This window comes from Diuraphis noxia, unplaced genomic scaffold (assembly GCF_037042655.1).
Source record: "Diuraphis noxia isolate RWA-SAM2 unplaced genomic scaffold, SU_Dnox_SAM2 contig0003, whole genome shotgun sequence".
Classification (NCBI taxonomy): domain Eukaryota; kingdom Metazoa; phylum Arthropoda; class Insecta; order Hemiptera; family Aphididae; genus Diuraphis; species Diuraphis noxia.
Genome location: NW_028301713.1, coordinates 79,199,505 through 79,343,683, shown reverse-complemented (window position 1 = coordinate 79,343,683; position 144,179 = coordinate 79,199,505). Strand labels below are relative to the sequence as shown.

General features: G+C 28.3%; 8 protein-coding genes across 15 annotated transcripts; 6 read left to right on the top strand and 2 right to left on the bottom strand.

Moving 5' to 3' along the window:
• Positions 1-17,820: 17,820 nt before the first annotated feature.
• LOC107163288 (uncharacterized) lies at positions 17,821-24,394 on the bottom strand. Its single transcript, XM_089223683.1, has 6 exons — positions 24,004-24,394; positions 22,509-22,866; positions 20,472-20,770; positions 19,585-19,653; positions 19,402-19,491; positions 17,821-17,971 (listed from the first exon to the last, which is right to left on the bottom strand). Exons 1-6 carry the CDS (start codon positions 24,214-24,216, stop codon positions 17,903-17,905), a joined length of 1,098 nt encoding a protein of 365 aa, XP_089079809.1. The 5' UTR covers positions 24,217-24,394; the 3' UTR covers positions 17,821-17,902.
• Positions 24,395-40,134: 15,740 nt separating this feature from the next.
• LOC107163305 (sodium channel protein para-like) lies at positions 40,135-109,105 on the top strand. 6 transcript variants are annotated; one of them, XM_089224973.1, is made up of 24 exons: positions 40,203-40,834; positions 87,475-87,568; positions 87,726-87,954; positions 88,207-88,239; positions 92,151-92,306; positions 92,517-92,722; positions 93,218-93,346; positions 93,968-94,059; positions 94,192-94,471; positions 94,562-94,706; positions 94,918-95,082; positions 95,189-95,470; positions 95,824-95,967; positions 96,568-96,816; positions 96,934-97,030; positions 97,339-97,407; positions 101,460-101,740; positions 101,894-102,067; positions 102,159-102,321; positions 102,387-102,574; positions 104,118-104,322; positions 105,270-105,392; positions 106,891-107,005; positions 107,617-109,105. In XM_089224973.1, exons 3-24 carry the CDS (start codon positions 87,802-87,804, stop codon positions 107,621-107,623), a joined length of 3,456 nt encoding a protein of 1,151 aa, XP_089081099.1. In that variant the 5' UTR covers positions 40,203-40,834; positions 87,475-87,568; positions 87,726-87,801; the 3' UTR covers positions 107,624-109,105. The 6 variants fall into 6 exon arrangements, with proteins under 6 accessions (XP_089081102.1, XP_089081099.1, XP_089081103.1 ...); XM_089224972.1 differs by having other exon boundaries at positions 40,208-40,834; positions 101,433-101,740; XM_089224977.1 differs by lacking the exon at positions 93,218-93,346 and having other exon boundaries at positions 40,207-40,834; positions 101,433-101,740.
• Positions 109,106-110,517: 1,412 nt separating this feature from the next.
• On the top strand, positions 110,518-110,893 carry LOC107163287 (uncharacterized; the record flags this gene model as incomplete). Its single annotated transcript, XM_015510626.2, has 2 exons — positions 110,518-110,639; positions 110,710-110,893. Coding segments are annotated over 2 exons (300 nt in total), but the record flags the coding sequence as incomplete, so codon positions are not given.
• Positions 110,894-112,502: 1,609 nt separating this feature from the next.
• LOC107163311 (sodium channel protein para-like) lies at positions 112,503-120,036 on the bottom strand. Of its 3 annotated transcripts, XM_089223039.1 has the most exons (14): positions 119,862-120,036; positions 119,578-119,788; positions 119,202-119,332; positions 118,859-119,142; positions 117,715-117,888; positions 117,392-117,514; positions 116,682-116,804; positions 115,789-115,911; positions 115,508-115,705; positions 115,260-115,404; positions 114,669-114,772; positions 114,317-114,587; positions 113,939-114,243; positions 112,503-113,812 (listed from the first exon to the last, which is right to left on the bottom strand). In XM_089223039.1, the coding sequence occupies exons 1-14, from the start codon at positions 119,878-119,880 to the stop codon at positions 113,021-113,023; spliced, it is 3,003 nt and encodes a 1,000-aa protein (XP_089079165.1). In that variant the 5' UTR covers positions 119,881-120,036; the 3' UTR covers positions 112,503-113,020. The 3 variants fall into 3 exon arrangements, with proteins under 3 accessions (XP_089079165.1, XP_015366159.1, XP_015366158.1); XM_015510673.2 differs by lacking the exon at positions 116,682-116,804; XM_015510672.2 differs by lacking the exon at positions 117,392-117,514 and having other exon boundaries at positions 119,862-120,035.
• A 2,849-nt stretch (positions 120,037-122,885) lies between these two features.
• Positions 122,886-126,316, top strand: LOC149057818 (uncharacterized). Its single transcript, XM_089223588.1, has 4 exons — positions 122,886-123,739; positions 124,938-125,000; positions 125,896-125,985; positions 126,052-126,316. Exons 1-4 carry the CDS (start codon positions 122,903-122,905, stop codon positions 126,106-126,108), a joined length of 1,047 nt encoding a protein of 348 aa, XP_089079714.1. The 5' UTR covers positions 122,886-122,902; the 3' UTR covers positions 126,109-126,316.
• A 92-nt stretch (positions 126,317-126,408) lies between these two features.
• Positions 126,409-129,873, top strand: LOC149057817 (uncharacterized). The gene is made up of 5 exons (XM_089223587.1): positions 126,409-127,715; positions 128,130-128,192; positions 128,327-128,416; positions 128,489-128,598; positions 129,718-129,873. Exons 1-4 carry the CDS (start codon positions 126,879-126,881, stop codon positions 128,543-128,545), a joined length of 1,047 nt encoding a protein of 348 aa, XP_089079713.1. The 5' UTR covers positions 126,409-126,878; the 3' UTR covers positions 128,546-128,598; positions 129,718-129,873.
• Positions 129,874-133,022: 3,149 nt separating this feature from the next.
• On the top strand, positions 133,023-135,169 carry LOC149057816 (uncharacterized). Its single transcript, XM_089223890.1, has 4 exons — positions 133,023-134,297; positions 134,712-134,774; positions 134,909-134,998; positions 135,071-135,169. Exons 1-4 carry the CDS (start codon positions 133,461-133,463, stop codon positions 135,125-135,127), a joined length of 1,047 nt encoding a protein of 348 aa, XP_089080016.1. The 5' UTR covers positions 133,023-133,460; the 3' UTR covers positions 135,128-135,169.
• A 2,587-nt stretch (positions 135,170-137,756) lies between these two features.
• Positions 137,757-141,054, top strand: LOC107163302 (cathepsin B-like). The gene is made up of 5 exons (XM_015510657.2): positions 137,757-137,959; positions 138,032-138,409; positions 139,521-139,677; positions 140,459-140,566; positions 140,640-141,054. The coding sequence occupies exons 1-5, from the start codon at positions 137,861-137,863 to the stop codon at positions 140,849-140,851; spliced, it is 954 nt and encodes a 317-aa protein (XP_015366143.1). The 5' UTR covers positions 137,757-137,860; the 3' UTR covers positions 140,852-141,054.
• Positions 141,055-144,179: the final 3,125 nt, after the last annotated feature.

Here is a 144,179-nt window from a genome sequence, read left to right as displayed (position 1 = left end):
GCACCGACGAGTATATTAAAAATATGTAAAATATATACCTACTATACGAACGAACTGAAAGGAGAAAAATTTAGGAAATTAGAAGTCGGGGTAATAAAGTATTAGGTATAATGTTTTTCAATTCTTTGATCATAGTATGCAATTATTATGATTTAAATAATCACATAATATTATATGAAAATTATACTATATTATAATTTATAAATAAATAAATACATAATTATTTTGGAATGAGTAACCCATCATAAATAGATTATGACAATAATATAAACTTAATTAAGTATTTTGTATATTGCAAACATTATGTTTAATTTTGATGTCTGTTTAGATCTTTTATACTGGAACGAAACATTAATTTCAGTTTATTTATTGATTTGTAATATGAGTTTGATAAAATTACATCACTTTATTAGATTATGTGCTCCTTAAGTGTACAAAAAGGCCCAAAATTTGAAAAAATAAGTCTAAATAGGTGTTTTAAATTAATGAACATATATTTTACTTTTATTATGTTTCGTTTCACAAATAAACTATAATATTACCTATGTTATTTTAAGAGTATAAAATAGTACCAACATCGAACAATTACTTTAGGTATCTAGGTGTATTTTGATACGGATATTTTGATTTTCCGTGTAACTATTAACTATTATATATCAATATACATATCGTACAAATTAAACTGTTTAATATAGCTGATGGGCATATAATATATTGGTGGCGAATACCACCAGGGGAAAACTTGGTTTTCTATTTTAAATAATAGAAAATTATTTTTTTCTAGAATTTAATTTTGATTACTAACCCAGTGAAGTCACGTGTTTACATTGTGTACATGCATGTTATACACATTTTAATATCATATTCCTCAGAGACTTGTTTTATGACTATTATACAAACGTTAATTAGGTCTTATAGCAGTTTTTTATTTGTATTGCTGGTGATAATGGATCGTTGGTTAATGTGGCATAAAAACATAATAAATTCATACCTACCTAATTGTACGTCCATACAACATTTCAATAACTTGTATTTAATTTCCAATCATGTGGTTTGTAATAATACTAATAAATAATAATATTATGAACATTGTTCATAATAGTTACGTAAGTCACACATATATTACATGTTCCAAACCACCCTTAAAAATAACAATAGCCATAGTTTCCGAGCTTATAATCTATAAAAAAAAAAAATGTACAGACATATTATACAATATTCTAATTGCTATACATAGTATTCATTCATATTATGTATTTTAATAATAATTTAGTTATAACCTTAATATTTCTGTCTCATCAGACGTTATACACAAACAGGCAGGGTCCAGCCGAAGTACAATAATTTAAAAAAATATTATATTACATAATATATATACCTATATATATATATATATATATATATATATAGGTATTTATAATATTTTTATTCGAAAACCACAATCCTACTACTTATGCGATTATATATTAAGATTAATAATTTTGCCTAAGGTTTACGAAAAAATAATCTAAAATTAGTTTAGGAACAATCGCGTTGAAAATTGAAATGATAACCATTATAATTTTAGTCTATGTATTTATACAGATACATAAATATGTATTATATATATAAATATATTATATTATAGGTACATTTATATAATATAACACACCATAATATACTTTAATAATAAATAACCATTACAAATTCACCTGATTCTTTTATTTATTATTTGGTAAACATTATTTGGTTCGAGCCAACAGTGAATAATAATAATATATATATATATATATATACATATAATATTTAATTTAACCCTTGATTCAGTGACCATGGAGAAATTTGACTGCTTTAAACAGGTCCATTGTTCAACGTGTATATAGGTTCGTATACTATGCATAGGTACAGTTTATACTGGGGTACACATAAAAAGGATATTACCGTCGGTTGCTTCCGGTAATTATTATGGACAAAAAAAAAAATATAATAAAAATAAAAGAGTAATTCGGACTTAGTTTGGATAAATTACGTATTCACGGAAATTAGGGACTGGAATTTATTCAGACGCAGATTATGGAACGGACACCCTGCGACGGAGAGGCAAAGCATTTTGAATAATTAACAATGCTAATAACAGGTGGCTGTTTCGATGAATGAAAAAAAAAAACGATATACGTACACCATACTGGTGCAGTATCTGTGTTCATTACTATGTTATAATGTTATATTACAATATTCACATTAGTCATATACGTCCTAATCTGATATTTGATCGTTAGTTCTCAGATGAATTCCACACTGTCAGTGTGACTTTTGCATTTTGAGTGAAATTAATTATTAAAACATAATTTATTAATACATCCTAGCACGCATAGGTAACCTAAAACTTATTACCTATGCGCTATTCAAATATAACACACGGTCCTTTTAACTGAATTGAATATTTTTTTTCCCATAGTAATATCAGATAGGTACTTTCGCTTCGATAAATATATCGATAGATAATAATCTACCATAACTTGTGCACAACGTCGTGTACAACGTTCAACATTTTCATTGCGGTTGAAAAGTAAAAATATTAAATCTGTAACAATAATTCATGTACATATATTTATCAATAAAACATTAAATCATTAATGTGTCTGTGTTACACACCCGTCATAATAATTATTGAAAATGTTTTGAATTAATATTTCAGTATAGGAAAGCGTATAATTTATTGAACAGTCAATAACCTACGTCCTACATACCGTTTGTTACATGACGAAATCGGTAAATTTCTCCTAGGTATCTATTAACTCTTTCCGGCACGGTGGGATATACACAGTCCCACCAAAAAAATAACCTTTCCGGCACGGTGGGACAAATAGTATACCACCAATAAAATATTTTTTTTTCTATTTTTAGTAGTTTGTTGGTTTTATTTAAGATATTTAATATGTTTTCCATTATATATGGCTCATTCGTGTACATTTCTAGAAGTCTACGATTATTAAATATCAGTTAATTAATTTTATCAAATTATTATATTTATAAATTTATTTTTAAAACTTAATGTTTAATTTTCTCCTTATCGAATCGACCGATTTGTATGATTTTTTTTTCATTTAGTTCTAAATATAATATGGTTTAATTTAATATTGGTTTTGATTAGCTATTCTAAATATATGGCCCAATATTTGTGCAATAATGAGCGTCCATTATATGTCCCACCGTGCAATAAGTGTTAGTCGCGTCAGTACACACTACACGTTTCGACGCCGCGCCGTAAACTGTATACAATTTTAATTTATTATTATTTACGATAAATCTGATAAAAAGTCTTGGAACTATGATTTGAAATAAGTTTTAATGTATTGATACATATTTTTTTTAATTTTAATATGATTTAGTTATATATTTATGTATAATATGAAAGGATTTGATTTTTTTTATTCAAATATATATAAAAGAGTAATAATAATTTTTTTTTTTTATTTATTATTTTTAATTTATTTTACTAGGTAAGGTGTTCAATCAATGTGTATAAACCCGTATTATTTGATTATATCATAGTTAATAGTAGGAATGTATAGACCAATGATTCAATGTAGACAAAGAAAAAAAATGATCGAATCCTTAAATTCATTATACGAACAGGCACAGTGTGTGAGTAAATAAGAGCTCAGTATGTACGGTGGGATATACGTAATCCCACATATTGTAACTCCTGAGTTTCATAACTAAATTTTTTTTTTTTTTTTGATAATTGTTTTAAACATATTTTTAAACATATATATAAAAAAAAAAAATTAAAAAAAAAAAAAATTAAATACACGTGCAACTAAGGTCTGAAAAACATACAAAAACCTGTGCATGAAAGAGTTAAATGTGTTTCGTCATTAATGTATCATATAGGCGTACTCAATGTTTATTGTTATTACCTTCAACCAAAAATTGCAATAGGAAAGACATAGTTATACATAGGTATTATTATTAAAATCGGTAAAACTAAAAATTTTCTTTTTGTGTATAATCTGTGTTTGCGGGTGAACACAAATGCACAGGAATAATACAATATATGCAAAACATTCCTGTGGAAGGCAAAAACAAAGATATACAATTAAAAAAAAATGACTAGCTCTTCAAATAAAATTTTCGAGAATAGCCTCTGGGTTCATACTAAATAATCAGCAACCAGACAACCAATAATAATGTAATTTTTGTAATATTTTTAATGTAATACATTGTAAAAATTTTAAGTACCTATAAGATGACGCATAAAATAATAATAATAATAATAATAATACAGCAACACATTTTTTAACATGTTTTATACTTATTTAAAAGGAATGCATATTTCAGTGATTTCTAGTGCTTGATGGACTTTCGGGTCCAATGGGTTATTGAATCACTATGAATAATTATATATGATAAATATGCGTGTAAACTGTGCCGTATTGTGCACTGTGCCGCGGAAGAAGCAGGGACGTATATACGAAAAAAATACATAATATAGAATATTGATAGTATACCTACCTATATAAATTATTTTTCGAATCTACGCGCGTTATTTTCAATAATATGTTTTTTCCTTCATATCCATAAAGTTCAAGCGAACGCAAACAGTAATATTTCAAATACCGAACCGTTATATATATTTTTCCGTCGTCTAAAAAGCCCATAACGTTATTATTGAGTGTATATACGATTAAATGTACAGTTGATATTGTGTAATGTTATTATTACTTTACGCATAATATATTCTCATTTATCGGTTCTAAGTGCTTAGATACAGTCTATGTACTCGTATATTAAAATCGTATCGGTCTATCCATATAATATGTGTTGGTGAGAGGCTAACAATCTATAACGAGTACTATATGAAAAAGTATTAATATACTGTTGTGTACGTCATATACATTATAATATTTAACTGATTATATTAAGATTTATGACTTTCTTCACGCCGATAATAAACGGAAACGATACAGTTTTCTATTATTATTTCTATTATTGTTATCACTTATATTATTATTGACCAATCTACCGATTTCGCGTGATCAATTTTCTAAACAGTATATACTATATATACGCTCAGCTGTATACACGAATTTAGTTATACATTTTTATATCGTTTCATTTCGTTAATTTAGTATGATGGTTAAATTTATTAATCAAACTAGAGTGCATACCGACAGACTTCTGTGTAACTGGAGATTATTCATATGGTAATGATAGGTTCTATACTACACGAAGTTTGCCAGTAAGCTAGTTTATAAATGTTATTTACATTACTTACTGGAAATAATAAATTACCGTACATTATAATATCCAATAAAATTAAAATGTTTATTTCACAAAAATATATAAATATGAAACGTATTTTTTAGCTTTGAGTTATTGATATATCATTGTGTTTGTAATTGGGTTAATGGAGTATATTATTACACCATAATCAACCTATCAATATTTGCGGGGTCAATACTCAATTTACCGGTCATTACGTAACTTAGAAAATTAATCCTATAATGATTTCTTTCTCTATTAAAAAAATTCTAGATTATTCATACAGGCAGTGAAGAAGGGGAAAATATACAAAGAAGATACAAACTACAAGGCCCTTGATATTCTGCGGTTTCTCATAACTATTTATATTATAATACTATAATATTACATATTGTATTCGAAAACCGATCAGCTGAAAATAATAGTAAATAATTATTTAATAATAGTTAATATTATTAAATAATAATAATAATAATAATAATACTTAGTTCCTACGTTAAGAAAATGTGTTGATAATAATAATTAATGAATAATATAACCAGTAAACAAAGAATGTACACGAAACACGATTTACATTTATATTCTATGAAATATTTGAAATACGTGGGTATATATTTTAAATCCAGGTATGACTCGTTTCACTGAATATCTTACACGCAAAGCCAGTTTATAATAAATTCTTATAAAAATGTTTCTATAAAGGTCATAAAGAACACCGATATATACGCATGTAATTGACAATCTTAATATAGAATAACACAATAAAAAATTTATGTATAATACATATTGTACCTATTTTTTAATATAAATATATATATACCGTTATAATGAAAAATTATAAATATTAATTTTTTTCTGTATTTAAATAAATTACTATATAATTAAAACAACGCAACGTTAGTTATATTTTAAAAATATTAAATTACGATATATACTTTAAAATTATTTACGAGAATTCAGAAGCAACTTATTTATTATTATAAATATTGATATGATATGATATCTGCAATCTGCATGGTTGAAAAAGTCATAGAATTGTAAGCAACATTTTAGTTTGAGAAAATTCCAATAATAATCATAATAAATAAATAAACCTAACCCAACTATAATAAAGTTTATTTTTTAAACATTTATTTAAAAATACGTAATTTAAAATTTTTATTTTTACGATATAAGTGTTTGAATATGAGAACATAACGTACAAATGAATTGAAATGTGATGTGATATAGAAATATCTCGCAAATGTTGCATTCTATGAACTGGATTATTTTATATTTTTTTTTCTAATTTCTTGTGAATTAATGATAGGGTATCTTATACACTATCCGCGTTTAAGTCTCCTGGTTGAGTGCCGAAATTTATCTGGGAAATTAATGGATTAAGAGGGGATAGAAGGCATCGTAAGCGAAAACTTAAGTAGCGGTTAGAAGTTGTTTCAGTTATAGTATTTATAAGCCGGTTTAAGTTAGGTTTCGTAAAATACGTATATTCAGCACATTTATTATTTGTTTTAGAGTAAGTGATTGGAATGCTTGAATTTTTAAGGTTTGATGGATTTGCAACACCTCGGATTTGTACACGATAGATAAGTCTAGTCACTACACTTTGTGTATCTACGCCAGTCTAACATGAGGCAATACTGAAAATTTCAATCGTTGTGGTCGGATTAGCTGTGGTAATAGAGATAACTTTATCATTTAAATACCTATATTAAACTAGATACAGTTATTGTATATGAAAATTGGTTGATCAGCAGAATATATTTTTTTTTAAATGATAGTTAATAGGATATTAATAATAATAAGATATTATATTTTTAATAAACTAACAGTTTTATATAGATTCGATAGGTACCTAACAAATATTGTTTATTAATTAAAACATTTATTTGACATATGAAAGGACATAATAATATTAACTATGATAAATTCAAAACAATTTAAGAACGCTTATCATGATAAAAAAAAAAAGAAAAAGAAAAATTGTTATTTTAACGTTGTGAATTTAACGAAAAATTTAATTGTACAATAACACTCATATTTAGGACTTATATAGAATGGTTATAAATATTGTACCTGTTATATTTATAGTATTATGTTAGTTTACCCACTTGGTAAATCTCAAACACAAATTCATAGTGCAGTGTGTGGCAAAATTTCTCTGACTAGTGAGTTGGTTGATGATCTCTTGCAGTCAATAAATCATTACTATTAATTATTATTTATTCGGACGCAACATGAGCACACGCAATCATCGACCGTCGACTGTAGAAAACAAATACCAAATAAATATGACCCGTTAAATTATATATTATACAAATTGAAAAAAAAAATGGAGACAGCAGCGAGTCCGAACCGTTTTCGAGTATGCCGACACACGATTATGTCTTGTTCAGTTTTTTATTTTATTTTATAGGTCAGGTAGGTACTCGTTTATCGGCGCTAGATTTAAGAACGTCCTCCGGCGGAGGCGTGAGCTCCGGCTCAAACGTAAGCCGCTTTCGGCCCCGGGACCATTGTAGAATCGGATTTCGTTACAATATTTTAATATTATTGTAGGTATATTACTCAAACAATTAATGGTTTTTTTTTTTTTTTTTTTTTTAAATTAAAATTATTTGTTTACATATTAACAGTAGACACCGCCGACAAACAGGTAGGGTCGATGATATTAATTATGATAATTATTATTATTATTGTGCAGTGCACCGCGATACAGTATACGACTAGCAGTTTAATAATTGTAGGCATAATATTGCATTTTAATTTTTTGTAGGTACGTATATTCCGTGTGTTATTTCATTCGGGTGAAAACATGTTATTTAAATTTAGTGATTTATGTGATGTGGTATACGTTTGTTAATGTGTGTGTGTGTGATGGGGATGCTGACACGGTCTGTCAATTTTCGACCGGATATTGTACTTTGGACATTAGTATAGGATTTCCGGAGCATGCGCGCAAACCCTTCGATGGTACTTACCTAGTATTTTTATTTTTTATTCATTTTTATTATTATTATTATTATTATAATGCAACAAGTTGTGTATAGTTGTGCGTTTTAGTGGGTAGAGTATACTGCAGCGTGTATAATGTATATACCTATAGTGTATACGTTAATAATAATTCCGAGCGATGACTAACTGTAACAGCAACGTGGTCGAATCTGATGTGGGTAGATGACTGTGTTATTATCAATGGCACGGTGGTTCGTTTAATTCTTTCAAAACGACACACACATACACAACACAGACTTCAAGTTCACGTACTGTGACAGCTCGAATGTTGTATTGGTAGGTAGTTGATTGTACAGTAAAACACTAATACGCACTGATTTTTTCCCGAAAAAAACCTAGGCAGAGTGTTAAAACTCTTGGTAAATAGCTGTGTCCTTGGAACTTAAAACACAAATACATTTGAAATATATAATAACACATCTGTAACACGAACATATATTATGTTGTTATGTTACTATTATAGTATTGTTGTGTATACGTGTTTTACTAAAATTGTTTATTTGGAAACTAATCGGTAATACATATTACCTATATAGCTGTTATTTAATTTTGACAATTGGATTTTTCTATATATTGCATACATTCAAGTTATTTTCAAATCCAACGTTAGTAACGATTGCATGCAAAAAATGCGTATAAAAATATTGAGTTTGAATAAGTCATATACCTAGGTATAGATGTATACTAGGTACCTAACCTAACGGATAGAACAAAATATCTAAACAAGGCGTTAATATTAATATTATAATATATATCATACAAATATATTATATCATTATAATAAATACAATTTCTATATAAAATAAAATAACTCAACCAATCATTTTACTAATAGTAAAATAAATTACTTTAATATTAGTCTAATAATATAACGAAAATATATTCATATTTGTATTTTCATACATACCGTCTTCTTTCGTACTTGTTCAATGATTTATCATTGAGTATTAATTTAACATATACCTTACAGTGATATATTCAATGAAGAGGTTTACTCAACACCTACTGTACAGCAAAACGGTTAGCCACTCACCTCCCTTTTATTATACTTTTTTAGGATATTAATATACAACTACTAAGTGAAATAATTTATGTTTTTATATGTTTTATAATAATGAGGACTATAGGTAGGACTGCTTTTTCATGTATAGATTTTAATTCTTTATAGATTAATTTTTATATTCTAAATGTATTACATAAGATCGTCTATAAGCATTTCGAAAACAATTATCATTATAAATTTATATAATATAAATAATTACCAAAATTGTTTTTGAATGTTTTCCAAACCATTATTGTATAAGCCATTAGGTATAATAACTAGTAGATATCATAGTTTTACATTTTGAGCCCTACATTTGTAGTGCGCTGTACGATATAAAGTGTAGAGTTGAAATATTCCAAACATTGATTATATAATTTCACTCCTCTATGCACTATAATAAGCTTGACTATATATTATGTATACATAAAAAAAATATATATTAGGTTTATATGTAAAAAAAGCACGCAATTGGAATCATATATATATATACATAGGGTGTCCCGTGATGATATAATTTATTTTAATGTTTTGGTAAAAAAGTTGAAAATATATTTTTTATTTAATTTTTTTAGAGTTTATTTTCTGAAAATATTATAAATATTTCAAAATTTTATTTTCACTAATTTCCTGATTTTTTTTTTTAGTTTCGAGAAAAATTGGGAATTATTTAACACTGTAATGTTATTAAACATGTAACCCGCCTCGCCACGCACATTTCCATACGGTCGGCTGAATACTTTTCGTGTTTGTAATTGTAATAGTTATATATTTATAAATTATAAATATATAACTATAAATTAATAAATTAACTATAATTAAATTATAAATTATAATCATATTTTATTTCTTTAAAACTAGAAAAAATATTAAAAATGAATGAAAATAAAATTTTGAAACGTCAATATTTTCAGAAAAATAAACTCAACAAAATGGCTATATTTAATTTTTTGGGAAATAATTAGACAAAAAATAATATTTTTTAAATTTTTTACAAAAACATTAAAATAAATAAAAAAATGAAATAATTGTAGTTCTTAACCCTGTGAATCTTATTATAAAACCAGAATTTTTATATCTCCATTATTTCGTGAGATATCGCAATGGCTAAATCCTCGCGGGACACTCGATCTGTATATCTAGTATTTGATTGTATAATCAAGTTATATAATTATTTATTTTATATATTTAACTTCTATCATTGATTATAAATAATCAATACCAGTATTGATGTTACGTAATCATATGCGTAGATTTATTTTATTATTGCTACAGATAAAAATTATATTATTTTGTTTTTAACTAATATTAGATTATTTGCATAGGTTTCCGTCACAAATCAATTATCATCAAACTTAATTAAATTAATTATTTAATTTGTACAGAAAATAGCTATAATTAGTATTATAGATCATCTCGCCGAGCAAATAGTGCATTTCCATGAAATTGTTGATAAATGTTACGTATTTATATTATACATTATGGCGGCGATAAAATTTCTTACGAAAAAGACTTACAAGACTGATAATAAATGCATGGGCTTCGTTTTTCATATTTATTTTAAGTTAAATTAAAAAAACTAAAACCTAAACAATTTTTAATCAAAAAATGTTGCCTTATAATATGAACATTTTTATGCGTATTAAAATTCAATAATATACCTAGGTACAAAGAATGTGCATCAAAATGCATAAAAGTAGATTGTGAATGCCGATCATAAAAAAATACATTCTTGATACAATTCTGATATTTAGATAAATTACAAAATACAGTGAATAAAAATTAAAAACCATGAAAACAGACCTTTTTTATGTAAAATTTTAATATACCTAGCTATTATATTATATACCTTATACCTACATAGTAATAAATCGGAATGAATTTAACAAAAACTAAACAAGTTTATTGCTTTATGTTTTTCGCATTATTATTATTATTGTTATTATACTATGTAAGCCAAGTAAATTAAAATTTCAATCAATCCAAAACTTTATTTAAAAAAAATATAAGATTTTAAATGATTTTTAACACAAATAATGAAGGTCAGCACCTAATAAAAACTTCTAATAAGTAATAATGGTAAACAAAAACGACAGCCTATATTAAAATGATATATTATAATATAATGATATATATAATATCATTATAATATGTTTCAGTGTCTATTTAGAACCTGCTTATAAATTGCAACTATTAATAATTTTTATGAAATTTAGTTCTTGAAGATTTATCACTTTTGTTATCTATTAAAATATTGAAAAATGTGCTTTGATATTTTAAACCCACTTTATTAGAAATAAGGTATTCGTAGACTGGTAATAATATGAGAATATGAATAGTTTATATTTTTATTTTCAAAAAGTTAATTACAATTATTATAGAAAAAATCGATACAAAAACGATGACCTAGATTAGTATAAACGAAATGTGCCATTATAAAGCAGCCGATAATGCGACATGTCACGAGGATAGAGGACACCTAAAGGTAGATACACCCATTAAATTTCGCACTGATTGGAATCGCTTAATTTCGAATTCCGTTCAATGTATAACATTATAAATTATAATTACGAGTAGCAGAGAGATTTTCCAAAGATCATCATTTTGCATGAAACAATGAATGTAATGAATGTTTAGTAGGTAAAGGTACTTATAAATAGTGTGGTTTTTGCTTGTTGACACTTTTTGGAGCAGAAAAATTGCTCCAATATTCAACTTTAAGATTGTTTTCTGTAAGAAAATTTTATTTATTTGGAACTTTAACGGATCTAAGAGAGGAGATTATCAGTACACTAAACTGTCTAAACTTTTTTTAATTATTGAGAAAAACTAATAATAAACAGCAGAAAGTGTTTTGTTGTTTTGTCGTAATTCATAAAAGGCGTTGAAATGTTCTCCAATTATATAATTAAGGATTTTTCATACATGAAGATATAATTTTCAAGATATTTTAACACTTTTTGAGATATTAATTATTTAATTTTTTAATTTTTATTTCAATCTTTTTTGGAAAAAAAATTTTTTCTAAAGTCACTGCAATATAAAAGTAATAATATAGTAGGTAATATAGTCATATTTTTTTGTTAAAAACGTTTGAAATCTAATCGACACTATCATTTACGAAAATTAACGATTTTTATATAAAACACTTTTAATAAATTTTGATTTAATAATCAACAATTAATATTAAAAAAAAATACTAATAATGCAGGCTTGAAATTTTCACCATTATATATTTATATTATTATTATTATTTTATAAATATTTAGAATAATTTTCAGTTATATATACCAGACACCTATTAACACCTTTCCACAGTATCTGTACTCCTTTTTTATTTGTTACCTAGGTATTACATACAATATATTTATTATAACTTCGAAAAAACCAGCTGAATTTACAACAATAACTGTTCACAGATTTAATAGGTTGTTATAGGTTTATATTGTTTCTGATGAGAAATTATAATTTTTGGTACCAACTAAAAACAACGTTTAAGAATCCTAACTGGCCAACACGTTAAATATAAGTAGTATGCATTGATAAGAAACACTGTTCACATCTGAATATTTTTAATGCTATATAAAAAGAATTATTTTAAATTGAACATATCAAATAAAAAGTGACCTAATAAATGGCGTGGTAGATTTGAAAATCAAAATATAGTATACAGCAAAATAAGTTCTCCCATAAGTTTTTCTTTAAGTAGGTAACTAGATTAAAATATAAAATATTGAATCTATTTTTTGTATTTGTTAAGCATCAACTACACAGGTTATTAACTTGAATTTATTTTATATTTTATATTAATCCACATAATATTGAGGTATTTTTTTAATTTTAAATGAGCCTCAATAACAAAGGTTATTGGCCTTTAACATTAATATTTTTTTACACAAGAATGAATCATTAACAATAATATATACAAAACAAGGGTAATAGTATGAACAAAAAAGGATTGAGATATATCTAGGTTAAATAATTTGATATAATTTAGTTTGTTTTAAATAACTGATTAATTTTTCAATGTTGCTTGGCTTGGGACTTAGAGCTTCTTCCAGATTGTCTTCTATGTTGAGCTTGGTTCTGACGTCGGTGAATTTACGGCAGTGGCATATTAGATGTTCAACCGTGGAAGTTTCACCGTAAGTTTGACATTGGTCAGGTTCTGATCTGTTCATATGGTATATATATATATTGAGGTCTATTATCATTCATATATAGAATTTACAAAGTTATATACACTTTTTATAATTTTTATTTTAGATATACATTACAACATCATATAAGTCTTCTGCTAAACAGTTTTCAGTTAAAAAGAGGATTATACAGGGTGATTCACTAAGCTTGCTAACCCTCTTTTTTTTCTTTAATAATACAATTATTCAAAATCTGATTTTTCGAATCTTTAAATATACTCAAAGAACATATTTTCAAATTCTAGAGTTTTTTTTTGTACTACTTAAGGAGTATCCTGTGGCGATACAAACTTTTGTTTTTCAAATGAGAACTCCAATTTTTACTGTAAATTATTTAGTGGAAAATTTTTTTTGAGAATTTCGATGTATTGAAATCAAAATTCTAATGAGTAATTTAGATTTGTGTTCTAAGGATAAAAGGTTCATAGTTTAGGTTTATAAGATATGTGGTCTATGGTTAATTTTAAAATATTAGTCATTAATATTAATCTATCAACATAAATAATTTGTAAAAACGACCAATTGTCATAAATAATAGTTTCAATTGTACGTGTATTCTATGCTTTTGTAAAACAATGTTTAAGGACTATTATCCTTAGTACAAACATTTTAATAACTAGGAAGCTACTCGTTCGAATTTTGATTTCGATACATCAAAGTTTTCAAAAAAATCATCCACTATATAATTATCCAAGTAATAAATTTACAGTAAAAAGAGTTACTCACTGTAAAACCTGTTGTGCGAACACTACAAAAATAACACTCATTGATATGGTAATAAGATGTCTAAGCATTTTTATATATTATGATCTTAAATGGTACTTTAAATTTCCAAAAATTATAATTTGAATAAAGACTGTATTACGGCTTAAAATGGTAGTGATAAATGGCGAATGATCACAATGAACGCGATTAATGAATAATACCATTAATACCATATGTAGGTACTATATATACATAATAGTTGATTATTGTTGTTCGTGAGGAATGAACACAGAGGTGTTATAACCAGGTACGCCATGTACTTTATACTAAATTAATATGTAGTTATGTATAATTATTTTTTTCACGTCACACGTCTTGCGATCGGTAAACGAGCGCTACCACGTTTATCTGCGTTTCTAGCTACCTGCTGCACCTCCCATTTTCCGATACAACTTGGTTACAATGCATAATGCAATATATCAAGTATAATAATACCTGTCGACGACTGCGTAATATTAATAACGTACGTTATTATGACAGAGTGCGGAGACAACACCGCGCGTCCGGACACGGTCATGTGAACTAAACGGTCGATTAGATCCGTTTCCAATTCGCCGCCGTCGACACCTGCATATTATTATTATTATTATCGAGAGCTAAAGGGTAACATATCGTAAAGGGTTAATGAGAATAAAATTATATTATATATCGTACGGCACACATTGGGCGTGCCGTATGCGTGTGCGCGTGCGGTTTACAAATATTAGCCCGTTGCAGCCGAGCACGTTCTGGCCGGTTTTTATTATTACCCTGTGTCGTCGGTATATATTATAATAGGAATATTATTCTTATTATTTTCCAACCTACCGTCGCGGTCATCCGACGTACGTGTGTAAGTGGCGCCGACTGCAGGTGAATATTGTACGCAGCAGGAACAGTGCGCGTCTCACTCGTCTCAGCATCAGACGGACCTGATGCGCGCATTACATATTATTAGTGTGCATATGAGTGCGCGGTATATTATATCGTTGTCTGTGGGCACCATAATATTATAATATCGTAACATTTACATTGCATAATATAGGAAGAGAAGACCGTAAAGCCAACGCGCCGGGATAATAGCTCATCATCCGTGATTTGAACCGTAGGTACGGCACGTAATACAATAATAATATAATATGACAGATAGTAATACAAGTAGATTATACCTGACCATAGGCAAACTAAAGGTAGGTACCGAGTAAGTCGAGTGTGTGTGTGTGTGTGTGTAGTCGAACACGTGAAACGCCAGTTAATCGAATTCGTCCAGACACTGTTGATACTTGATTTCCTCCCGCTGCAGGTCTATCGCATGGTCTTATTGGCGTGCGCGCGCGCTTACACGACGACCGGTGGACCGGAAAATAAAATCCACGGCTTGCGATTGGAGTGTCGTTGATATTAAATAGACAACAATGATGACGGAAAAAAAACAGATTGTCGGCTGATTAAAGAGAAAAAAAATCTTCCGAGAAAATGGCGTTGTACTATACACGCGCGCGTTGTAGCGGCAGGTGGAGCGCAATCTCCCAAGCGTATTAGACTCTTTTAGACGATGGGTTGCACCATATTAGATATTTATATATTACACTTATAGGTACGCTATTGAATCGTCATCGTCGAATAGATCAAAAAGAAGATTAAAAAAAAAAAAAACAATAAATCTCGTTCACACATAATAACTTTGAGTTTGCCTTTACGTGAGTCGAGCATTGTTTTTCTAGCTGCTGTAGCTCGTGGAAATCACATGTACAACAGTCGTCCAAATAATTCGTTTATCGTGTCCATTCGTGCCTCAGTATGATGTTTATATACGTAAGACGTTGTTCGTGATAAATAGGATAACAGCATTTCCAAATTATAAGAAATTAACTTATATTGGTGATTTTTCGAGCACTATGTTTAGCCTCCTTATATAGAGTCATTTGCATGCTCACCCCGATTTTTCTTTTAATAAGAAATTTATTAAAATTCTTCATTTAGCATTTTGAAATATACTCGAAGAAACGTTTTCAAGTCATCGCATTTTTTCGTACTACTTAAGGAGTGTATCCTGTTGCGATAAAAAAGTTTGTTTTTCAAATGAGAAACCCTGTTTTTCACTTTAAATTATTTAATGGATACAGTTTTTTTTTTTTTTAAATTTTGATGCACTAATCACAAATTCAAATAAGAAACTAATTTTCTTAGTTGTTATAATATTTATAATCATAAGAATAATAGTCCTTAAAAATGGTTTAAAATAAAATAATATATATATATATACAATTTATTTAAAATTGAATCTAGTATTTGTTATATACTTGGGCCATTTTTACAAATAATTAACATTAATGATTAAAATTTTCAAATAACTTAGCCTCCATATCATATAAAGTATAAACTCTTACTTTGGACCTTTTGTCTTTAGAACACAAAATTATAATTCAAAAACTACTGTTATGAATTTTGATTTTGATACGTGCATTATTGGAGAAAAAAGGGGATGAGCATATTTGTTAAATCACTCTGGCTATCCCTAAATAATACATTTATTGAAATTTGAGTTTTAGGAATTTTAAAAGTATGAAAATGAATATCTAGATTTTTGTTGAAAATAAGAACAATTATTTTCTAATTTTACAGACAAATGTTAGTAGTTCGACAAATGGTTATTTTGAAAAAAAATGTTTGTATCTAAATTCAAACTCAATTTATTTTACTTAATTTTTATAAATATAAGCTATTTGCGCAAATCTTAATGATAAAATTAACAAAATAGATTATACACTACATTAAGTACTTTCTAGGTCATGATTGTATTAGTATACAATCATATATCAACATTTAAATATAATTTATAAAAATCTTATTAGCCGAATAATAATATCGTATTTTTAGAAATAATTAGGTTTTATAACGTACCATAAAATCTACAGTACTTCAATTCCTAAATTAGTACCTACTAATAACATATAAATAATACATTTAAAATATATGTATAAAATATTAACAAATAAAAATTTATTTTGAATGTAATTAAGCAAATGACATGACAATAAATATTAACTCTGCAGAATACTTTTTTTAACGATCTGTTGTTACGTTTCGAATAATTGTGATGAAAAATAAATTATTCAAACTTTAAAATTAGTAGTTACCTATGTATTATGATACAGTTATAGTTTATACATTTATTTTATAGTTTATACATGCATCAGTGGCGTTTGGGTAGGGTTGCCATATGAGCAACGACGCACCCTGAAATGTCAAGTTCAGTTAAAATATTTAACACTGTAACAGTAAATCATCATTATTTTTATACTAATATTTATTAATATATTGTTTCGTTTAGATATGTAGTATGATTATACATATACGTTACAAAAATAATGGGTTAAGACAAAAAAGATCATAATAGTACGAGTATGATATTCTTACCTTTTTAAATTAAATAGAATTAAATGTGTGATCACATAAAATGTAACCCAGACAACACTATTGGTAACTTGTACATAATATCTTCTTTATTAATAATTGTTTATATATATATATATATATATATATATTAATACATATTAATTGCTAATACAATGTTATAAACATATTGCTTAATAAGATAATATATTATGAGTTTATTATAGTTAACTGTGTGAGAGTAACAATACTGTTACGACTACATTTCCGTGATCATCAACTGTATTTGAACCAAAACGACTACGTATGTCACTACGGATGCTATTATCTGTAAACACGATAATTAATAATTATTATAGTAATCCGGCAGAAAGGTGCCATATCACGTAACTATAATAGTATTATGTTTAATGCGTAGATAATTATATATTTGCCAATCGCAAAGGCCTTAATAAGATACGTTAAGTTGGGCCTAACGAAAGTCATATTGTGATGCCAAAAGCGTATTAGTTACCTACACTGTATAAATGTATAAATACTTAGGACATTTAGGTACTCTTAGAAAACATATTTACTTAAGACCTCCTATAAGAGATAAGAAATAAAATTCTTCCCCACTAGTCCACGAGTGCTTATCAACGTACAACGTAGATTATAATTATTATAAAATTAATTGATTATTAATAAACTAAAAAACATATTGATGAGAAAAAATACATTTCGAGGATAAAGGGTTATGACTTGGGCTAGGAAGTTGATGCATTTTTTTTTTTTTTTGACGTTTTAGACGATGCTCTACTTACCACAAACATGATTCATTAGCATGTGAATCTTAATAACTAATTTTAATTTTTAATTTTTTGGGTTTTATTATTTTTTAGTCAGTTTTTGAAATTATTAGGTCATTTCTTCACATTTTTACTGATTTCACACTAGTTCAATTTTTATCGTTTCTTGTCGACCATTATCCTAATAACTTAAAATTTGGAAAATACCAAGGACAAAGATGGAATGGACTGAAAACGAGCAGGTATGGAGTAGACTTGGGTGAAGGAAATTGGGAAATGGGGAGTGAAGTTTTTCCAAATATAAATATTTATTAATCATCGTTCATTTACATTTGATAACATCAAATATACTCTAATTGTATAATGTAATAATTTTGAGTAATTTATAAGCTTTGATAAATGTATATAGAATTTTATAGTAAATCAAAGTAAAATATTTAAAAAAAATGTATTTTTGTTAATTTAAAATAGATATTTTTAAGTAATTTTTTGTCGTTGTTATGTCATATTTGCATTTTTTTAGGTAACTTTTTAATGTTTGTAAGGTTATCAACTTCATAGGTATGACATATTAACAACATGTTAATTCATGGTAATGCATTTCTACTAAATAGGTATGTGTAAAATATTTTATCGTTAATTTCTAGGTACGTCATAGGACAAAAAATTATAACATTATATTATATAAATATAGGTACTTAGTATTTTTAGTTCCACTATACCACTTTTCAATCATAATAAACTATGAAACTACCTCTAATCTTCCTCAGTATATGATACAGCACTGACCATAATAGTTATGGTTCATAACTACCAATTAACTTGTTCTACACCATGCTTTAATATTAAAACTTTAATTGGGAAGTTATAAATATGATTTTTTTAATATCATAACTCGTACGTATTTAGTCAACGGTAATAGTCACAAATAGCAACAAATATTTTTTTTTGAAATAATTAAAATACTTACTGACTGAAGAAGTTTGTAGTCCAAATCAAAAAAATCATGTACATCAAATATAATCGGATGATTCCAACAGTTAAGTATGATTATTTCTAACTATAAAAAAAAAAAAATGAATATTTAAAATTGTAAAATTGTATTTTAAATAGGTTTACCTAAAACAGGTAATCGAATTAATGATTTACTTACGTGTTTCGCAGTCGTGATGTCTGATATCATACTCAATGCTTCGTGACCAATCAAAACAGTTTTTTTTGCCTGTCCGAAATAATTTTTTTAGTGTTTACGCATTCATAAGATTATGTTGTATATATTTTAAAGTTAGTAAAGACGTTTAATGTGTTTTAACCTGATAAATATTTTATTTAATAATTTAATTTATTAACGGTTATTATTATTTGCTTTAAGATATGGTTGGAATTCAGCTAGATACAGTGCTCGACTTGACAAAATTAAAGTAGGGAGACTCTGTTAACTTTTAAAAAAAGAGCGTTCCCACCACTTGTCAAACGTTACAAAGCCGTGGGGGCTATGCCCCCACACCCCCTTATACACCTCTTTGAATCATATAGGAAATATTTATGAATCATTAAATTAAAAAAAAAAAATTATGTAAATATTATATTGTATATTATATTTTTAACTTATAAAATCAAATATAACAAACTCAAGAACAATTGAAACAAAACAAAAAAAAAACTATTTATTTATATATGTTATCACTTAACACATACATTTTGATAAAAATTAAAAATTCAGAATGATGGCAATGATGGCATGATTTAGCGTCCCATGCGTTACCCTTAAAAATAAAAGTAGGGGTACGCTGAAATTTCTGAATAATTAGTTAGGGTACTCCGTTCACCTGCGTCCCCCCCCCCCAAGTCGAGCACTGATAGTTAGGCTTAAATTATAATATATTTCTGTATTAATAAAGAAGCCCGTAAATATCCCAAACATTGTTATTATTGAATTTAAAATGATTAATCGATACATATGAATTTAAATAGTTTGAGTAATTCATAACGATAATATTATATTTTGTATGCAATAGGTACTAATTATATAATGCTTACTTCCAATATAGTCGTATGAGTTTCTCGAACCACAAAATACAAAAACAAAAATCTCAAAGCACAGTGTCCCATAAAATATCCGTTGTGGACGAAATTAGTATCCAACTCGTTGAGGAAATTGACTGTCAATGTCGTCACAGTCGATACGAGTATTATAACTGATTCGACGATGATTAGTACTGCGTGATATGCGTAATAGGCTTTTACTTCCTCCGTCAGTCCACGAAGATCAGTAAATAAACTATTAATTTCTTTGGGATAGATGTATTTTGTATCAGGCAAAGAGTTATTTAACACACCTGTACAATTAGTATCAATCAGTTAACAATTGTAGATATATTTAGATAATCAAAAATCTTAATAATTTTAAAAATACAGTTTTTCATATTATGCTTTTATCTATTGGACGTTTGACTAAAATATTATCTAATAATACCAATTATTTTTTATCTAAAATGTATTAGGTTAATGTTGTTTCACGTCGGAATGAATTATTTACAAGGAAAATTTAATGATGGCTTTTGAAGGAAAACCACATTATTCATTTGGAGCTTGGTTGATGAAATACACAACAATTAAGTATTTACGTCAAAGAATTGATAACATAGTTAGTATTGTAAGCATACGAATTGATACGATTCAATTTTAATATATATTTTAACAATTTTACAAAGGTAGGTATTTTATATAAAACAATTTGTATCTGTTTTTTTACTCCACCAATTCGCCAACAAGCAGAGAAATACTAACACAAGGTGACACACCACGTCTCAAATCAAATACGAGTATAATATATGTTCGATACAGATTATATATATTATTATAATTTGAGTTTGGGGGGAGGGGAAACACTGTAGGCCATCGCACTGTGAACAATGTAGCTATACATTTATGTGATACCATCATACCAAATAAGCACTTACTATATACGAAGCCGGTATACCTGCAGATAAATACCTGGTGCCTGGTATGCCTGTACTGAATTAAATATAACTCAAAGAATGATAGATTTGAGTAATATGTATTAATATGTAACCTTTTATGATATTTATATAATTTTTCGTTGTATTCCTATAATAATAATGATAATGTCACCTTCTATATTATTGTAAACCTATTCTGTCATTTTATAATTGTAGGCTAATACAGGGTCCGTCAGAACAAACGCATGTTTTTCAAAATAATGCTACGCTCAAAGTAATTTCAGTTAAAAAAAGTTTTATTATATCAAAAAATGCAGACGCATATGCAGTTTTTTTATATGTAACAAAATTTATGTTTTGAAAATAATGTCATATACATATGGCTCATCTCGCGTTTTGGCCTCCTGGCTCCCTTGACTTGAGAACATGCAATTTTTTTTGGTGGGTCACATAAAATCAAAAGTCTACCAATACAAACCACGAACCCTTGATGAATTGAAAGACGAGATCACTCAAGCGGTGGGTGAGAAAAATTTTGAGACAGATGCTGGTTGACACGATAGGATCGTTTTGCGAGTGCCAACACCCCTACTAAGTGGTTCAAGGGCGCCATATGCCTGACATTATTTTCAAAACCTAAATTTTGTTACATATGAATAAACTGCATATGCGTACGCATTTTTTGATATAATAAAACATTTTTTACTGAAATTACTTTCAGCATAGCATCATTTTGAAAAACATGCGTTTGTTCTGACGGACCCTGTATTATTATTTTGAAGTAATTTATGATCATTTTAAATTGTACAGCTTCAAAAAGGCCACAACTCACTTAAAGATAATAATATTAATAAAAACCTTTGAGAGACCCTAGGTGATAATCTTACCTAAAAATTATATTATAGGTCAATTCACTCTAATTGTCTAATATCAAAACTAGCAGCACACTTTTGAAACTGGTAAACGAAAATTTGGTATACCGTACGTATGTGTACGCCGGAGGCTATATATGCCGGCGTGACGTTTTTTAGACTATTATTAATCTGTTATGACTTTATGAGGTTATCTGTATATTATCATATAGTAGTTTTTGAATTCACGAATACATGCTCACTTTTTTTGAAAATTCTGTTGGTCAACTGGTACCTGTCCCTTAGCATCCGAACGTATGAAATGTACTGAACGATTACCAGCATCGTCGATGAGCAAAACACATTCCACGCCAACAGTATATACCCAGCGATGTTCGTGTAGTATAAACTGCCAACGAAATTATGGGCACCGATCAACAAGACGTACAATACGTAGAACGTTTGACTGCGTACATCTGACTGACTCGGCTCCCTCGACGCCGAATCATCGAATTTGTAGAATTTTTCGAGCACCCGGGTATAGCCTTGGCTCCTGTGTATTGAAATCGAGATACTTAAGATGGTCACAATAAGCTTGGACAGTACTTCTATAAAAATCACCTGAAATCGGGTATAAGCAGAGAGTTACGTAACGTATTAAACATTTAACAGCGTGTTTTATTTAATATTTGACTCGAAAACAAATATAAATAATAATAATTTATTTCACTCCAGTAATAAAACGCAATCGTAGAAGTTAAAAGTTTTTCACTGATTTCTTTGAGAAGGGCATCTTTAAAAAAAAAAAAAAAATTATCATATTTAAAATGTATCAGCATAATATTAATGCTCTGACAAGTTTAATAACAAAAACTAGAAGGGAATCTCTGAAATGCTAAATTAGTTGAGATTTAACACTAAGAATAAATAATTATTGGAACAACGATTTATACATTTCAAATTACAAAATAATTAAAATATTTAAAGATAAAAGAATGAAGGCAATCAAAATTCTAAAAGTTTGGTATAAAAAAAAAAGTAACAATATAATAATAAAATAAATTATAACAATACAAATACAGTAGATTCATTCAGCATTCCTATCGTTGATGAATGCGTCTCTTCAAGATATAATTATATTTATTTCAGTTTTAAATAGTCTTTATCATTTATTAATTCAATATCTATAAGAATGTTTTTGAATATTGATATAGCTTTGTAATATTTGTAATAAAGTGTTGATAAGCAGTAGTATTTTCCAAAATATTGCAAAATATTGCTATTTATACTCATTATCTTGACTATATTACAATACGTACCTGAATTATTGAAAAATAATAGAAAAAATGTCTTAAACTTATTTAAAATTTCTAAATATTTATATATATATGTGTATATTATGTATTATAATAGGTACATAATGTATATAAAAATTGAAACTAAAGAAATTAAATGTTTTAATCGGTTAGACTATGGAGATCGACTCTTATGGTTAGCGACCACCATTACTGTGAAAGCGTTTTTAATTAATATAGTAGGTATCAATTTAAGATATATAAATATTTTCAGTAATTTTGTTTTGTTTTATACATAAACGTTTGACGTGTATAACAGTTAATAGACATGGCAACTTGATAAATTTCCATATAATATTTCTAATAATAATTAAGTTATAATATATATTAATATTTACAGAGATAGGTCCATTAACGTCAAAATAGTCGTATCGTTTGTTATTTACAACGTCGATGTACATACTTTCGTTAACATACTGTACTTCGGCTCTACATTTTGGTTTTTCTTGAAATGATACACGTTCACATAAACTCCGGAAGAGCATAGACATGTCCACAACACAAAAGAGTACAACAAAGCTATGTTAACGCTGTTACTTCCGGCAAACGGCAGAAACCCGAAAACTTTGGACGTGTAATACAAAATTTTGGGGTTGACAATCCACAGCGAGTCCATAATTCCTCGAGGTTGATGATATAATATTCGAACATAAAATACTGTTTAAACGGCAGTACACAATATTATATTATACTAGCAGCCTGTCGTGCATTTCAAGAGAGAATAAAATAATACGATTAAAAACACTCATGGGAATTGTTACGCGAGCACTCAAAAAATACTCGACTGAAGTTAACGCTCAGTATTGTGCCGTTGTGTTGGACAATAGAATGCAACTTTTGATATCGAGTAGTCTTAGACAGTTTTCTCACTTATCATTTTTTTTTATATTTTTTTTATTACAATACACTACCATTAAGACTCGACAACTCGCTTTCATCATTAACGATCGATCTCAATTATTGATTTAATGGTATTCCTCAATAAAGGCCACACCTGTTGACGGCGGTGGCGGCATCTTCAATACTCGCCTTTTATCTATTGTTCCGTATTGAACACCACTAAAAACCCTTTTGGTGTGTTCAGTTTGTAAAACAAATCGTTAAACTAACAACATAATAACGATAGTTGTTTAATATGAATCATACTTTGGGTAATAAATAAAAATAATCTTTTAAACACTTCTTAATAACCACATTTTGATATTGGTACCTATACACAGTAGGTGACGACTCGCGTTCTGTTTGTAACTAAGTAAAAAGAAATTTTAATTTCATACTTTGTTGAAAAGTACGTATATTTATGAATTATAAAAACCGTAATTAGATCCAAATAATATCAAAGTAACAGTTTTTCATTCTATTTTTAATATATATATTATATATATATATATATATTTTTTTTTTTTTATTAAGAATAAGGCTTCGACATCGTAGGTCATTAGCCTGAAAAGGTTTACAATGGTAGATTAAAAGTTTAGAAATATTGATACAGTCTTATGTACATAGTAACATAGTAATTAAACAAAATAAGTAGATAAATAACATAAAATAGTAATGATAAATAAATAAATAAAACAGTAGTATTTGCAGATTTTTTATAATAGGTTGGATACTTTGATGGCATTAAAAAAGTTGAAGATAGCATCGGTGTTGGTTTCCCCGAGTGCTTTTTTTTTAATAGGTATATTATAATTTTCTCGCAGGACTTCTAAAATAGATATATGTATTCGAATTGATGGTTTTATAGAGTATGAAAAAAGTATAATCGTATACTTATTATTAAGGAGTATATTTTCTTTTTTAACGTTGTATTATTATAATATAATATGCAGTTATAAATATTTAAACTTCGTTTTCTTATTAAAACTTCTTTGATTTGTATCTCTTAAACAGTAACGATTTATTGTAAATTTCAAATTTGAAGGTTGAACATTGACAAGTTAAAAATTTATTTAGCTAGTTACCTACTTAACGAGTACTTTTATTAAAAAGAGTTTAAAATAAAAGTTTATTTTTTTTTACTCTCGAATTTTATGAAAATACATATAGAATCTTAATACTTAAAAACTATATCGTGATTAGTTATAATAACAATAATGAATTTGTTACCAAAAATTTTCTTTGGTTCCTTTCGTTCACACCATCACCGTAATTATATAATGTTATATTATATAAAGGTTATCTACCTTTGATCTTTTGTTTTTGTTTGATCTATTTTATCACTCTAATACCTTATTAATGACAAAATTACTATCAATAAAAAGGTGTTTTAATCCTTAAAGGTGACGTTGTTATACTCATACCTTAGATACTCTTGAGAATTTAAATTATTTAAATTTCAACAGTTTTTAGTATTTTGTTTATTTGTAATTTTCGAATATTTGTATAATTTTATTAATCTTTTTGGGGTTTAAGTTTAGTTATTTAGTGATTGCACAAAATTGTCATTGAGTATTTATTGTTTTTCTGGTCAATGAAAGGAACGGTAGTTCAAGTGCATGCCTTACATGTTTTTTAGATTAATACTTTTTAAGAAGTTAAAAACACTCGAAAATCCACATAACAAACTTTTAGATAAAATAAAATGTATTAACAGGCAAATTATTAAAAAGCTATCAAGAAAATAGATAGTAATGTGAATAAAAAATTAAATAAATATTAAATGAAAAGAAAATGAAAAGAAAACCCGTATAGAATACAACCAAATACAGACGTCCAGTATAGTTAATACTAATTAATTAATTTCACATTGTTCATCTCGTGACGAAATATAATAGTAGGTAGTGTGTTGTGATATTGTTATGAAAAATAATTCTAGAGGATAAGCAGTTAAAACGCTTGTATGTAAATTTTACAATAAGGGAATTTTCTGAAACTAATTTAAGCTTTATCATACAATCGCTACCTACAGGTAGTACTATATAAACTCTATTATTTCACTCAATAAAAGAAACTATCTGAACCCTTATATCCTTATACACAAAAAATATAATGAAAAAAATATTGGTTTTATATTTTCATTAAGCCATTTATAATTTCTTACTACGTTTGGTTGGTACTCAAAATATAATAAATAAAGAAATTTATAAAATAAACGAATAAACTTATGAATATATTGTATAAAAAAATAATTTTACGTAGCACTAATAACTAATCATCTAAGACGAAGTGAATGGGTATGGAGAAGTATTTTGGAAATAATAAGAGTGAACAGCTGTAGAAGTACAATTCGAAATAGAGGGAAATGGAGCCATGTTTTGATGATGGGAAAAACTTGTAGCACTAATATTTATGGTTAATTGAATATAATAATAATATAATCTATAGTAAAAATGTATATATTGAGTAAAAATATATAATCTTATATTTTAAGAGTAAAAATAATATAAAAACACAATTGGAAAATAAAAAGCCAGTTACAAAATACATATACGATAAATTTAATATTATACGATTTATAAATTACAATAATAAAAATAGAAAAATGTAAGATTACTTACCATTAAAATGAATTACTAACGCCATCTGTTGTCGTTGAGTTCAATCATTTGATTAATCCAACAAACAAACTATCGAAAATGTATACAAGAGGCCTGTGTAACATAATAATATTATAAATTGTAATACGAAAGTAATTAGCCAACAGCTATAGTAATATAATAATATAATGTAATTACAAAATCATATTATGTAATATGCAATATTTTTTTAATGAAACTTAGTAGATAATTTTATCTAAAATCAAATTTATATTTATTGACTATTAATTATGTGACTTCACTTGTTTTTATGTTTGTATAAGATTTTTAGTAGGTGTATTTCCTATTATTTAAGAATAGAGATAGGCATGTTGATAAAATTATATTTAGCCATTTACTTAAGGATCTAATACAGAAGTGTTTAAACTATTAAAGTATTAACAATATTGTATAATATATCAGTTCAAATTGTAGCCTTTAATAATAATAATAATAATATTAAAATACATCTGTTATTATTATCTAATAATACAGTATTCACATTTATGACGTTTGACGATTTATACTTTTTAGTAGGTATCAGTGGCGTATTTACATGGGTGGTACTGAAGGGTTTTCACCACCCTAAGGATTTTTGTATTATAAAACAGTCATTTCAAAATCGTTATAGAAAAATATTTAAAGTCCTTGGCTTATTATAAATTCACCAAGATTTAACATATGAAATTCATTAAGTGATTGACGAATTAACTAGTAAAAAAAGAAGAAGAAGACTTAATTTTATTGTATACATAAGTATAGTTTAATAAACTTCCCCCGCCCTAAAATTATTTTGTAAATAATATGTCACTGATGTATATTATTAACATTCATATTAGCTATTCAGGCGCTTTGGTATTAATCATTTTTTGTTTTTTAGTTGGATTAAACGATCAATAGAACTTATTACTAAAGTATAATAAAACAGGTATAAGCTTAAATGATGGAATAAATTACGTTTATCATGATGACATGATGAGGGATATCTGTTAGCCGATGGGCTCTTGTAACTACCTACAACAAATAAAATAAATATTGAAGAACTAATTGACAAATTAAAACTATTTACTTATGCGAGCAGAAGAATTTTGTTGTAAATATTTAGTAGTAGTTTTCATAACATTATCAATAATACATTATGCATTATACATTGTTATTTTATTTTTTAAATTAAAATCAAAAATAAAATATAAGTTATGAATAAGATATAATATAAATAAAAGTATAATGTGTTGGTTGAGTGGTTGTTCGTATAAACACAGGGTAAAAAATTTGTCTTCGTATCCTCTTCTTCCAGTAAGGTCTTATCTTCTTCTTTTATCTCTGCTAAATTACTTACGGTAGGTACGATAATTTTTATTTTGACATATACCTATGTTATACTCAAATAAAACACAATTCGATCAAAATTTAAAAATTTAAAAATAAATAACATGTTATTATAATGAATTATAATATCCACATACAGACTGCATAACAAATTATAAACAAAAATCTTGACAGAATATGCATACTGCAAAACCTCAAATAAAAGACTTATCATTTTTCTCTGAAAAATTCAGAATTGCTCTTCAAAAATCAAAATAATTGCTCGTATAAACTCCTTTTACTACTTAAGTCAAGAACTATATTTACGTGTGTATGGCAGATAAAAAGGGTAAAAATCGAGGTTACTACTACTAGGTCAAAATATGAGCATTTTAAATTTTACGTTGATTTAAAATATTTATTCATATAAGTTTTATTTAAAATTTTCTTATTATTTAAATTGTCATTATAATTTATCAGTTATTATTTTGATAACTTTGACGTCATGAGCTACTTATGCACATGAATAATATTGGCATCGTATTGCATTATCTACAAACATAATGAGATATCCATAGTCATAACTCATAATATTTTCCAGTTAATTTTTACGTTTCTTTTCATGCGATTCTGAATATAGAATATTAGACGCTATTTCTAAAATTATTTCATACCAATGATACCATTATATGATATTGTATAATTTTACTATTTTAGATTTATTACTTATTTATTTTTACAAAAGTCATAATATGGTAGGTTGAAATAATTAATGTATTCAAATACGTCACCTTTTTTATACAAATTATTATAATATTAATGAATATTATTATCAACGTATAAATGTATAGTTAAAAAAATGTACATACTACATAGCAACGTAGCTTAAAAATAGAAATAGACTGTATACTCTGAAAATTGCCCCATGAACACAAAAATATCTCCATATGAATAACAGTAAAAAATTATCTCATGATGTTTTTCATATTTTTTGTGACTAATAATTTTTTTTGAAGTTACCACAAATAAATTGTTATTTTTGAATCAAATATATTTCATAAATATTTAAACTCATATGTAAAAAATATACATTACATACACATTACATCTTGTATCATATCGATCGATTCACTTTTGATTTCACAAGAAAAATTAGTTAAAATTTAGAAAATTGCTAAATTTATCATAGCTAAAGTTTTATCAATTTAATAATGAAAAATGTTATTCAATTAATTTAAGGTAAGCTTTTTGAGTAAATTGAATTTTTTTATACATATAAACTGAATCGGTTTCGAATAAAATATTTAATTTTTTTAAACCGTAGTCAAGCGTGTATAGCTACTTTTTACTTGTAAATAAATTGTTATTGCATTGTAACCCTAAATCTAGAATATTTTATGGCATACATGATGCATAATATATGAGAATATGGCATATTAAGTTAACCAATAGGAATCGATCTTACATGTAGAGTGAAAAACTTGTCAACCTCCTAGTAATCTTCTTATTCCACAACAATATTATGATTTTTATATCATTTATGTAGCCAATCCATAATGAAAGAAAATAATAATTTTGACAAGGTATATAATATTAGGTATTTCCAGTTCTTGATTTGGAAAACAAACTGTATAGATACTCTGATGTAACAAAAAAAAGTTTAACTTAAGCTAATTAATATAATATCTAATTCATTGATTTAATTATTTTAAGGCTTTGTTACATCCTGAAACGTATCACCATAGATCAACAAACATTTTATAACTCATTTTACTTACTTCAATAATTTAAACCATATGCGAGTGAGATGGTAGACTTTTGCAAGTAATTCTATGGATAATACGTGATACTTTTAAGTGAATCAATGATAAAGTATAGTTATAACTTTATAAGTATAATATTTTAATTAAGTGGGTTATATAATTAATAGGTCCTTTAATTATATATATTTGTTATTAAAAATGTCTTAAAACATTATTGAATTTTAATTATAACATGAAACATTTAGTTTAAAAAAAAGTAGAGGTCAATTGAAATATCTGAAAACTATTTTGAGGCCATCTCACGCCTCCCCCCCCTTTCTCCGAAATAAGCACTGGTCATATTTATACTACTATTAGGTATATAATACGTTTTTTAATATTAATTCAGATATGATTTAAGGTTGTATCAATCTATCGAATGTGTCTGATCATTTTTATTTTATACTTATCAGTTGCCTTATAATGACGAAGAGAAAAGATATTTGTCGATGAGTTTTGGAATCAATCATAAAATTGTCAATATTACTCATCATGATAATTATTGATAACTATTATTTATGTTGATCATTTGTAAGGAAAAAAAAATCATAAATGTACATAAAAGTATGTTGAACATTTATTTAATTATTTTGAACATAGTATATACCTATATTATTATTTAAAAAAATTTACTTAATCGCAAAAATCCAGTTTATACAAATACAAATTAATTTTTGTTTTAAACGAAATTCATTTTAATTAAAAATTATATTTTTTTGTTACATCATAGATTATAATTAATTTCTCCACTTCTAATAATGTCCATTTGAATTTTGAAGTTAGTTTTTGGTTTTAATAAGAAAAACCTACACTTAATTATTTTATATAATAATCATAAACAAAGGTTTGAAAAAAAGGTTCACTTGGAATTTTAATTGATTATTTAATTAGTTTAGTATTTTCCTATCCTACATATCCGGAAAATAACTTGTTGTCCCCTGTATAACTTTTGTTTCCTTCAAATATTATGCCATTTTTCTTTATTTTTGTTCAGGTAATCGAAAAAACTGTAAACCACACACAATAGATGAAAAAATCAAAAAAATAATAATTTTCCGAAAAATAGTATTCGTTCTTAATTTTATTTTTACAATATCGGTACAACATCAAAGCCATTTAAGAATTTGCTAGGTCATACATTTTCGTATAAATGGAAATAACGTACTGTACGATGATCGTTGTGCTTAGACTACTTGACTATTTCATTAAGGTGGATCGAATCCATAGTTCTGTCTTTGTCTAAAACACACAAGACATAGGATTTTAGACGTGTTCTTTGTCAGACGTACCGAATGATGTAGTGAAGCGATATGAATTTTGAAACAGATATTAATTTGTCGTTTTAAGATCGACTTTCCTTATTTTTGATTTTAACTTCTTCAAAAATTTAAATACACCAGTATTTCTAACTATTCTTTTTTAACTTTATATTTTTAGGAATTTAAGGGATAATATCAAAAATGTGGGAAATCGATCTCAAGTAGCTCCGGGGACAAATTCAAATATTTTTTTTAGAATTACTATAACTTATTAGATCAATTGATACATTTGGTAAAGAACACGTCTAAAATCCTATGTCACGCTTGTGTTAGACAAAAACAGAAGATTACAGTACCGAATTTCCTTAAGGCAGTGGTTACCAAACTGTACGCAGTGTTGTCTTTCCAAGGGAACTGTAATTCGGAGTAGGAAATGGTAGTTTCTGTTTTATTTTTACCAGGCTCATCCAAATTACCAGTTAAATATCATCTATAAATAAATTTGAAAAACTCATAAACTAAAATTATATACATATATAAGTATATTATAGTATAATAAAATAAATATTTCCATACGATTATTTAAAATATAGACTGGTATTATATATTTGTATCTAAAAAAATTGTCAAGGGTGCCATGTGAAAAATTCAGTTCCAAAACTGCAATACGAGATGAAAAAGTTTAGGAGCCCTTACTTTAAGGTATTCTCAAATCATATAACTGTTATACTGTACAATATCCCAAACTGATGAAATATAACGTATTAAACATGATAAAATGTAACTGTATTGCCTACACATTGCGCCTTTCAATACCTATTTAATATTATATGCTCAAGAAAGTCGGACAAACACTCACCTCGTCGCTTGATAGTGATATTATTTAAATAAATATAAAGCATTGACAAATCTGAAATCATTAGACTATAAAAATATAATTCAAATATAAAACAAAATTTTAACATAATACAAATAAAAGGGGTAATGTGGGATATGGCTCTACTATACAGTAAGGGTTGAGTGAAACTCGTCATTAAGTAGGCACTAGGCACTGTGATGGATTTGTTAAATTTAAATTCAAAGATAAATTATCGTATAGGTACGATAAAATCGATTCCAAGCGAAGAAGGCCTAACGAAAGTACCCAAAAAATTTTATTATAACAAAATTACATAATATATTTTATAATATATACAACAAATATTTTTTATTTTATTTGTTTTTTCGACCGTCTAAATTTTTATTACCAACTAGATACAATTGTCAATCAGAAAATTCTGTCATTCATTCCATCAGAATATTTTTTTTTTTACTAGAAATAGTGTGTCTTCAGTCCTAAAAATAAAAACACATCGTTTATGAAAAGATATAATTATTTTCACATAAATGAATAATAATAATATTAATTTATTTTAAGTTGCTTATTTAACTAGTAATTTTTTTTTTTATATAATATTGTGAATATTATCAAGCATTTATTTCATAAAATGTATCATTCAATTTCATTTATATTAAATTACCTACACCATATTTTCAACGTTGTATTGATATTTGATTGTTTGCCAAACATATCACATACGACATTCGAAGTATATAATTTTACTAATTTTATTAATTTTTATAATATTCATATTTACCCAGACTTTAATCCAATTATTGCATTCATATATTTTTATTCACTTTAATATTTGTTTAATATCAAGCAACGTCTAATAATACATAAATAATAATTTGTGAATTAATAATATTTTCAATCTATTTTTTCGGATAACATACCGGTAGAAAATCATTACACTAATCATTTCGAAATAATATCGTTTCAATTTTGTCACATGCTATAAGGTAAAATTTTAATGGTGCCACAAACATTGCGCTTATTTGACTTCAAAGAACCCTGAAACTAGAATGTTTTACTGATATATTGGTACCTACTTGGATGTTGTTAGTTGATTTTAATAGGTAGGTACATACAGTATAATATACTTGTGCAAATATTACAGTAATTGGTGGATCAAACAAGTTACCTTGTACTTCGTGAATGTTGTAGACTGTAGTAGAAAAAAAATCAAGGAAGATTACACTTACATATATGTGCATCATGCATTTTATTCAATTTCAGGAGACCAAAAAACTCCGTCTGCCGCGGTTAAAGCCGAAGTTTTTATTGATCATCCCTAGAAAGGGTTTTTTTTATCTCGTTTTCTATGGTCGGTGTGTGCAAAATATTAGTAAAAAGTATGTTGGTCGTTGAGATATATTGTGATAAAAACAAACACCACAAATCGATATTCTACTTATCGCATATGTAACTCGCAAGCGTATCGTAACAAACGATAATTTATTTTTTTCAATAAACCAACATAACAATAAAATGTACTATTGCGTGTGTATAGTGTACGTTTTACCGCATAATATGCCCATTAAATTATACAATACCACTGTTTATTTTAATACAGCCTTTTTCGTGTTACATAATTTTGTAACTTTTAACGAGTTTTGTACTATACCTACTCGATGAGATTAATTTATTTATTTTCATCCATTTATATGAAAAACAATAATAATAAGTAATAACATATTCAAAGTAGGTACTATACTATATAGGATGTTATAAATTTATAATATCATGTATAGAGTGCACGGACTTTTTATATTGTTATTTGTGTGTACTACAATATACATAATACATTAATATTTGTACATAAGATTATTTAAATATTATGATACAGTCATGTGTGTAATTCTCATACACAGTTATGGATCATTTGCATTTTGCATTTTGTTGTAATTTTTTTATGAACCAAATATAAATCATTTATATTAGATGGCTAAATAATAAACTTAACATCTGAACAATTACATACATCACAATGCATTGGCGATTTTCTCTGCGCGTTATTTGATCATATATATAGGTAAACGAATTACTGGTTATTATCCTATACTGCGGATTATCGAATCACAGAAAAAGATTGTCTGTCGCAATAAGGGTTTGATAGAGTATCACTCTGTTTATTTTGTCCAGGACTTACATTTTAACGTTTTATTGTTTAATGCGAGTTCATCATAAGACGGTAGAATTTTGTTCTCGTTAAGCTTAAATTTCGTTCAGTATCAAATATTAAATATTAATATGTAATCTGAAAGATGTAAAAAAGTTAATAAAAATTCAATTATTTTGTCAGTTTTTATTCACGCGTAAATTTGTCTACTAAACAGTGATGAGCAAAATATTGTTTTGCAGCACGACTAAGACCAATTCAAGACACACATTGTCACCTCTTGCAGTGGTTTAGCATTCTGGGATTTTTTATCGTAAGTTTTAAAAAAAATTTACCAGGAAAAAAAACATTAATTAGTGTAGGTTAAATGAAATAATTTAACAGGAATAAAATTAAAAAAAATGATAATATTGCATATGATGCGTCGTTCAGTGAAATGACGAATTATTGAATTATTGAAAACAAGATAAGATATAATTGGATATAATATTCACTATAAGTAGTTTTGTATTAAATAGCAATTACAAAAACGTAATGGAATTATTTTGAGCTGCCAAATGTGACACAAATGTTGATGTATGAGAACAAAAACATATTATAACAATAACACAAGTAACCAATAACCAGATATATGGTATATTTATAAACCTCAATATCTATTTAGAGCCGCCTCTCTCCATTGAATATAATACTAAAAATAGGAGTTAACTATAGTTAGTACTTGGGCTATATTAAATATATTTTTCTGGTTTAGTTATATCTTAAAGATAACACGTAATCGACAAATTTTACTAACTTTTTAGCCTATAAAGGGATCCATTTTTTCTTTAAATTTTGAATAATACATGAGTTTTGTAGCAATACCAAGACTAAGATATCAATGGCTCTGTAAGTACAAGATCAAAACTAAACCTTCAAGAAGAAGATCAAGACTGACATAGTCTTGATGTTGGTCATAGTTTAATCATAACTACCACCAAATTATATTTGTGTAGTGTTGGGTAAATTACTTTTGAAAAGATAAAATTATGTTACTCATCATATTAAATATTTTTATTTAAATTTAATTCACGTTAACTTTAATTTTCCATTTAAAAAAATGAAACGTTACTTTATTTTAAAAATGAATTACAAAACCAGTTCATAATAACTAATATTTAAAAGAAAGAAGTGATGCTGCAGGCAACGGACTTGATATTAATACACACACACATATATATATAGGAGTATAATGTATACTAATATAGGTATATAATGAATATTTTTTATACAGTTAATCAACGAAGTCTCGGACGACACAGACGCACAGATTGACAAACCTACCAACAACAATGTTATTACACAGAATAAGCCATGTTATCATAAATATATTATTATTATTATTATTTTTATTTGAATTAAGCCTCGGAAACTATGGCCATTGGCAACAATGAGTTTAACTCCACTATTTACATGTTATATAAGTTAAATATTTAATACTATTGATAAGGTTGGGCTTAGTAATAAAAGTTATTATTTGTTTTATGTTGTCTGGGTGGAAGGCTTCTGACAGGATGTTTGAGATGCCTGCTTCCCGTCTATATCCGTCTCGTATGAGAGGCATTCAGTTACGATGTGTTTGATTGAGAGAGGAGTACCGCAGATGGCACATAGGGGTGGGTCTTCCTTCTTCATCAGATGCTGGTGAGTTAGCGGTGTATGTCCTATACGAATTCTGTTGACTGAGGTTTCCATTTTCCATGAAAAGTCAGGTGGAGAGGGCCATGTGTGGATGGTGTTTTTAATTTCATTTAATTTTGAGGTACCTTGTTTCCATTCCCGTAGCCATATTTTGTTTGATATAACACTAGCTATGAATTTGGTGCCGTGTAGGCCGTAGGGTAAAACAATTAAGTCTAATGGCATTAGTGGAGGTTATTGCTTGGCGTGCTTTTTGGTCAGCTCTTTAATTTCCTGGAATTTGATTGTGACTGGGTATCCATATTTAGGTGATTGAGTAGCCGGTGTGTGTAAGGTTGTAGATCTGGTTCTGGATTTTCCTGGAGATCTCATTTGGATTGGAGATATTTTCAACACTCTTCAAGGTATTAAGTGAGTCGCTAAGGATTACTGCTTTATATGTGCAATTTTTTTTAATGAGGTCTAAACCAAATGAAATTGCCATTGCTTCGGCTATGTATATTGAGCAAAAATTAGGTAGTTATATTATTATTATAATACTGACAACCATGTGTTTTCTTCAGTTATAACTTCGGCCATTAAACAGGACAGTATAAAAATGTTTTTTACTTATACACAGTTTTTGTTTGTTGTTTCTCGGCACCCTTCACTTAAAGGTCTCACCAACTCTTATGCACGCTGAACTATCAGCTGCTATACATTTTATTCACGCATAGCCGTGCCCTAATGAGGAAACTGATTAGTGATTATTTCCTGGCGGTGCTATTGCAGAATTCGTGATTTAAATTCTGATTTACTCTGCCCACTTCCAGGGATGCGCCCGAACTCCAATCAGGGATTTAAATGCCATTTTTTCGCGTCATAGACGGCGTTGACATTATAATAACGTTTATGATAATAGCATATCATATTCATTATTCATCCTTCCGAAGTTCCGGATGCGTGAACGGCAAGAAACGATGAAGATACGCTGTTACTGCTTTACTAGACTTCAGTATGACTTTATATAATAATATGATCAACCTAACCACACACTTCCTTTAAAAATCCGTATAATGGTGTAGTCGTCACCACAATCTTTTTAAAATCTCGTCTTACCTTTTTTTTAACTAGTCGTTATTATATAACGACTAGTTATATATATTATATACAACTATATATATTTTATCTTAGCCCAAATAAAGGTTACCAGGACAAAAGTCCAATGGACTGAGTGTAAAAGTTAAATTGACGGTCAATGAAATAACCTATTATTTAAACCAGTCACTAACACTTAGATGGTATGTTATATATATATCAAAAAAATATATAAACCATAAAATTATATTATGTGTGTGATATACTATAATATAATTATTACTATATCAAAAATTAATATTATAAAGTACTTATACGAATATATTATATTATTATTGATATACCATAGATGAAATTATGTTTCATGTTTTATACTATTTTAGAATTTGTTTGTTTATATTTGCAACATATATAACTTATATTTATTACGTTTTTTTCTACCTATATGTCTTATGTATGAAACTGCGAAGACATAAAAATTGTTCATATCTTAATTTAAATATTAATTGCCTTTTGCTTTAAAATTCTTAAAAAAAAAAACCAAAAAGATTACCAATGAAAAAATGCATTGTGTTACCAATTTATTTCAATTTCAGACCATATGCCTTTTGTCTTAAGACAAGAATTGTAAACGTCTGAAAAATACTTGTCAAGCGCAGAAGTTTTTCCGTTTTTATTATGTCGATTGCTTGCTTTCCCATTTCCAGATTTATGCACCGGTGCAATATTGGCACTTCGTTAAGCAATCACTTCACTCTGAAACAAACAATATGTATGAAAACTACTGAAACAAAATTCTTGGGAATGTTCACAATACTCTTACCACTAGAGATATAAATAAAATAAAAAAACCATAAAAAATGTTTTCTGACTATTGAAATTTAATTTTAAAAAATTTAAATATATTTTTTAGATTATAAAACCGTTAAAACTATGTGCCCTTTCAATATAATAATATAAATAATTTTATGTGTATAGTATAACGATATACATAATGCCATAATTGTTCTTAATTTACTTTTGCTTTATTACTTATTGGTCAGAATCTTTTTGATTTAACCAACAATAAAACAAAATTAGTAAGTATGTAATATATATAGAATATTATTTGAAAGTTAAAATTACATTTCCTAATATTATATCTTTATTTATTTCATTGATCACATAATTACTGTTGACTTTCCCAAAGAATAACGACACGGTAGACACATAAGATAATAAAGTGGAAAGAGACCTTCAATGTAATTTGAGAACTATCAAACATGTTTATAAAACTTCAAAGAGAGACTAAGTCAGAAGATCGTCAACTTTTCGGATAAATAGATAAAATATCAATAGTAATATATATTATAGTGTTTGTTGTGTAATATATACAGTGGAAGTCAAATATAATTATTGAGTTAACAATTTAACATGATTACCTGCATGATTTATATTGGCATTAATTATAGATGTACTGATGGAATAATTAGAAAATATATTTTGTAGCATCATTTTCGAAATAATTTAAATGCAATAAAATAAGTATTCGACGAACTGATGAAATAAAAAAATCGTGTTGATTGACACGAATAACTTTTTCTGTGAATAATGAAATATATTATACAATATTATGCTTACCTTCATGTATTTTAATAATACGTTTGTTAAAATTCTGAATTTAACTGCATTTTTTATAAATATAAATCTAAATTTGAACGAGTAGGTAGTTGATGTGTTATTTAACTTAGCCTACTATGAATAAAATGTCTATGATAACAATGTGAGGAGATTTGAAGGCCATAACTATAATATGGTCCTTAAGTATATACATAAAATTTCAAAAATCAAAAGTTGAATAAATTATTTATTAGACGATAAAAGTTGAAGATGCTTGGTGAAACACCTTTTATATTATAATATGTACATTGTGTATGACAAAAACAACAATGTTCCGTAAACAGTTTTCTTAGAAGTTTTGAACCATCCATGTACATTGCTGTATACGATCGCTGTATCCAATAAATCATTCATAAAAAGACAATAACAATATTATTACTAATATTTTACGATAATATACCTTATAAATGTACCAACATAATATAGTAGTATTATACACACGAGCCGTATTACACCCACCACGTGTGAAGCTTAACATTGATAATATTGCACAGTGTTGTACCAAAAATTGACGGACAATGATCATTTGATTCAGTTCAAATCCGAATATTTAAATAGATTTTCGTCATGGAAAGTGTGGCGTGCAATGAGAAAACGGCGGCGGCGGTCACGATAATTTTGGGTTTTTCACGCAAAAAAAAAAATTCTCCGAAAACACCACGCGCGCATACAAGTATAAAACAGTCAAAACTCGCCACCGATGATGTATTCCCCAGGGCGACCTATACCTCTGTATAGTCTATACCCATAATAATGTTATACATGCCGCCCGGCCGAAAAGTAGCTCGTTAGAGTCAGTGGTGGGGAAGGGTTGAGTGAACCTAAAAGGCACCTGTGTCACCCGTTCACCTCCGCGCGGTACGTACCTATACAACATAATATATTATACACTGTAACACTTCCCCCGCACTCTGTCGTAAACCTCGGGCCCCCCTTACATCCCCCCTTATTGCGCACAGTATACCCTTCACGAATCGCCGCCGTCCATAGGTCGTCTTCGTCGTACTCATCCACTCGCAACACCGGACGGACGCGTTTCGCGATCGTGGCGAGGAAGGTTCAGAGAGGGCGCGGTCCCAGGGTTTTGGCGGCGGCGGCTATCGGCTATCGATTGCTCGCGCAGCGACTGTGTGTCAGTGTGTGTTAGTGTGTTAGCGTGCGTGTGTGAGTGTAGTTCCGGAGCAACTCGACGGCGACGCTCGGCTCGGCGCTGGAACGCACCGCTACACGAGCCACCGACGACGCCGACCGACGGCCGCCGCCACCGACGCCCGCCGACGACGACGACGACGACGACGACGGTGGTGGTGGTGGTGACTACGATTACGGTGGCTACGACGACGACGAAAACCCCGCTCCGTAGTGGGATGACGTTTACTAGGCGAGCCGGACGACCGATACGCGGCTAATTTTGGAGGGCTTTGCAATAATATTTGCAAAAACTGTTTTTTTTTCTTTCACACTCACACACACACACACATACACACACCTATACTCACCTCCACACAAATACACACATAAACACCCACATACCCACGTATACACATGCACACATTTATACTTATATAATATACCCAACCTTTGCCGTCGCCGTTTGTTATAATATACTTTGCGTGTCTCCTGCTTTGTCGTCTATAGTTCGTCCGTATCGTGTGGTGTCGGTGTCACTCACTTTCGATTCCGTGTAATACCGCACGAATCGATTATCGAGTTCTCAGTCGTACACGACTCGCCGACTGAATTTTTCGAAAATTCTTTACGCCTTTTTTTTCTTTTCTTTTTTTTTTCCTTTCAAAACTTCATTTTTGCAACACACCTCGGGCACCATATCACACAATCGGACCGGCAGCAAATGGAAAGCACCGAACCCGATCGACGATCCGGCTCGGCAGTGGCGGCTGTTCGTCACCACTGACACGCGCATCGCAGGTAACTGAACATAACAATATGTACAACAGCATATGCGACAATAGTAATTATTTATCACAACACGACGTACAATTTTTTTTTTTTTTTTTTAATGTGCATAACGCGTGTTCGATCTTGTAACATTACTGCAGTGTTCACGGTGACGTATATGTATAAAGTATAAAACGATCGCGAGGCGATGTTGTCTCCGCGGGAAATTTATCCAGTGCGTACCGTGATCACGGGACAGATCGCGATGCGCTTCTTATAGAGTGAACAATCTCGTTAACGGTTGCCTGGCAATGGTGGAGGTGAGTGGCGTTGGCGAGGGGTATTTTTTTGGGGGGAGGCGGGGGAAACGGCGTGGATGTCGCGTTTGGTGCGGCGGCCGAACTGACTACTGAGTGCTACTTATCCGTGTCAGGCGATCGCGACTTTTTCGTCCGCCGGCACATAGGTCTGCGGTTTTTCGGCTGCAGATAGTTCACACTTGACCGGCCTTGCGGGGACAGCCGCAGCGCAATACAGACGCCCTCGGGACAATGGTTCGCGGTCACTTTATGCATAAACCTATACGGGTGATTTAATTCATTACAAACAGTGCATTCGGTGTGCGCATATATAGGAGTTCGCCAACTTCGTTTTTGTATGATAAGTGTACACCGCTTACAACGTATCGTGGTGACCAGTATATAGCTGGTATATCAATCTGTCAGTACGCAATTGGTATCCAATAATATATATACACCCGATACCGTTATATTTTGCAACGTGATATATCATCGGGGTCTATTAAATATTAAAAATCGTATACGAGGTCGAGTGTGTGTAATATTGTACCCTTAAGGTGGAGCTTACACGAAAATTATATTATGATAAAATACTTATTATAGTTTTTTGTTTTTTAAAACATTTCTTTCGATGACATTATGATAACGCACTTTTAGTCTAAGTGGCGTACGTCATGCTGTTATGTACAAATAATTGAAATATTATTCAAATATTATCTTTTGGGGGTATGTTAAGCACAGTTACAATCTATGAGTTTTAGATATTTATCTGATACCTTCTTTTGTTTTGATACCATCAGTTAGTGTAAAGAACGAGCTGAATTATTCATACTTTAATCATTATTGTCATGATAAAATGCTTAAACAGCTTTTTATTTGGCTGATAGTATGTGTTTTTACATTATTATTTATTTCTTGCTTAGGTATTTTATTATTATTTTTATAACAGCCTCTCCGGTTTAATATTTAAACGTGATTAATTTTTTCACATAGTAATTATCATGCTGTAAAATAATAGCATTGTAATACGTACAATATTAATATGATTTTCTGATGCTATTATTATCCAATCGGTTCTATATGCGTTCAATGTTATGCACCAGTGCTTGCAGCCTGAAATTATATTTAGGAGCTAATAGTACTTTCATTTTTTTTACATCCAATTTTTGTTATTATATTAACGTGATGTTTAACAATAATTAAACGTAATAAAAACTACCAAGTTACACAATAGCTGCTTTATACTTAAAAACGTGTTGTATAGATACATATAAATGGAATAATAATAATATTATGGTAGATATTATATTAATTGTTTGGTTTAAGATTGTTGATCTTACATTTTTTATTTTTTTTCATGACAATTGTTATTATAAATTTGTATATATTGTCAATTATCATAGGACACATAATTACCTACGTATACATTTCTTTGTTGTCTAATTTAAATTAGAACTACAAAAAAATGTGTCTAGGAAAAAGATACCCGTAGAGGTTCATTCTATCTATACCACTGGTACATATTATTATTATTTAAATTGTGAATATATGCGCATTTTTGATAAATGCAGTTAATTACTATAAAATATAATATATGTAATAATATTTGGACAGTTACAATTGTGTAAGTATTCGATAATCAATTGTATAATACACAACTTTGAATACAGTGAAATCATAATAAGATGATGTTCAAGTGTCTAACATTATAATATTATAATTTAATTTAATTTATAATTGTGGAATATTTCAGTATTATGATATATATATTTAATAAGTTTTATTTTTACGTACAGTTTTTCTAACTTACCTTCACAATTTTACTATATTAGGCAAAACAATTACTAACTATTCATTAGTGATGATGGTTTTCTTTGGTTAGGTTATTGATAAATAATAATCATCATTAATATTTGTATAAGAAAAAATTTCAATGTTTCACGGTTTTGTGAAATATTTCAAACACTATATAATAATATATATTAATCTGTATAACAATATTTCGGTTTCTAGAGCTTAACGACTTTTTTTGAAACACACACCATTTATATAAAAGTTAACTTATTTTTATTATTTTAATTTGTTAACTTTATTATTTAGTGTAATTGCATCATGCAATGCAAAAAGTGAGATTAGATAATCTGAATTCTGAGTTGTCATTTTTACCGTTTTTAACTAATAATAAAATAACACGTGTGTCATCGAACTGAAAAATTTAATTCAACGACAAAAAAAAATATAGTGGCACGCACAAAAGTGGTCAGAGTCTATATTGATTAGTTTAAATAACTGTATTACCATATAATTTGGTAAAAAAATACCACGTTAAAATATTTTCACCTCATTAATGACGTCATTGTATTTTTTTGAACGAAGGCATGAATTTATATTATATTATAAGCTGTACGTCATGGAAGCGTAATTATTTACATTTAGCAAGTCAAACCTTCTTGACCTATTACGAAAGTCTTAATACTAATTTCTTTTGTTTATGTATTTATATTTCATATACATATATAATGTCAAATTTAATGTTCTAAATATGAGTAAACACGAACGGCAGGTAGTGCAAAGTATTTTTCAACCTTATACTTAAGGTATTTGCAAACAGTGCGTTTTTTAGTCGACCGACGTTCGTTTACCTTTGTACCATTTCTTCTGACAATTGCCTTTTTCTAAAAAGAAAATTAATAATAATCAAGTTACAACCACATTTGTCCATATTCTACGAACAATAACTTGGTCATAGAATATTTTATTCATAAAGCATTATTATTATTATTATTATTATTATATATATATTTTTTTTTACTTGTTTTTGTATCAGTTTAAACGCATATAAATAGAATGATATAATACATCCATATAATATTCTCTCTGCAAGATATGAAGTTTATGATATAAGTACGTAACAATATATTTTTTACCGTGTTTTTACAATTATCAAGTTTGTGACGCTATCTATCTTAAGTAATGGCCTCTTCAAACCAACTAACCATCGTGACGTGTTCTATTGTTGTATGTTTATATACATGTTACAAATTGTTTATCGTGTTCCTTATGAGAACAAATATTACCACATTTCACGAACCCTTAAAAAAATTCATTGCATGTTTCTTTATAAAAACTCACGCTATACCTGGTTTTTCCATCAAATAAAAATATAACAAAAGTGTGTATATACGAAGTTTAGCAGATATGATAACTTATTCGCTTACAGACGTTTGTGGTTGAGCATTTTGAGGTAGGCTAAATCTTGTTACATAATATTACTCAATCTTACTGTTATTATTATTTTTTTTTTTTGTGAAGTTAAACGTATAACCATGTCAAATATTTTTCATTTATTTGTAGAGATTAATAAGTAGATTATACAATGCACCTACCTAATACCATAGAAAATTCGAAAAGCAATAATAAATGTATATTTTGATAGTTATAACATATTTCATTGTATAATTGGCTTGTATTTTCGAATCAGTATGGAAAAAAATAATAATAAATATAAAGATAATATTATAAGTTTCTGTAATTTTGGAAAAATTAAAAAATGAATGATGAAAAAGAATGATGCTAAAATAAGTAAAGTATTTTTTTTCCTACAAAAACATAGTTAAGGAGGTGTGGAGTATTTTAAACACTATTTTGATAATAGTTTTTTGTTTAATAACTTCTTTAGAACTACACAAGTTTAAATAAAATATTTATATAAATAATGTTTTATGGCGAAATCATAATTATAATTAAATATTAATTATTTTATTCTCAATTAGGTACCTAAGATTACATTAAACGGTTAAAGATACGCCTTTCATAATGTTATGATGTATTAAAATTTTATCTTACTCTTATTTATTCATTTATTCATTTATACCTACGAAATGCATCAAATTAACAATATATGTGATAAGTACACACAGTGTTATAGTGTAGCTAAATTGCCTATCCAAATCGCCGTATCATATTTATTATATAATTTAAATTCTAAACATTTAACTTGCAACATAATTGAACAAATTATTATAGGTAATTACGTTACAACAACATTATACAAATTATCATAAGTACATCTATCAAGATCTGATGCCGAGATAATGAATCACTTATGCACGCGAAACTGTCCAGCGATGTCTGGAGAAGTTGTTTTAATAAACTTAGATAAATTTTACAAAATCATTCCTATAACATAATTTTCAAGAACATAACACACAATTACGCAAGGCACCACAAGAGGGGGCTGTTGGACCTGTAGTACAAGGTGGGGAGGGGGTTTTGAAATTAATTTGAAATTTATGTTGATAGGAATATGTGTTTACATTAAATAATATTTTATTACACAAATGTATAATATTATAATATTATTTTATTAAGTAATTTTGTGATTTTAAGCTGTGGGTTGATTAGGCATCTAGAAATCGTGTATTAAACTCCTGTATCGTTTGTAAGAGGTTGTATATATAGTATGTTTTCATAGGGTCTGCAAAAACATTTAGTATGGGGGTCAAGAATTTTATATGGGTGGGGGGCTGCAATTACATTTAAAAATGGAAATACAAATTTTAACTATGTTTTATTTTAATTTTTATAATAATTGAAATTACAAAAAGATATGTTGCTTATTGGCTTACATAAATAGCAGTGGTTCCCAAACTTTTTCTTCGCCGCGATAAATAGCATAAAATAGTAATGATAAATAAATAAATAAAACAATAGTATTTGCAGATTTTTTATAATAGGTTGGATACTTTGATGGCATTAAAAAAGTTGAAGATAGCATCGGTGTTGGTTTCCCCGAGTGCATCTTCGATATTGGAGGGGTAGTTTAAGATGCTTCGTTCATTGTTGTACTTGGCACAGCTGAGTGTGAGATGTTCAATTGTCAGTTGTAGGTCACGTTGATGGCAGGTTGGATGTTCTTCGTGGTTGAAAAAGAAAGAATGGGTGAGATGTGTGTGGCCAATTCTAGCTCTAGTTGTGACGATATCTGCTTTACGGGCTGTGTTTATGGGGGATCGCCATTTCTGTATGGTTTTTTTTATATTTTTTTGAATAAATATTATCTAAGTATAAATATAATCATTTTATGTTTTTTTTTTTTTTAAATAAAAAAGTTAAAGTTTTCGCGGTACACCTTTCAAATAACACGGCACACCATTTGGGAAACACTTATCTAGATTATATACTATAGCTGATAACATACATGCATATTGCATATATAATCAGATAAAATTGTAGCATTTTGAAAATATTGCTTTTGTATTTATGTTGTTTATTCTGGTGTCTCACAGTTTCCACAGTGGGTAATTACTAAATAGGTATTTGATTGGGAGAGCTTCACCAAGAGCTCAATACTGTTCTGGTTTCAGCAAACACATCTGAATAATATTATTGTATACAACGATTATTCATTGTACATAAATATATAGCCTACCTAGTATTATAATTTATTTTTTATTATTTGAAAGTTTTATGAAACATTCAAATTTATTAGAAATGTTTTATTTATTTGGATATACATCTCAGTCCACCGTAAATAATTCATCACATGAAATTTATTGGAAATAATTTTTTTTATTATTATAATTATATATTAACATGATAATAAATTACTAAGAACAGGATATTTTCGAAAAGTTTTAAAACGTAGTTCACTGATAATATTATCTTATCCTTTGATTATTCATTGTCTTACGTACTCGTTGATTGATAACTTAATACATAATACTCTAATGGAATTTAATCATGTAATGATATAATGTAAATTACATAATTTAGGCGTAGAAATTATGCATTAAATAATTATTATAATAATAGTAATGTGGCCTTGTATGGTGCCGTGTTTGGCCTAAGTCACATACGGGCTTTGATACCAAACATCACCTGATGTTGCTAGTTACCGGATGGGCGATGTAACCCTGATCATCCGAGTTTTTAGTGACAAATCCTCAACACATATACACGTGTTCTAACCAATTATACCCTCCCACATATTTAAAAACCTACTAAATAACGTACAGGCTAATGACCATAAATGTTTAAGCCCTAATTAAAAAAAAAAAAAATGATACTAATAGCAATACAAATAATATAAAATATTATATTATCCCATCAATTTTTAATATTGCATGTTTGAGTGATGTTAAGTTGAAACATAGATATGTAATATAATATTGTAAATTGGAAGTGTAATTTCATTTATTATTATTTTTTTTTTTTGTAGGTAGGTAGGTATGTTACATTATTTATGTTTAAATTATTGTATTATTATTTATTTTTTATTATTTATAAATTTTGTATTAATATTAAAATAGGTACCAACTATATAATATATATTATATTACGTAAATAGCAATAAATACTATTCCTGTAACTTTTCATTGCTACGAACTATCATCTGATAAATTATTTAAGAGAAATAAAATTGTTGAGCTATAAATTGTTTTCAGTTAAATTACGGCACACCTATTTTAATTAATTAACATAACAAAATTTTATATCTTAGCAAAAAAACATTCTTAAAATTATTTCATAGGCAATAAACTTGTTCCCGAACATAAGTTTGTAATATTCATATTCTTTGTTTTATAAGTTATGAGTATGGTTCGAACAATGATGACAATGACAAAATTACAATATATTATGTGAATGAATAAGTATTATTATTTTCCATCTCCTTGCAGATAACTCTGTTATTATAGTCTGTTTTTTCCGGTAAATAATTTGCCAAACCCTGTTATTTCGTAAGATGAGATAGCATTTATTCCGCATGTAAATATGAGACGGCATAGCACAACGGTGTTTGATGTTAGGTAGTACTCTTAAGTATTTTTTTGTTGACTCGATATACTGGATTTATATTTCACAAGAGAATATGAGACGTAATATATTATAGAATAATTGAAAATAATGTACTTGAACGTTATTTTATTCGTATATTTAGTTCTCGGTTGAAAATTGTGCAATATAAGAAATCATTTCACCTCCTACCTTTTCACACAGACACCTAAGGTGCTGCCAAATAAAATTAATAACAAAAATACACGAAGTTATAAGGGTTTGAAAAGATTGCGAGAGATACTATTTAAATTCGATGATATACGAGTATTTATTCAAAAGATTTAAAAACCAACTGTGGTTTTTATTTAAGTAGGTGGTCAGAAATGTTAAATAACAGCTAAAATCAAATAAGTAAATCTGACATTAAATTACATCAACAATTTTAATGCATGTCTGGGGGAAATCTCAGTAACAGCCTAATTCACGATATCGCTGTACCATAAATTTCGAAGTTCTCACTCAATGTTATATTTTTGATTGTATACACATTGTTTAGACTAAATTTATATTTTGACGATCATTAATCTCAACCAATCACGCAACAGATATAAAAAAAAAAAACATAAAACACTCATCTATAGTTAAGTTAGGTAAGGTACAGTAAACCATGTAATATTATAATGGATAGATAGACCAGCCATATCATTGTTTAGAATTAAAATTACCTTAACTGTATAGTTAATCAATTATATATTATTTATGACGTATCGTTAATTAATTTATATTTTGTTTTTTGAGTAATTTCACTGTACCGGCAGTATTATTGGATACTATACAGTATACATATTATACGCATAGATAATATAGAATAGATAGGCCATCACAACTTATCACACGGAAATGAATATTTATTTTGAGGTTACACGGGGCCTTATCAATTATCAAAATGTCAAGTTGTAAGAAGACTTTTGACGACAACCGACATACAATACAAGTACGAATATATCTCGGAGACAAATAACAGAATAACGTAATCGGGAACACTTCAATTTCAATTTTTAAAAATGTTAAATAATTTAAAAAATAAAATTCTGGAGCATACCATAACCACACAGCAAAATAATAATTAAAAAAAAAAAAATTCAAATATTTACAGGAATTATTTTATAATAATATTCAAAGTATGATAACGTTTATAATTAAGTCCAAGCTTATAAATAGTATATAACCTGTAAATAATTGTATATGTATGTAACCTTATTGTAAACCAACGCCAATGGCCTTTGACGCCGAGGCTTAATAAAAAAAAAAAATATTCAAAGTATTAATTAGTGTATAAAAGTATGAAATTAAATTATTTTATATATACTCGTATATATATATTTAGGTAATATAAGTAAAAATGTATGTGAAAAAAAATTATGGAATAAAATGAAAATTACATAATATAATAAATAATTTTAAAGTTAATTTATTTTACAAATATATATATAATTCATTTCCTATAGAGATTATTCTAAAAGTTAATTTATAGATGTAATTTTAATATTTGTATTTTGTTATACAATTGTATCTATATTTTAAAAGACGCATGTAGTCTTGACGCTTGTAGTTGGACAGAAAAATTGGCAACGTTGCGTTTATTTGACTGTGTTTAATCGAGTTGTTCCAAAATAAGGACTGTGCTTAATCAGATTTCACTGCTTAGAACAATTATATTTATTAGTAGACTATAAATCAATGTGCGGATGAAAAGTCCTTATGGTTTACTTTCTAGTAAGTTTCTAAATAGGTGATATTAATTAGAAATGCTAAGATTTAAAAATATATCCATAAGCAACCATTATATTAATAATTGTATAAGTAAATTACAGTTAAATGTACAAGGTCTTAAGATTTATCGTGTAATGGGTGCCTATTTAAATTTATATAATTTTGAATTAATGTTATTTTATTTTTACAGTAAATTTATTTCTGATACATTACGATGAATCAAGTTTAACTCAAATGGTATTCAAAGTATCGAGTAACCTCACATAATATTTTATGTTGACGCTTTAGGATATTCAATCAAATCATTTAAAAATGTATTTAAATATGTTTCCCATTTTTTTTTTTGTAACTTTAAACTAATAATTAGGTTTCATAATTTAAAGCAACAAAAAGGTAAACAAACCTTTTTGGTTGCAGTGTCCTTTAGTTTCTGAGAAAAAAACCTGTGAAATTTATTCCAATATCTAACATTATCAATATTAAATCAAATAAAACAAATTTACTAGATCATGTACTCTCATAGAGCACAGTTTTAGAGCCACTGGTTCAAAGAAACTAAAATAATTATGCGTATTTTGTGATTTCAATGAACACTATTCTATTAGCTTATTATTTATTAAAATAGTGTGTACAATCTGAATCATTTATTGGAGAAACATTATGTAATTAATTTCATGTCAAAATAATTGATATAAATATCACATTTTACGTCAATATTGACAATTAGGTATTATGTATTTTGAACATTTCCTTGGCATGTCCTACCACGATGATATGCATTAATATTAATTCGTAATCACATTCATAGAATAAACCCATGTGAATTATTTTGTTTCAAAAGTTATGCGATAAGATAATCAATAATAATAAAATTATCTTCATTTTTTTTCGATTTAAAAAATTAATTTTAGATTATTTTAAAATTTATAGGTTAGCACGTATTGCATATTGTACTAGGTATAGTATTTATTCTATAATACACAAATATTATTTGTAAATATCTACACCAACATTTTGATAGTCAGGTTGGTTGGACATTTCATCGGGAATAATTTAAATAGTTTTTGTTATTAGTGGGTGTCATATACTAAATTAAGCGGTACCTACTTATGTAATTTAATTTACATTATTATTAAGCAAGTGTCTATGTCAAGAATCATAAACCTGCCCTCTATCGTTTAAAATACATTAAAATTATATTAAACTCGATGAGGATACACTTTTAATAATTAATAGGATTTTAAACAAATTATAGTTTTAATAATTGTTATTATAAATTATGGCTTATTTCGAGAAAATTAGTTTTATTTATTAGTTTTAATATTTAATAATAAAAAATATTTTAGGTATAATATTAAACTATTATACACACGGTTTAATGGCAATTTAATTGAAAGCTTATTGTGATCAAAAAAACAATAGATAGGTAGTATATACGTATAGGTTAGGTATAGTGTTTAAAAATATTTAAAAATAACTTAGTATAATATGGTAAATCAATATATCATGATAATAATATATTTTATGAACTTTTACACACTATATAAACGTGTTATAGTTGAACATGGAATACTTGGAAGGAAATTTCCACGTGACAATACAAAGTATAAAATAACAAATATAAAAACGCAATGGATATTGTTGAAATGGCTAACAGACTTAAAACTTGACCGAAGAGTATATATAGTAACATGATTATTGCGTTCGTATAAACCTAATCTCGGATTAATCAAATTTGTATAACACTTTATAGTTTATTTATTTGCTTACAAATGTTCGTTTATCTACATTTCCTACAATAAAACATCTAATATTATGATTAACAATGTTATAATCGAATCCGGGATTTGTGACTTGGCGTGATTGTAATGTCTGGTAATAAAATAGTTGTTTTTATTTTTATGCAGTCGGAAAGCGTGAACGCAACTGTCGCGGACAGATCAATATTGGTACTGTTATTTCTCTGACAGTGTTAGATAATAATAAACGTAAATATGTGTTGTGGTGTGCTTTTATGTCGTTACACCTACAACGCAACTTTGAAGTCACACACTCACACGGCGAAAATGTGTCCACTAAGCATGTGGAATTCCCATCGGACGTATCGTACGTGTGAGCGAGTACATAATATTATATTCACGTTTGTCTGTGGCCTTTTGTGGTGGTCCCCAAAGGAATTAAACTCAGTGTCATATGCATATTAAATTAGCATAAAAAAAAAATATATATATATATTATATTTCAATCCGAATATCGTTCATTAATACCGATCATAGGCAGGCGGGTGGGTACAACCAATAACTTTACGTTTGAAAAAGAATGAAAGAAAGTATTTTGAATAAAATATAATCCCGGTGATTCCTTGCAACATATATCTTGTACCTCTTCCTTTCCACTATACTCTGCGTCAACACTGCTTTGCGCTGTGCACACTTAGTTACGATACACACTTGCACTGTTTACCGGCATGTTGGTTCGAAAAGACGATCGATATTAGTAACTTTGACTATCTGATACTGAATTGGAATCATACGTTTACAACATCACACTATCACAGTATTATTACCACCTTGGTAAGTTGGTATGATATTAAATTTTGAATATCTCTTCGTCAAACGAATGCATTCGTGATAAGTGATAATATACAATTTGTATCATGCGTCTACCTAGCAAAACAATAAAATAAATAATATTGATTGTAAATTATAATTTCCTAATTATTCACGACAATATTATATAAGTAACTTAGTAACTAGGTACCTATAAATTTAGACACATAATTTAAATTGAGATTTGTTGGGCCTATTTTAATTTCAATACATATATCAGTATTTTTAAGACGATAGGTAGAGGTACATATAAAAATATTTATTTTTTTAAGTGTTATAATTTCTAAACCGGGTAATATTGCATTAGCATTAATGAATGTATATTATTGACCATTTTAAATATAAGTATTACATATTTACATGTAAGTTATTAAAATGTTTAATTTATGATTCGAACATTACAGTAAAAAAGCGATCAAATATAATGGGGTTGGTAATTAAAGAATTAGTGGTTTTGATATATTAGTAATATATCAACAGAAAGCTTGTGTTCCCCCTATGTCATTGCTGAGTCCATGTATAATAATCATGCTCCTAAAAAATCATCATCTTCATACGCAATCGTTAACTATATATATTTTACTATACTAACTAGAGAAGTTAATCAACCCTGTGTCGGAGCAAGTGGATTGATTGATGTTGAGTAGAGGCCTTGATCTCGCCCATCAAAAGAGCGAAGCTGTAATGTTGACTAGGAGATAGACATAGGATCGGTATCGGACGAGGCTTCACTGTTGCTAGCCGCAATGCCTCTATTTCGGTCGATCAATATTATTTTCTTTTTTTTTATTAGCTTTTAATTTTTTGGTTATTTACTTCAAAGTATTATGAAGAACAGCACGATGGAATTTTGGAAGTCTTGCTCCATAAAAAAACCATTTTCATATCGTTATATTATGCAGGTATGTAGTATGTAATATAACATATAAGACGTCTTCATCATCGAGATCTCTCTCAATATGTCATATAAAAATACATTTATTCAAAATTCTATTTTTTTCTAATTGTTGACTTCGAAATTAAAATGCATTGTATTTACGTCATATTAAAATTTGAGCTGGCTTAGAGATAATCAATCTTGTAATTCACAAAACAAGGTAATTTACATTTATATTTAACATTTTTTTTTCGTAACATTTATTTATAATTTGTATACTATAATGATAAAATAAGTAGATAGGTTGATATTATTATTATTATTTTTTTTTTTTTGTACTATACGTGGCAGCGAGAGTGAACAGGGATCGTTCATTGACACTACTTCCAATGTATGCTTAATTGATAAGTTGCTCTAGGAGAATTAAATATTAGCTAATACCAGTAATACCACATGGCATATTACGTATGAGACTACGGAAAAGGTTGTTAGGTACCTATTATGTAAAAGGAGAGTTTAGATTGAGGAGGTTTGTGTGATTGAAAAGAGTATTTTTAAAATTTCTGATAGTAATATGAAGCAATTTTGGATATTGTTGGTATGTTGAAGCCATTATAAAAGATACGATTGTCGACATTGATAGAAACAATTAAAATTTAATAAGGTTTAATTTTTTTGAGGTTTCCCAGATTTGGATATCATATTATGTTATTGCAGGATTTAGTTTTTATTTCTAAATATTAATGTTTTATTGGTTTGAGAGATTTCGATTAGAGAAGTGGTCTTAGTTTATGTAGTATGTAGTTAATTGTTTTTTTCTTACTTAAATGTATAGTTATCCTAAACTATTTTTTTGTCGAGGAGAATACCAAGGTATTTAACATAATCGTCTATTGTCTATGGGAATTAATTGGTTAATTAGGTGAACAGAAGAACTATTTTTAGGGCTGAGAGTAATGATGGTGTAGATGGGTTTGATTTAGATGATTTTAATTAATCCATGAACTGAACCATTCTTGTAGCTGAGTAATGTGGTCAAGAAAGTTACTTGTGGCAGTAATTATATCGAAATTAGATGAAGTTGTGGATGTATCAAAGGCGAAGTCGTTTGTTTTAGTTTAACAACATTTTAACATTTTATTCAGAATTTCAAACTTTTCAATCGTAGCACTAAATTAATAATAATAATAATAATAATAATAATTATTATTATTATTATTGATACGAATCTCAATAATATTAAACTAGATTTTGAATTTACCATGATTTTAAATAAACCAATTTTTGAAAGTAATATTTTCACTATACTTCAATGTTTTTTCAAAGATTTTTAATTTTATAACATAGTATTTTATTTATCTGTCAATTGAAATTTAACAATCATCATTCGTAATTTATGTTTCTTCTCGATAATAATAAAATATATACTCATACCAAAAATTATATTATATTTTTCTAGTTCACGTAATATTGGAATTAAGGTAAAATAATAAACGACACATTATCATGTACCGTTTAGCGAATCAAGCACATTATATAACAAAATGTTCTGTACACGTAACACAAATTCATCATACCTGCTTTTAATTCAAGGGATAAAAATGTATGACTCAAGAATTCTATCTAATTTCAATAAATTGATCATGCATTAATAATAAAATAAGTAGACTTGCATATTACGATGAAAAATTTTAATGATTACAATTTGAAATTCTAATTTCGTTGTTAAAAATCATTTATTTTGTGAATAAATTTACATTTTATAGTGATGATAAAATTATATTGTTGATCAATATTGTTTTATAATATGCGAGTTTCACATAAGAAAGGACAATGCAATTATTTATACAAGTGTTTGCGTTTCGATAGCGTTTTCCAACAACATATAGTTGTATGAAACGGAAGGCGTGAAAATCGATGTAATTCTATACTTAAGTGTCTGAAAAATATCACTGGTTATGTGTTTGTGCGGTACAAACAGACTTCGGTAACCATTATAAGAGTCAAGAAGGGAGTGCTGTCAACGGGTAATCGACGCCGATACGAATATGACGTATCGTCTGCATGTATCCTATTGTCTGAACGATGATCTTTTTTTTACGGCAGATGGTAGGTTAGGAAAGATTTTGATTAGTATTGAAATAATTTAAAATATATATATATATATATATATTACGCGCTTGAATTTCTAAAGAAATTCAGCATTTGAACGTTTTGAAACACGATAATGCGATAAAGCTTTTATTTTTATAAACGAAAAATAAACAGTCTATATAAGGCAGATAAATAAAAGCTAATAATTGATCATTTTTTTCGATTTTTGACATTGCATTTAACATACAAAGAGTTATATTTTGCTGTAGAAAATAAACAGTACTACATTATTTCAATTATAAAAAAAATATATAATAAAAATCTTAGACCTAGACCAAATTATAATAATAATATAGCCTATACTTTAAAATAATAGGCTGCACGTTTAAAAGTGCTCAGAACTATCTGCAGGCCCTACGCCTCGAATAAATTATTATCTATAAAATAATCATAAGGTGCGACTGACAACCGTTGTTAACTTGGATATTCCAATTAGTTTTATATTTGTTTGTTAGTATTAAATATATAGGGGTTTGTATAATACATCAATACGCATTTGAGATTTGTAACTATTTAATGTATTATTATGACTTTGTTCGATTGAAATTGTTTTTGTTATAATAAGTTTCTAGGTATTGAGTAATAATTTTAATATGCCTATTAAGGAGTAATTATTATAAATACTTCATACAATTTAATACTATTATCAAAACGTTAAAATAGTAATTTAAGGACACAACGCATTATAATAACGTTTCATATAATATTCATGATTATTCATCCTCGTCCCTCAGATTTATTTTATTGGATCGATCATACTTTGGTAATTAACATTTAAAAGATCAAAAGATTATCATCATGGTACTTGATAAATTAGCTGTATGTATTATAGATATACTAATAAGTACATTATTATAATAATTAATGATATATTAAACAATATTTCAATGCTCATTATTTTATTACCTACATATAACATTGCATAATGATCGAGTAAATGTTTCATATTTTATTTAAATAAATTAACGTGTAAAATCATCCTGAAACAAATTATTTCTATGGAATTAATATATTTTTTTTAAACAATTACAATTTTAATTTGGTAATGGGTAGGTTGGAATTTAAATAAATAATTTATTAATGTCATTTGAAGAGATGTTTTATAAAGTGTGTTTTTATTAAATTTCATATACTAAATAATTATCAATTCATCAGTAAAATAATTATCTAACTAATATAATGCTTACATTTGAAAAAAAAGCTGACTCACTCTGTTGTATGGTATTAGTTGAGCATTCTTCATCTTTGAGTAAGTCACTTTATGGATGAGTTAAATCTTAATTCAATGACCAACGGAAATGATTCTGAGCAGGTACGATATATCAACCTATACAGCTTATCAAAATATATTTATTGTTTTCATTAGTATTAAGAATTTTGCTCAATTTTCAGTACAAAAGGCTCAAATAATTTTTACCAAAAACAAATCGCATTATATATTTTTTTTAAATAATAATACTGATTGTTACTTATTATTTAATACCAATATGGATATAGTAGAACGGCAGGTAGTATGAATTAGTTTGTGAAAACCCTTTCATGGTACAATTTAATGTATTATATATTTTCTTAACCTAAATTATATTATTATCAATAAGCTTTAATTATTTTTGAGTTTTTGACAAACAAAATTTCAATAACTGAATGTACCTTTAACATTAGTTTAATGGGGTATCTGATTTGTTAAAAAATAATAATTAAGGCATTAGTATAAAAATACAAATACATTATGTTATCACACATATTTGTACGACACGCAAGACACGAGGAAACGCCCAAAGAATAAAACAATATAATGATTAGTGTATATGCTTTTTGTTGTTTGTAATTTGTACGCACAATCTGCTATACTGACGAATATCATCGACAATGAATCAAAATTAATTATTCATAAAAAATTAATTTTACGTAATTAATTTGAAATTAGAAATTATTTATTTTGATATTTATGGCTAGTGTCTACTAAGAAAATTGTTAAGTATAACAAAAAGTAATGCAAATATCAAATAATATATTTTCAAAATAAAACTGAGTGGTTAATTTAGATTTTGTAGGATGTTATAAGCAAAAAGCATTTTTTTTTTATGATTTTATGATATATTAAAATATTATTTATTTACATAATAATATATACAGTTTAATTACCTTTTCAGCACCTCATCGACGAGGAATATCAAAATTTATTAAATAGTATGTACCTATATTTTATTACATGTATTAAATCCATAAAAATTCCACACCTATTTATTTATAACTTTGTGGGTTAAAAAAAAAAAATTGCTTTTAATAATGTAAACGGAAAAATGTAATTCAATTTTCAAAAGCCTTATCGACGAGAATTATTAAATTGTATTGTCACTTCAAAGTCGAAATTTCAAACCCAATTATAACTAGATTTTTTGCATCTAGACCAATCTCTATATTTTTAAAATATTTTATAACTATTCATCGATGTATAAATGTAGGATACTTTTGGTTTTTATACTATTGTTTATGCCTGTCTTAAATAATTTATACTATTTTTTAAAATATTGTGTTCACCGAAAATAAAATAAAATTAACTGTGCTGTATACCACTTATATAGCCATATACAAAATTTTTTTTTTCAAAGGTAAAAATTACTGAGTACACAAATTATTCTTACGTAATCATTACTATATTATATTGATAACATATATTTTTTATGTTAGATAAACTACACAAAAAAATATATAAGCTACAAAAATAAAATACATTTTTTTTCAACTTCTTGTGAATGGATTACGATAAGATACATAGTTACTGTAATTTTTGTTAGTTGAAAATTATTAATAAATTTGAATCGAGTGATAAATACATTAATTAGATAGTTACTAGCTATTATTAAAGTGATAAATAGTGGCTATAATAGTGATGGAAATAATATGTAATGAATATCTTGTATCTATAACAGTTTTTTTTTTTTATATTGAGTTAAATAAAGCTTCAACAATTGGTGTTGTTGTTTTAACAAAAATTGTTAAAATAAAAATATTAACATACCAACCAAAAAAACGTCTGCAAAAATTTGTCAGAGGGGGGGGGGGGTTCAAATTATTTTCAATTTTCAATTTTTGTTTCACTATCTGATTGATCATAAATTATTGTTTGTGACATGTTTTCTTTCATATAGATAGAGAATGTATAAATTATTAATGAACTATAATATGTAGATGGTTTAAACTAGATCTTCAATCGTTACAATAAAACATGTCCATATCAATTCAATATCTACACCTATACTATTCACATATAAGAAATTATTTATCCGAATTTGTATTCTGCTTATCATTTTATCTATGATGTAGTTTTTTGTGCGTAATACTAACAAATTCATCACGTCTTTGGTTTAATATCGTGTTCATATATTACATTTATTATTATTATTTAAAAATAATAAACAGCTTGTTTGATTAAAAACTACAAAAGTAAATCTAGCGTTTTGCATATCCGGAACTTTACTTTGTATACAGGAAACGATCAATTTTGATTGTTTATCGCACTAAACTTAGGTTCATCAAATATTTTACTCCGCTAACTCAATGCTTTAAATATACTGTACAAATTTACATAAATACCTAAATCATAGTGCCATGCCATATCATATTAAAACTATAATAGCAGTTTTTTTTTTTACGGCACTGTCATCCTGTGGCATTTGTCTTCAATTTTGTTTTCAGTTATAACGGCTTTAAGAACTCAGACTCTTTACAGACAAGGCATGTCAAAAAAATCAAATTATTTTTCATTCCGGTATTATTTTTTCACAGAGTATTTGCGTTCGGAGGTTCTAGTCGTAAGTTTGATTTAATAATTTTTTAAAGCCATTTTTTATAGAATACTTAGTTAATCAATGCCTTGTTGTTTTACATTTTTTATAAATAAATTTAACATAATTTTAAACTAATGTAAATATAAATTAAAATCATATTATCTGTGGTAAGATAAATAGTGTTAATTTGGACAAGAAGACAAGCTGTTTCATTTTTTAATCGCAAAAGTTCACTTCATCCTTATCATTCAAATATTAAATTGTATTGTTTCTTGTTGGCCATAAACATAGAAAATACAAATAAATAATTTTTTTGTTGTTTCTTTTAACTATTCAAGGACTAGTGAACATTTGGAATTCCATACACTATTTCCAACGTCGTGGTACACGGGCGGGCGCCCGTTGATGTTTATGACTCTCAAAAATATTGATCTGCTCCGGTTGGCCGCTGCAAGTTTGGCCGCCAAACAGCTCACACCATAGATTTGTCCAAATGTATAACGCAAAATCCAAACTGTTTGCAAGTTGTAATTTTGGCTGGTTGAGCTTAACATATTATTATAATGACGGCCTGTCAAAAACAATATACGTTTGCAATACTATGCAGGAATGTATATAGCATAATTAATTTTAAGCCCACACTTTCTTTTGGTTTTCATTGTTTCAAATTATTCATTATGAAGTGTGCGTACAGCATACATACTTAAGTTATACTAACATAAAATAATTTAAAAGCTAAATAGTAGAAAATACTGTTGAAGTAATAAGCAAACTAAGAAATACTTATAATATTTTATTAAACTCTTATATATCATTATTCTTATTATTTCCAATCCATTTGAGATTAATATAATAATTATTGTTAAAAAATCTTCAATTAGGTACTACTTCAATAGATATTTATTCGGTGGATATATGGTTTTACATTTTATTTCAATGCATTGAAAATAATACGTAGTTCGTGGTCTTTGGACTGCTTGGAAACTTTTTAATTCGATAAAATAAAAGTAATTACTATAATTAATTTTTACACATCACATAATATTAGTTGTACACCACTCTGATATTCAAAAATATTTACTTTGAGTTTTGTGGATTTTTCTTTTAGTTTTTCAAAATATAAAACGAACAATTTTAGAAATTATATTAGTCTGCATCGTTAAATTTTTCGTTCAGAATTAAATTAACACCAACTGTCAAACACTGTATTTTTCAAACTGTCTGGTAAACATCAAACGATTATCTGAGTGAAAAAGTTATTAATGATTCATGGTCACTGATGCGTAATGTATATCCGATAAGTAATGCTATTTTACATTTAATGATTAGTGATTAACATTATTTTAACCGTGCCATTCGAAACAATGTAACAATAAGGTATTTGAAGAAAATTTAAAAATAAGAAAAAAAAGATTTATCATCGAGTTTGTACGATGGTACGACACGTGAAGAGTAAAACACAGTCGTCGTGATTCTGTAGAATATAGCTAATTGGTAGTTATGACTTATCAGTTATCATCTATCTAAATGTAGTAATAATTCTGAAATAACGTTTCGACTTATCGATTTGACAAAATTGCACGAAGATATACATCCATATTCCACGCGTATGTACCCGAATAACAAAATACCTATACCAACTAATAGCCTTCGATACTGAGTTGTCCAAAAAAAAAATACAAATACGCCTCTAGACGTAGGGAGAGTTAATTTCTGATTGGAGTAATAAAAAGAGATGGATAAAGTAGTTTTAATGAAGGATGAAGTGATGGTGATGATAATGATGTAAAAAAATAAAAAGGTGCATGTTTGTAGAAATCCACGTTATTGGATCTCGTGTATGTGCAGGAGAAGAGTAAAGACTTCTAAACTTCAGTGACGGAGGTATATGCCAACTTGAAGTGAAGTCGTGTCGACTACATTATTTGCCGGTCTTTTAAAGGCAACGTGGGGTGCAAGGTAAAACGAGAAAATAGCAAAATTGATTGTATTTTTTAATATTATAATTATTATCATGTACATTGTACATTATACAATATTGTTGCGCTGATTATATATTGTACTCTAAAGTCACATCGTTATTTGACATTGGTACAGATACTTACTCTTGCACTCTGTCAGCGTTTCGGATTATAATAATATTTTTTTAGATTCCTCCGCTATTCTCCGGTCAGTCTATCATATTGGTAAATAGTGTATACATTCAAATGCACTTAGATACTATATGTCTCATTAGTGTTTGTATACCTATCGCATAAGGTAATATTTGTGACGCTGAATAATTGTTATTGTCATTTACTGCTTCGGCCAACAACACACACACACATACACACATATATATATATATAGGTATATACTATGTCGCACCTATATGTAACCGCACAGCCGTTATACCGCCACTGCGCTGCCTTAGAACACACAAACACATACACAATCTCGTCATGAAGACCTAATTCAACGTAAAATTATCAAAACGCACTCACACACTCATATATATCCCATTTAAAACTCTTATATTGACCTGACGTTTTATGGTAGTAGTGGTATGGGCCAGGCGCCTCGACGCCGTCGTATCGATCACGACTACATATACACACATACACACACACACACACACACACACACACACACACACACACACACACACACACACACACACACACACACACACACACACACACACACACACACACACACACACACACACACACACACACACACACACACACACACACACACACACACACACACACACACACACATTATGTATACACACACACACGCGCGCACGCGCTCGTACATTCACGTGGCAAGGGCGTCGTCCGGGCTTGTTTCCCTGCGTGCCACCACTTTTGCAACCCTCACCCAACCCACTCGCCGTTCGTACCGGTATACCCTCCCTCCAACTCCCAGCTGCCGACATCCCCACCTCTACCTCCACTACTATATTATAACTGCCATACTACTAAAACTACTACTACTACTACCACAACACTACATACCACTACTAATACTTTATACTAGTTCTAGTACTCGTACTACTATAACCACCACCTCCACAACCACAAACTCGTCTGCCGCGTCCTCTTCGCTTCTTTCATGAATACGGTTTGTCCTTTTGTACCTTTTGTCGTCTTATTTCTTTTTATTTATTTATTTTATTACATATTTTTTTCTCGTATTTTCATGTACAGTCTACACTACTCACCATCTGGGAATAGAACATACGCACACACGTCGTGTGTCACAGAACCTACCTACTTATCTACCTACTCACCTACCTGAGTCTATAAAAACGTACCTACGAAAGAGTGTGTTTTTGTGCGTGCAAAAACGTTGTTTATATATTTATTTATATACATGCGAGTATATAGCGCTTCAAAGCTAGGCCACGATATCAGAATACAAATCTACTGTCGGCTAGCCGTTTACACCATCACCGCACATAAACTATCATGACGCTGGGAAGAGGTGTCAGATTTTTATTTTCCCCAAACGTCCACGAAATCTATGTGCAATGCGTACATAAATCGTTTTACAGCACCGCATCGACGTTTTACCCCTTCACCACCACCCAGACATTAAGATCGATTTTTGGTCAGATAGGATTCGATTTATACATAATTTATTATATATAATTATTATTAGGTTTTATTATTATTATATTTGTCATATTATAAACAACGAAATCGTGACTTGTTTTGTACTCATATCGATCGTTGTTGTACCATTAAAACGTTCTTCAAAATCGATTTCAAAATATAGGTACTGTTTTATATAATAGACCAATAAACTGTTTTTGAGATGTTTAAGTTCAAATACAATAACGATATGTCTAATATTGGATATTTAAAGCACCTATCCTCCTGTACACGTTTTATTGCGAATTTTGGTAAAGTTTGATTAACTTGGGAGAATATTTAGGCCTTGAAAATAACGTTATTTCTTCATCGGATATCGTGATAAAATATGATATTATTAACTAATAACGTGATACTTGAACAGGGGTTATTATTTGCACAAACTGTCTGGTCAAATACTAAATAATCATTCGAATAGAATTGTCCGATATAATATTATTTTGTTCGCTCTATAAATATCTATCGTTAATAAAATATTCCCTTATTAGACATCGTCTGTCAGCAATAATTTATAACTAACAGAATTATAATATCGAACGAGATAAAACATAAACAAACAAGAGCTGTCGATAAAATCAGTATTTTGTTATTGCTAATGATAACAATAATAATGTGCTGTTTCCATTATCGCCATATAATAATGATAAAAAATGAATACAGTTGGTACTTTTCGAGAAGTCGAAATTGGAAATTTCCATTAGTTTTATAGGAAGCATAGGAAAAAAATAAATAATGCGTAATTTTTATGCAAAACCAATTTATAAAAAATTGATTTTCATATGAAATGATTTATTACTGAATTAAATTATAACACGTCGATTACAATAACATATACTCGACAATAACTGTACTGTAGAATGATACTTATTTGTTACCATTTCTTCGATTTATCTTGTTAAGATTTTTATTTTTAGCTAATAATTCTGTAATTTTAATAGAAGGTATTTCATAAGTTTTTTTTTCCATAATTCATAGAGAACATTTATTTTTGATATTAAATACTATATTTTGCATAAATTATTTCTATAATTCGATGTAATAATAATACTGTAACTTCCTTTATTCACAGTCACGAGTTAGCAAAATATATTACACTGCGGGTGGTTCTGCATTCTTATTTATTAATTTATGATAGGACATTGATGTAATATTTATTAGCATTTCGTCAATGTAATCTATCACAGGATCAATACTATAACAAAATCGCTTTTAATATTTCTCAATTAATAGACAAACTACTAAAATTAATCAATCGTAATAACTAATAACTTAAATGTATAAAACTTACTTTAAAAATGGCATTAATTATAATTATATTATATTATATTTCCCTATGTATGACGTCATATTGATATTTAAATTATTTAAAAAAACTTAAGCTATCAAATTCAATTATACATTGTTCAATTCATTCAATTTTTGTGACAACTTAAATTTTTATGTTTTATACTTTTGAAAATATAATTTTTCTAAACTTTTAAAACTTTCCATGAAGTACAATAGTTAAATTAATAACTTTTTAGAAAATGTTGTACTTAATTATTTATTGTTCTTGTTTATCTCATATGAACAATTTGACATATAAATTGAGAAATTCGAATAGAGGTTTTGCTTTAGTTTGTATGACGTGTTATTTATATATGGTTTGCTGCATGTAGATGAAAAATTAAGAGCAAATAAGTGTATTCACCGTCTCAGAATACATCAAGCAACAAAGACCATATTATATTCTGTTGTCGTCGATATAAATACGAAACACCAAGTTCACGAAGTAATTCTGGGTCGGATATTGTTTTGTGATATTCTCGCCTTAGACAATATTTGTTTTAAATTTCTATAACGTCTCGGTACGTTATCGTTAAAATAGTTTAATCATCTTAATATCAGTTATAAAACATAATAGGTATGATTCCAATATATGAGTTGTCTTTTAATGAAACTTTTGAATGTAACCCTTCGTTGGTACATATTATGTACCCCAGGACTTTATTTTATTTTATCAAAATGTGGTATTTTATTAACCAAGTTGTACCAATACAACTACTACTACTACTACTACTTTTTTTTTTTTTATCTTGGTATCGTCGAACCGGGGGACTACTACTACTACTACTACTACTACTACTACTACTACTACTACTACTACTACTATTTTAATTACTCGCTGATGTTAGTCTAACTTTCATGTGTCTCTCAAAGGTACGTATCTATCATATTTTTTAAATTTAAATTTAAAATTAGATTTTGAAACAATGATATCTTAGTGATCCTCCGTCTCGTGAAAATAACTCGAGTTAATTGGTATCACGTTATTCTTTATTTATTTAAGCTTATAATACTATTTCGTATTTACAATGTCGGAGTTCATATAATCTGATAAGCGCTGAGCTCGGTGCAAAATGTGGTTTGGACTGGATTACTATTGATTATTCTGAGTTGTCTTCGGTCTTTGGGTTTGGTAGTTATAGATTGATACATGTTAGATGATTTGATGAAGAGTGAAGAGTCTGGGTGTGACATATTGGTATTTATATTGTTTGCGTCGTTTCGTGCATAGCTCGTGGTTGGTTGACGTTAGCGTTATAAGAACCCCACTGACTGTATATATGTTTCAGTATAATATATTGATGTAGTTTTCAATATTCATATTCAATATCTGACCTATTGATATTTGTGAGATTTTTGGTGGTGGTGTATGTGTAGAGGTGCATTTTTGTTTTACGGTGTTTGTAACGTTTTACATTTTTTTATATCCTAGCAGTATAGTTACTCGTGTTGAAGATAACTGCTATCATACATATATATAACCACAAATTATATCAATAACAAATTATTAAATTGAACATTTTTTGAATGATTTAGATTTTAAAATAATAATTGGAATTGTAACAATTTATTTATTTCACGAGACAAATATGAAAAATATCATGCGACAAATGTAGGGTTAATATTTTTAACGTAGGTAGAATGGCACATATACCTCATTTATATACAATAATTAAATAAATTTACTTCAAAGTTAGATAGGTATATGACTTATAAGCAGTAATGAATACGATGTTTTAAGGTTAATCGATTTATAAATAAGTACGTACGTGAATTCGTTTCTATAGTATAATCATATAATTTTCACAAATAGTCGGGATTAAATTATTTAATCTTCTATAGTTACAATGTTGAGAGAACGTCTACTTTAATACTGTTTAATTTGATTAACGCAATAGCACAATTATTGCACTTATGCGGTAATCGTGTCGCTTAATTAAATTAGGCATTATTATCCATAATCCTCTTAAATACAATTTGTCACACGCTAGAAACGCAGAACGAATAAATAAGAAATAGAGAAAAATAAACTAAGCAATAGATAATTTATTACTTTGTTTGGCCTCAAATGTTCACCTTCAGTAAGTACCAAGAAAAGACGTGTTACAGCCTATGAGGGGGGGGGCAAAGACTCCATAATACGTGACTCGTGGAACAAATGGTTTTTTCGTTCTATAGTTATCTTTTTGAACATACAATTTTCCAAAGTAAACTTCACAAATAAAAATTATGCTCTCTATAAACCTTAGAATTTTATAAATGTTGAATTAAGGTGTAAAATATGATAACCTACATGATATATTGGTATGTGCAGCATTTTACCATTAACAATACACCAGCAATATTTTTCTTTACTCGTTATAATCATATGCTTAAAATCTATTTTTGTGTTGTGGCTACTGTCTCAAGTAAAATTTCAATTCAAGTTTCATATTTACAATGTTATAGGTTGGTAACTATACGTCTTTTACAATGTCAATTATTTATATTATACCTGGGTTGAAAATATGTAATACCATACAATTATTATTGTCATTAAGTATTTCTAGATAAAATATGCATGATATCAATTTAAAAAACTAATAATTTAACATAATTTTTTGAGAGTTATATCTAAGTTTTATTTTTAAACACTTCACATTATTTTCAAAAATTACCTTAAATCAATGTAATAAAACCAAGTGAATATCAGACTCATACGTACATTACAATTTGCGATAAAAACATAATTTGTCTAATATGTTATTATGAAAACATATTACATCAGACCCAGTGACAAAATGTCATGGATCGCAACGTAATGACAATATTATTATAAAGTCGAGGTTTAAACGTATAAATGTCATTTAAAGCAAAGGTCAAGTATTTTGTTTTATATTTGTGTAATTAAAACAGCGGTTCAGCCAATGAAAACATTGTGCGTAATATTTGTAAGACAAAATTTTTTCTATTAAAATCTTTAGAACAATCTTTTATTTTATTCAGTTATATTTGAAAATTTCAATATAAAGTACTATGAAGATACTAAAGTTTTATTTAAAATTGACTAAATACAATACTTGTTGTTTCTAATGTATCATTAGAAAATAGTTTAAGGTGATTAAATTAGGTATTTCCGAAATCATTTTTGCTACAACTATTATTATAAATACTTATTGTATTATTGTTAAGGCTAATTTTTTTTATATTATATAATAAAAAAATAGTATTTAGTTTTTTTTTTTTTAAGTTTGAAGTCGAAACTAAATAAATTGTATTAAAACATTATAAATTCCGATTGTAATACATCTTATTATTACTTGTTAGGACTAGGTATCTATAGGTATTTTTAAAGTTAAAATTGTTGACTTAAATATATAATATAATCGTATTGAAAAAGGTTAGGTTAGGAAATTCAAAGTTTTCGTCCTAAAGTTATCAATATTTCAAACATTTTAGTATCATATGGTCAATTCTTATTTTAAATTTTTTGATATTATTATAAAATATTAATTGACATTTCATTAGGTACTAAATTAAATAATAAAAAAAAACTTAAAATCAATGAATTTGTAAATTTATTATTATTTTTAATTTACACAATAATTTGTAGACTTTAAATTATTATAACCTTTATTTTAAAAACAAATAATAATATTCTTTTATTTGCTTCCTTGAAAAAATAAAAATGTGCATAGTATTTATTTTAAAAATTCGTTTGGTTTTTTATTACTCTCTTTATTTCACTTGGTAAGATGTTACTATGATATGCCAGGCACATATTCAGAATAGATTTTCGGGTGGGGGGAGAGGCATCTTGGATAAAAGTTTAGGCAATCGCAATCGAAAAGGTAATGTATTTTATCAGCCCATCGAAAACAGACATTCTAAAATTTTCCAGTCTACGGGTAAGGGGGGGCACCGACCATTGCCCCCCCTCTTTGGATCCGCGAGTGTGATAAACACAGATAATATTCTGAAAATTCTTTGCATAACGACAGTTTATTGACAGGTACCTTATCTTAGGCCCCTAAATTAACCGTTTTGTGCTATTTTGATTAAACAAGACTGACTTAATGCATGTTAAATCGAATTTCGTTCAAAATTAAATTAAATTAAAAATTATGTAAAAATTAGTGGTAAACAGATGATCGTAAATAATTGTTTGGGATTATTTAATTTACATTATCAAAATATATTTATATATTTATGTATGTGGCATTAAGCAAAGGCAACACCAGTAAAACGGAGTAGTGTGGCCAAATGCCTTTTGGTCAAACATGTTTTAATCGATCTAATTCTAATCCACTAAATATTAATCAAACATTAATATTTATATTATTTATGAGTAAAATGTTATGGGAGGTACGTGTGTATATAACAGCAATTAGTAAAATGAAACCGCATAATATTACGTGCATATCGTTTTATTATGTATTTATTTTATTATGCACGGGCACCTGCAGGTCACACAATGCTTAGTGTAAATTAATATTTTTTGACTGACTATTCTGCAGGCGTAACGTTTGCGTTCTGTGTTCGTGAGCAACTGGAATTAGCTAGGTACACAAATATAACCACAGGTATTGATCCTTCAGGTCACTGTTATTGAACACTATGTACGCTTGTGTATGTATACATACTAAATGCGTTCCTGGTAAGAAAATAATATAAACATATTGTTAAAAAAATATATGAAGAAAAACGAAAAGTAAGGAGACTATATTGCTAAATTCCACCATTCTCCTGTGCTGCCACTTTTGATCTCCGATTTTCGTTTGTATAAAATGTTAATAGAGATAAATTTGTGGTTGATTATAGTTTTAATTGAGAGTTTTGAGACATTTCTAGATATATGAAAAAGATGTACTTACATGACCTGTTAAAAAAAAAAAGTTCTTTGTTAAAATTTCTGCATCAAACCGAAATCTATAATGAAGCTTTGAAATTGTTTATTTGTTGTTTTTCTCGATATTTTTTTAATCCATTCCAGTGATGACTTTAGATATCACGAATACTATAATTGTGGAGTACGGTTTTTTTTTAACACTGTGAGTTACTAATAGTCACTTGTATAACAGTGTAATAAATACCAAAACATGTGTGCTTTTTATATTTATCCCAATTCTTATTTTGTCGTTTAATTCTATTGCATTAAAAAACAAAATAAAATATTTGATTTATTATGAATGACATTCATCTATACGTTTGTGTTTGTAAATTCTGTGATATAATTTTTACCATAAAAAAAATACGATTCAATATATCACTATACTGTACATTGTACGAATTTAGTTTATAGCTGGTACCAGTTTAAAAGTATCCAGCTGTGTTCTCGGTCTATGGCAGGTTAATTGTTGTCAAAGTATTTCAATCATAAGTTAACCTTTAGTCACACGTCACACATGCTGTAGTATTCGAGACTATATATATAAAGTAATATTTAATAATAAAATAACTCAGTTAAATATTTAGTTATTTATCTAAATAGAAGACTAACTGAATCTACCTACATTAAAATTAGGAAAATACCTCGAATTAAAGTTTAATAGAGTAAGTCTTATCAGTTAAAATATGTTTTTTTTATCAATTAAGTACATCTTTACGAACAAAATGATTCATTTTACGACCACTTATAGAATCAAAATTGGAGGATCAACTTAAGTCTTAAACCCAAACTGTGTTTGTTTCAACCATACCAATAAATTAATCAACGAGTTAATAATAAAAATAAATTAATTTAAAATTAGGTTACTTGAAGATTTATGTCATAATTATTTTTTTTATGCATCCAAATCAACTTGCAACATTTTGAACAGTCAATAGAATATCTTTTTATTATATTGATCAATTTTCCAAAAATGTTTAGTGTTTATCGTTATAGCTTATATAAATTACATAAGATTGATATTTGTACCATGAAAATAAGGCTAAATTGATGGTTATAAATTCGATGGTATAACTAAACGCACATATACATATATATTAATGAAACATTGAAACGCATTATAAGTAACGAGTTTTTGGATAAAATTATTACGATTCAATAGATGGTTATTTTTCTGTTCGCTATACGCAAATGCACGGCAGTGATCTCGATGTCTGTAGTGGATATTATTTCTATTATCTTTTACGCACAGAGTTTCGACATTGTCGATTTATATTTATTTTCTCCAGTTTAGTTGAGCTACTACTCCATTAGTTAAATTAATTTTTATTTTTACAGTGCGTACAAAATGAAACCATAGTTTTAGGACTAAATTCAGTTTGGTGTACACCAATACCAATGTTCGGAATGTACATCAACCATTTTATTAATCGTATGTACGATTATAACGCTGTGGAAAGTGAAAGCTACTACGAAAATTCTATTACTGCAGCACATGTGATGACCACATGCGTTTATAAAATGATGAGACAGTGTATGTCTATATGTACCTACGACAAGGCGATGACAACGGTACGGCAAAGTGTATTCGTGGGAAAAATTAAGTAAAAGGATAGAATGTCGCCGTCGTCCCGTATACGACACCTATACATATAATGTAATTTCATTACTGCAGGAAAAATATAGGGGAAAAGTGATATGAAATAAACGTCAGTCATAAAAAGCCAAAAAAGGTCAAAAACGTTATAAAAACGCTTTTATATTTTTCGCATATATACACACACTCACTCATACACACAGCATGTTCGACGGCAAATCATGTTTCAGTATATCACGCAGACATGACATCAATTCAGCTTTATAAAATTTTCATGGTAGGATGGTGGCAGAAACCCTCATGTCAATATTTTATCAACACCACTGCCGATGTAGGTTCGACATGTATTGTATATGTATATCAACATACAGGATAATTCATCCAGCATACGCAACCCGTTCGTTTCTTCAATAATAAATTTATTAAAATTCTGATTGAAGAATTTTTAAATGAGCTCAAGGAAAATAATTTTAGATACTTTTTAATCCAGGGCCGTATTCAGATCAGAGAAAGAGAGCATAGGACAAGGTCGCGATTCTAAGAGGAACGCAAATTTCAATACTACTTAATTATGCAATATTTTTCACGTAATGTTTGTAAAATGCGCTTAGATTAAATCAAGAAAAGTGACATTGTAATATCGTACAAAATGTATAAAGTTGAAATAAATTTGAATTTTTTAAACAAAATTGAATGAAAAAAACATTTTGAAACAAATTATTGATTTTTATTATGTAGTAATTATATATAAATAATATGCAACTAATTTAAATACAAACAGTTATTAAAGGTTAATAATTATTACTTAATATATACTATGTATTTATACATGTTTTATATATCTCAAATGGGTTTTCAAACTAATGCAAATTTCCAATTTGGGGGAGGGAGGACTCGCTGCTGCAGTGGTTCACCAGTGGCGTCACCAAACCTCAATATACGGTCCTGCTTTGATCTTCACACATTTAAGGAGCATGCTGTTGTGATACAAACTTCTTTTTTTCAATTGAGAATCACTATTTAATTTCTATAAATTGTTAATCTGGTAACTTTTTTTTAGTATGTATAATGTATATATCTAAAATGGAATTGGAACTATTCGTTCTTGAGTTATATATTACAACTGTAACTTTATTGTATTTTAATAATAATAGGTCTATATAAAAATCAATTTGGTAGATATGAGGGTTTGGATCTTGATTTGAGCATTGTATTAGGTAATAATAATACATATTCTTAGTTTATACATTCTAATAGCTCAGAAAAAATTCGTTCAAATTTTGTTTAAATGCATAAAATATTCATAAAAATTATGGTCGATTCTCGTTTGTACGGCTCGGAGACGCCATTTAAATGGTTTAACATTTTAGATAATTTAAAATATGATCTTTTAGTAGGTAGATTTAGAAATCCCATAAATCAGAATTTAAATAAATTCATTATCAAAGGGAAAAAAATAGGAGAAAGCATGATCGGTGAATCACACTGTGTAATATCTATCAGCAAAATGAGGAAATTGGGTTAGATTTATATACTCTTCGCTCATTTTGAATTCTCAGAAATGTATGTCATGTGCACATGCCAGCGGACCATATCTAAAAAAATAATTCAAAATGAAAATGTGTGTTTTGTGTGTATTTATCTTATTACTGACTTGGTATCTTGTATACAGATACACAACAGCAGGGCTGAAGAGCGTTCCAAGTACTTGAAAAACGATCTTATGATGTGTTGATCCATAATAATATATCTATAAATCCAAACCTATATTATATTTTATACTATTATACTCAATACTGTCTATCTGTACATCTGTCTATCTTAGCCATTTAAAGGGTCGAGATGCGGTGATTATCCCCCGAGTCGTTTCAACTCCTTAAAGTTCACACGTGTTACACTACACACATGCCATGACCGACGCACTTAGAGTCAAACCATTTTACCTAGCAAACTTTTTTAATGTAAACTTTTGCAACGTGTGCCTGTATTATACGTATTATGCAATATGTCATAGTTTATACTTTATATTGACACTACAGAGCTCTTCAGAACATCTATCATCATAATAGATTTCTGCGTGGAATTTTCAGCAGTATAAAACACTTACATTTTATTACGCAAAATAAAGTGGTTAACACATTTAACATAGGGTCTTGACTCTTTGTACCATTTACAATATGTACTCGTATCTAAAATACGATTATTTATGTACTGTTTAACTTTTAAAGTATCGTAAATAAATAAATCTATGTATAATATTAATTATTCATATAGGGTCAAATGGGGTAATTGTAAATAAATTTTGTTACTTTTTAATATTTTTTTTATTTTCTAAATTATAATTAACAATACATTTTCTTTCTCATCAAAACCATTCATAAACATATCCTATGCTTATAAAATTTCCTACACAAGACCAGAATATTAAATCACTTAAGAAAAAAAAAAAATTTACATATGCCCCATTCATTTACATTTGCCCCATTTATTTGGGGTAAATGTAAACAATGATTTCACGTTATAAGAGTGAAATAGAATCTGGATCTGGGGCATATGTAAACAACCTGTATTACCTTTTATTTAACGTTTTGATAGATCCAATACACACAAATTTACATTAGTCCCAAATATTATACTTTGACGTTCATACCTTCATGTTATTAATATGAAATACATTAAATATGATTGGTTAATTTCTTATGATTATTATTTACAAATGCCCCGATTTACAATTACCCCATTTGACCCTATTGTGCTTTGTGAAAAATTTATGTTTAAAACAAAAATTACACGTGCAAATATCATATGGTTGTTATAAATACGAACTATAATGTGTATTGGATACAGATTACTTAATATCATAAATATCATATATTAAAATAAAGTTATCAATAGACGTATTTTCTATGAAACTTATGGAATCAAAAATAAAATAAATACATTTTAACTATAAAAAATTATTCAAAACGAATTTAAAACAGTTTTAGTTCAAATTGACGAATTTTGCTTTGTTTTCTCAGGTTTTGAGCGAAATATTAGTAATAGAATGTTGAGATTTTTAAAAAAACAAAGAAAAAAAGTCACCCAAAACTTAATCACATAAAGCACAATACAGTTATTGAGCTGTATTATAGACTGTATTACTAGTCGAATAAATAATAATGTTCCTTAGTATAAGCACCAATCAGTTGTCAGTCAATAAAACGATTAAAGGACAAGAAAAAAACATTTTCAATTACATTTATTGTAAAAAAAAAAATAATAATAATAATAATAATAAAAACTCAGCATTGAGTGATTAGTGATACACTGACATAATAAAACAGTTTATATAAAAGTATAATACATTTTATTGTGTAGGAACAGTAGTATATTATTTCGTTATTAAGTCAAAAATAATTTTTCACTTTTAATTATTGTGCTGTTTATAGTATTATGCATTTTTCAATATATATTTATCAAGATAAATTTACAATTTGCTACATAGTAATCCATTGATAATCTTATGACACATTAACTCAATTACCACTAAAGTTTGATTTCAAATATTTTGAAAATACATTAAATATGTTGTAATAATAATATCATGAAATCGATCCAAGTAAAATTAAATTTTATTTCCGCTTACACTTACTGTTAATAAAAACTAACAAATGTTAGTGTTTTTTTCTTGATCTTTTTTTTTAAACTAAAATCTCAATATCACTTTTAAATAAAAATAACACAATAAATTAAAATAATCATTAAATTATGTTTTGGAGCACCGACATCAAATCAAAAAAATGATCACAGACACAATACGCTAAATCGCTGTTTTAAATTATTCAAGTTTTATTAATTGTCCATAAAACAGCCGGATTTTCAACACGTCACTCTACTTTTCCAATATGTTTTTTGGTGCTTTAATCGGTAGATTTATAAATAGGTACACATATTTGGAGTCTAAAATGACTTCTGATGGTCAGGTAATGTCAATGCATATATAATAGCAATAACCGCTATGATGTGTGGCTACGGTGGAATATTCGACTAATGTAAATGTATTGCATGAATAGGGAGTAAGGTCTAAGTAAATTTTGTCGACAGAATATTTGACCGCTATAACAGCTAACTATCGAATAAAGTTCTGAAACCACGACTGTACTCTTTTATGCATATAATATACAATATACCTGTATGATAATATTATTTATTGTGACTTGGTGAGGCGCGGTCGTACGCTCAATCTGCATGGACGCACTGAGCGTACGTACCGGTCGTAGTTGCTAGTTGCCTGATGGGTGACCGACCGCTGAATTTTTAGCAACATATCCTTGCCACACATACACAAACACATGGTTTTGCAACCTTACCAACTTAAAAACCTGCATACAAATACACAAAAATTATCCCTACCGTATCACCCCACACCTAATGGCCTATGTTTCCGCAGGTCCCCCCTAGAAAAAAAGAATACAATATTATTTATTGTTTGTTATTTTTGATGACGAAAACGACAACTTCATAATGAATGACTGCCGTTACAACTGCGTTATTAATACTACCGCGACTTTGGGCATTCATTTCATGTGCCACTCCGACCCCTTAACCATCACCACAACCACCACCACAAACAATACCTCTATATCATTATACACCCATCTGTCGGATATCCATTAAAATTTATTGTTTTTCGAACGGTGGTGGCCAGCTCTATATACACTTACTTTTATTTCGTTTTAATTAAACTTTGACAAATGCGCTTTCTTCGGGTTTCTCTACTTCACCGCTGCCGTCGCGACTTACACGGTTCCACCCTGACAGCCCACCCTCTCACTGGCAAACAACAATGATTAAAGATTTTCGCGATGGACCTTGACTGTGTGTTCTTTTTTTACCCTTTTCCAACGACATAGCCAACGAGCGCCAACACCCTACACACACACAAACCTTGTTCGTATCCATTAAGCTAACCTTAGTAATATACTTATATATATATATATATATATATATATATATATACCAGGCGGTGTATTAGTCTATGGTTTATTAAATTGTGCGCTTGTAGTAGTAATTAATCACTAAAGCCAACTCAGTCTGCGCATTGTCTGGCTGTTTAATTTTAAATTCAATCAATACGTTATTTGGATACAAACGGTAAAGAAAACCTCCTCGCATTATAATAAATAGCACAAAGTGCATTTTTTGAAATGAAAATTCTTGCCTATGTAAATTTATATACAGATATTTCACATTTCAAACGTATGTGGTTTTTGTTACCACAATTCACTACAAGTTTACAACGTAAAAATATATAATGAGCTTTAAAATCGTTGGTAGTCGGGTACCACTCGTCGGAGTTAAGAGAGCAATAAGTGGCGGATGTGACAATTTATTTTAGTCAAAGTGCTTTGGGAGCCATTATACAACATTCACTTTATAAGTGCGGTACTTTTAAATTACTCGTTGAATTAAGAGGAGTCGGGAGATTGAACGATAGGATAAGAACAGCCCACTGTTTACAATAATAATTATTTTAAGACCCATTCTTCCAGAACGTAGTCCGAAGGACTTTAATTTTATAATAATATGTTTCCATAATAACAATTATAAGAACATAAAGCTTTATGGGAAATAGTTGAAAATCTAAATAACTATAGGTAAGTATTAGTATATTGGTTTCCGTTTTATTTCAGCGAAATATTTTTTTTATTTTTTTTATTCATGGTAGGTACAGTTTAAACTGCTAAGGTTATTAGCTTGTAACAAAATTAAGTATTTAGTACATAGTAAAATATAGTTATACAATAGATTCTTAAATTAGATTATACATATCAATTTGTTTTAAAAATGTGATTATTTTGTTGGTGTTTTCATAGGTAGGACTAAATATATTTATATATATATATATATATATATATATATTACTGAATTTAATGAAAAGACAAATTTTATATAGTTTTAAATATTTATATGTTATTTATTTACTTATAAATTTTTCTATGTTAATGTATTTAAAAATTATTATTCGAATCTTAGTCATCAACACAATTGAATGAGTCTTAATCGTAAAAAATGAAACATAACTGTTATATAAATTTTATATACACCATACATTTATTTTTATTTTTAAAAAATATATAAGCTCGTTACAAAAACTTGGGTACTCAATAAATAAGATTCTAAAAAAATTATTCTTCAAACAATTGAAAATAATAAAAATGCATAAACATAATTTGATTTGATAAGCATTTGAAACTGAAATTCTATTTGTGAAATTCGTAATAAAGGGTTAATTAATAATCAATTTATTTATCCAACGCTATACAGATTTGATACAACGTTCCTCATACTATATCGTTCTTGATACTAATAAATCAAAATAATATAATATTACAATTTTTATAAGCCTTTGAAGTTGAAATCTGGACGACATCGGAAACAATTTCAGTTATTATGTTGTAATTTAACAAAATTAGAGGAGACTAGAAATGTTTAGTTACCTATTTAGATAAAATTGACAATTTTATTATTAGAGTTAGTGTTCAATGTTGTGTAAACATTGTATAAGCAATACATGAACTACTGTATATTTTATTTATTTAATACATACATATACATATATATATATGAGCTCAAACCAAAATATAATAAACCTCGACAATTAATTGAATAGGTAACAAGATAAGGATATGACATTTATACTAATTAATCTCATAACTACAATACTACTAATAAGAAATGCAACACTAAAAACTTAACTACTTAATATATACTTGAACATTAAATATGTAAACAACATAATTTACGGAAGATATGATGTGTGTGTGTATGTTATGAAATGGAAGTGGAGGATCATAGGATTTTGTTTAATAAAGGCGTGAGTGTAATTAGTAGAGGATTATAAGGATTGATATTAAATCGCCGAGGAATTCGGTGATGATATGTAGAAGTGGATCGGGTGGGTGTGTCAACTATGATTTGGCGTATAACGATTTTTCAATAGGCTTTAAGCTGGGGACTTCGTTAAGGTTTGTTTTAAATGCTGGAGGCCCAGCAGATGTTAGAAGGATATGATTTTGTTCTGCTTCTTTAGATTTTGAGCAGAGCGGTGAATGTATTGATTATAAGTTTGTCTACATTTATCAAATGAAAAATGTCTGCTAGAATGTGAAATGAAGTTTTTATGAGCATTTGAATTTGAATTTCAAATTTTTACAACATTGGATGTTCACTCGATTTCTCTTGTACCATTATCCTTATATTATTGTTATTCAAAAACTGTAGAAAAAATAATGTAAAAAGAATAACTGTAGGGGCTTGAAATTTACACCGTATGTTTATTTTATCAATTTCCATGCCGAATAAAATTTTCAAAAAATTTCAACAATATTTAAGTTATTTATAGACATTTTAAATTTTCCGTTGTTTTAGTTTTATAATCTATAAATGTCGATAAAATTGTATTCATTGAGTCAAAAAGCTTGAAAATTTAATACAAGGTGCGCCATAAATTTATATAATAGTAGTTGGATAATATTAAAAATGCATAGGCACATTTTTTTTTTATTTAATCACTTAAAGTTCAAATTTTGATAAAATTTATGTACTTGAAAATTTAGAAATTCTTTATGGTTATTAAAATTGTATAAAACGTTTAACTTTTCTAGCAAGGACTGAAAATTAAAAACAAGATTTTAAATCAGCAGTTAGTTCTCCAACAAATATATCTGAAATCTATACAAACATTGTTGTTTTTTTATATATAATATATATATATAGTTAAAGTTCAAATTTGGCTGAAATTACACATTAAATAATCAAAGAATACCAATTTTAGTAATATTTTTGTACTTAATTTAAAAATATTATTCGCGGGTAATTTATATTTCTAGAGTATACTTTATGTTCTAATACTAAAAATAGACATTGTTAATGCTATTAACGACATTGTACATACTAAGAATGCCTGAATGAGTTGGGTACATAATGAATCAGATTTGATTAATTTTGAATTAATTTTATATTTACTTACATTTTTCTATTTGAAATAACAACAATAAAAATAATATAGGGTAAAATATCCTTGACTAACAAACCGTATCGGCTCAGAATCGTTTTTCGTATACATTGATATTATATCATTGAATTTAAATTTGACACCATCCATTACATGTAATCACCCGCTGTGTAACAAAGCGAAATCTATATATAACTGATTTTTTGTTTAAGGTGTTTTGCAATGTGTCCTTGAATGTTTTGCATCTTCTATAGTTTTGAGTTTGAATACCCCCCTTTATGGTTCACTCAATAAAAAATTTTCATATAAAATGGCATTGGAGTACATCTCGTTATTAAAAACTCACTGTAAACAATTTACAAGTGTATTAATTTCAAATTTTCTGTTTAAAATCACAAAATCAAATTAAAAACGATAAGAATAAAACAAGAAATACATCATTATAAAACTAATACATTCATAAATTTAAATATAAAAAATGGAAATTCGTATTCTAAGAAAAATAATGTGCTTTATAAATTTATAATGCTAAGTAAAAATAAACATTAAAAAATAATCTCATTGTAGATAATATATTATATGTATGGATAACTATTATATTGTATTGATATATTAGATAAGAGTATAGATTACTTTACGCTAATATAATTCATCAAAACGATATAAAATATTTATCATAATTGATTGGTTTGTATAATGAAACAAAAATAGACAGCATATTTGATTAATAAACCAATGGTTTTATAAAATATCCAGTATAAATGAATTATAGTGAACATTAGCGGGTTAAGTGTTAAAAGGTTCTGAATTGTAAAGCGTAATAGATATAAGTAGATTGTGTATAATATGTATTGATTAAAATAGTGTATGACATTTAGGTACTAAAAAATATTATAAAATCATAAATACGCATCAAATCATAAAATTAAAAGAAATATATTTTTTTTTCGTTAATAAAAGTTTTTTCCTAATGCAAAAATATAAAATTATATCTTCCTTCGAAATGAAGCATATTTTTAGGTGTCATCCTGGACACGTAGTGCAGACTTTCGACTGAGATTGACTTGAAAGCCTACTTAAAAACTCAAAATGTGTTTTACCAGCACCATATAATCTAATTATTCGCTCATATCTCAAAAACCGCTACTATATAATCCGATAGGAAGCTCATACTCACCATATTTCTGAATTAAACTGGTGTACCCCATGGTAGCGACCACTCTCTTGATCTATTTAATATTCATATTTTGACTGATGTACCTGTTACAACAAACATCACCGTCATGGTCATCACTTACGCAGACGACATTTACTTAGTGATAGTAATGACCCTGCCGAAACATCTAACTTTCTGAAAAATCCACTTTGATTCCATTGATAACTGAGCAACTAAGGGGTGAATAAAAGTTTAGACAAATCTTTTTATGTACCTACCGTTTACTTTTTAAAAAAACAGACCCCCTAACTATTTACTTTCAGGGAGTTCAAATTCTATTATTTTCTGATATCAAACACCTAAGCATTATACTTGAGAAAGAACTAACTTCGGCCTTCTACCTTAAATTAAAAATAAAAACCCTCAACAACCGACCATATCTACTTCGTCTGATTTTAAAAACCAAAAATTTCAATCCACAAAAAAACTTATTAAGTATAAGGTATAAATATCTTTTGCGACCAATATGGGCATATGCGATCTAAGTTTGGAGCTGTACTAAGCTGTTTCAAAGTCATACTATACAAGTATTCCAGATTCCAGTCGATTATCCTACGTATAATTTTGCACTTCGGTTTGTATTTAACTCCGAACTGCAGTCTGGCCTAACAATCGAATCAGTTGACCAATTATCCGCTAAATATTAGATATATTTTATCCTAAATTACATTCCATATTAACCCATCACTATCGTAAATAACATCCAATATTCAACCTATAAATAACACTCATTGATTGGAGGAAAAAAGTTGCAGAGATTTACTAACCTAAAATAACGTTGGGTACCACCATTGGATGACCTCCATCTTCCAATTATTCACAGTTAAATACATAAATGATCTCATTTACTTATTTTTCTAGTCTAACACAGATTGTAAATATTCTTTATAAACAAAAATCATATAAATATTTTAAATTTTACCATAAATATTCGTGTATATTACATTTTTATTTTGTCGATTTTACTTCTTTTGTGGCCGCTTTGTGTAGATATCGTGTTAGTTTTTTATGTATAAGTATAATGAATATTTATGACCATATAAAACAACGTGTATTTTAAAAATAAAAATAAATATATATAATTACAGTTTTTGATAATTATATAAAATATATTTTCTTCGTTTATATAAAGCATATTGTATAACGAACTCAAAGTCAAGTTATTATTTAAAGTTGTATCTAGTTGATAAACACAAAACATAATTATATACAATTTTATTTTATTTCACATCCGACATAAAATTAATTTTCCTTAAAATATTTATCCTTATATTGTTTATCATATCCATATAATACATGGTTCATATATTATACTAAATACAAACTATTTTAAAGTTATGTTTTGATAATGAACGTTATTATTATCTTATTTATTTATTACTTATCATGTTTATTTTAATTACTAATTAACTACATAATAATTAATACCAATACCAATACTTTTAACACCATATTTTTCCATGAAAATAATTTTTACTCTTAGTTTACAAATTTAGTATAAGACATTTATTATTTATCAGATCTACTAAAGAAATGTTAAAATCAAAGTGAATTTTTTGGTGATTTATTTTCCTTGTGATATTTATATATCTTTTTAAATTTATTCATAGAAGGTAAAATTATAGAATACTCAAATAATACCAAAAAAAAGAAAAATGATAAATCTTTTAAATTTTGATCTTATTTAACATATTCTGTTTATTATTACTTTTATTATTATAGCTCTTACGTGTAAAAATTCAAAAAAAAAAAATAATAATTACAAAAGCTACTTCTTGAACCGCATCTTATGTTTTGCCTTATTTTATACTGAATTAATACTACTGGATTCCTCTTATAGAAATTGTGTCATTTAAAAAAAAACACATACAAAAATTTCTATGAATTTTCAATTTTATTTTGCAGTTATTAAAGAGAAATATAATTATGAAATATAAAAAACTTAGTTACAGTAAAATAATTTTTCGTTAGCTTTGTTTTTTTTTATTTTTATTATTACAATATTTGTTGTTTTCCGTACGTGGGCGCAACAGTAATACGTAGACACGACGTGTCTGACACGTAGTTGAGGTAAATAAGTTTCTTATCATGTGGGGCGAAGTGAATTCATTTCATAAATAACGTAGACAGAATGTAATGATCCAGGAACAGACTATTTTATACGTATCCATTTTTTAGAAAACAAAATGAGGACATCGAATGAAACATTGTAAAAACGAAATGTATACTATACATCGTACGCTACATGATATAAATGGACTTTAGTAGAGGCTTTTTTATTTTTGGTTTTATTCACAAGAGGTGATAAAATTACATTTACATACCTACACGGACAAACTTTTACTACACCATACATTTACCGGTACGAAATACCTACATATCAAATTCGCTAAAAGCTTTGCATATTTTGTTCGGAACCCCTGCTCATATACAAGAAGTTTGTTATTATATTTATTAACACCACACAGAACATATACATGCATACAATGTAGGTATTATGTATTTTTTACGTCGTTATTACGATTATTTTTTTCTCTTCACTTTTTGCAGTTCTACATATAAACGACACATACGTCAGCTGAATGGTGTCACATTATTATTGTCGTCGTAGTGATGAACTTTTATGCGATTTCGTCGGTTTGTTTACGCACGCACGCGATGCACGTATAATAAAGTATATTCGGCGGGTTATTGAAGTTAAATACGATGATGGTATAAAAATAATTCGTAGTGCCATTATTGTGGAATATATTATAATATGCTCAATATATATGTGCATTCAGAGAGAGTGAGAGAGAGAGAGTATTTAAATGTTTCACCCTTTCCATATAATTTAATCGCGTGGTAAAAATAAACTTTTTTGGTGCGTTTTTATTTTCGTTAAAAACAAAGAAAAAAATCGTCGAATCGTGCATGCCTCACTTGGAAAGTTGGGAGAAGCTGCAATGCGACGACCATAGTGGTTCGCGTGACCTATACTATATATTGCTATTATACAATTGGGGTTCATGGGGTTAACGCCAGAACCACGTTGCCTCGTGCAATGCAATAAAGCAGCTAAGTATTAGAACAAACTCCACCCACTATTTTTTTTTATATTTAACATACGACTCCATCGATGTGTTACGGAAATTTCCCAAAGCTGTAAAAATGTATCAAAACACTCGACAGTCGACAACTATGACTTTATACATCATTTTTTGATATAATGGTTATCAGTACAGAGTGTGTGAGTAAACTAAATTATTAAAATGAACAATGTTTTCAAAAAACCGTTTTATATTTTATAGTATGAACAACCTTCTGAGGAATAGCTGCAACTTTGGTCCAACAATTCCACCCACAGAAAATAAAATAGAGTACCAATGGCTTATATTTTTTTAACTAAATAATGAGATTCTCATTTCTGATGTAAACGTTTTTTTTATGAATATTGCAGTGACATAAAAAAAAATAACAATAGATTTTTAATTTAATTCCATAATTCCGTTGAAGGCTGTCGATGTATAGTATACTTTGCCTGCAAAGTGCGTGCTATTGATACATTATACTGCCAACAAAAGTCAAGTCATATCTTATAAATCCAGTTACATACCACTGTAATTTTAGTTTCAAAAGTCGTGTTTTTCATTATTTTCTACGTAACAAAATCGTCAAATCGATACCGTATATAAGTAACTATACGTACATGAATGGGTAATTGAAATTTTAATCTGTTATATCATTCGCCATATCGTATATTATTTGGCTCATACCTCGTCATGGCAATTGATAAGGTTCAAAGATTCCACATTCTCGAAAACCAAACTTCTCAAACGTCCCGATAACTTTAAACTCACATTTCGAATATCATTCTTTAACACTATTATTTTGAATAGTCAAATTTGCGTGAGTACAACAGTTTATATAATATTATATCATAAACAGCGCGTTAACAATTTACACCACTCAGATAACAATTACTGGCGAATGATTAGGAGAAGATACAAGCAATAATAAAATGTATAAAATGAAAAATCCTTAATAATCGTTTAAAACGCATTAATTTCAAAATTATTTAATATTCCTTGCCTACTCAGAAACAACATAACTGCATTAGGACAAAAGCTTTTGATAATATAGAAATGAATACATATTTGACATGAAACTTTTTTTATTTACCATTATAACGATCAATAATATACCATTAAAACTTCGATTTAACGTTGTTTCTTTTTAACTCTATTCTGGGCGTGGTTAAGATATTATACAGAGTCAGGAGTATTCATTAAAATCTTAAATTGTTTGTACATTTCAAAACTGTCAAAACTTACATAAAAATTAAAATATCATAAACATCCTACGTGGGACTCTAGATAATATACTAAAGTGTATAATAAATGAATTTACTTTAGGCAATATAAAAACAATACAGTAAAATGGATTTGTCTAAAAGAATTTTTTTTTTGCTTTTCCATGGTATGCTTTAGTAAGACCGAGACAACAGATAAAGTAGGGGGGAAAGTAACCATATAGTTTTACAGTATATCTCTAGGGTACATAATCATTGAGTAAGTCACTAGCTGCTACGCATGTGTTACATTTGAATTCAATGATTTAAGGGTATGCCTGAAGAAAATATAAATAGACAGAATGGAGGATAACGTAAAAATATCTGACGTAAGTAATGAAAAAGTGTGGAACGAAGCCCTGTTGAGGTATAAGACAAGTGACAAGGGTTGCTGACCACCTAAAAAGTCGAGATTAAAAAGCAAAAGAAAAAACATATCACTATTATTTCAATCTATTTTACTATTAGCTTAAATTATATAAAATCAGATGGTACACTTTTTAATTCACTGTTAACTTAAACTTATTTGTATGTAGTTGGATCACATATAAGAAATGCATTATTGTACAACACATTTACTATTATTATTGTATCAAATAATATTATGATAATGATATTATGGTAAGGAATTTGATAGAAATGAAGTGTAGTCAACAATCAATAATTCCTCATAAAAGTTTTTTTTCTATTTGAGTTAGGTTTTGATTTCCTGATACTTTTGAAAATTACATGGCATGAATGGAAATTACATTATTTGGTTTTATATAGCTGCCTATTATATTATTAAATATTTGTATAGACTCTACGCTACGTAATACAATATAAATAGGCAATTGCTTAAAATTACAAATAGTAAATATTTTCTTAAGGCACAAAATTTCACGTTTTTCCCAATTATTGCTAAAAAAATTTGGATTTTAGTTTTCACTCCTCAATGTATAATTTATTTTCACTTTTCTATGAATTAAACGTCGAAATATTTTTATTTCTACAAAAGATGGTGATAGTTACGAAAAAAGTTACTCACGTTATAAAATGATGGAATAAAATATATTATAATAAATAATGATCACTCTGTATCTAAATAGTGTTCTAAGATAATTTAAAAAATAATTTACACTTTCTCATAAAGATGATGTTGTTCTTCTATATGAAATAGTACTTGTGATTAGATCATATAATATATTTTATTTAAAATATGTTGTCGTAATGTGGTTTTAGTTTTAAAATTTAGTATCCCGAGGAAATATTATGAAGTATACGTACATTATGCTCATCTTTCTCGGTAGTTTATGTAATAATTCATCTATTGTATGAATGATATTTCTTTTTCTCATGAACAACTTTACAACAGAAAGATAATAAGAGCACATGTCGCAATAATGTAGTTATTTTAAAAATTATTACTGATGCTATTTTTTTTTTTTTTTAATGTTTATTTTACATCCATAGTCAATATTTTTACAAATTAATCCATGTAATAGTTTTTTATTAAGTATGTTCAATCTATAATATTATAGTACAACAACAACCATTTTTCTTCTTGCAGAGAATACAAATACCATCGAATTAATATCATTGTTAAGATTTATTAATGCGATTCAATCCTCTGTGTTTTTAACATGTACACTGTATTCAATATAAAAAAGGCAAACATAATAAAACAATTTTTTTAAAAAGTTCACATATAGTCGTTCTATATTCATATTACCTATGTTATAAATTCTTTCTTAACAATTGATGGAGCTTGCAATGAAATATTCACTTAGCATAGTATAGAATTTGTTACGCATATAATTCGAGTGCGCAAGGACAAAACCAATTGTTTATTGGCTTTACCCGCAAGTACACACACCCTCTTCAACCAACCTTAGAAATGTAATAAAACTATAAGAAATAATCAATAAACATTTTAGGAAATAAATGATATTAGCTTCGTTCCTGGGTAGATGCACACATTCATACATATACCTATGATAGTATTTGCCGTTGTTGTTTTGTATATACATACATACATATATATATATATATATATATATTTATTTATTTATAAATAACGTACCCTCTATGTATGAATTGTTATGATATACATACGACTAGACGAGTTTATTTTCTTCGTAGATACAACTCTTGAGTAAGAAAAAATACTTTATTGTTATTGGTTCGTTTATTGTACCTGGGCTACATAGAGCTCACGATGTTTTCATGAAAGTGACAACGATTCCACTGGGTGAATTTAGACCGACAAACAATATTACAGGACTAGATATCGCGTTTACTATATTCGGACAATGAGCGAATAAAATGCATCATTAATGGTTATGTTTTTTGTTATAATATTATAATTATCATAGTAAAATCATTCACGTATTGCGCATCAACAGAAACAACGAAAGGTAGAATTCAATAACGCGCTCATCTATAATTATTATAATTAAATAGGTTCGACCATCATTTACTTGACAATGACAAAAATTTGAGGAGTTTTCATTTTTAAATTTGTTTCAATAAACATTCGTTTGACAATAATTTATCTGAATAAATACCTATCTCCTCATATTATAATTATACGTAAATTACCTAAACTATAGATATTTAAAAGATGCTAAAATATGCTAAACAGCTATTGGTCATTTTTTACTCGTTTACTACGACGGACAAGACATTTATTTCAAGACTTTTGAACGATAATCATGTCATTAAGTTTAAAATTGGGTGTAGTAACGTTTTTTTTTTGTTTTTGTACATAACACAATAATTACGTATGCGGATAAAGTACTTGCATTTGGGGAGATCTCAGAGAGTTTTGGGTCAATAACCTCCCTAACCTAACCTAACCTCTTTCTCTCTCTTAGTCCCCTTAGTTACCTCTGTCTATCTTTCCTTCTATACCACCGACATTTCTCCCTTTATCTTTGGCTTCCCTTATACTTCTCTCTACTTTCTCTTTCACGTTCTCCTTATTTGATTTTAGCCGGTATCGTCACTTCATGCTGCTCTTGCTACTATTACGGTAAAGTGGATGGCTAAACAGACATTTTGATGTTTTTGCTGCATTTAGCCTGAATGCATTTATGTTTAACACAACCCAGTCTTATATTTTTCAAATAATGTGTATTTTTTGAGATATGATACACTAAATAACAATTAATTTAACCTTATTTGTACCTATATGTTTAATATTCAGTATAGTAACTGAAATCTGTGGCATACTATTTCAGTATAAATTTTGCTATAATCCACTAATTGTTCAGAAGTCATTTATATTATTTTAATTTATTATGGAACTTTAAGCACTTAATGTTTATACACAATCATTTAATATTTTTAATTTTAATTACAGTTATGTCATCATCAGCCATATTTACTTAATAGACAGTATATATTTTAATCTAAATTTGTTGATATTTTCAGATTGTTAAGTGTACAGACCCTGCTCAAACTGTCTTGTCTAAGGGATGTATCCAAAATAGAGCGCCACAGGTGCCGTTTTCCGGATGGACGAGAGGTAAATATTAATACATTAAATTATCCTATAATAACTATGAAAAATGGGAATTTAAATTGTATCGATTTAAAAACCATTTTCAAAATTTATTTTTTACTGTACAATTAAAAAGTTGTCAGCTAATTATTAATGCGATCGTTTTATATTATTTTCTCAGAGGGTTAACGTGCTTGAGCCCTCTCCAGCAGTCCGGAGGGGGCAGGCCGACGAGGGTATAAGAGGTGCACTCGACCATGTCCATTGCTGACACCGATTCTTCATTCTCCAGTGAAGAAAAAAGCCTATTCCGTCCGTTTACCCGCGATTCACTGAGGGCCATCGAACAGCGCATAGCTGAAGACCATGCTAAACAGAAAGAACTTGAGGAAAAAAGAGCTGAAGGGGAGGTGAGTTTGGTTGAACTCTGGCCAAGTCAGCCAGAGTCCATTCCACGTTCTCGTCGTTAAATTTTGACCCTATACCACCATATTTTTGGAAGCGTAATTTATAGCCAAACACTTTTTGACGTCCAAAATAAAACTACAATTAGCTTTAAATGTGATTTAAATGTGGAATTTAAGACGGAACTAGTGTATATCTGTGCCAAGTTCTGGAAACGATCTAATATTAATGTTGTTTGTTTTATTATTTGACAACAGCCCTTGCCATGGAAGAGAAATAAAAATAAAGACGTAAGCAAGTAAAAAAAAAATAGCGGAAATACTTATAGTTAGGCCACAAACTAGGCTAGAATTCATACATTTTTCATGTCTCTTGATATAATATGTATATATATTATACATTATACATTTATTATATTACTACCATGTACATAATACGTACTAATTTACTTGCTACTTAATATTTTTAGCAAATGTACAAAAAGCATGTCATCACATAAATTCTTAGTATCACATACCATAATGTCAAAGTAATTTATTATACTAAATTATGGTAAGATTCATGAGTCATGAACACGAGCTTTACCAGCAAACTGTCTGTTATAAAAGATATACATTTATTTAAATCTATTGATACATACCTATATTATATTGTAATTTACATTTAGTTAGGTCTGTATTATAATATTAAAGTAGTTATTGTAATTTATTAAGGCGCATATTATATTTATAGTAATAGTAGTTTCTAGAATAGTTATCACTAGACTAAACGCAAGTTAGCACGTTCGAAATAAAAGGAATGAACTAAACTATTATAGCAACAATATGTAAAACGCCATAATAATTAACATTAATTCAGCATCAGCTGATCACTCATCAAGGGATAACTCATTAATACTATTAAGGATTAATCATAAACGCATATACGTTGTACCATAGGTATTAAGTTTGTATATCATCATTAATTATCTGCAAAAACAAAATATACATAGGTACATATAATATATAAAATAATTTTATAGCGAACCCTAAGTATTTAATTATTTGTTTAAATTGCATTAATCGTTATTATTTTTATTACTGAATATATAATATAAATGAAATATAAATTAATAATTATATTAATTTAATAGTTTCAACGGAATTTAAACGATATAATTCTTTGATAAAATGCAAAATATGTATTTTAAATAAAGTTCTTTTTGGTCAAAAATAATTGGATTGAGTAAAATTATTTAAAAATTTTTTTTTTTTAATTTTTCAACATATGCATTTCAATAGGTCAATTTTCGTTTGCTAAATATCGATTAACATTTAACATGAACTACAAAATTAATTTCAGTGTGAAATAAATTAACATTTAATTCAAAGTTACATGGTTATATAGTAAATATAACTCACACAAAATGAGTGCAAAAATATGTTCTATTCATATTCATACTACTGGTGCAATTAACTATATCCTACGATACATTTAAAGAGTTCTTATAGCTAACTAATTACAACATAAGTTTTAAGTACATGAATAATATAACTGATGTTTAAAATACTTTCATTAACTTTCAAAATACAACTTAATGTAAACATTTTATGCAAACAATTTGATGGTTAAACAAACTTAATGATGTTTGTTTTTGTATGAGAACAAAACATTTTGTTACTTACCATTCGTTCTAAAAAAAATGTGTTGGCTTTTTTTTTTAATTCACTGTACCTATTACAACAAGAACGGCTTACTGCCTATCTGTGAACCTATCTGAACAGTTTGAATTCAATGCAGCTAGTGGAAAAATGAAAATCCCACATTTAATTAATAACTAGATTAAATCGATTGCGCCGACTCTGGGAAAAAAAATTCACGACCTTTAACAACTGCAGGAATACGCGGGCTACGATGTGGCCTGTGCCGTAATAATAGCAGTGCATTGTATTGTACGCCGATCCAGTGTACTATGGTGTACCAGGTGATGACGTGAACAAATTGCGTACACATTGTGGTCGAACACAATATGGTGCAACTTAACATGATAAAACCATGTCGTATCGAATCGGTTAAATATCGTATAAAATGGTAGACACGACGTGCGTAATTATAACGTCAAAGTGCATTGTGGATTGCGATTTGCGGTCGTTGGGCTTTCCACATTTTAATATTCACATATCCATGATGTATATAACGCGTGAGATTAAACATAAATACTATTAATACAAAATGCAATAAGTTATTAACGCCGATTTGTTTGAATGTTTCGACATTACATCCATATACATCCACGTACATGTAAACACTATGTCAGTATGTCACACACGCGAGCGATCGTAGTTCGAAAGAAACAGTCGCACAAACAATTTTGATAAGATGATTAATCGACGAAAGGTAGTTACTAGAAATTGATTATGACCCATTATATTTAACAAAGTTAACCTCGTTAAATTTGCATCCATAAAAAAACTATAGTAGGTTAGGACGTAACGAGGTGATCATAAGATCGTCTGAAAACATTATATACGGAAAAACAAATCAAAACCGATATCGATGGCCGCTGTAGTTAATTAAATATATTATGATATTAGTATTATCCAAGACCGAGAAGTAGGCAAAATCTCGAATTTTGATACTGTCAAGTGAAGTGACGTAACCAGGGGGGTTTGAGTATTATATTTCCACCTTCCCTCTGTAGACTGGCGGGACTTTAAAGTCCCGGCGAAAAAAAAATCATATAAAATAGTACATTTATTTTATAACGTTGGTAACGCCTGTCGGGACTTCTCGGTCCCGTATATAATCAAAAAAATAATAATAACATTATCACACTCATACGTTATCAGTGTTTTTATCTTTGTTGAACATTTCAATTACGCGATCACGTGTTTATGGTAAAGTGCTGACGAAAATCACAACTGTAAATTAATTTTGAAGGCAATGATGCACTTTTTTAACTTATTATTGTGTATAATATACAAGGAATGCATAAAAACATTTTATTATTGTAATTTTAACTTTTTATACATATTAGATTGTATTTTGTTTGTGGGACTTGAAAGTCCCGTCAGTCATTTAGATTTTTGCATAAAAGATCTGTTGAAATAAAATATATTAATTTTCGAAACTGTTTTATTTCTAACATGCAAAGTTTTATTATTTATAAATATTATTTTGTAGATAATGGTTTTATCAGAAAATGTTATGAATTAAGTTTATCAGGTTAAATTTTTCATTTATACTTAGGTATAATGTGTATTCATATTACAAATGTGCTAAATAGTAATAGAGAACATATTATGCTTATACTGTAAGATAATTATATTCGTGAAGGAGAAAAATAAACTATAATATGATGATTTTGAGTTATAGTTTTTTCCACAAACTTCAAATACGTTTAAAAACTTGTTTGAAGTTTTAACTGATAATATTTAAAAAAAATATAATCTAGAAATGGCTTTAATTTCAAAATAAAAAATACATCGCTTATATGGGAAAAAAATTACTCTAAATGGCTGACGGGACTTTCAAGTCCAGACTGTAAATGACTGACTGGACTCATAAGTCCCAGGATAAAAAAAGGATGATGAACTACATTTTAATGTATTTTCAAAATATTTCCATTTTTAACATAGAAAAACATAAGGAATTGGCAAAAAAAAATTTAATTTTATTGGCTTTTCTAGGTTTGGTATAGAAAGGGTTAATAAATGTATTATTTATAAACGAAAAATGTATACATTTCTTTCATATTAAAATCAACACCCCCCCTCTCCCATTTGATAAATCATAATCCTGGCTTCGCCAATGGTCAAATGTATAGTAGGTCTACAGAATTATAATTATTTTGAGACGGTTACAAAAATATCAAGTTCAGTGTCATGGCGCATGCACACACGGGAATCCCTCTTCGGATATCCATATCCTCTCCGCATAATTTCGCATTAGATCTGTACACAAGTGTCCACAACGTAATATATCATTAACTATTATAATAAAACACGCTCAACTTACAAGTATAATTTATAATCACTGCATCATCGTATAATTTGTAATATTACAATAGGTAGTATTATTTTGTTGTAATATTATCATAATATGACATTATAATAGCGCTATTATATATAGTCTTGCGAACGCCGTTTGGTCGGGTTTCGTCGGAGAAACTCGCCGGCGGTTTGGCTTAAACTCGACAGTCGTACAACTATGTTGTTAACAGGTTCGGTATGAGGACGAGGACGAAGATGAAGGTCCCCAGCCGGACGCGACTCTGGAACAAGGAGCTCCGCTGCCGGTCCGTCTAGTCGGCACGTTTCCGCCGGAATTAGCGTCCGTACCGCTCGAAGATATTGACCCTTACTATCACAATCAAAAAGTAAGTACGGCCCGATTTCACGCCACCTTTCGAGTCTCCACCGCCGCAGAAGGCCGTTTTAGGTATCTGACAGTGGCGGCGATGGCGGCCGTGGCGGCCGTGGCGGCCGTGGCAGAGCGGTGGCTCTTTGTACATAATAAATATTGCCACGACGTATACGTATTTTAAGCACTATCATTTTTTTTTTTTTGTCGTTTTTTGTTTCCACAGACTTTTGTAGTAATTAGCAAAGGAAAAGATATCTTCAGGTTCAGCGCCACCGATGGCCTCTGGGCACTCGACCCTTTCAACCCTATCCGCCGGGTGGCTATTTACATATTAGTCCACCCGATATTTTCTGTAACAATCATCACTACTATACTTACTAACTGTGTGTTCATGATAATGCCTCCAACTCCGACTATTGAAGCGTCTGAGTAAGTCAATCAATAATTATATGTTTTTCATTAAAATCTTACTGTGTATTTGTTTAATTTTTGTTTATGTTTTATTTTTGATTATTGTTATTATTATTGTTACAGTCGTCATTATTATTATTATTATTATTATTATTATTAGGTATTATTATCATCATTATTATTGTTATTGTTATTATTACTATTATTATTGTAATTGTTATTTAATCCTATAATATTAATATCTAACGTTTCACACATATATTATGTTTCAATTTATAATCTTATTCAACCTTAGGTTTATATTATATTTTATTAGAACCGACATTTGTATAATTAATGATTATTATTATTATTATTATTATTATTATACGTTAGTGAGTCTTAGCTTATACATACTAGATCGCTAGCGAACTTGGTAAATTGTTGAGGATAGTGTTATTATGTGTATGTAGCGTTAGGATGATTATTGATTTTTATAATTTATGTTTCATATTGTAATCTAATCGTTTCCAGAGTAATATTTACCGGCATCTACACATTCGAATCGGCTGTGAAAGTAATGGCCCGAGGTTTCATATTAGAACACTTCACCTATCTTAGAGATGCATGGAATTGGCTAGACTTCATTGTTATTGCATTAGCGTGAGTAGTAGAAGTAGATTTGTAGATACCGTTATTGGGGCGATATAACCACAATATTGAAAATATAATGTATTTGTATTTTGCAATGAAAGGGGAGTGGGTTAAGATTAGCAGGGTGGTATGTACGATAAAATCAAATATTAGTTTATTCACTTCCAAAAACAATAAATAAAAATAAAATAAATAATGATAATTGAAAATGGGAAGTTACATTTTGTTTTGTTTCACATACCTAGGTACGTAGGTTATTAATGTCGATAGACGTATTATATGTCGATACATTATTATTGTTTTTGTATCGAATTTCAATATATATATTTTGTTTATAGTTTAGTGTAATCGTTTTTACTCGGAATTTAGACCTATAGCCGATACTATTTAGAATCGGGTTTTAAATTAAAAATAGCTATATTAAAATATATATATTTATATATATATATATTATAATTACATACATATATATATAGTATATATTATTGTTATTTAATTAGAATACTTAGTTTATAGCCCTTTGTTTTAGAAGGTAGGTTTAAATAATTTTTGGACTATCGGTATCCAAATTAACTAGTATAATAAAATTATATAATTATAGCATGTGTAGTTAAATATTCTAATTTTCAGTTACGTTACTATGGGTATAGAACTTGGAAATTTAGCGGTTCTTCGAACATTTCGAGTACTGCGAGCGCTCAAAACTGTAGCCATTGTGCCTGGTAAATATAAAATGATAAAAATATATTAAATTATATTAAAATGCTTTTTTGGTCTTATACCTCTGTTCATATCGTTAATAATGTGTGTATAGATAAATTATAGATGTAAGATTTTGATAATTTAATTTTTAGGATTAAAGACTATCGTTGGAGCTGTGATAGAATCCGTGAAAAACCTCAGGGATGTCATTATATTAACAATATTTTCACTATCTGTGTTCGCATTATTGGGATTGCAAATTTATATGGGTGTGTTGACACAAAAATGTATAAAACATTTTCCTACTGACGGTTCAGCCGGAAATTTAACCAATGAAAATTGGTTTGCGTTCATGTCGAATTCAGCAAATTGGCAGCCCGGTGAAGAGGAACCAGAAGATTATCCATTATGTGGGAACGGTACAGGCGCTGGGTGAGTCATAGTCATTTATAAGATAGCTAATGTCGTATTCATATTTTAGACTGTAAGTATTATTCATCTGTATTTTTGCTTTGTATTTAGCCAATGCAAAGAGGGTTATATCTGTATCCAGGGTTTTGGAAAAAATCCTAATTATGGATATACAAGTTTTGATACATTTGCATGGGCATTACTGTCAGCATTTAGATTAATGACTCAAGACAACTGGGAAGCATTATACCAACAGGTACTTTACGTTGGCAGACTATATAATATTTTTTTTGTATGTGACACGTATTGTAAATTTTAATTGAATTGAATGTTACTAACAGTAGGTAACCATTATATATAAATATTTATAATGAATTACAAATACCTACCAAGTATGGTTGTACCTATTATACGTACAGCGTGCTTAGATTTTGTCATCTATAAAGTTATAAAATGTTCATATCTAGGTGTTAAGAGCCGCTGGACCATGGCATATGTTCTTCTTCATTGTGATTATATTCCTCGGTTCCTTTTATCTTGTCAATTTGATATTGGCTATCGTAGCGATGTCTTACGACGAGTTGCAGAAAAAAGCAGAAGAAGAAGAGGCAGCCGAGGAGGAAGCGATCAGAGTGAGTTGTTAGCAATAAAATTGACCATCCGAACGTATTAGGATAATAAAATTAGTTGTTGATGCCTTTTTGACCAAAAAATGAACGTGTTTTGTGTGACATGCAGGAAGCGGAACAGGCGGCTAAAGACAGAGAGGTCCGGAGGCAAGCTCACGAGGAAAGAGTGGCGGAGCGTGCGGAGAGAGCGCGGAACGTCACCCAACATCCGAAATCGCCTTCGGACTTTTCGTGCCAAAGCTACGACAATATGTTCACAAGTGGTCAAGACCGGGGGATCGGTAACGACCATCATCGAGAGAAAATGAGCCTGCGGTCGGTGTCGATTACGAGCCACGATAAACACTCGGACACGGGGAGTGTGGACAGGCAGAACGGCAAAACAAGAAAAGTATGCATCTATGCAAGATTCTGAGTCTCAGCGTGTTGGGAAAAACTCATCAAATGATTATACCATTGCTATTACAAGTATTTTTCCTAATCAAATGTTAGGTGTATATATTTTAACATAAATAATACAAGGAAAGTTTTAATCCTTTAGTAACGACAGAGGCATTGTTTGTTTATTATTCATAGTGTATGCAATCGATTTATTATTTATTAAAATTCAACATATTTAAACAACGTGTGTCTCCTTTATAAACTTTGATCATCGGTTAGCAAGCAGAGTTTTTTCCTAGCACTGCAGTTATACGGTCAAGTCTTATTTCCTGTATATTTGTCACGTTTTCGTTTTAATTCCAGGCCAGTCTCAGCCTGCCGGGATCGCCATTCAATATCCGACGGGCATCACGTGGTAGCCATCAACTGTCACACCGAAACGGAAGACCTAGGTTCACCGGATCGGATACCAAGCCGTTGGTATTAAACACGTTACTTGACGCAGAGGTAAGTGCGAGAGATAGGTACCTAATCCGAAACTCAAACACGTTGTCTCGAATCTACGTCATATTATACTTACCTGACTAGAACACGATAGTACATGATGACCATCGCAGCGGCGTCCTAGGTGGGAGAGGGGGAAGATTTAAAACTGAAGACTCTCCAAAATTGTTTGTTTTTATAATATGTATATAAGATTATACATTATCGTAGTATATTTGTCACAAATATATTATTACAATGATGATGTTTTTATTTTTTATATTTAATTATAAAATTACATGGCTACAATTGATCGATTAAGAATTGCACATGATAACTGATAAGGTTTGTCTGTGATGATTACCAATCGACTTTTTGTTGAACATTATTTTAAGATTTATATACTAGCGGTTAGTTCAGGTGATCGTAGGCAATGGCCTTTGATCGATATTGGCGACAAAAATAATTATTACTAACTACATACTGTGTACATCAGTAAAGTTGAATTACGAGTAGTGATAGGTAATTGACGTGTATTTGTGTGTAAGCGGAGTAGAAAAACGAGTTTGTCCCTCCTCCCCTGGTTCCCCGCGAACATGAAATCTTCAGTCTTGAAACTTTCAGGAACACTTGCCGTACGCTGACGATTCGAACGCAGTGACGCCCATGAGCGAGGAGAATGGTGCTATCATCGTGCCAGTGTCATATGCGAACTTCGGCTCGAGGCACAGCAGTTACACGTCGCACACGTCCCGAATTACGTACACGTCGCACGCGGACCTGTTCAAACCGCCCATGACCAAGGAGAGGCAGTTGAGGTCGAGGTCGGCCAGAAACTACTTCAACCCATCTGACCAGAGATACAACCGAGACGTAAGTTTCATCAGGATAGTAGCGACAGTATAGTGATACTGCAGACATACTTACACACGAGCCTAATGCTCTGAACTGCAGGCGAGTACTAACTGATCACTATGCATTGGGTTTCAGGAAGATTACGATTCGAGTTCCATGTCCAAATCGAAACAACAAGTGGACGAGTGTGGGTACAACGATTCGCAAAAGCACACGGTGGTCGACATGAGAGGTAAACCGATCGTGTCCGAATAGTTATGCGGTATATTAAAACTATTGAAATGCGAAATGATTTTATCGAACCGGATCAGCTATTAAGATTTAAATGTTTATTTGTGGTTTATTACTTTTTAAAACGGCGCCTATTCAATTTATACTTATACTGGTACCTATAGGTAGGTACGGCTTGTAAAGCGGTACTTACCTAAATATTTAGAGTCTAACACTCTCAATTTTCGTGATAGTAATACAATACCTAATAATTACAATGATCAGCGGCATCTTTAATATACATTTATATAATACCGATCATTATTTCAGACGTGATGGTTTTGAACGATATCATCGAACAGGCAGCCGGGCGACAGAGTAGGGGTAGTGAAAAAGCAGGTATGCGCCAAACCAAATGGTTTACATTCTTCTTCTTGTTTTTGTTGTCGTTGTTGAATGTGTATAATAATAATAATAATGTAACTACTTATTTCTTATGTTTATGTCGTACGCGTCGTGTTTGTGATAACGCAATAAGCGCCCCAAGAAAAAAAAAACGCTGTATAAACAATACATTGCTATCACCCTGTATAGATTTGCATGATAAAATATGTGCTCATACACTATAACTCTGTCAACACGATTAGTTGTCCTTCGCCAGAATATGCAGCACACTTCGTTCATATTATTTCAGGGATGGGCAAAATTGGTATTTGAATAAACGTATCTAGACACAAGACATTAGATACTTAGACAATGTTTACAATATAGATACAAAACGTATGTAGTTGTATTAAATTTTTTTCAACTATTATTTTATTAAGTAAAATTTTTAAAATCTAAAATATTTCCATGTTTTTTATTTATGTTAGTACCTGCCTAGAGTTTTAGGTTGTATATACTAAATTCTTACATATATATCAATATACTATAAGTAGCAATAATATAATACCTCTGCCATATATCCAGATATTGAAAACAATTAGGTACAGTGTACACGTAACCATGATATCTGCGTTCATGAATATGGTTTTTTTTTCGTTGCAATATTATATGATTAGTACTATAATATCCTAAGCTCCGACCTTTTAAAACATATTTTAGATTAACTTTATGATTTCACTAATTATTATTGAAACAACATGAATAAAATTTCACAAATTATTATTTTAATAAATAATTATTTTTTTGCATAATTATTATTTATAAAATAGATTGATTTTAATCTAATATCTTAACGCAATAAAAAAAAAAAAAAAAATTGAAGACAGTTAAATAAAAAAAATATTAAGATACATACTAATAAGTTACTAATATATCTAGTTAACAAAATAATATCAAAGACACAATATGAATAAAATGTGTCAAAGTTAAGTATCTTATATAGGTACATGTAGTTATTTGAAATACAGCCCATCCCTGTACAGCATACTCATCGTGTCCGCAAGTGAAAAATAAAATCATGAAAATGTGTGCGGTACAATCTTATTATTATTATTATTACTAGACTAAAGGTGTTTCTATTATCTATTACTCTTAATATAACTATTATTGCTAATCAGTACTTTTGTCCATGCATGACAGTATAATATGGCGTTTAATTCTTCTTCTTGAAATGAAACATTAAGATCCAAGAGTCTGCGATCGTAATATTTATGTGAACGTTAAATTATTTTTAGTTTATACCATAAAAAATAATAACCATCGCCTTTTTTTGATTAATGTTTATCGTTTTACTTCATTGGATTTGTTTAAATTACCATTGAATATTATATCACGTAGATTGATATTTTTTTGAAAAATGAATATCATCTTGGCAGTACATATAGTTTGTATTTTTTAACTTTATTTGGGTATATCAAGCTTACAACATTAGCTACTAATCAAGCTTCGTAATATATTTTATTTCACTTTTTTATGTATTATAATATATTATTAACCACATTTTATATGTAGATTGCAAACGATAATAGTTATGACTAGAATAATAGAATTGTTGTTATACAGTACTTAGATATTTGTATTGTAGTTAGAAATAATTATATAATAATATATAGTTAGGATAAATAACATAAGCAACGTATAAATTATTATATTTCCATAAATAATTTTACAAGCCGAGTTAAGGTAGCTAACATTTTTATTACTAAAATATTTAAGACTAATACGAACATTTTTAAATGTTTAATAATTAAATCCACATTTACCTTTTTATTTTATGTAATACAATACAAATTGTACTGTGCATATACATATATATATATTCATCATGAATTTTAATGTAGGTCGTACAATCTCCAATCTATATTCAATATGATAAATATTATGAATTAATTTTCATAATTGAGTTGTTAATAAATATGTAATTATACGCTGTCAAATTTTAATACAATTTAAGTCTCATCAATATTTTGAATCAATTTGACTGAACGATTGACAAACACATTCTCATTATGAACTGCTGACTGACATAAAGGTTAGTGTTTTTAAAATGATAAATAACTTCTATATTATTAAAATGATTTTGTGTCTTCATCAATTCGTCTCTGTATTTATATGTAAATCAGAGCAAAAATATATCTATAAATAATTACATTATAGAACCTTTAATAATTTTAATTTCTAACAGTTGTAACCTAAATGTTTACTGTTCATTTAAATACCTATTATGCACTAAAACAAATTAAAGGAATAATAGTTTTTTTTTTTTTTACTTCAACAATATTTTGAAATTGCTGTAAATTTTATATATTTTAGGTTTCTATGTATAATTTTACTAATAAGGCCATATGCAAAATTTAAATGTAATATTAATTTAGTATGATATTAACACTGCATTACAACTTTGCTGTAAATTACGTTGATTTGTTTCTTTCCTAATTTTAAAACTAATTACTTAGATGATTATCACCAAATTGTTCTATTTTTAATTTGAAAGATTATAAAAATATTACATGAATTGATGTCATTTGACTAATCAAAATACATAGCGACAATCGTATTCAAAGTTGTAACTTTTATTTCATAATTCTATAATGAAATTCTAAATACGATTGTATTTTATAAATAATTATATTTTAATATAAATGATAATGCAACCAAACATCTTTACTGTCTAAGTACATGTAAATTCACTTGGTGGTTATTATATTTTCTATTGTTCATACTGCACTCATTTCAATTTATTGACATTTTATTAGCTTATATTTTTTAAATTACAACATTAATCTTGTAGAACCAATAAGTTTATCAAACAGACTTAATTCATCATTAATTAAATATTATTTTTATACTTCACACGTGTGTTTACTAATGTTTATCACTGGATGGCAAATTAATTTTTCAAAATTATATATTTTTTTTTTATTTAACTTTGAATGTTGATTTACACAATTTGTTACATTCAGAACAATAAGTGTAGGTAAGTGATAACGATTCTTTTATGGGGAAAATAACAGAATAAGGAAATCTTCCAGTGAAGGCATTTTGAGACATAAAATTTATATTCCATGTTATTACATAATTCACTTGTATGTAAATGATTTTATAAACGCATTTAAAGAAAAAAAATACTTTTTAAAGATAATAACATTTTTGATATACCTTAAAAAACTACGTCAGCCACTATGTCGGTGGATAGTTAAGAAATTATTTAAATATTTCAATAACAATAAATAAGTAATAGGTACAATGTGTTCTAGATTTTAAAAAGTGGATTAAGTTAAACATTGGGCAATTGTTTCACTTCAAATTATCATATTAAGTCATGCACTTTGTGAAATGAAAAAAACGACCGATTACTGAAAAATCCTTGTTATTAGTTCACCACTCTGAAAATAATTGAATAACAGAAAATAACGATCTTTCTAGCACGCCTTCTCTATCGCCGTTTTTTTGAAAATTAAGGAACTAATAATTTTAACAGCACTTGACATAATACACTGCCTCTGAAGAAGCTTAGTCATAATTTGCCTATAAGCATAACACATATGAATTTTAATACAATTATAAAATTATAAGAATTATGATAGAATATTTTTGAATTTATTTCACTTTTACTGATTGTTTATTTGTTTATATTCCAAAATAAATGTATACATAAAAAATTATATTCCATAAACTTTAGATTAGAATTTAAAGAATACATAGGTAATCAAATTTTTCTAGGACGTCTTCAAACATAATTTGAATCTGATGATTATTATAATTTTAAAAGATTGAGTGTGGATTTAATAATTTTTTTTTTTTACAGACTCTTGAATAAAATATGTATTAATATGAAAATGGTAAAATAGATTTTTATACTTTGAATTATGATGGAATAATATTTTATAAGCAATTAAAACAAAAAAGTGCTGAGATAGTAATATATGTTATATTAATAGTAATAACGGGGGGTACTCTCGTGGGTGTCTGGGGTACAGTGTCCACGGTGTACGTGTTTCCAACAGATGAGGATGCAGTAGATGGCGAGGATGAAGAGGAAGAAGAGGAGGAACCGACTTTTCGAGAAAAGTTCCAAGTGTGGTTATTGAAGTTCATTGACACGTTCTGTGTATGGGACTGTGGATGGCCGTGGCTCAAGTTTCAGCAAGGACTTGCGTTTATAGTATTCGATCCGTTCGTCGAACTCTACATCACGTTGTGTATTGTAGTCAACACGTTATTCATGGCGCTTGATCATCACGAAATGGATCCCAAATTGGATTTCATTCTCAACAAAGCCAACGTTGTAAGTATGAAAACACAACATTAAACATAGAATGCTAGATATAGCTATGAAGCAAAATGTACATTAAATGGTTGAAACTCGTGAATAGTAATATAATAATAAGCTTATAAAATGTATAATTGAGTTTCCAACTAATTCCGATTACGATTATAGTTCTTCAGTGCAACATTCGGCGTCGAAGCCGCCCTAAAACTAATGGCGATGAGCCCTAAATATTACTTCCAAATGGGATGGAATATCTTTGACTTCATCATCGTAATTCTTTCAGTAGTAGAACTGCTCTCCGCGGGTTACCAAGGACTATCCGTGTTACGTTCGTTTCGTTTGGTGAGTATTTACTTTGTTGATTAATTGTGTTTGTTTTATTGTGAAAACATTAAGTTACACCGAACCAATTTATTGAAATGTTCATTTATAGCTTCGAGTATTTAAGTTGGCAAAATCTTGGCCCACGCTGAATCTTTTAATATCCATAATGGGCCGAACCATCGGTGCTTTGGGTAACCTAACGTTCGTGTTGTGCATAATCATATTTATATTTGCCGTTATGGGTATGCAGTTATTTGGAAAAAACTACACAGGTACTGTATATTATTTTCAAACACACAATTTGAAAATCACAAATGAAATGATATTTTTTTTACAGAAAAAATGTACTTGTTCAAAGACCACGAGCTTCCCCGGTGGAACTTCACCGATTTTTTGCACTCGTTTATGATAGTATTTCGCGTATTATGTGGCGAATGGATAGAATCGATGTGGGACTGTTTACACGTCGGAGAACCAACGTGTATACCGTTCTTCTTGGCTACCGTTGTCATTGGTAACCTCGTGGTATGTATAAGTAAAATGTATACATAAATTATAAATATGTTCTACTTGGGGCAAGAATATTACCGGAGTGAGTGTCACGTTTTTAGGAATTTAGAGGTGGCAATATTATTCTCCAGAACTTACAACCTAGAACCATCGTCCATTATCATTCGTTGAATTCGTGTATCTTATATGAACATATTGGTCATATCGAAAAAATCACGATCATATTTATTTTTATATAAATTTAATCAATTTTCTTTAATCGCCTATAAATCCACCAAAATCCACTGATAAAGAGCCTCTACACTCAAACCATACCAGGAAACCCCGGGCGTCGTCTAAAAAGGAACTGGTGATGTGACTTATTTTAAATTTAAAAAAAAATTTAAAAAAAAAATTAACCAAGTTCTAGACTAGATAACGTAAATTCCCAGCCAAGTGTCACCAATGGGTGATTTCTTAATTCAAAATATTCATGCTACTATTATAATATCATATATACTTATTGTGCTATATTGTACAGATTGTGTATATCAAATTGTAAAATAAAAAATAAAAAAATAATAAAAAATGTCTGTATAAAAATATATCCATAATTTAATTGTTTCTATCATGCTTCATAAAATATTATTGATATTGTGGTCACATTGTGCATAGGTGGCCCATGGTAACAACTCATCAATAATATACAATTTTTGATTAATTTGTAGCATAATATAACACAGTCATTTGAAAATCAAAACACATTTTGCAATGAATCTAATATATCCTTAGTTATAGCTAAGAAATTTAACTGTTGATTTTGGAATTCATTATTTTTATTACTTTTAGACTTACCTATTTCTGGTAATTTTTGTGTTTTTTAAAAACAACGGTATATTAAAACTAAGAGTAAAACGAAAACTAAGTGGTGTAGATTCTTGAAAATTAGTCATATTAAAAATTTGAAAAACTCACTTTATTTAAATTAGTCAATTATTTTATAAAGAAGAAACCTGAAAATGTAATATATCACATTATCTCATAAATATATTAAAACTTGAGTGTTTGTAAGTTAGGTATTAAAATAAATGGTCCTATTCAAATTGTTGTCAGTGACACATTTTTTGTCAAGATAGCTAATTATAGGGGTGGCGGTGGAATGGATAAAGAATCTGAATGTGAAGCTATAGCATGACCTTACATTTACCAAATGAGGAACCTCTTATCTATTTTATGCTTTATGTGTTTATTTATTTTGAATAGTTTTATCATTGTTGACCATCTTTTAATTTTATACAATATGTTATATCTTTTAATATTCTAAGTGTTTTTGATGTTGCTCATAGATGCCATACGAAAAAATAATAATAATAGGGGTGGCAATATGGCATTAAAACTTAAACTAAGGCGTGAAAACTATAATTATGTATCTAATACTAGTGATACTATAACCGCAGTATAAACTAAAGACACCTACTATACAGTGTATTATAAAGTGAACAAGTATCTGGATATACAATATTGACAACTATATGCCAAAATACAAATGATCATTGCTTAAATAACTTATTAATTTTAGGTACTTAATCTTTTCTTGGCGTTGTTGCTGAGTAATTTTGGCTCGTCGAATTTATCGGTGCCTACGGCTGACAGCGACACAAACAAGATCACAGAAGCATTCGAACGTATTGGCCGATTCAATAAATGGGTGAAAACTCGTATAATGGACTTCCTCAAAGCAATCCGAGCGAAACTCACCAATCAGATATCGGTCCAAGCATCAGGTGAGAATTGGTTAACGCCAGTTTGAAGAATAACTCTATATTTCCTATTGAATGACAAAGTCGTAATATTTTTCTGTTTTATTTTTTTATCGAAACTCGAAACAATGTATTCACATATTGAGTACACGATAAAATTAAGCACATTATGTTGACATTTGATACTTATATAAACGTGTGAAAAATATGTAGAAAAGTGCATGTATTTTATATAATACACACACATCCCATTCTTACTCTGAAAACAGCATTTAAAAAGATGATATACGGGCATTTGTTGTCCCCTTATTTCATCGTACATACCAAATTTACGCTCAGCAGATCAGTTTAAAAATTAAGAGAATCGATCTATTTTAAAACTTGACGGTATGAACATTATTTTGTGTTTGAATGCGGGTTTTTTACGATAGATCAATTTTTAGACAATTGTGAGTAGATAATATAGCGTAAATAAAAATGTTCACTTAAAAACTGCATTAACGCAATAAACTTACAAACAAAAAAATTTGATGTTTTTATCATTGTGTTCCATAATAAGTTGTCGATTCACTTAAATTTTTAAACTAACAAAGCTAAATTGGTATGTTACGCACTTGTAAGTCGGAGACAACAAATGCGTGAAAAACCGTTATCCTTATATGGTTTATCTAATTAATAATCATGAAGTTATGTCTATATACTAATGAATAAGACATGACAGTTCTAAATTAATCATAATAATAATTATAATAACATGCGTAAATTACATTTCATAATTAGTGAATAAACGCATAGATATCTATGACAAAATATGTTTGCGCGTCATTTCCTTTATCTGTGCATAACGTTTAAATCGTAGATATATAATATTATAGTATACCTACATTACACGTCTGAAGTCTGTAGTAGTAAGTATCAATAAACAATGATTACTTATATGTCCTCTTTGTTTGTGAATTCATCGTTCATAGGTCGTGACAGAGATATTGACTTGCCTGTTGACGAAACGATCATAGACGTTATTGCGCCATTTAAAGACACTAAGGAACCAGTTGAGATGACAATTGGTGATGGGATGGAATTCACGATTCCAGGTACTTTTAAGTAATTTAAAATAATAAGTAATTGGTATATCCCTTCATTTATTACTACCTACAATAGTTGGTTAGTAAATAAATAAAATAATTTACTAATATAAGTAAAAATTCCAAATTTACTTGTTTGTAATAATATATGTATTTAACATAAAAGAAAACACGATCTAAAAAATAATTTTTTAATTTAAAATTTACCTAGTAGTGGCAAATTTAAATTTAAAATACTGTGGTTTAGTACAAAAATATTACCAATGGCACATTTGGACAAATTTGAGATTATTTGTTCGATTTCATTAACATTGAATTATGTTACTAGCGTAACGATTTAAAGATTACTGACTCATCATTTATGTCGCGCTCGCCGATTTAGCTTAGGTTAACAGAACACAGGAACGTAGAGTACGAGCATATATGTATATTATAAAATATAGCCAGGCAGTCGAGTCTAAACCACGGTCGTGTCCAAACACACATTGAAGCCTACCTTGTAAAAATCATTTAATAATTGTTCAGCTCGTGCTCCGCTATTCCTGTGATCTTCAATATACTACCCTCAAGAACAGGGTTACTCAGATGATAGTGTACTATATACTATAATATACTATAGATATTTCAGTTATTTAATAAATCTTGATTTGCGTTACTATATCGTGTTCCATTGTGTTAGTCTATGAACGCAGGTCATAAGTTCCTAGGACCTATAAAATATAACTTAGGAAATTTTATTTGTATCGATCCAACAACCAGGTTATCAAGACCGGTTCGTGTAGTAGGAATAGCTAACAAACTACTCCTTAACTGGATAGGATTTGGTATAAATATCGAAAACTGCTTAGTTTTGATAGACGAAGGAGGTGTGTTGCAATTGTATTAAAATTACTAATGTCTCTTTAATCAATAATGCTAATTGATATAAATGACTACAATTTTATATTAAATTGAATATTATCTGGTTTTAATATGAAAAAGTGTTTATTTTATATTTAAATATTTTGCGAATGTTAGAGATGGTATTAATAATAAGTATTGTCCAACAAAAAAACAAATGTAAAAATAGATTAATAAATTCACAAATTAAAAAAAATTAAAATGCTTCATTAAATCAGAATGGAAAACATATTTAATCATCAAGATTCCAGAACTTTAATAACATAAAACATATAATTGTTAAAGTGTTTTTTTTTTTTTTTTTAATTGGCCTACCTATTTTAAAATTAAATTTTCCACCAATACTTTTTTTCTACATCAACCCTTCTTGAACCAAACTGCATTCCTACACAATTATATATTTATATAAAATGTACAATCATATTATAGAATTATGTTCCATAATATATACCACGGATAAAAAGTTGAGCTGTTTTAATAAAATCCATAATTTAGTTAGAAGATTTTTTCATTAAAACACATACATAATAATATTATAGTATATGATAGGAATATGATAAATATCTAAAGAATTTTGTGTTATCTATACATTTTTATGTGCACACAGGTGATGTAAAACAAAAAACAAAGAGGAATCAAGTTGGAAATTCAATTGGAAATCATCAAGGGAACAAAGTTGGAAACGATTACAAAAAGGAAAGTTTCGATCTGGATAATTTAAAGTAATTATATATAAATTTATACAAATAATTCATAAACTTTATAAATAATAGAATATATACTTCTATTTTGAAAATATATTATTTTTGGTATGAAATTTTACATTCATATTAACACAATTGAAACAATATAATTTATTTTAATACATTTTTTTAATCATATCGACAAAACAAAAAAATCAGTGATCTATTCTTCTGTAAGTTGCTTCCGAGTATTATACATCATTGAATAGGTTGATGATTTACTTTGGATGATTTTAAATGGATGTGTTCTTTTATAACCACAATTTTTACTGATTAGATTAAATTTTCTATCAGAATCCATTCTCAAAAGTTGAAAATTTAAGCATTTTTACTGTTCAAAAAGAGGATAATTGACATAAACGAGATACACATAGATATTATTGTAAAACCGTTGGCTATTATTTTTGTTTTGCTTTTATAGTCACACTTTTTATACTAAGTTTTATACTCAGAATCTAAAGTAGGAAATACACATAAGTTTTATTTTCCAAACTGTTTTAAACATTAAAATACATACCTAAAAAAAAATTAATATTTGTTGTTTATGACATTTTCATTGTTTTTAATATATATTTTTTTTTACATTTCAGATGCTAGCATATAATTAACTCGGCTGTTAGAACTGCTTCAGCCGGCTACACACCACGCTGTTTAGGAAAGCAGCTCACTATCACTCTTTTTTTCTTATGAAAATAATGAATATATAAAAGAGAACCGAAACAAAGCACTGAGAATTTAAATTACTACATTTTCCCTGTAATAAATGCCATCAATGAATTACATGTGCACTGTTATTGGGTGAAGATAACAATGTTTTACTCCATAACTACTAGGGATCGAATTATTACATTTTTTCGTGTAAATTTCAGTGGCTATTTTTTTCTTTTCGTCCAACATGAATAATTTATATGCCTGTAATCGTTTACTTTATTGAAAACACAATCAAAATAAATGATTCAGTACTTCAACCTTTTCGATCCCTACCGTGAAAGATGTGATTTACTACGCATGTTTGAATATTTCCGTTGCACATGCACTTACAAAAGCCTGTGGTGTTGTTTTAGGTAAGTCTGTGAAAAATGACACTGAAGAGCTTAAGTTATACTCGCTAAAGTATATTCACACTTAACTTATTGTATACATTATACTGAACGTCATTTTGGTAACCTAAACGATAAAAAAAAACTTATTTAGTATTAAAGCTCGACACGCTTTTCAATATTGTAACACTATACAGTTTTACAGGTAAAATAGTTTTGACTAATAAACTGTAAAATATAATACGATAAAAAATAATTATCAAAACACATAAAACAGTTCAGCAGACTAGGCTTTATTTGACAGTACTTTAACAAGAAATATAATTACCCACATAAATATATATATAATAATAAATACGCAGTTTAAAATAAAATGATCTGTGATATTTCTATATACGTCGTATCTGTGATTGATTTTTTTATTTTATTTTCGCCCGTTTTTGTTTTGTTTTGTTTGTATTTTGTTTTTTGTCTACGAACGAACACTTTTTCAAGAGAAAGTAAAATAATGTACATAACAAACGAATTTATTTGTAAAAATGTTTATTAATAATAATAATAAAAATAATTAAACTTATATTAATGATTTAAAATAAAATAATCTACTTTGTAGACACTATTCATTTTCATTTTGGCTTGACCTTATATTGCTTTTATTCAGTCCTATATATATAAATTTATTTATTTATTTATTTATATATAGTAAATATGTATACAAACGTGTTTAAAATATGGGATTTAACATTGAACAAGCGATAACACCAAAAAGAAAAAAGAAATAACGTCAAGCGCTTTAGATAAATTTAATTTATTAATTATGAATGAATTTTAACATAGTTTTTAGTAAAATTTGTTATAATCTGTTAAGTTTTTAAATCAAGATTAAATGTGTTAGGTAGATTAGAGTTACCAAAATGACGTCGCTTTCGCTTTAAAAGCATTCAATAACTATCAGTTTTTGGAAAGAAAATAATATATAAAAAAAATGAAGCGTAACTACTTAATATGACTTTTTTTCTTAAAGAACAAAAAATAAAAACGCTTAACTCAATCACTCGAAAAAACGCACAAATTTTGTAACGATGCATTTTTATTGGAAAACAACCAATTAAACTCGTCCTAAACGCACTGTTATTTTTAGATTCAAAATTTGTACTACTGAAAAAAAATATTGAAAAATCGTTTTGTTACACTTTTAAATATTGTTGAAAGTTTTAAGATTTAGAAAATATTGTAAAAAATTGTTAATTGATGGATGATAAGTATTGTGTAAACACCCTCTTACCTATAATTTTTGCTTAAAGGGTTAACAAAATTATTGTTTTTATGCATACTTTTTAAGAGACGTTATTATTATTGTTTCGGGGTAAATTTATACTAAACAAATTAATAACCAAATTAATTTAATTATATTGTTATCTGCTGTATCTGAGACAAGGACAACGCTGAATAATGTAAACAAAATATGTATGCGACGTTTTTCGCACCGGCATGTCCTTCCCTCTTTGGCGGTACGAAAATTGTCGGATAATATTGCCTACGGATATTTTTTAATAATGTACATTTCATATTTTGCAATAATTTGTTTGTCTCTTTAATAAAAAAAATTGAGAAAAAAATATTGTGTTTTTTTAAACCCACTATTTGGACCATACGATAATATTTATATAATATATTACGATTATTTATATTTATAATTTAATACCTACCTATCTATTTACTACCAATTTTTCGTATACTTAGAGGATCTACTAAATATGACCAAAACTTAAAAACCTTTCAAGATTATCTTCAGTATAACATTTATTGTTAGTATGATTAAACGATGATTAATAATAGAATTACTATTATTATTATTACATTGTTTTTCGTTACACACGACCATCATTAGTTTAATGATTATAATAATAATACATTTTTCTTTTCAACTCTGTTGTATCAAATCCTTGATATTCTACTTTTTTTTTTTATTATTGATCATTTACAACTTCGGCAACAAAGGACATTAGTTATTTTATTTTTTACATTACGTTTGCTTACATGTTTCTACTTTTGTTAACCATCATAATAGGTATATGAACTGCGATCATTTTTTTATTACAACAACAGTATGAGTTTATAAAAAATATTTAACATCTAAATGAATACCTAGGTAATCAATGAAAACGTTTTTTTTTTTTTTTATTAACAAGTCACTACTATAGTTACATTATAATATTATAATGTATATTAAACATCGTCTGAATATACTGTTTACCTAATAATAATCACTGAAAATCGTTGGTTTCTGGAAAATATATTATTTTTTTTACTCGTATAAAGTATAGTATTATTATTCAGTATTAATAAAATAAAACTAATATCATCGACCATTTATAGTATGCCATTACTGATAGAAATATTGTTTTCAATGTCAATGTAAAAAAAAATTACATTTTATAACTGGAAAAAAAACAGCAACCAGACACTTCATTTATTATGGCTAATAATTGTGAACACAGTATGCCTTCTACTTCAGTTGCCCAATACGAACGACCGTCCAGCCCTGAAAACGTCAGTTGTGTTCATATCAGGTAGGTTATATACGATTATAATTATTAATAGATTCATAAAATAAATTATGCTATGCTCATCTGGTTTTAGAAACATGTTTTTTTTGAAAAATTCATACAAAAATGTCCCTGCACCCTCGGAACAGTTTCTTGAAGGAGTACATTGTTCGATCATCAAATTGTTACAAGAAATTGAAGAAAACCACAAATGTTGTGTTAAAAAAAGATCAACTAAACTAATGCTAAAACGACGAAAACCTAAATCATAAAAATACTGAAACATGACATTTTTCACAAATTCCGTTGGTGATATTTTCGAATAATTAATATTCTCGATGACATTATTTATTGTGTGTTCATTATTTATCACGTATTTACCATTTCATTACCTACCTATGTTGGTATAATGAACAAACTGTAATATAACATATTATTATGACGACCATTAGGTAGTTTCCCAATTCAAATATCAATTTTAAATAGAGGTCGAATTTGAATAAAAATTACAAATTGAATTATTTTATTTTATTTTTAGATAATTTTGTTAATTTTTAGTGCTTATTCATACATTAAAGGAATATTATAGATAAAACTCAATTGGTGTTAATATTGTCTCAAAAAAATTTATCGCAGGTTGTAGGTATTGGAAGGTTGAAATGATTCTTATATCATTGTCGATGAACATCACAATATTGTTTAGTTTGTAAACAATTTATGATTTCGGAAAATTTTTGATGCTTTCATAGATTTTACTTTTAAAAAATTATACAATATATTATAACATAATAAATATTATACCTGCGCTAAATATAAGGTTAACCGTATAAATGATATAAATGATATAATAATATTATTATTTTGGTATATCTAATGACGTACAAACATTTCGTTCCTCTTGCAGATATATTGTACTAACATAATTTTACATAGATTTTACCATTTACTTTACAGATATAATATATATATAAGCATATTCCTTAAAGTATTATTGGTTTTATTGGTGTTACTTTGAGTGTTATAAATAATATTTTGTGGACCACATTTTTTTAGTCGCACTACTCTACACTCTCATTCACAAAAAAACATATTGATATGAATATTAAAATGAAAATAATACAAACATGATAGCATTTAAATTATTCTATAGACATATAAGAATTTTATAGAAGCAACTAAAAAATGATAACATAATATTATTATTATGACCGAAAAATAAATTTAATTTTAATCCAACATGATTAAGCTTATTAAAATATTTGTTTTCATAGAATTAAACAATTTTGCTAGTATTAAATCCAACAACGGTTTTTAAATTATTCGTCACATTGTCTAAGTTTTTAAAAGGGCCCATTATTTTATTATTGATTCATAATCGAACTAAGATATCGATAATATACTAATATATACATATACAATTAAACCGTCAACATACTTTCATATGATATATTATGCTCCAATGCATAAATTTATATCATAATCGTATAAGCCATTCAAGATTTAGGTATTCAGCATCATACATATAACAGGGACTTCTTAAATAAAATTTATTTTCACTGTAATAAAAATTACATAATATTGTTTAAATATATCACGCTATTGCTTAGTAAAGTTATTCTGCCCAAAATCGATACAAAATATAGATAAATAAAAATAAAAAGTTTGTAGCTGAGACCAACATTATTTGGGGGTATAAGACGCAATTCTTATAAGAACTATTGTCTATGGCTATCATAAAAAAGTCCCCAATGGACTCATAAAGAGCACATCAATTATTACATGGCGATTTTTAGTGGCAATATCAAACGTATAAGTATGTATCCATGCTTTAAACAAAATACATTTTATTTTTTTTATTTTTTTAACTGTAATAATTGTTTGGACATATTCATGTGAAAATATAATATTATTTGTGTATTTTATATTAAAAACTTTACATTAATAAAATTATGAAATTTGAAAAATAATAAACATAATAGTAACAATAATACAAGTATTTTAATGTGGTGTGTATAAGCCGTGAAGTTTTGTTTCAGTAATTTAACTTCATTGCTGGCTACAAAACATTATGCTTAGGAAAAAAAATAACATAGTTAACAAACGCATAATATCACTTAATAATCATTTTAAGCTCTCGTGTAAACCTTAAACACTACAAATTATAAAATATTATTTTTTTAATTTATACACATATATCACAGCAGTTGGCCAATAGTATTATTATAAGAGTGTTAAAAATTTTAAGTGAAAATCAAGAATATAACAATATTATATTATAATAATATAAAGCCTTAATCGTAAATTTTGCGATAATAATCGTAATAAATATAATATTATAAATAATATCAATAATAATAACGTAAAAAATACATTGTTTTCGCAATACGGATGTATTAGGCGGCGTTTTAGACATCAGCGAGTCTTGAGCTTTTAGACGACGACCTCGAGTGAATGACCACCTTGTGACCGTTCTTGGTTACAAACCCATCGCTCTCGACCAACACGGCGGTTTCACGACCGTCTGGCGAAGCGGCCCCGTCGCTCCGGTCGTCTTCTGCCGTCTGCTGTTTGGCGGCCATCACGTACTTGCGCCACGCTTTCTGTATGATTATTGCGCAATAAACCTCACGCATGCGCCAAAGAGATGAGCTAATAGGCTCGTATCCAGCCTCTTCGGGTCGCGTTTGCATCTCTCCGATCTCGGCCACCGTCTCGATGATGGGATTACCCTTTCGAGCGAAAAAGTCTTTGGTCAACGCGTCAAGTATGTCTACACAGTAGATTAGGTCGCCCTTGCATATCGGTATGTCCATGGACACGATCTTGTACTTGTTCGGCTTGTGGATCTTCAGTGGCGGTTCCAGAATGTCTAAGAAATCTGACAGCTGATCGTACCGAATGTACCTGGTGCCGTTGGGATCGAAGTGCTGCCAAATCTCATAGTACATGTCGTAATCATCGTCCGTGAGGCCTTCCTGAACATCCTCTGTGGCCTGTGAGTAGTTTTCCAGGATGACCGCAATGTACATGTTTATGACAATGAGGAAGTTGATCACCAGGTACGACAGCAAAAACGCCGTGCCCACAGCACTGCTGCCACAACTGCCCGTGATGCCCATTTCTAAGTTCGGCTTATCACAGTCTTCCTCGTTCGTTATACCGTCCAGTACGGCGTCCCAACCAGACGACGTAGACAACTGAAAGTATTTATTTAACTGATCAACAACCCTATGTACCTACTAGGTAATAATGTTATTATATGATAATTTATAGAATCACACTGTTTCATTCAAACACTTTATGGAATTGCTGTTTCAGCTTACCATGAAAAGAAGTATCATCGATTGCCCAAAAGTACGGAAATTGTAATCATCATCCAATCCTCCGTGGCTGTCTACGTTCATAAAAAACGACATACCAAATATAGCGAATATGAACATGACGAGAAACAATAACAAACATATGTTGAATAATGCTGGAAGTGACATGGCTAAAGCAAACAATAAAGTTCTGATGCCTTTGGCTCCTTTTACTAAACGTAACACTCGGCCTACCTTGGCCACTCTGACCACTCGAAGGAGTGTTGGCGACACAAAATACTTGGAAATCAAATCGCTCAACACCAAACCTGTGTAAATCAAACCAGATGTTATATGATAAGAAAATTGCATTTAATGTAAAGATATTATTTTACTACATACCCGCTAAGGAAAGTATGACAACGACGAAGTCGAATAAGTTCCATGGCTCTTTAAAATAATAATACCGCAATGCGAATATCTTTAGTAGACATTCTGTTGAAAATATAGCGATAAATATTTGGTTAAGACGTTCTAATACGTCGGTAAATAGTTTTGTCTGTTGGTAATGGTCAAGTGTCATAGTCAACATGTTGAATCCGATGAACAACATGATTAGCATATCGAACTTTTTGTCAGTTACGATTTGAAAGACGATAGACTGTGGCTTCCACTAAAATATATTTAAACATTTACACTACAGTAATAGGTATAAAAAACATTTTATATTTATTAAAAAAATAGTGCAAATTACCCTAGGTCTGGGAATTGCTTTGAGCGGTTTTTTGGAACTCATTTTTTTCATTGCATTGTAATACTTCTTTTGGTCCTCCGTCATAAACATCTCAAGAGAAGCACCTGAAATCGCATTACTTCATTCTAGATTAATTATATTTTATTGAAAGTTGTATGTAATATTTATGAAAGTTGACTGATAAAACAACAGTATCTATTCAGTATCATAATAGAGTATACTAATAAACTATTTTAAAATGTATTAATAATAAATAATAATACAATCCTAAGAATGTCTGGGAATTAATATCCAACTAATATTCTCAGTATTTTTTAGGCTGAGAATATCATTCATATTTTTCCATATATTTACTATTGAAATATATACAGTTAGGAGGAGGTGCAATTTCCAGAGGATTGAAGACACGTATCATAAGGTTTATATGTATTTATCGGAATTCCTGAGTCATGTACCTACATTAAATTTACGAGTATATAAATTTATTGATTTTATAATGGTCAACTATTTAGTTACGAACTTTTCCAGTATTTAGTCTAAAAAAAATTAACTAATAATAAATGGTTATGTATGCATAATACATTAAGGTACCTGTTTTTTTCTTCTGTTCATTGAAATTGTCGATGATCACACCAATAAATAAGTTGAGAGTAAAAAATGAACCAAAAATAATAAAAAATACGAAATAAAAATACATATAATTATTAATTTCACGAATTGGCTGTTTCCCGTACGTCTAGAAAAAACAAAGATAAATATTTTTATAGATTAAGTGATTCAAATACTCTCATTATAAATAAATATAGGAATTGTATATTTAAATATTTGTAAATATTTACGTCTCTAGAATCTACAGCGTCCCTCATTATTTCCATCCATCCATTAAAAGTAGCCACTTGGAAGAGGCAAAGATATGCGTTTCCCACATGATCGAAGTTCATTTTAGAATTTTCCCATTTATAGTTCTCAGCTAAACAGACGTTTCGGTCGGGTATAATTTCGTGATTTAACGTTTTCCCGTCTTTTGGATCAACACACTGTAAAAATATATCATAGATATTGGAAATATAATCTATATGGGCAAATTTTTTAATAAAAAGACAATTTTTGTAATACCTACCTTGTAATATTTTCCAGCGAAGAGCTGTACACCCATTATAGCAAAAATCAGCCAAAATATCAGACACACCAGCAACACATTGAAAATACTGGGAATGGCCTGTACCAACGCGTTAACCACTACCTGGTATAACATGATAATGTTAACACGAATATGAATAATAGTATAATACCGTTAAAACAAAACTAATTAGACCATACAAATATTATAATAGTAATGTTATACGTGCAGTATAGTAATAAAATATGGAATATACCAATATACCAAATTATCAAGCATAGGATGTAAACCACGCAGCATAAACTTGCAAGCCAAACAGTGCGAAACTACAATAAATAGCGCTAATAAGGGTATGCGGGTTTTCATCTAAGTAGGATGACAGCCAAGTTCATACAAGTAGGTAAATATAATAGTTTTAAAATATCTGCGCACATTAAATAACTACCTAAACAATTGGAAACGCTCGAATACCATATACATTATATAACTAGCTATATGTATACATATACATAATAATATATTATATGTTACCATACCTAATAATGATAAAATATTATGATCATAATTTCAATAACAGTAAGGTTCATATTAAAAATTTATTTAAAAAATAATAATAATACCAATATATATTCAACCTATTAATAACGTTTAAAAAAATAAAAATAAATTAAATTTCTTCGAGCACTACAGTTTTGCGACAATTTTACGAACTTGATAATAATATATAATTTTATCACATCTAAATGTTCTAGTATAGCATTTGGAGAAAAATACGGAAACTAAAATTTATAATTATATAATAATATAATATGTATACTGTATAGGTATAAACAATAAAAATAATACTGGATTTTAAAACTGTATTTCATTATTATATATTGTCGATCACGTACCCTCATACCCTGCATTCTAGCCATAGCTCGCAGTGGCCGCAAAGCTCTTAAAGTTCGCATAGTTTTGAAAGCTTGGATTCCACTGGCTCCCAACAAGGCAGCAACAAAATTTATCAAAGAAACCTGTGTGAAGTAGAGCCATAGAATACGCATTACAACGGTTGAGCAAAAAAAAATATTTAGCAGTGTTTTCCTTAAACGTAGGTATATACGTTTCTAGGCAAAAATAAAAATTTTCTATGGTATAAAATTCAACATAGGGCATCATCCGACCGGCTTTTGAATGATTTTTAATAACTATTCACTTAGAAAAATATATTATATTCGTGAACAAATCCAATGTAATTTCATATTATTATTATCATCATTAATATTGATTCGTTTAATAACAGCTGTAGGAAGATTCCGACGGCTGATTTTGCAACGAAACAAATGCACACGCATACGCACACAAAATCGCATCCCAGGCAAAAAATCACTGCAAGTCAAATATTAATTTAACATCGTGTAGCAGCTGTTATGGCTTTGTATTTAGTTATTGTGGCCATATAAGAAAAAGTATAACAAATGCATTATAAAAAAAAAATATATATATATATGTATTCAATGTTATATATATATATATATTTTTTTTTACACAATGAAAGAAAAGAACACAGATGGTGAGTATAAATGTCCACATCACAAATTATCCGACAGCTCGTACTTACTCTCATACCCTCCCAACGAGATACCGCTCTCAGGGGTCTTAAAGCCCGAAGAGTCCTCATTGACCTGAACGCTGGTATATCTGCCATCCCAGCCCATATTGCTGCCAAGTTTACTAATGACAACTACAAGATAATATTATAGTGTCTGATGTATACAAAACCCATAGAGCAGAACGGCAATGATAGTAATATTTTTCCTCTCGAAAATAGGTCTCAATATAAATGTTATATATTTTTTTTTTCCAACAAATTTTGAAGAACACCAATTAAATTTTATCGATTATGATACATATTAAAATTAATTAATAAAAACTTTTTTTTACCATGACAATTATGAAGTCCAACCAACACCAGGCGTTTGTAAAATAATTTCGGAAACCCAACGCCAACCACTTGATTAACATCTCCAAAAAGAATATAACAGTGAATATCCGATCCATGTAATACAAAATGTCTTGTAATACCGGTCGATGCTGGAGGTGAACGTCTTCTAGCGCCTGTGTTTATACAAAAAATAAATAATAACCAAATGCATTTAAAAAAATTTAATTAAAACTCAGCAATGTAGTAAACCTGATTTCATGTAAGTATTATGTGACTAATATTCGATTTTATTTAAATCAATATTAAATTTATTTTTATAAAAGAATTAGAAATTTTTATAAAACGCTATTGGGTCAAACAAAAACGGTGAACTATTTTAAAGATACTTTGCATAATTTATATTCACACATGTTAGTAAACCTACTCAGTAATAAAAAAAAAAAAAAAATTATAATATACATTGGTAATTACAATTTACATTTTCACTATTGCTAAGTAAGAGATTATTAGAAATTTCCCAACTGTGTATACTGTATAATATAAATACTAGTATTGAATTTTTTAGGATTAATATTAAATAGATAACGTCAAATTCAAGCCAATTTAATCTACAAAAAATTAAATGAAAGACTAACTGAAAAATAATTAAAATATTGATCCTAGGGTAATAATGAAATAAATAATAACTAATAAACTTATGATAAATAGATACACAATAATTTATATTAATATTACTGCTACTAAGCTGACAATGATTATACTTGTTATTAACATAGAAGTATTTTTTATCAATTTAAAACCAATCCATTACATCTAGGTGAATACATTATATTTGAATTTAATGAATTCACGTATATTTATATTTTTCTAAGACTTTAATGAATCTTGATTTTTTATAACCTAGGAAATCGTTAATCCGTGTTGAAATATTGATAGTATTAGTATAAATTAATTTATTCCGCCTAGTAAATAACGTAACATGGTAGATTGATTTGTATACCTATTGCCTACACACATTAAACCACTTAAATAAGACATTGGAAAAACTGTGTCATTTATTTCTAATATTGGTACTTTGTGAGAAAAAGAAGGCGTGTGCAAAGTGTTAATATTATTTAATAACATGAATGTTTGTATACGTACCAGTGCCAGACTGCTAAGTAAAATCATAGTAATCACAGCTGTTTCAAAGTATTTATTTTCGATAAGTTGAAATGTTTTCAGTCTGAGCTGTCCCCACCCTAACCAAAATGGTGTTTCATCATCACCAGCCAGGAATGGAAATTTTTTATAACAGTTCGGCGGAAAACAGTCTTCGGGATATTCTTCTTCCTCGAATACGTCTTCAACCATTTCGACAGGACCTTGTTCTTTGTATTCGTCTTCATTAATTTCTTCTGCAGCAATACCGTCATTACCTCCCAACACTAAACCAATATTGACATTATTTCTAATAAAATATTTTAAACGACCAAACATTACACACCGTTCTGATTGGTATCGATGTCTTCTTTACTTGGATCTTTTTTTTCTTCAGCATTTTGTAAGCTTCTTTTACTTCCTCTATGACTTTCGCTATCGTAAGGATCATGCTCATGGCTTCCATAAGATTTTGTACTATTAACACGATAAACACAACTTTTTACTAATATTTCTTAAATTAATATACATTATTATGTAGAACTACATAAATATGAATATAAATTTAATGAATTAAAATTATCTGCAACCTATGAAGCGCAATAGATCTGAACAATATTCAGAAAAAAGTGCGTTGTAAAAATTAAACTTGTTAAATTTATATTTTTCTTTTTCTATTCTGTAAAATATATTGCATATATTAATAAAAATTTAAACATTACCTTCTAGTATCATATTCATATTTATCCTTTAGGTAATAGTTTTCGTCGGTACTGCTTTGGTGCATTCCAAACGAATTATACGAGCTACTCGTCGGTGGCTTCTTTTTCTTATTTTTTTCCCCACGTATAAGTAACTCCATTCCATCGCCAATAGTCACATCTAGTTGTTCTTTCTTATTCCGATAAATGATTCCGGCGTCCAAGAGTTCCTCTGAACACAAATATGGGTACTTTTAATTTCACAACATATAAGTACTAAACGTTTAGTATAGGAATGTACTTACCACTACTGTATACACTCATCCTCCAACTATATTATGTTAATCACTCTAGTTAACTATATTAAAAACTAAAAAGATTACATTACTATAATGGTTGGTAAACAAATGAAAATATCATATGTTAGAAATAATGTAAATAACACGAGAGTTAACCTACATTGTACTCCGAACTGGAGTCTATGTTATTGATTTTGTTGTTACTGAAAGAGGTCGCGGGAGCGCTCCTGGGACATATCCATTTTCCTTTAAATGCAATAATATTAAAAATATTATTATTTGTGTATTTTGTTTTATTTTATGCAATTTCGATGCTTAAAAATATACAAGTGAACATTTTTTTTTTTAAATTTACAAATTAACTGTTTAATAAAATAATTATTTTATATTTTATCCAAATACAGTGATGTCCACATTCCATTTTGAAAAATTGGTTTTACCGTTCCTACATTCAAAATATAACCGTTTTACTAAAACTTAATACTAATTTTTAAAATAATAATTAAACCATTATTTTTTATCAAAAACTAGTTAATCTGATTGTCAATACATAATCTATTTTTATAATTTATTAAAAAAAAAACAGTAAAGACGTGTTTTTTTCAGTAAGCATTTAAATTATAAATATCTATGTAGGTATATTAAATTATTATTAAACATAACAATATTGTCTAATAATAGACAACTTATACAATTTTAATTCTTACTCAATTCACTTGTTTCTAAATTTGTTATTATTAATAACAAATTAATTTAGATGGATAATAATTACTTATTTTACCGTGTTGAGATTTTAATCATAATAAAAATTAGATTATATAAAATTAAATAACCTTCGAACTTCAGACGGAATTTATTTAAGAATAGTTCATGGTTTTTTCAAAGTAATTTGATTAAAGATGAATGATAGCAAAATAAGAAAAACTGATTAGTGATGTGTATGTAAAGGTTTAAAGATTAGAGATTGACATTATAATGGAGGAAAAAGCGGCAAAAGATAAAATATTAATGTAGATAAAATAGTTTGTTAAGTATGGAAGCGTGTTTAGAATTTTATGTTATTTAAATATTAAAAAAATGTATTTTACATTTTGATACTAAATAGCTAAGGTATGACTTGAATTTAAAAAGTTTCAATTATAGAGTAAACAAGTCATATAATCCTTAACTCGAACCTCTGAAAAAATCTAGACATAGAAATTATAAAACCACATAAAATAAAATACGTCTAAATTATGAGATATTTTAAATTCAAAGTTTGTAGTACAGACGTATTTTTTTTATTTCGATTATTTGATCTTCAGTCAAAGGGTACATGAATGGTAGACGCATATAAAATCTAAATATAAACATCATTGGCTAATTTTACGGTATATTTTAGGTTCCAAAAATCATATTAAAAAATAAGAGTGTGTGAGTTACTCTGGAGAAGTAAAACTTCTTTCATAAGTATTGGGTCCGTTAAATCATAAGTGAGATAGGGAAGGAGTGAAAAAAATCAGTACGAAACAAACACATAAAATTAATGTAATAAACAGTGTGTTACCTACACACTGAAAATATTATTTTAAAAAAACAAAGAACAGTACGTTTATTAACTGCAATAGATTTTACAATGATATGTATATATAAATAAATATATTATAATATAATTATATATATATATATATATATATTATAATATATATATAAACATATATATGCAATGTAATCAATTTGATAACAGAATTTGCACAAAAAAAACAATTTTCAATAACACTACCAATACCTACACTTTTGAAACCTCACTTTTTTCACAAAGAGGAGAGTAGAATTGAAAAAATATAGAAAACACACTAAGCAAATGACGCGCTATCACACTAGGACATATAAGTATATAACATTTAACCATTCAAGCGATTTCTGACGCAGTCATACACACGCATTCATACACCGCGCACCGTTTCATTTTTTCATGGCGTTTCATTTTTCGTGACGATTTTTTTCCTCAATCCATACCTCAAGAAAGAAGTTTTATTACAAAAATATTGAATATAGTTATTTTTACAGACATTCTTAATTCAAATTAGGAAAAAATTTGATGGTTAAAAGGTGAATTGTATTAGTTATTTAAAAATATTATTTATGGGTATACTTATGAAAACTTTTAAAGTACCTATATATATTATATATATATATATATATATGTGTATAGTTATATTTTATACACACAACGACGTTTTCAAATTCAATTTTTTCGAAAATGATTAATTCAACCAACTGTACCTATTACTATGGTAACTAAGGCAATAATTATATACGTTTCATTCTTTCGTGGCGTTTCATTTTTCGTGACAATTTTTTTTCCATCCATACCTCGAGAAAGAAGTTTTACTTCAAAAAATAATAATAAAATAATTGTAAACAAAATAATGCAACGTAAAAAGTGATTTTAAATATTTAATACTTTTCGTTGAAATATTTCCGTATTTCATGCATTAATAAATTAAAAATTTAAAACGTCAAAAGTATCGAACATCTTACATTTGGCTGTATAGTATGTACTTAGCTCTGTAGACCGTGGCTCGAATATAAAAGAAAATATTTTGAATAATAACGAATAATAGTTGTTCAGGTGACTATTTCGATAAGTCGCTATTCGTAAAAAGGCTGATATTACTGACATTAGATGCAATATGTAGTATTATTTTTTACTTATTAAATTTAATTTTCAACCGAGCTTCGCTCAAAGCAGTTTTTTTCCCCCCAAATCGAATTTTTACCAATGATGGACAATATTATATTATTCTGCCATCCGTAAAATCCATAACCGAGTAAAAATCGGATAAGAACCGACACCATAATCAAGCACATAAAATTAAATTGACAAAATCGAATTCATAATGAGCACGTCCGCGATGTAAGAAAAAAAAACACTGAAAAACAAAACATTGAAGAACAAAACAAATGACAGAACATCCTCCTCTTTTAACTAATAAAATACTATAAAAATAATCATGATGATGATGATGATGATTGCGACGACGACAGTTGAAAAAGCTGTGTAAATGTCAACGTTGAGAGGACGCCTGAACTCTACGATAAACGTCTGCAGGCTGTTCGGGCTGGGACTGAAGCCCGACGGTGCCGTGGCCGCCGTCATGGACGCGCTAATTGTGCTGGCCAACCTGTTGTACAGCGCATACGGGTACAACCACGTGACAACCATCATGCATCAGAGGATGTCGTACGTGTGGGACATCACGACAGTGATGAGCGTGGCCAAGGTGTACACGTACCTGCTGACTCCACCGGTGATGTTGATCATGTGGCAGTTCAACAGACGATCGCTGTCGGATGCCATACACGAGCTGAACGACGCCATGACAGAAACAGCCGCGGCCATGTCCCTGGCGCCGTTTGCTTGGTACTCGGCCGCGTGGCTGTGCATGTCAGTGTTCATCGAGTTCATCGGGTACACCGTGTTCCATTTGGATACCAATTTCGCGTATTTCACGATAACCGAGTACGTCATGATCATCGTGTACAACGTGTGGTTCAAGGTGCCGCTGTTGACGTACGTGTTCCTGATGGACACGATCCGGATGTCCATTCAGGACATCAACGGCCGGCTGATCACGGTGGCCGAATGGCGGACGTACCGTGGCCGGTGGGACGACCTCAGGAAGATGGCCGTCCGACTAGCCCGTCACCAGTTCGGCGTCACCATCGTCGCATTTATGGTGAGCACGATCGCAGAGATCGTGTTCTACGCGTTCGTTGTGTTCTTGTCCAGCTACAATCAAGATGACATGCTGAAAACATCCATTCACTTCGTGAAAGCGTTTACCAGCACCGCTTGGATGTTTGAGGTCATCCGCATGTCGAAAAACTGCAAACTAGAGGTTATTATAGAACTTTCGAGACATTTATAATATCGTTTATGTGTTGATATAATTATTGGCCGAAAAAAATATTACTTTGTTGATAATATTTATTTAACAGTCACTGTATAGATTTGGTAATGAAGTAGTCACCGTAATGCAATCGACGAGTTTTGAAAAAGCGGGAAAGTGTATATTGCTCTGCTGTACAGTAGGTTACAGTGCAGGGTTACTTTAATGGATGGAATTAAATTTGAATTCAATGATATTATATCATATTGTATACAAAAATCGATTCTGAGCGGAAACGGTTTATTTGTCTAGGATATATATTATAGATTATAATTACTTATTATCAATACTTATTAAAATATTTGACTTTCGGGTGGACATTTTTTTTTTTTTTTTTGAAAAAGATACACTAACTTATAAGGAATCTTGAATTAAATTTTCAAATCTTACATTTAAAAAGAAAAATTGTTTGTAATGACTATGTATTTCTATTATTTTTCAGCTGCTATTGTAACAATATTTTAGGATCCTTGTATTAAATTTTCAAGCTTTTCTACCCAACAAATACATTTTTATCGATTTAATTTTTAAAAAAAAACAAATAATTATCGAAAATTGAATATTCCTGTAAATAGTTCAACTTAGTCAAAATTTTTTTTTAAATTGCATGATAAATAGAATATACTTATATTAACGTTCAGTGAAAATTTCATGTATCTACGGTCAATTGTTTTAAAGCTACATCAAAACCAAAATCGATTTTGTCGAAAACTGATTTTGCGTAAAAATTCCCGTTTTATCCTTAATGTTTAGTTTGTTCATCCCGATTATTTAGAAAAATATTTGGAATTACTTTCGACCCTCCCAAAATACCAACTAGATTTATTTTCTGATCTAACAAGGTACTGAAGTCGAAAATCGAAATATTATTACTGCCACAGTCATATATAATAATAAAAAGTACTGATTTTAATTATAAATTTCTTTAAGTAATAATTTAAGTAGTCAGTAGATGTTGCAAAAAAAGTCCTTCAAAATTGACAAGCTATTATTTTATAACTATAGGTTTGGTGATTTTTATGTTTAAAGATTCTTTATTCATTATATATTTTTTTCAGGGATGTCGATTTGTTACTATGTATAGTTTAGTTTATAGATAATATTACTTATTTGGTATTTTTGTTAATAAAATATATTTATTTATTAGCTACTGAAAACACAAAAAGTTTTGAATTCGATTAGCATTAACTTTAATTCAGATTACAAACAAGTAAGTAATTAATATATTATAAGATATAGTAATAAAGTAGTATTAGTAAACTAATATAAAATAAGATAAACAATTATTTTTATATACTGCAATTGACACAAGGTATTTTGGACCTCTTAAGCTTTGAATGATTAAGTATACTCAAATAATTTAGGTTTGGTATTCGATCCAAATTCCTTGTTAATTGTTTGTTATGGATCATGCCTGCCATTTATTTTAAAATCAAATTGCTCTATGTTTTACTTATTAATAATAGTTTATTGATTTTACTATTTAAGAATACAAAATACGTAATTTTAATTTCATAATTTAAAACAAAGTACCTTTTTAATTGTTCGTGTATAATTTATGTTGAACAGTTATGTAGTTAATGCTATGTAGTTATGAGAACTTTAGATTTAGACAAGACTATAGATTTATTATATAGGAGGAAGAGAATTATTGTACTTCACAGGAAACAAAAGTTTCTCTAATGTGCAATGCTAGTAAATAAATACTATTTATTAAATATTTGACATACACATTTAAAATTTTAGAAAAGTATTCGATTTCAAATTATTAAATTAAAAATATAAGTTCTCATTTAGAGGCTTCACTGACAAATATTAAAGTGAACATAAAATGTCGTTCAAAAAAATGTAACTGTTAAAATAATGAACTTTTTTTTTTATTGATCGTAAAAAAAAGACAACTCGGCAGCATAGGCCATTAGTTTACATGTCTTAATTAATAATGAACATATCTATGATTAATGTACGAAGCAACTAAAACATTAGTATAATTTCTGCTTTAAAATATTATTGTTTTTAGTTAATTGTTATTAAAATATTAACGGAACACGTTAAATTTATAAATAACTCTAAATTTTAGTTTAAAGGTAACTTATTATTTTCAGATAAAATATACATCTTTGCATATGTTACACGCAAATTTCAGTTTTATGCCGTGCAATATTTTTGAAATGAATTACAGGACTTTGAGATCAGTAAGTTCAGATTCACTATGGATAATCATGATTATTATTTTGTTTTAATGTATTTTTTTTTTTAAGATTGCAACATTAATCTTAGCATATCTGATTTATCAAATTCAGATGAACCTATCCTAGAACCTAATACCTACGTATACCTATTACCGTACGATTATATTAAATCTGTGTCTGTGTCTGTCAGTCGGTCGTAGGCGATAAAGTATAATTTATCGTACGTTCGCTCGAACTATCATACTTCAACTTTTTTCAATTGCATTAATACATTTATACATTTATACTTAAATTGTATTATATTTATTTAGAGTTTTGTATATATTTCATTTTTCAAACATTAATGTACGCATTAAAAATTTAAAGCGATAAAAGTATCGAAAAACTTACAATAATTCTTAATATAGTATATTGAGCTCTGTCAACCATGGCACGAATCTAATCGAATAATTAATGTCAATAACTCAATAACATGAATAATATCACATAGTTTTATCATACGAGTGTGACTATCTTAATTGCGCGTTATTCATAAGAAAGATGGTATGGCAATATTGTTTAACTCTTATATTAAATTGAATTTTCAACCAAGCTTCGGTCAGAGCAGTTTTTTCCCAATCGACTTTTAACTATAGTGATAGATAATATTACTATTTGTCATCTATATTAATCTTTGAGTAATACTTCACTAAAAAACGCCAAAACAGACTAGCACATAACATTGTAAATCCATAACGAGTGCACAAGTGAGAAAAAGAACATGAAAAAAAAAACCCCTGAGGAAAAAAACAAATGATAGAACTCCAACCTTTGGCTTGTACGAGAATAATATTCTAAAATTTACCATTATAATGATGATGGTGATGATAATTACAACGATGACAGTCGCTGAGTAAATGTCAACGTTGCGAGAACGCCTGAAATTCACGGTGAACATGTGTCGGCTTTTCGGGTTTGGGCTCCAGCAGACCGATTTAGCGGCTGCCACCGTGGACGCGCTAATTGTGCTGGCCAATCTGTTTTACTGTGCGTACGGGTACGATCACGTGACGACCGTCGTGCAGCAGAGGATGCCGTACGTGTGGGACATCACGACAGTGATGAGCGTGGCCAAGGTGTACACGTACCTGCTGACTCCGCCGGTGATGTTGATCATGTGGCAGTTCAACAGACGATCGCTGTCGGATGCCATACACGAGCTGAACGACGCCATGACAGAAAAAGCCGCGGCCATGTCCCTGGCGCCGTTTGCTTGGTACTCGGCTGCGTGGCTGTGCATGTCAGTGTTCATCGAGTTCACCGGGTTCACCATGTTCCATTTGGATACCAATTTCGCGTATTTCACGATAACCGAGTACGTCATGATCATCGTGTACAACGTGTGGTCCAAGGTGCCGCTGTTGACGTACGTGTTCCTGATGGACACAATTCGGATGTCCACTCAGGACATCAACGGCCGGCTGACCACGGTGGCCGAATGGCGGACGTACCGCGGCCGGTGGGACGACCTCAGGAAGATGGCCGTCCGACTAGTCCGTCACCAGTTCGGCGTCACCATCGTCGCATTTATGGTGTGCACGATCGCAGAGATCGTGTTCTTCGTGTTCATGATGTACTTGTACGGCTACAGTCACAAAAGCTTACTACGAACAATCGCTTATTTCGTCAACGCGTTGTTCAGCGCCTCTTGGATGTTTGAGATTATCCGAATGTCGAAAAACTGTAAACTAGAGGTGGGTACGCTTCGAAACATTTACCTGTATAAGATTTCTATACATGTTGAATTCGTATTTTTATATTATCTTAGAAAAATAAATTATTATTAATAATAACAAGTATAGGGGACTTAAATAACTGTCGTAACGTCTTATATTATCTTAGTTTCTCAATAACGTAATAGGTGATTTAACAATATTTTTTATTTTCCGAACTCGTTCAAACGTCTTAACAAACGAAACGCGTACTTGCTCAGTTGTTTGATGTAATTCTATTTTACATTCAACGATTCATTTTCCGAGTGCTTGCGAGAATTGAAATTTTTTACGAGTCATATTTTTTCAGGAATGATAACTGACTTTCATAATTTAGATTATAGATAATACTTATTCATTAATTATGATCATTTTTTTTTTATCCACTGTTATTAGCTACTAAAAACACAAAAAGTCTTGAATTCGGTGAGCATTAACTTCAATTCAGATTTCAGACAGGTAAATGATACATTTAAAGTAATCAATTGGCAAAATAACCTAATAATGTATATTTTGTCTTATTTAACTATCGCTAATAGTATCTAACCTAACCTTTTTTTAGTTTTTAGTTTAATGATAACTTATTTTTTCAGATAAAATATGCTTCTTTACATATATTACACGCAGATTTCAGTTTCATGCCATGCAATATTTTTGAGATGAATTACAGAAGTCTGAAATCAGTATGTAACATTTTAATAAAAAAAATAATCACGAAGATTTGATTTTAATTAATGTATTTTTTTTTTCTTAAGATTGCCATGGTAATCACAGCATTTCTGATTTTTCAAATTCAAATGAAATTTTCTTAATAAACAACAGACCTATTCGATAGATTAAATCAGAATCACTGTAAATATTAAGGGTAAGTATATAAGTTTTTAAAAATAACAAATACGTTTTATCTATAAATCTATTCTTTCTGATTATAATTATAAAATATAAGTTTATTTTATAAATTATAATAATATAATATAATATATTATACTGTAATATTGTAAGTTCGTATATTTATTATATAATAATTTCATATTAAATTTTAAATTCGATATTAATTATATACTTTCTACAATTCACAATATTGTCGTATTTCGAAGGAAGATTATTAAACATTTTAAGGGTGGTGGTAAACTCTCCCGATTGTATGGTAAAGTTTCCCGATTTTTAAAACTAGTAAACTCTCCCAATGGTAAACTCTCTCGGGTCAATATTATGTTTACCTGAATGAAATGTGCAAACTTTCCCGAGTTATTTTAAATGTTATTGCTACTCTATAAATTGGCTACACTGCAGAGATTCTGATTATAATTTTTATTATGAATTGTATTACTGTATTTATCTTGTGCTAACACAGGTTAGTATTTGTTTTTTTATTTGTCATTTAAATATTTAATTACCGTTAGAGTATTTTTAATTAAAATATTTAAAACAATATCGATTATAATGGCTCAACCAATTCTAACTGTATAAAACGAATAATACCCCATGCTCCCCAGCTAGCTTAGTAGTACTGAAGTAGACCCGGGAGAATTTACATGTTCTCTTCAGGCGTAGTACTGAACTAGACCCGGAAGACTTTACATGTTCCCGTCAGGTAGTATTGGACTAAACCCGAGAGAGCTTACCATCGGGAGAGTTTACATGCCAATAAAATCGGGAGAGTTTACAATTGCCCCATTTTATATGATGGTTTCTGTAAGATTTAAGACTTAGTTGATATTTAGAGGGTTAAAAGTAAAAATGTACCAATAATTTTCTGAAAAATTAAAAATGGATAAATTAAATAAAACAAAATAATTTAAATATCAAAGAAACACTAACTTATTTTAATATATATTATATTCGTTTTTATTTTGGTACAAAATCACATTTGAAAATTATTTATTAATCAAAAAACCATAATATTTTAAATTGTAACATTTTAATAAAAAAATAATCACAATAATGATTTGATTTTAATTAATGTATTTTTTTTTTTTTTAAGATTGCCATGGTAATCACAGCATTTCTGATTTTTCAAATTCAAATTCAAATATCTTAATAAACAACAGATCCTATTCGATACGATTAAATGAGAATCGCTGTAAATATTAAGTTTAAGTATAAAGTTTTTAAAAATAACAAATACGTTTTATCAAAATTTAAAATACACTAATAAGTAATAAAAATTAACGATTTTTAAAATTAGTTGATAATATAATAATTATCATAGTCATATAATAATAAAAAGTACTGATTTTAATTATAAATTTCTTTAAGTAATAATTTAAGTAGTCAGTAGATGTTGTAAAAAAATGTCCTTCAAATTGGATATGTTATTATTTTTTTTTTTTTTTTAAGTTACAGCATCAACTAAAGATTATTAGCTTACAGTATAGTAATAGTTTAAGTTAGATTATAATATATAATATATTTACAATAGGTTAAAATTATATCAAGTTGTACTTTTAAATTTTTTTTAGGAAAGAAATTATTTTTTTCTGGATCTGTAGAAGCTCCAATGGCTTCATAAAATTTATTTTGGATTGCGTGTTCTTCTCTGGCTTTGGTAAAAAGTTGACAACGAATAAGTACGTGTTTGACGGTGATGATTAAGTTGCAGGACGGGCATATGGTTCGAATTTTCCCATCAGGCATCCATGGGAGAATCGCGTATGGCCAATTCTAAGTCTATTTAGTATGATCTCATCTTTTCGGCTTAAAATTGTTGAGTTTTGGCCACGGTTCCACTAATAGTTTAATATCCCTTAACTTGATTTCTGTTATTTGATGCCATTCTGAGTTCCATAGTTGTATTTAGTATTATTCGATATTTCTGTGTATGTCAACTGGAGACATAAGGTGTAATAGTTTACTGTTGGGATTATTTATTGCATTACGTGCTGCTTTGTCTGCTACCTCGTTTCCTTCTATATTGCAATATCCTGGAGTCCATATAAAACGTATGTATTTCTTGGATTGGTAAATTAGATTATTAATTTTTATGGCAAAGGGATTTGCCTGTTTATTGTTATACAGCTATTATTTTATCGTGATTTTTATATTTAAAGATTCTTTATTCGTGATATATTTTTGTCAGGGATGTCAATTTGTTACTATAATTTAGTTTATAGATAATATTACTTATTTAGTATTTTTATTAATAAAATATATTTATTTATTAGTTACTGAAAACACAAAAAGTTTTGAATTCGATTAGCATTAACTTTAATTCAGATTACAAACAAGTAAATAATCAATATATTATAAGATAGAGTAATAAAGTATTATTAGTAACCTAATATAAAATAGGATAAACCAGCGGTTCCCAACCTTTTTAGCAGGTGGTGCACTATTGTTTGTACAAATTTTGTTAGGTTCCCTTCTGTAAATATCACGAAAAACGTGATTAAAATAAACACTAGTTTTCATTCATAACTGATTTAAATAATTTTATTGAACATAATACATATTATTATTAATAAATTATAATTATATTGTTGAAATTAAAAAAAAATTCTGTTTTAATAGTGAAAAACTAATAATTAATGAGATATTTGAGGCTGCTTATTTTTGGAAAGTTTGGCAATGTTTTTATCTATTTTTATCTATTATTGAATTATTCGACACATATTAGAAACATTATATTTAATATTGGATATACCTACAGATAGTATTCTAAGTAATTTTGTACGTAAATAATTTTTTGTCTTTTTAACTACAATTAATTTTTAAAATATATAATTTAATAATTTTTTTCATTCTCGGATGAGCCGTGGCGCCCCTTAAATGAGCTAGCAGTGCCCTCAGGGCACCACGGTGCACAGGTTGGGAACCGCTGAGATAAACAATTATTTTTATTTTTATCTCATACAATTGACACAAGGTATTTTGGACCTCTTAAGCTTTGAATGTATAAGTATATACTCAAATGATTTAGGTTTGGTATTCGATCCAAATTCCTTGTTAATTGTTTGTTATGGATCATGCCTGCTATTTATTTTAAAATCAAATTGCTCTATATTTTACTTATTAATAATAGTTTATTGATTTTACTATTTAAGAATACAAAATGCGTAATTTTAATTTCATAATTTAAAACAAAGTACCTTTTTAATTGTTCGTGTATAATTTATGTTGAACAGTTATGTAGTTAATGCTATGTAGTTATGAGAACTTTAGATTTAGACAAGACTATAGATTTATTATATAGGAGGAAGAGAATTGTACTTCACAGGAAACAAAAGTTTCTCTAATGTGCAATGCTAGTAAATAAATACTATTTATTAAATATTTGACATACACGTTTAAAATTTTAGAAAAGTATTCGATTTCAAATTATTAAATTAAAAATATAACTTCTCATTTAGAGGCTTCACTGACAAATATTAAAGTGAACATAAAATGTCGTTCAAAAAAATGTAACTGTTAAAATAATGAACTTTTTTTTTTATTGATCGTAAAAAAATGACAACTCGGCAGCATAGGCCATTAGTTTACATGTCTTAATTAATAATGAACTTATATCTATGATTAATGTACGAAGCAACTAAAACATTAGTATAATTTCTGCTTTAAAATATTATTGTTTTTAGTTAATTGTTATTAAAATATTAACGAAACACGTTAAATTTATAAATAACTGTAAATTTTAGTTTAAAGGTAACTTATTATTTTCAGATAAAATATACATCTTTACATAATATTTTACACGCAAATTTTAATGATGTGCAATATTTTTAAAATGAATTACAGAAATTTGAGATCAGTATGTTCAAATTTACTGTGGAAAGTCATGATTATTATTTTGTATTAATGCATTTTTTTTTAAGATTGCAACATAATCTTAGCATTTTTGATTAATCAAATTCAGATTAAACTATCCTAGAAAAATACCTATAACCATAAAATTATATCAAATCATAATTACTATAAATATAATGTGTAAGTGTGTAAGTATATGATACTTTTTTAAAACAACAAATTAGTGTTATATTATTTAAAAATTACATATTAGAGTCAAAAATAATAATAATGATACATGACTCTGTGTGTCTGTCTGTCTGTCAGTCGGTCGGTGGCCGATGAAGCATAATTAATCGTACGTTCCCTCGAACAATCATACTTCAACTTTTTTCAATTGCATTAATACATTTATACATTTTATACTTAAATTGTATTATATTTATTTAGAGTTTAGTATATTTTTCGTTTTTAAAACATCAATGTATGCATTAAAAATTTAAAGCAATAAAAGTATCAAAACACTTACATTAATTTTTAATATAGTATACTGAGCTCTGTCAACAGTGTCAACCATGACACGAATTTAATCGAATAATTTTTTTTCAATAACTTAATAACATGTATAATATGACAAAAGGTCATACGGGTGAAACTATCTTAATTCCGCGTTATTCGTAAGAAAGATGGTATGGCAATATTGTTTAACTCTTATATTAAATTGAATTTTTAACCAAGCTTCGGTCAGAGCAGTTTTTTCCTAATCGACATTTAACTAGTGATAGAAAATATTACTATTTTGTCATCTATATTAATCTTCGAGAAAAAATTCACTAAAAAACGCCATAATGGACTAGCACATAACATTGTAAATCCATAACAAGTGCACAAGTGAGAAAAAGAACATGAAAAAAAAACACTGAAGAACAAAACAAATGATTGAACCCCTCCCCTTCTGCTAGTACGATGGTGATGATGATTACAACGATAACAGTCGCTGAGTAAATGTCAACGTTGCGAGAACGCCTGAAATTCACGGTGAACATGTGTCGGCTTTTCGGGTTTGGGCTCCAGCAGACCGATTTAGCGGCTGCCACCGTGGACGCGCTAATTGTGCTGGCCAATCTGCTTTACTGTGCGTACGGGTACGATCACGTGACGACCGCCGTGCAGCAGAGGATGCCGTACGTGTGGGACATCACGACAGTGATGAGCGTGGCCAAGGTGTACACGTACCTGCTGACTCCGCCGGTGATGTTGATCATGTGGCAGTTCAACAAACGATCGCTGTCGGATGCCATACACGAGCTGAACGACGCCATGACAGAAAAAGCCGCGGCCATGTCCCTGGCGCCGTTTGCTTGGTACTCGGCTGTGTGGCTGTGCATGTCAGTGTTCATCGAGTTCATCGGGTTCACCATGTTCCATTTGGATACCAATTTCGCGTATTTCACGATAACCGAGTACGTCATGATCATCGTGTACAACGTGTGGTCCAAGGTGCCGCTGTTGACGTACGTGTTCCTGATGGACACAATTCGGATGTCCACTCAGGACATCAACGGCCGGCTGACCACGGTGGCCGAATGGCGGACGTACCGCGGCCGGTGGGACGACCTCAGGAAGATGGCCGTCCGACTAGTCCGTCACCAGTTCGGCGTCACCATCGTCGCATTTATGGTGTGCACGATCGCAGAGATCGTGTTCTTCGTGTTCATGATGTACTTGTACGGCTACAGTCACAAAAGCTTACTACGAACAATCGCTTATTTCGTCAACGCGTTGTTCAGCGCCTCTTGGATGTTTGAGATTATCCGAATGTCGAAAAACTGTAAACTAGAGGTGGGTACGCTTCGAAACATTTACCTGTATAAGATTTCTATACATGTTGAATTCGTATTTTTATATTATCTTAGAAAAATAAATTATTATTAATAATAACAAGTATAGGGGACTTAAATAACTGTCGTAACGTCTTATATTATCTTAGTTTCTCAATAACGTAATAGGTGATTTAACAATATTTTTTATTTTCCGAACTCGTTCAAACGTCTTAACAAACGAAACGCGTACTTGCTCAGTTGTTTGATGTAATTCTATTTTACATTCAACGATTCATTTTCCGAGTGCTTGCGAGAATTGAAATTTTTTACGAGTCATATTTTTTCAGGAATGATAACTGACTTTCATAATTTAGATTATAGATAATACTTATTCATTAATTATGATCATTTTTTTTTTATCCACTGTTATTAGCTACTAAAAACACAAAAAGTCTTGAATTCGGTGAGCATTAACTTCAATTCAGATTTCAGACAGGTAAATGATACATTTAAAGTAATCAATTGGCAAAATAACCTAATAATGTATATTTTGTCTTATTTAACTATCGCTAATAGTATCTAACCTAACCTTTTTTTAGTTTTTAGTTTAATGATAACTTATTTTTTCAGATAAAATATGCTTCTTTACATATATTACACGCAGATTTCAGTTTCATGCCATGCAATATTTTTGAGATGAATTACAGAAGTCTGAAATCAGTATGTAACATTTTAATAAAAAAAATAATCACGAAGATTTGATTTTAATTAATGTATTTTTTTTTTCTTAAGATTGCCATGGTAATCACAGCATTTCTGATTTTTCAAATTCAAATGAAATTTTCTTAATAAACAACAGATCCTATTCGATACGATTAAATCAGAATCACTGTAAATATTAAGTGTAAGTATATAAGTTTTTAAAAATAACAAATACGTTTTATCTATAAATCTATTCTTTCTGATTATAATTATAAAATATAAGTTTATTTTTATAAATTATAATAATATAATATAATATATTATACTGTAATATTGTTAGTTCGTATATTTATGTTATAATTTTATATTTATTATATAATAATTTTATATTAAATTCGATATTAATTATATACTTTCTACAATTCACAATATTGTCGTATTTCGAAGGAAAATTATTAAATACATACATTTTAAGTGCGGTGGTAAACTCTCCCAATGGTAAACTCTCTCGGGTCAATATTATGTTTACCTGAATGAAATGTGCGAACTCTCCCGAGTTATTTTAAATGTTATTGCTACTCTATGAATTGGCTACACTGCAGAGATTGTGATTATAATTTTTATTATGAATTGTATAACTGTATTTATTTTGTGCTAACACAGGTTAGTATTTGTTTTTTTATTTGTCATTTAAATATTTAATTACCGTTGGAGTATTTTTAATTAAAATATTTAAAACAATATCGACTATAATGGCTCGACCAATTCTAACTGTGTAAAACGAATTATTCCCCATGCTCCCCAGCTAGATTAGTAGTACTGAAGTTGACCCGGGAGAGTTTACATGTTCTTTTCAGGTACCTAGTACTGAACTAGACCCGGAAGAGCTTACATGTCCCGTCAGGTAGTATTGGACTAAACCCGGGAGAGTTTATCATCGGGAGAGTTTACAATCGCCCCATTTTAATTGGTGGTTTCTGTAAGATTTAAGACTTAGTTGATATTTAGAGGGTTAAAAGTAAAAATGTATCAATAATTTTCTGAAAAATTAAAAATGGATAAAACAGAATAATTTAAATATCAATGAAACACTGACTTATTTTAATATTGATTATATTCTTTTTTATTTTGGTACAAAATCACATTTGAAAAATTATTTATTAATCAAAAAACCATAATACTTTAAATTTTAGGATTAAAAAATTAAACATACCATCATTTTCCTCAAATCTGTTATAACAGTTATTTAAAATTATTGAACATCATTAGATTACATTTTATCAAAATTGGATATTTTAACTTAAAATAATGCCGTTTTCTCTAATGATTAAAGTTATTATTTCGTTTTAATTAAAAAATATCAATCGAACAAGCTTAAACATTTCACTATAATACTTTTTTTTTATGCAAAATTGAATTTTAAAACCATATATAATCTTATTTTAAACTTTTTATCATTCAAAATGTATCTTGGGGAAAAAATTCTTGAAAACCTTATACAAAATGTAGTTTTCACATGTACATTTTCATATATTAGATAACATTTTACCAAAAAAGCTCTACCTATCCTGTACTATCTTCATCACCCGTACGCGGACCTTTGTTTGCTAACGCACATTAAAGAAAAAACAAAAAAATTTTAATGATATAGGTAATTAATATACATTATAATATTAATAAAATGATTTTGGCTTAAACATCATAAATGAAATAATTTTATATCATATAGCATAATATCAAATATTTTTGTAAGCTAAATTGTACTAAGAAGAATATATAATATATATATATTATCAATTAATAAACACTGTTCAGAATTATTTTTAATGTAGATATAAAGATTCTATTGAAATTATCTATTACAGATATCTACTAAATGACGAAGTGCACTATAAATCTATTATACAGCAGATCAAGTAGAGCTTTTAGGTTATCTTAGTAGCAGGTAGGTTAAAAGTTAAAAATATATATTATAATTCAGTAATGATGGATTAACGATTGCTAATTAAAAACAAAAAATTTCAAAAATTTCTTTATAATAAATGAACCTATACAAGTATAAAGTATTACTTTAATAAACTTAACAGATTGTATAGATATAAAACTGGTTCGAAAATATTGACGAAAAACTACAGTAGGCTTAGCAAGAATAATTTCACTGCTTAGTGAAACCAAAGTAATTACGTTACAAATTAATGTAAAAAAGATTACAAATGACGAGACTAACTTGATCAAATAAAAATAAAAATTAATTTCATAATGAATTCTTAATTATTTACGGTTATAAATTATTATTTAGTGTATTATATGGTATCAACTAAAAAAAATTGTATTCATTAGCTCACAGTTCTAAAATCGTCATTATGAAAATATCAATTTTTTTAACGTTTAAAATATTTTTATCTCAATAACTTATATTATTGAGAGTCCTGATTAGGAATACAAATAATGTTTTTTTTTATAATTTGTATGTAACAAATACTCGTATTCATTAAAACTTAAGTAGTTACTTGTAGAATATATAAAGTAAAAAAAAAAAATCATTTTTATAATAGTATCATTTTAAAAGTAAACGTATATATTGTTTCCATATTCAACATCAGAGAACAAATAATGATAATAACTTTAATATGATAATTATTTTTATTATAATAATCAATTTTTTTTCTATAATATAATACCTAGGTATTTTAAAAGTTTAATAAACAGATTAAATGCTTCTTAAGTACTGTGTAATCTTTTATTTTTTATATAGGGCCACTCTATAAACTGTTTGGTTATACGTGACTGTAACTATTCCTGAATAGTTATACAACGTAACGTAGTTATAACTTTGAATTTCAACAATTTTTTGTTTTAATTTAAAAAAAAAAAAAAAAAATGATTTTTAAATTAGTATTTATTTCGGTTTTCATTACGTATGCCACTGGACAGAGTACTAAATCAAATTACCAATATAATTTAGACGATCATGTCAAGGTTTGCTCTTATTTTGCTTAAAATGTTATTCTATTTTAAAGTACTTACAATAACACATATTGTTTTTAATAGATATTTCTAGAACCAGCACTTATCAACCAAAATTACACTATGTCGAACTCACGTGGAGGAGGCAATAGTGTTTATTTTACGAATGGTCTACCAAAAAATTTCGATTCGAGAAAAAAATGGCCCAATTGTCCATCAATTGGTTATATTTATAATCAAGGAAACTGTCGTTCGAGTTACGCTATAGCAGCAGCCTCTGCAGTATCTGATAGAATATGTATCCATTCCAATGGAACGAAAAATCCTATAATGTCTGCACAGCATATTATTTCTTGTTGCTATTTGTGTGGACATGGATGTGATGGTGGATCATTATTTGAGTCATGGGACTTTTACAGGAGACATGGATTTGTGTCAGGTGGTGATTATAACTCAAACCAGGTATTATTATACATCAGTTTATAGTTCAATTAATCTAAAGCAAACCATCTGAGTTATAATTAGTCATTACTTCATTAGTCACTCCGCATTATATTCATACAATAATATATAGTGTCAATTTTAAGTTGAAAATTAACAATTCATAAAAGAATATTTGGAATTTAAAAATTAAAATAATCAACGTACAAAACATTAACCTTATATCAATCTTATAAGCTACACTATAGGCTCCGGTTTTAACACATAATATTTACCGTTAAAATTACAATTTTATTTTATAATAAAAAAATTCACCATGATTAAACGAAATAAATTTCTTGTTCCGAACAATTTGACATATTTTACTAATTTTAAACTAAAATGTTTTGGCGTATAATAATAACGCTTTTGTAAATTTAAATTCTGAATGTAAAAACAAACCTATTGGTTTTTTAACCTATATTTTTGTTTTATCAATATATTAAACATTTAGGAGTTAAAATTTAAAAAATAAAACCGTAGAGTTTTAGAATTAAATTAAACATTAAAGTAAATTTTTTATATACTTATCGGGCTAAGTACATTACATTTTTGTTTCATAAAACAATTAATTTAGATATATAGACAACCAAGTTAATTTACATTTTTTTGTGTAACATACTCCAACTATTCTCTTTCATATCTACTTAAATTGTATTGTAATTTTTTTAAAATTTTTTATAATACTATGATTTGATGTAATAGTTTTGGATATCGTATTTTACATTAACTGCCATGTATTGGATATTTATATTTATATTTAAAATATACATAATATTTACTTATCAAAACTATCTAATAATTTTATTAAAATTGACTTTTAAAGATGAAAACATCTTAAACATCATCATCCAGATGAATTAGAGATAAAATAAATCTAAAATATTAAAATATTAGAAAAAAAAAATATTATTATTACATGTTACAACGTATTACAACTACTTACTTACATGAAGTATCACATACAAGCTTGATAACTCTTGGACCCTTTATAAAAGTTTTTGAACCAACAACCTGAAAATTAATTCTTTTTTCATACTTTCATTCATTCAAAAATAACAGAACCATTATGTAAACATATTTTAATTTTTAGGGTTGTCAACCATATACAATCCCACCATGTAAATTAATAAATGAAAAACCACCTGGGCATAGTTGTACAACATATCACAGAGAAGAAACACCAATATGTGAAAAAAAATGTTATAACCCAACTCACTACACTTCATTAAGAAGCGACATTCATAAGGGTAAATAATATTCTTTCATAATTCAGACGTTTATTATACATGATATTAATACGATCTAATATAGTTTAATTTTTAGATTTTTCATATATTTTCAGTTATGTTTTAGACTTTTAGAGTTTCATTTTTATAATTATAACTAACTAAAATTGGTTTTTTTGTTTTAGATAAAACTCTAAAAGCTAAACATAATAATTAAACATTTATTGATCGCAAAAAAATAACATAATTACTTTTACAAAAACTTTTATTTATAAATCCATTTAAAACAATAGAATAGATACTTATTTTAATAAAAAAAAAGATTTAAAAAGATGTACAATCACTTGAATATACATTTTAAACTACTATGTATGGTCGATATTAGAATTTTCTTCATTATCAATAAAATAAAAACGAACTATGTACCTTTTTTCTGAAATTTATAGGATTTACATTTCGAACTATTTTATACTATTTTTTATTTTGATATTCAGTGAATTTTAAATATGTTTTCTGTATTTATTTTTTTCATACATACTTACATGTTACAATTGAAACTAATTAAATTTTAAAACCATAATAAACAATAAAAGTACTTATTAAATCTAGATTCACTTTAAACATTTACCTATTTAACTCATGGATTTATCATTCATGTCAAATTTATAATATTATAACAGTAAATATTTCAGATTATATAGCCTTGCTAAATATATAATATCTAGTCAGTTGTCTTTAATATTATTTATGTTCCAACTAGCATATTGCTCGTACTTAAAAATTATTGTTTTTATAATTATAGGTAAGTATTATAAAGTGTCTCCTTACATGGCTATGAAAGAAATTTTTGAAAATGGCCCGATAACAACTCAGTTTTATATGTACAGAGACCTGATTGATTACAAATACGGTATGTGAAAATTATATGTTTTTGTAGTAGTAACTATTTAAATTAAAACACATTTTTTTTTTTAACTTTCAAGGTGTATATCAGTATGACGAGCAGTCAGATGTCGATTTTTTTACTGTACATAGCGTAAAGATTTTCGGTTGGGGTGAAGAAAAAGACAATCCGTACTGGTTGGTAGCCAACTCATTCGGTACGGATTGGGGTTATTATGGAACGTTTAAGATTTCAAGAGGCAATGACGGATGCTTCTTCCAAGAAAAAATGTACGCTGGATTACCATTATAATACATTTATTGTTTATGAATTTATGATTCTGTTATAAAATCACTATCAATTAGTGTTGGACTGTACGATAAATATCATAAAATATACATTTTGATATATGCTTAATACTTACACAACATATTCATTATTATAATATAATATGTACTTATATCAACAATGTATACATAATTTATTATTAAAAATAATAATCATTCAAGTGTTTATACTATTGTCTCCTTGTTGGATAGGTAATGTATTTATCATGTTTAACATGAACATAAAATACATAATACCAAAATAAAAATAAAACCTATCACTTCAAAGACCATGATATACATTTTCTTTAAGTACCTACCATCAAAAACTGTCAATAATTAATAAATATCTAACCATTTTTATTCATAGATAATTGATCCTCAACTCTCGAGATACAAAATAAATTTTAATTTGGTTATTCAAATATTATTTTAATCATATAATAGAATCGTTGTAAAATACTTTAATAGTATAATATATTTAATACCATCACAAAAAACAACAGTAAAGTAGAGTTCCAAAATATATGTACTGAATAACTGCGTTTAAAATATTTTAAAAATTTATTAACTAATAATTAGTAATTAAAACATATTAAATATAATAGTTTCTATATTTAATTTAGAAATAACATTATATTTAAATTAAGAAAAACAAGTTTGCTAATTTAAATTAATTTGCCCAAGCATGATTACAATAGGTAATAGCACAATTTTACTGTTGATGCAAAACACTATTTTTTAGTAATAAAATTTGTTCCAAAAGACAAAAGGCAAAAACAGAAAATTATGTTATTTTTCATAAATATAGGTACTTAATATTTAATACCAATTACATATTAAAATATATTATAATAAAATTAATACCTACAATATATTGTATCTACATCGCTTTTATCATATACATTACAGTTTAAATTGTTTTATTACAGTGCAATTATTTACTATTTAGTGAACGTATTAATTGTATACCTATAATATACATAAAAAAATCTAAATATAAAGCCACGAAAATTGCTACCGCTCAGAGAATCAGTGCACACTCATATACACGGACTCACTCGGTAAAAAAAAAAACCATATGAACAAAAATATTGAACATACTATTTAAAATCAAAAAAGACATTAAGTTTGTCTGGATTCCTAAACACAATAATATTAATGGCAATAAAATAAATCAATCTTTCGTTAGTGACCCCATAACTTGAAGATGGGGCTGAACTGGTTTGACTAATTTTTTTTCAGATTTTGTAAAGAAATATTTTAACAGAGATAGAATATTAGAAAAGTTGACCGAAAAATTGGTAAATTTCGGAAAAGCTGAAAAGCCTTTTTCATATGGATTTTTCTATAAATTGGTTTTTGCTTATAAGTTTTTGTTAAATTACATATTAGTATAATACTAATATAGTAATAGTAAAAATTTTAATGTTTTTTCTATGTATATAAATAATTCCCATCGATATTATATTAATGCGAAAATCACTCACTGGCTTTATACGAAATCTCCAAAACTACTTGAGCTATGAGACTAAAATTTTATTCATAGGGAGTTTATAAATATGAGGCGTCAGCTAAGTATTTCTTTTTGAAAATGCAAAATAGGAGTGTGTGGTTATTATTTATTTCTTTAAACAACTATATCTGAAGTTCTACCGAATAGATTGGCATGATTTTTATTTTAAACGCCGGTATGTAAATAAGCCATTTACTAATAAAAATTAAAATAATTAGTTAATTATATAAAAATTTTAAAACTAATAATGCAACAGTGGAGATACCAAAAGAAAATTTAAAAACTAGTCGTGCCATTTTTCCAGTTAAATAAATACACATTAAACACCCTCTATGTCTCGAGAAATCTATCTATATAACATTTATTGAAAAAAATCCTGTATTATCTTTTGTTATCAAACAAACAATAACATCCATTTGTATGTGTATCATATATGTAGATGTCGTAGGCCATTTGGCAAATTAGTCTTTTTGCGAAAAGACTAGGCTCTTTGAAATGGGGTAGCCCGTTTGCGAACTACTTTTTTTTCCCCATTTTGCCTGCTGTTTTTCAGGTTTATTGCATACGAACTAACAGCGTTTTAAGAACTACAATCATTATAATATGATAATGGCCATTTTACTTATTTTACATGTGAAGTTTAGTTTATTGAACTTAGAATATTGACTCAAACTATACTTCCAACAATATCCGACGCTGTTTCTGAAATACCCAGCCACTAAAATACAAGGAACCAAAAAAAAACAGTGAGCAGGGCAAGAACAATATAGGCTGATTAAAAAATATGATATTATGGAAGTGGGTGACTTAAAATATTTAGTAAAAAAAATCAAAATAATTATAGTGAGGTAATTGTTCAATTAGTAGCATGCGAGAATGTTCACATACGTCATTGATATAGTTTATAAGTTGGAGGTTATAGTTTGAGTCAGTATTCTAAACTCAACGAACTAAACTTCACATGTAAAATAAGTAAAATGGTCATTATCATATTATAATGATTGTAGTTCTTAAAACGCTGTTAGTTCGTATGCAATAAACCTGAAAAACAGCAGGCCAAATGGGAAAAAAAAGTAGTTCGCAAACGGACTACCCCATTGCAAAGAGCCTAGTCTTTTCGCAAAAAGACCAATTTTCCAAATGGTCTACGATATAGATATACACTAAAATTCTCTAATTTCTTATTTATTTATAATTATGCTATCTACCTAATACTTATTATTTTAATTTTCTGTGGAATTTCTCAAGTTCCTTGATTTTATGAAAAGGATTACAGACGAGTATAGATTACGATATACCATTGAATATAAATCTCTTATAGTACATATACCTTAATCTACCTTGTCGTTATATTAAGTATAGCAGTTTTTTTAGTATGATTCTGTATGGGTAAAAATAAAATGTATTAATTATATATATATATATTTTTTTTAACAGTCTTATAATCCCGTTCTTACCTACTGTTTTTTAAATTTTTTTATTGTCTATTATCTGACTACATAGGTTATTAGCTTTAACAAAAGTAATACATTTTTACATTATTATATGTTATTGAACAGTTCAATTTTTTTTTAAGATATAAAATTATGATTTGGTAGTTAGAAAATAGTCGACCAATCGCTTCATACAGATTGTCAGGGATATTGAAGTCTTTCCTAGCTTTATTGAAGTTCGAGCAGTGGACGATTATATATTTGATGGAATAGTTTTCATTGTATGTTGGACATGGAGGTGGATCAAGGTGTCCATGTGTGAATTTTGTGTTGCCTATTCTAAGTCGATTAAGACTACTATTATT

Bases quoted from the DNA above. Each gene is read 5' to 3' on its own strand.
- LOC107163305 (XM_089224972.1), top strand. From the start codon at position 87,802: ATGTCCATTGCTGACACCGATTCTTCATTCTCCAGTGAAGAAAAAAGC. The intron at 94,060-94,191 runs GTAAATATAAAA...TTTAATTTTTAG, and splicing joins AACTGTAGCCATTGTGCCTG to GATTAAAGACTATCGTTGGA. The intron at 95,471-95,823 runs GTATGCATCTAT...TTTTAATTCCAG, and splicing joins AGAACGGCAAAACAAGAAAA to GCCAGTCTCAGCCTGCCGGG.
- LOC149057816 (XM_089223890.1), top strand. From the start codon at position 133,461: ATGTCAACGTTGCGAGAACGCCTGAAATTCACGGTGAACATGTGTCGG. The intron at 134,298-134,711 runs GTGGGTACGCTT...CACTGTTATTAG, and splicing joins CGAAAAACTGTAAACTAGAG to CTACTAAAAACACAAAAAGT. The intron at 134,999-135,070 runs GTATGTAACATT...TTTTTTCTTAAG, and splicing joins ATTACAGAAGTCTGAAATCA to ATTGCCATGGTAATCACAGC.
- LOC107163311 (XM_089223039.1), bottom strand. The intron at 119,143-119,201 runs GTGTGTAATGTT...ATATTGGTTTAG, and splicing joins CATCGATACCAATCAGAACG to TGTTGGGAGGTAATGACGGT. The intron at 114,244-114,316 runs GTATGTAGTAAA...TGATTTACACAG, and splicing joins TGTCATACTTTCCTTAGCGG to GTTTGGTGTTGAGCGATTTG.
- LOC149057818 (XM_089223588.1), top strand. From the start codon at position 122,903: ATGTCAACGTTGAGAGGACGCCTGAACTCTACGATAAACGTCTGCAGG. The intron at 125,001-125,895 runs GTAAGTAATTAA...TATTATTTTCAG, and splicing joins TTAATTCAGATTACAAACAA to ATAAAATATACATCTTTGCA. The intron at 125,986-126,051 runs GTAAGTTCAGAT...TTTTTTTTTAAG, and splicing joins ATTACAGGACTTTGAGATCA to ATTGCAACATTAATCTTAGC.
- LOC107163288 (XM_089223683.1), bottom strand. From the start codon at position 24,216: ATGGACTCGCTGTGGATTGTCAACCCCAAAATTTTGTATTACACGTCC. The intron at 20,771-22,508 runs GTGAGCATGTAT...CTAATTGTACAG, and splicing joins CAACAGAATTTTCAAAAAAA to GTGTGTTAAATAACTCTTTG. The intron at 17,972-19,401 runs GTAAGTATTTTA...TCGTGTTTACAG, and splicing joins ACTACAAACTTCTTCAGTCA to ATAATAGCATCCGTAGTGAC.
- LOC149057817 (XM_089223587.1), top strand. From the start codon at position 126,879: ATGTCAACGTTGCGAGAACGCCTGAAATTCACGGTGAACATGTGTCGG. The intron at 128,193-128,326 runs GTAAATGATACA...TTATTTTTTCAG, and splicing joins TCAATTCAGATTTCAGACAG to ATAAAATATGCTTCTTTACA. The intron at 128,417-128,488 runs GTATGTAACATT...TTTTTTCTTAAG, and splicing joins ATTACAGAAGTCTGAAATCA to ATTGCCATGGTAATCACAGC.
- LOC107163302 (XM_015510657.2), top strand. From the start codon at position 137,861: ATGATTTTTAAATTAGTATTTATTTCGGTTTTCATTACGTATGCCACT. The intron at 138,410-139,520 runs GTATTATTATAC...TTTAATTTTTAG, and splicing joins GTGATTATAACTCAAACCAG to GGTTGTCAACCATATACAAT. The intron at 140,567-140,639 runs GTATGTGAAAAT...TTAACTTTCAAG, and splicing joins CCTGATTGATTACAAATACG to GTGTATATCAGTATGACGAG.